At 46.5% G+C, this 134,226-nt stretch overlaps 6 protein-coding genes across 10 annotated transcripts; 4 read left to right on the top strand and 2 right to left on the bottom strand.

Moving 5' to 3' along the window:
• Positions 1–27,889: 27,889 nt before the first annotated feature.
• Positions 27,890–28,912, top strand: APOBEC4 (apolipoprotein B mRNA editing enzyme catalytic polypeptide like 4; the record flags this gene model as incomplete). Its single annotated transcript, XM_079536306.1, has 1 exon — positions 27,890–28,912. The coding sequence occupies one exon, from the start codon at positions 27,890–27,892 to the stop codon at positions 28,910–28,912; it is 1,023 nt and encodes a 340-aa protein (XP_079392432.1).
• A 734-nt stretch (positions 28,913–29,646) lies between these two features.
• ARPC5 (actin related protein 2/3 complex subunit 5) lies at positions 29,647–34,138 on the top strand (the record flags this gene model as incomplete). 2 transcript variants are annotated; one of them, XM_079536046.1, is made up of 4 exons in its annotated part: positions 29,647–29,791; positions 29,965–30,035; positions 31,724–31,900; positions 34,076–34,138. In XM_079536046.1, the coding sequence occupies 4 exons, from the start codon at positions 29,647–29,649 to the stop codon at positions 34,136–34,138; spliced, it is 456 nt and encodes a 151-aa protein (XP_079392172.1). The 2 variants fall into 2 exon arrangements, with proteins under 2 accessions (XP_079392172.1, XP_079392171.1); XM_079536045.1 differs by having other exon boundaries at positions 29,647–29,806.
• A 3,001-nt stretch (positions 34,139–37,139) lies between these two features.
• NCF2 (neutrophil cytosolic factor 2) lies at positions 37,140–44,013 on the top strand (the record flags this gene model as incomplete). The annotated part of the gene is made up of 15 exons (XM_079535865.1): positions 37,140–37,313; positions 37,405–37,487; positions 37,671–37,779; positions 38,420–38,554; positions 38,664–38,771; positions 39,419–39,478; positions 39,964–40,007; positions 40,204–40,345; positions 40,727–40,789; positions 41,306–41,381; positions 42,262–42,305; positions 42,706–42,857; positions 42,926–43,037; positions 43,181–43,337; positions 43,916–44,013. The coding sequence occupies 15 exons, from the start codon at positions 37,140–37,142 to the stop codon at positions 44,011–44,013; spliced, it is 1,557 nt and encodes a 518-aa protein (XP_079391991.1).
• Positions 44,014–47,127: 3,114 nt separating this feature from the next.
• Positions 47,128–74,579, bottom strand: SMG7 (SMG7 nonsense mediated mRNA decay factor; the record flags this gene model as incomplete). 4 transcript variants are annotated; one of them, XM_079536086.1, is made up of 22 exons in its annotated part: positions 47,128–47,241; positions 47,732–47,880; positions 47,973–48,143; positions 49,407–49,566; positions 50,145–50,225; positions 52,286–52,435; positions 54,007–54,372; positions 55,832–56,220; positions 57,380–57,524; positions 61,168–61,453; positions 61,817–61,936; positions 62,477–62,537; positions 62,874–62,944; positions 64,922–65,078; positions 65,891–66,053; positions 67,994–68,129; positions 68,466–68,616; positions 69,290–69,361; positions 70,174–70,345; positions 72,603–72,735; positions 73,222–73,339; positions 74,552–74,579. In XM_079536086.1, 22 exons carry the CDS (start codon positions 74,556–74,558, stop codon positions 47,128–47,130), a joined length of 3,372 nt encoding a protein of 1,123 aa, XP_079392212.1. The 4 variants fall into 4 exon arrangements, with proteins under 4 accessions (XP_079392212.1, XP_079392213.1, XP_079392210.1 ...); XM_079536087.1 differs by lacking the exon at positions 52,286–52,435; XM_079536084.1 differs by lacking the exon at positions 74,552–74,579 and having other exon boundaries at positions 61,021–61,453; positions 73,222–73,274.
• Positions 74,580–96,228: 21,649 nt separating this feature from the next.
• NMNAT2 (nicotinamide nucleotide adenylyltransferase 2) lies at positions 96,229–115,379 on the top strand (the record flags this gene model as incomplete). Its single annotated transcript, XM_079535170.1, has 11 exons — positions 96,229–96,313; positions 109,891–109,979; positions 110,456–110,523; positions 110,860–110,938; positions 111,421–111,547; positions 112,154–112,234; positions 112,325–112,369; positions 113,062–113,138; positions 114,384–114,485; positions 115,057–115,124; positions 115,277–115,379. 11 exons carry the CDS (start codon positions 96,229–96,231, stop codon positions 115,377–115,379), a joined length of 924 nt encoding a protein of 307 aa, XP_079391296.1.
• A 4,316-nt stretch (positions 115,380–119,695) lies between these two features.
• LAMC2 (laminin subunit gamma 2) lies at positions 119,696–132,258 on the bottom strand (the record flags this gene model as incomplete). The annotated part of the gene is made up of 23 exons (XM_079535353.1): positions 119,696–119,946; positions 120,129–120,228; positions 120,317–120,475; positions 120,800–120,999; positions 121,409–121,523; positions 121,863–122,012; positions 122,209–122,353; positions 122,493–122,630; positions 123,057–123,136; positions 123,329–123,534; positions 123,796–123,949; positions 124,100–124,236; positions 124,683–124,916; positions 125,429–125,605; positions 125,961–126,179; positions 126,474–126,586; positions 126,901–127,090; positions 127,384–127,506; positions 127,597–127,733; positions 127,819–127,914; positions 128,093–128,222; positions 128,883–129,071; positions 132,186–132,258. 23 exons carry the CDS (start codon positions 132,256–132,258, stop codon positions 119,696–119,698), a joined length of 3,516 nt encoding a protein of 1,171 aa, XP_079391479.1.
• Between the last annotated feature and the right edge of the window lie 1,968 nt (positions 132,259–134,226).

The raw sequence follows: 134,226 nt of genomic DNA, 5'->3' as shown, positions 1-134,226 counted from the left end.
TTGGCTCTCGGGCTGGCTGTAGAGCCACCTGCTCTTGTTTGGTTTTCCTTCCTTTTTGGACCTAGCCAATTTAGTGAAAGAGCTAAGAATTGAAGGAGAGAGTTCCACTTTCCTGCATTTTGACATCTTTATACACAAGTGTTACTACCAATTACCTCAGGAGCCATGCTGGTTCAGAGAGACTTGCAGCTGGTAATATGAGGAAGCATAGGAAAGCAAGGGACATTATTTTAAGCCATGAAACCAAGACTGAGCTGTGTTGTTACAGATGAACAGATGTGATTATTTTGCAGGCTGTGCAATTAGTTTGTTTGTGTAATACTATAGTAATCCAGAATGTGCTGAGGCAGATACAGACTTATTCATCTTAATAAAATTTATTGTGCCCTACAAATTAAAGTCTAAATTTTCCAATGTCCCTCAGCTTCTCCTGGAAAAACTGCACACAGCCTTCTGAATGCCTTAGATTTTGCAAATGATTTTCTACATAATAATTTTTAGGTGCAAAAAAGGAATCTGCACTGAATTCATGTAGCTTGCCCAGCAGGCATGCACGCATTTTCAGAACAAATTGCTACTGAATAGGACAAGCATATGTTAGCAAAGGAAAATGGATATCCAGCTACAAGGGATACAGCAGTAAAGCCAAATAATTATCCTGTACTGAAAGGATTATCATGATGTTCTGGTGCCACCACCATTACTTTGGAGAGCAATCATACGCATACACACACACACACAAAAAAGAAAGGGTAGGTTTTTTTCTAACTGCTTCTCTGAAAGCAAGAAAATGGCAGTGAGTTAAAGCATTGGGAAGAAGCACAAACATTTGACCCAATTTAGCTTCCATGGAATTACAAATTTCAGAGTAGGTCCTTAGGGAACACCTTCTCACGGAGGGACAAGCTCAGCACTTTCCATCCAAGGTGAGGCAGAAGCCTCTCACAGATGGCATTTCCAAGCTTGGTCACCAGCAAGCGACAGGCAGAGGCTGTTAGGAAGGAGTGCCAGATGATCTCACTGAGCTTCCCCAGCTCAACAAATTTCACAGTGAGCCTTTAAGATGGTACATATCCAGAGGGACGCTCGGGTCTGTTGTGTCCTCAGACAACTGACCTGGGAAGGAAGTATCAGAATTGGCTTGACAATTCATTGTCTGCACAAAGAGTTGTTGCTCTTTAAGGAGGAGGCAAATTAAAAAAAGAAAAACCTCTCAGTATTAAAGTAGCTTAGCCCTTGTGGAAGCCTCCAGTATTTACTTGATTTAAATCTGAATCTAGGGTTGTTTTGTTTTTTTTTTTTTAATCTATCCCCATAAATCAGTTTACATGATTAAGCTTCTGGAAGCTGCTTCCATTAAAAGGTTTAGCTGGAAGGTAAAAACTGCAAGCAACATGGCCAGGATAGCACACAATGCAACTCAGTCTGAGAAACTCATTTAATCTTACTTCAGTCCCCACCAGTTAGAAAAGCATTCAAGCACTAGCCTTACTTCAGCACAAGCCTAGAACATTCACATCAAAGGAACTAAAGTCTTATTTTTTTTTCTATGAACTGAAGCCTAGACTCTGAAATCAAGATGAATTGCAGCCTCCAACCACCATAGGACTGAGTCTTCTCCCCATGAGCATTTCATCCAACACTGCATTGCAGAGAAACCAGCAATCACATTCTCAGTCATCAGGTTTTACCAAAACATACATGCCTGTTTATGCATATATATATTTGTTCTGGTCTTGTAGAATGTAAGGAATACACTAAAACTCTACCTTACATGCAAACACAGACTAATGCTGGAAAGGGGAGAAAAGCACACGTTGTACTTTACTTCCATTTGGTTGCATTCTAAGACAATTATGTAGTGTTCCACAGCTTATTTAAGATCAGGAGATCATCAAAAAGCACAGGAAAACACGAAGACAAAGCAGCCTCTGATTAATCTAAAAGATGTTCTGTAAAGGCTTCAAGGACAGCAGGAAGCATTAAAAAGTAAAGAACAGCCTGCAACTTGGTTCACCAGAACTGCTGTATTGCTGTCAGCAGACCTGCATCATGAAACTGATGTGCACCAGTGAACCACACTCACGGTCACACCGTGTTTCATTGGCAAATCATGTTCACATGCAATAATGACATCGCTGCCATAATCAGCCCTGCGTCTGCCCTTCCTGCAGAATCAGAATCGTTCCTCTCGTACATCTGAGTGCGTCCTCCCTCCCCCTTACAGCAGGAAAGAAATACAGATTGGGAGTGCAACCTCACGCTTCTCACAGTGAAATGTGAGGGCCTGGAAAATTCTCAAACTGCAGAGCATTGATCACTGACAGCCCAACCAGAACATGTCCATCGTCCACAGAGAAATAAGCCAGTCAGAGAGTGATGATTTTTACTTGTTTACAGCTGCTGCTACAGCTGGCATGCAGGCGCTTTCATAAGAAGACCAAGCAAAAGACCTACAGACCAGCTAGGAAATAAGAACGGTTAGTCTTACTGCTTCTGCTAGGGGCCTAACAGAAGGTGCAGAGGAAACAGAAGTCAGAGACATCCAAGAAAAGAAAACGTTCAGAAGAGTGCAGGAAAAGGGCAAAGTAACCAGGTGATGTAAGAATTACAGCAGTGTCTGCATGAGAAAGGAATCACGTAGCTAAGGGAAAAGGAGGCAGGTACCAGAGACCTGCACACCTTAAGGTTACCACCTGAAGACACTGCCCGAATGATGTGCAACTGTAAATTGGAGGAAGGGATTTCACAAGACAATCTTTGTGTTCATTCTGTAGTAAATGATGCAGAATAAAGCACGTTCAAGGAGACACCCCAGCAATGCTGGCGCATTAGACGTGCATGTCTGCAGAAGGAACCAAATACTGTGTCTATTAAGACTATCTCATTAATTATTATTGGTCTGGCTTCTTTAAAACCGCATTTAGTTCTTGTTTTATATTTATAGCCACATGCCCTCTTTTGATAAGTAACAGGTGCTGCAGTTCTTGAGGTTGAAGATATTTTAAAAGCTAAGAAAATTCACGTGCAGGTGAGCTAAAAGGCCACACCATGCAGACTGTAGAAATGCAAACACAGGTTTCATATTGCTTTAATGATTGTGGTCTCCGAACTGTAGTTTGGCTGCTGTTTACTACACCTACCATATGAAAATCACCTGCTAATGCTTCTTTACATCTAGTACACCTCTGCTCCTGCTGTCCAGTTAATTACACAGCTTGCCAGGGAGTCCTTTGGATCAGCTCAACATCCACTGTGCTACAATCTCACCTATGCTAGAGGTCCTTGACCTCTCAGAGCAGCTCTCAGCCATACACCTAATGCAGTCATTTCCATCAGTACATAGGCAGAGCTTTGCACACACCACATGCTGATGTAAAGGTAACAAAGGCGAGTCAGGTCCTCTGCCTTCCTTAGCTGAAAATAAATTCATTTGGATATTTGCATTCTTTAAATAAATGACATGCACTGTCACTACGTGTCAGCCGAGAAGAAAAATCATTGGGATCAAAAATTAAATTTGAGTTTCAAACCACTAATCAAAGAAATGTCAGATTATATACTGAATGCCTGATCTTCCACTGCCTGCAACCTTTGCAATCCTTACTCCTGGCCAGTGTTAAAAGATGTAAGCAACAACACAGTAGCAGCTCAATAAAGAATCAGATACAAGTTCATTGTTCTCTGTCTTCATTGACACTAAGCTAAATAGAGGCCTTCAAGCAATTGGAAATACTAACCAGTTTCATTGTAAAATGCCAGAGGAAATTCAGCAGAGCTCCCATACACAAAACTAAATTAATGATTCATAAGGCTGCATAATTAACAACGCTAAGTCAAAAAACTGTGTAGCTGAGGAAGCACATGCAGCCTTCCCTTGGCCTCTCATTTCACATGTGATTGCAATTAGATAAGCATGCACGATTTCACAAACTATGCTGCCCAATAGGGTATGGCGTGCTTTTGTACAATCTTAGATCTGAGTGGCATATCTATTTCGTTCAAGAACAGCAAGTGCATAAACTTCTGTTTGTTAAGACTTCAAAGCAATGCTGCTTGCAAAACTGTGGGCACGTCACCGTCAAAATGCACCCCTTGCAACATCATATAGAGAAGCACAGGCATATTTTATTTCACCTCCCCTGAACCTTTTGATTCCAGAGGAGTGTAAGCAGTGCTGCAGGACCTGAGTCTGATCTCAAACCTGCCCCCTACCTGGCCTGCAGGAACCTCCAGATCTATGGAACAACCCCTAGGAGCAGGGGCTCCTAGGAGCTTGAGTCTCAGTCACACGTATCACCAAACTCACCAAGACCATTCTTTAGGTAAATGCTGTACAAGGCTTTCTGCTCCTCTCCTAACTCCACGCATCCCTGCTGCTTCAAAGCTGTCTCTTTCTCTGGTTTTGTGCCATGCTCAAGTGCTTGTTCACTGCAAATCTTGACTGCATCCTTCACAACCTTTGCGGAAGGAAACGAAATCCTGAAATGCATGCTGAGTACATGATATTTTCTAAGGCTCTTAACTCAGTCAAATAAAAGCCAAAACCAAGACATTTTGCAGCTACGGCTATTTCAATGCCAAATTTTAACATACAGGCCTCAGCCACTCTGCTGCAGAACTGTTCAAAAGAAAAAAGGCTTTACAGAAGGGAAAAACAGTTTTCCACTCTCCTCACACTCACACATGGATGAAATGTTTTTGCTCAAACTTTCCAAAAAATCCACCTTTGAGCCAAGCCCAAGGGCTGCATTTGAACATTTTTAAAACATTCTGCATTAATGCTTTAATCATGTGAAAAAAGTCATTTTGCAAGTACTAGTGTAGTCGTGGATAATTCTCCTGATGTCAACTCCATTTCTCCCAGTTTACACTGCCTTGAGACCAGAATCAACCCCAGTGCCTACAGAGAACTAAGAGAAACTATTACTCCTCCTCCAACAAGAAGTTATGAAGATGTATCTATCCAGAAAGCATTAGGTCTGTATGTATAGTAATAAAACAAGCGGCACCATAAAAGAGCAGACCAAAATGCCCAGCCCTGTAAGCTTCATAACAAAACTTTCATGTTGCAAGATGTCTGAAAAATGATGAAACAGGAGCGGTCCAAAAGTATTTGAGGTTGGAGAGGAGAGTGGTTCCCCATCAGTCCTCCTGGGTCGTGGTCAGACAGGTCTGAGAGTGGCATGCAGCTGAGCTCCAGGGCTGCCTGGTGACTCTGGTCACATGGAGACGTGGATTATGCAGCTGCCCCTGCATCTGCATATCCCTGCTCAGCTGGTAGATTAGGCATAGAAACCAGATTGGAACTGGCTAAGAATGGCAAATTACCCTTTTGTGGTAACTTGATTACATCTCATAAAAGTAAAAGCAAGCAAAACATCACGTGGTAATCACAGAATGATAGATAATCCGGAGTTAGAAGGGACACCCAAGGATCACTGAGTCCAACTCCTGGCTCCAGACAGCACCACCCTAACCCAAGCCCTGCGTCTGAGAGCACTGTCTAAATGCTTTTTGAGCTCCAGCAACTCAGGGCTGTGCCCGCTGCCTTGAGAAGCCTGTTCCATGCTCACCACCCTCTGGTGCAGAACCTTTTCCTAACACCCAGCCTGATGCTCCCCTTCCAAGACATGTCATTCAGTAATTTCTTTGTAAAGAAGATGGTACAGAAGAGCTACAAGAGGTCAAGTGTTTACCTCTGAAGAGGCAATGACTGAAAAATTCAGATACTGCACAGCGCTTGAACCAAAGCTGCCCTGGGATATACCCTTCTTTGGGTATTACCAAAGTGAAAGTTGCTTATGTTCTGTAAATAATGGGACCTAAGTGTTCCTTTATCTTATTATTGCTTCCAAGGGAAATAGGCAAGTGCGTCCATAAAGGAGAAGATAGGAAGAAAGAGGGGAGCTCACTGATTTCTTCTTTTTCCAGGGGATTGATTCTCCTGCTTGTTTTACCCCTACACACACACAAACTTCTCTGTTTAACATCATCAGTATTGTAAATACTGAGCTTTCTGCTACAGCTCTTATAAAGCATCATAAAACAAATTCTTGTTTGCCGTAACTGCTCTCCATAAGAAGCTTCTAGCTTTCAATACGTTTAAAAACTTGTTATTTTTTATTACTGGCTACTTGGTACTCGGTCCTCCTCCTCACTCTTAAATTATTTGCCATCCTCCATGCTCATTTCTAGCAAGCTTCAGCTTCCAGTACAAGAAATTGAACTATTTGATTAAACGAGCTCTCAAAATGTAACTTCCTGTTCACCTTCTGCTCTGTTTCACTTTGCTTTGCTTACAGATATACTGCAATTTTATGGCCCTGCAATAGTATGCTTAAACAGTGTAAACCCCTGTTGACTATGAGGATTTCTACCTCCTTAATTTTCACTGTAGAGTCTTCTCTCATTTTTCCCCCTGAAAAGAAATATTTCCTCCCTTAGAAGTCTGCATCACTCTGCTATCCTTTAATCTCTCCCAAGAGGACACTGGGCTTAATAATTATATTGAAATGTCTATTATTTAGGATACTGGGAGTACTTCCCACTATCTGGGGCCTCCCATTCCTCTGAGCAGATCTTTGCCAGCTAGCTCTGTATTTATATCTAACTAGTTCAAAGCACAAGGACTTTGTCCCTCCCACCCATTGAGTTATAATCAGATGGCATGTCTTAATTTTGACTCATTCACTTTGTGCATACATAGTTTCCAGAAAGAGTAAGCGAGGAGTTTCAATTTCAGTGCTGTTCCTATAGCAAATCTTAGTAACGATGTTTTGAAAGGCATTATATATGCTAGACATCATAATTCAAACCAGTAAAATTAACTCTATAGTTCAGGATTAAAACATGAGGAAAATCAGCTTGAAAAAGTATTGTGCATTGTGAACCCCAAAATAAAGCCTGGCATCTCTGCAAGTTACACACAAACACAAGGAGGTCATTAAAACAAGAACAAATTAGTCAAAAAATGTTTGCATTACCATTGTAGTTTATCTCATTTTATTCTAAGTGACCCTTATTATGGCTTTAATATGCCCTCTTGTATTGTGGGGTGTATTCCAAAATCCTTAGGAATTCCCAGACCCCATTTTAAGAAGCTTGCTGTGCTGTCATGTAAAAGAGCTCTTCTGGATGCTGAAGGCTGTTGGACATCACAGGCAGATTTCTCAGCCAGATCTACAACAAATTCTTGCAAGCTTTCATGCAAGATGGATACTGTGCAGTTCTCTGCTCTCTGATTGCAGTGCTGTTAATTCAAGCCAACAAAGGATTCCCACTAGCTAACAGAAAATAGGCTTCAATTCAGCTTGGAGTGAAAACATGAGAAAGAATCTCATTTTCCAGTTGGCTTGGGCACTGACCCTACCTTTATCCCAGTGCTCAAACAACAGAAAGGCAGAGTTGTCATCTTTTTTCTTCTTCTCACTGGATTAAAAGGGAAATAATTGAAGTGAAACAAGAATTCAGCTTATCTATGGGTCCTTTGTTTTGTCTAATGCTACATTCATTCTATCTGATTTCATCAAATCCTACAAGGATTTTATTACCCTCTTATAGCCCTGCTACAGAGCCAAGTAGGCACCATTAAGTCAGACTCCTACTCCACAGCTTTCATCTGAGCACTGTTTAGATTTGCAGGGAGAAGCAAAGAACAAAAGAATTTTAAATACACACGTGGAACAACTAACCTTAGAAATATATATTATGATCACTCTGCAACCACAATATTGTTTCATTGTGCACGCTGCTTCCCAACAGTTCAGATGTCAGGGATTTATTAGCTACCACAGTCTTAAACACAGAAACCTCTAAATCAGAAAAGGTATCTTTATAGTGCAGCGTAGTAAAATCCAGGCTGGGGGAGGCTGGGGCTTGGGGCTTTTGCTTTGTTTTTCATTTATATTTTTTTAGCCATTCCATCTCCTAAAATACAGCACAGTCAGAGATGCACAGCAGCGACTTGCCTTCTGCAGTCTGTGTAGGCACTTCAGCTCAAAGTGTTGCTCAGGTGTGTTGCTCTTCTGCTTTCCTCTGCTAAAGCTGTTAAGAACCAGGTAGCTGGAGGAGGAAATCCGTGCCTGTTTGAAAACAGTGGAAAAGCAGTTTTAAAATGCATTTGCTTTCAAAGTCGATTCTGTTTCTCTCTGTTGTAAAACACAACAATTGAATTAGATCATTACACAGATAAGGAAGATGCTCAGTCATGTTTGTTAGATACAGTGCCAGCCTCTGACAGCCAATGGCCCAGACATATACCCATCACCCCCTCTCATCCCTCTTACATTTCTGCTTCCTCTGACACTGGAGTGAGCACAGATACTGTAGTAGCCTAAGCCAGTACCCACGTACCACATCCGCTTCTCCCTCTTGATCGCCTTGCACACATAACTGCAGTGCTAAGACCTCCTCTCCCTGCTCAGGATACTTCTAGATTAAGAAACTGGGTTCTAAACATGCTTCTGAAAATAGCTTGTTTTAACAACATCTCAGCTTCTACCTTTCACTTCATGTAATTACGACTTGTTTTCCACTTACTGCAAACTCCGAGCTTTCCAAACCTCATATTCCTGCCCTCTACGATCTGTTCAAATCATAGAAATGTAGCGTTAAGATTTGCTTTCCCACAGTTATTTAATATTCACTTTTAAGATCCCTCAGAATCTCATCTCTGACTCTCCTTATTTTTGTCTTTTAGAAGCTTTTCACCTCTGCTGACGCTCCTTCTCACAGAGCAGTGCCTAGCACAGCTAGGATTTTCCTTTTGCATGTTACCCACATGCACTCGGTAACCATTTCAAACTGATAAATCCACCTTCAAGACACACCTTTATTTTGATGCCAAAATGCATCTGCATTTCAAAACAATGACATGAGGTACCTGTGGGACATCAGTGACATCTCCTTCATTAGAAAAAGTTTAAACCTGCAGTTGATGCATATCACCAGTGATCTACAAATCTTGCTGGCATTTGCCTTCAGACTTTGCCCTACCTCCTTCCTATTGTTTGTGCTACCCTTGTGCTGCCTTTTCATTTTCATCATGTTCTTTGAGACAGTCTTCAACCCACTTGCAAAGGTTCCAGGAAAAGATGATACAAACCCTAGCTGTGACCTTCAAGCACTATTACAATGTTGGTTTTTTTTACTGTGGGTCTACAGAGGGCCATATCCAACACAGTCACACCATCTGATGCCACACTGTGATGTAGATTATCAAAGCACAATCCGCTGTAATTTAGATCCGTACCTTTTTAAACATTCCATCAAATTCCAGAAGTAGCATCCTCAGCTACTGAGAAATCCCTTACTGCTGAGATCTTGCTGCTTGGCTGTTGCCACAGTTTATATATAACTTCCTAGAAGAAGTGCTGCTAGTGACTTTAGTGGGTTTGCTTGCAAGGAAAGGTGACAGGATTAAATTCAGGCTGTAAACACTTCAGTACCCTCTAAGACTACATTGGCCTGTTATTATTAGAGCATTGTACTCAGACAGCAAAGACCTGCATCTAAGGATACTAGTTTCTATTTCCAGCTCTATGACATTTATTTTTATTTGAACTTATTTAAAGACAACACCATCAAGCCAGAAACAAAAGTCAGGAAGGAGGTGGAAGTCCACAATGCTCAAGACTCCAGACAATGACAGGAAGCAGCCCGTGTTTTGAAAGCTCCCCCAATTCCCTTACAGATTACCTCTACTGAAGCCCGAAAAGTGAAATAAAAATATAAACAAAACTCTGCAAAGGGGAAATCCTCTCGCATTCAGATGTCAGCGGAGTGGAAAATTTTAAAGAGAATCCAAGTCTGGTTCATTATGTTAGAAAAAGATTATTTATATAAAAGCAGGAATTGAACAACGGCACGACAGTAAAAAGACATGTAACGACTCAATGCTCCACTTGGAGAAATCTCACTGTCTGCTTCCAAGTAAAACTATAAATCAAGAAACAAAAAAGCAGTTGATGTCTTTGTGATGGGTATATTAAGAGGATCTTAAGTGTTTTCAAAGTTTCTATTTTAGAGCCATCTGAACGCTGCACACGGGTGTTTTAGGTATATGAAGCCATACATTTCATCTTTGATCTCCATAAGGAGATAAAAAAACAACACAAGAAAGGCCTTCAAACTTGGCTAAGGTTGAAGAGCAGCACAAAAGTTCGAGCAGAATCCAACTGCTCTGATCTCCAGAGATCAGCTGCAAACACACCAATAAACAGGATGGAAGAATACTCTTTTCAAAGGAGTATTACAAATGGCAGATTAACTGTGCAATATGTTACTGTGTTCAGGAAGATGAACTGGACTGGAAAACAAAAATAGACAATCATAGATGATGCAGTTACATTAGAAAACACTGGGGAAAAAATGTCAAGGGGGTATTATATTCTTTCACTTCAGGTTATAAGAAGAATACTGACAGGATCTGTGAAAGAACTTTTCCTATAAGTAATTACTGCAGAGCTGTCCACAAAGGAGCACAATACACTCTATATTATAGGCAATTTGTCAATCTTGCTATAGCCACAGCTGCCTTCCACGCTACAAGAATTTTGCAGGATCTTCAAAGTATGAGCTCAAACACACAGTCTTGCATCCACAACAAAATCCTTCCTAGGGAGGACTAATCAAATGCAAGGCAATTTAGAAACACGGTCAGTGAGAACATCAGAAAGCATCAAATACAAGGAAGGAGTTTGTAAGGTGGCCACCAGCACCCCGAGGACTGGAATAAACCACCAGATGTGCTTCCCATCCAGCAGCAGACAGCATCAGGTGGCAGCAAGCTTCAGTCCTCATGGATTTATCCTGGATTAAACCTGGCCAGCGAGGCATGAAATGCCTTCATCGCTTGCTTCCCCCAAATACCTGTCAACTATTCTTTATGTCTTGGCTTTTTTTTTTTTTTTTTTTTTTTAACATTTCTTCTGAAATGTGAAAAGGAAGCAAAAAAAGCCACTGCTTTAATATCTTTCTTTTGTTTTCCTTAAAATTTAAGCTCACTGCAAAGCACGACCAGACGTGCATTTATCACCACAGTGTGCAGATGTGTGAGTTGATAATTTGGCGCCCACTTAAGAGAAGGAATTCTGCTTGTTTTTTGTTCCACTCGTTAGTCCAAAACCAAGTGCAAAGTTGCACAATCGTCCAACTTTGTTGGAAGAGCAATATTTATAACTAAGATTCACAGAAAAGAAGGAAAGAAAACAGTCCTCCTTACTGCTAAGTGGCTATATGTTAAAACCCAAGAGTTCAGCAGAGAACACATTGCCATTCTGCTGTCCCACGCAGGTTTCTTGCTCTTCCAAGTGGACTCTGAACTTCATATATTTCTTTCTCCCCCTCATCCCCCAACCCTTGATGATAGCATTTGGCAGGAACTTTTAATTAAAAAAAAAAAAAAATCCAGACTGCTTTGTGCTACTCCAGCAAACCTCTCTGGGGAAATGATGTTCTTTGCTCAGCAATTCCTGTTCAGCACAGAGTGCCAACACGAGGAAAACAGCTGGAGCGACTTCCTATTCTCCACTCAGGCCTGGTGGCCTAGTCCTTACAGAAAGAAACAGAAAGAAACAGAGGCTGAAAACAAGAAAGAATCATTGACAAAGAAACCCACGATGACTTCTGTAAGATGTTATTTTCAGCTCTGTGTTTAAATAAATGCATTCACTCTCCTGTAACACAGAACATATTAACAACCTCATCCAACCACTGAGCCATGGAAAAGGCTTTCCACCAAGTGGCAACCAGAACTATAACTTTAATGAGAAAAGTCGACCTGTTGTAAAGTCTGTGCAGGAATGGCCTGGGCTTGAGCAGCTATAACGTCTGAACCTAAACACAGCCTCCAAAAATAACGGAAATGCAGAGCAACAGATGCTGGTTCTGAATCACCACCTGACTGATGTCTCAAGGTGAGAGTATACATTTCCTAGGCCAGATATGTATCCTAAGCCAAGTGACCCAGGAATGCTATCTTGCCATACATCACTGTTTTATCCCATTCAGCATTTTTTGTGAAGAACCTCCTACTTACTCCCCAGAAAGCCCTGTCTTTCATTTGAAGACAAATAATTTTCTATCTTGAACACCTGATCCACACTGTGGATCCCCCAGTAACTCCACTAAAACCTAGAAAACAACAAGTAAGGCTTGCATTATCTTCAACTCTTATGCTTATATCATCCTTGCACTGGGGAGCAGGGAGAACTTGCCAGGTGGGGCTGATAATTATGTGGCTGTAATCCTAACAGCTGTCGCTCAGACACATGAGGATATTGTCCAGTTTCATCTGAACACCAAGAGATTTACTTTAAATCCCTTTCCACCATGTAGAAAAGCCATCCTGGCTGTGCAGCTATCATCACATCTCTTCCAGCTTCGAGTCTGTTTTGATAGATTGTTTTTTCCCCCTGAGAAACACACTGCCTGGACGTGTAGAGAAAGCCAACGTTTAATCCAAGGATTACAGCCATGAAGTCCTGCTATTCTAAATCAGACTGCTTCTTGGGCTTTAATTTGAAAATCCCAATATTACTTGCTAACTTCCTCGCATTTAAATCTCAAAATGCAAAGCATCTGAGATCGTAGCTGGGTTCTGGAAGACACCCAACATCTAAATTTCCAGGGAAGTCAGGAAAGGCTGATAATTGGGTTCAGGCAAGGTTATGTATTTGTTCTTTACTACACTGATATGGGATAACACTCCAGCCCTGCATTTTTCTTTTTTTCAGCTTTGCTCATTTCTTCCTTATAAGGAAATGTGATCTTTTTAATTGCTCCTCATCTCTAATCACACCTAGATAATACTAACTAACCCTTAACTACTTTCTAGGCAACTAATGGTTTGATGAGTGGGGAAGGAAGAAGGGACAGATAGCAGTGCTAAACCTCCAACGCTTAGGAATTTGCAGCCCATCCTTTTCCTGAGGCTGTGTCGTGGCAGCACTCCCATCACACTGAATGACAGCACAGCTCCATTTCCTTTTCTCCCCACCTCTTTTTCTTGATTACCTTACATTTCCCTCACTGCAACCTGTTGCCAGCCCTCAGACTACTTCAGCGGACACTGCAGGTTCCTTCGGTTCAGGCTTCAGCTGGGGGATGAGGAAAGCCTTTAAAAGGGGAGAATGGAAACAAATACTCCAAAGTAATATCCAACTGACTGTGTAAAATGTCAATTAACATTAAATGAATGTTGCACCCAACCTGCACATTATGTACAATCAGTGTAGGTTAAAACGAAACACGCTGCCTATAACATGCAGGGCATGTAACTTGCCCGTTACTCCACAGTTAATAAAAAGGCTTAACAGAAGAAGTCACAACATGCATCGCATTCAAGTTATGCCTCATTTTAGGATCAGAATACTCCAGTACCCATCTGCTATCACAGTCTTACAACAACAAATGTTTTACCCTCCATAGCTTTATCGTTCTCCCATGCTTATAAAGAATGAGAGAATAACATCCAAATCTAATGCAGATGTTTCACAGGTACACCAAAAATATGCAGCAAAAATTAATTAGTCTCTATGGGAGACAGACACAGGGGACTATGGAGTCCCACTCCATGACTTTGGTACGGTTATTGTACTGGTAAAAATGTTTCTTATCTAGGTCACCGCTTTACCTTTTCTTCCTCAATTATTTGAGGAATTGTTTTACAGCCTCCTTTGATCTAGGTATTCAGGCCAGCAACAATACAGAGCAGAACTGGGTAAACATCATCTTAAACAATATTTAATCAAAGAGGGATTTTTTCAGGTTTATCATGCTTCCACTGCAAAGAAAGCTGTCACTAAATCTGTGAAAGTACCCACACAGCAGCAACTTCAGCAGGCCCCAGGACATGCAGCTGCTGACCTGCCTGGGCATCCCCCAGGTACAGCACTCACTGCTTGTTTTCTACATACAACCTACCCAAATATCCAAAATCTGTTGAACAAGGAACTCAGGATGTGACAAGTGCAACCTGATTATTCCTAAGTCCTACAGCTGGAAAGGCATTATGTACATGTTGAAGAAACTCAAAGCCCAGAGGATTAGATAGTAGGAAGTTGTGAAACTCTTAACCAAAAGTGGCCAGAACCTGATGAGATGGTGGGAAGTGTCAGGATCAGCCTTGCCCTGCGAGCTCAGCTGGCTAACTCTGTAGAACAACACTGAAGGAATTAGATCAGCTCACTCTTTCCTCTTCAACTTGATTTCCCTGTGTTCCTACAGTCACGTTGCCTGCCACTCTCCCCCTTAGAGTGGATTCAAGCAGAAATTTAAGCCACTGTATGGTTCATGGAAACCTATAGATGGAAAGAAGAGGGCTTCTAGCATTTTGTTGATAAAAACGCCCCATCCTTGTGAAACAATGCATTCGGAGCATATACCTCCTCAATCAGTCCGAAAGCACTAAGCAGTAGAAAACCAGGCTTCATTAGTTCTGGCCTCTGGGGCTGGGAGTGTGTAAAAACACATGTGAGAGCATAAATGACAGATTTCAGCAAGCCTCATATCTGGAAAAAATACAGAGGAACTCAGGGACTTGGATTGTCTAGAAATCCACTAACATGGAGCTGCAGCAAATCAGCCATACATATGAATGAGACCCAGCTTCCTCCTGATGTGTGACTCCTTCCAACCTTCCCAACATAACCCGAGCCCCCTGCAAACACCTCAACCCTCCTCTCCTTCCCACGCAACAACCAGCACACGCCGCAGCTGGGCTGCACGGTCACCACTGCATGGCCACCACTGGCCACTCGAGCAGCCTGTCTGTGCCAACTGGACTGCAACAGGAAAGTGGAGGAGAAACTTCTGGAGCTCCAGCTGGAACCCTTTCTCACAGTGGGGTCGTGAAAGAAATTCTCTTTTCTATCCAAGCACTGATTTTATGACGTTCACATTACTACCTGGGGAACATCTACTGCTCTGTTAAGCTGAGCTGATATCCGCAAAGCGATTCAAGATTCCAATGAAATACAGGCTACAGGAAGTTGTCCTTACTTGCTCATGCCAATAAGTAGTGTTGGTTGGAGATTAGAAAGAATTCAAAAATATCCTTGGAAAATGAGGCAATGCTTTGGAGCAAAGTGAAATCAGGAAACATTTTAGAAGAGATCAGCCACAACTGTACACAAAACAAGCAAACAAACCCTAAAAAATACCTTAAAACCTCAAAAATGTGTGTCTTGGCCAACTTGGACAACTATAAAAGTCACACTAAAGATTTTCACAAAGCTTTTACAGAACTGAAATTCAGGCTCCTCCAGCAGAACTGGGCACAGATTTGACACTGGTTGACTCACAGTGGTTTACAGTCCTGAACTAACACACAGCCCATGTGTGATTTCCATTCACACAGAGATGGCAAACTATTAAATTCTGATAACTCAGAAGTGGATATATGTCCTGGCTGGTCATCCACCATTCCTTCCCTCTTCCAGACCAGACAAAGTGTTATGCTATCCCAGCAATCCATCTGACCACAAGAAGGCAACCATCCAGCTGCAGCCATGTCCTCACAGAGGACGAAATCTAATGGAGTCCATAGAGCAAAAGCAGTCACGTTGGACACTTAACAAATACATACAACAATACTCACTTACAACTGTGATCATGGAAAAGGAAGCAGTGGGCTATGGCACTAAAGAACAAAAAGCCCTGTGCACAACAAGCAGTACAACACACTGTGTGGGTTGAGAAACTCAGAGGCAGCAAAACACTTCATCTGGTGCATTCTACACTGGCATCAAAATGGAACCACGGCATTTTAAAGGGTCAGGTATTGAAAACTTACACCTAAAACAGAGATAGAAGAGGTCAACTACCTGGCACTCACATCTGACAAAACCCACCCTTAGAATTGATATAGTTTTATATATGTAAGTAAAACCAAGTATCACAACACCAGCACCTAACAAACACACACAAGCTGCCCTGCATTGTCTTTTCAAGTGCTGTTATGAATTACTCAAGGTACTCTTAAGAGCTGATGAGAAATCCAGACATAGCCTTGCTAAAGCATTAGAAAGCTTAAGAAAAAGAAAATTCCAGATCTTGAGGTATTTCCTTGATCACACTAAGATTTTTCTCCCACTCTGGTATACAAAAGCCCCAGCCCTCTGCAAAAGGCATGACTATGCCAGATGTACATTTCTCACAATCAAATCTGTTTTAATTTCTCTATAAAGGATATGATTTTACACTGAGTCCTTCAACAGAAGTGCATCAAAAGGTTGTGCAGAACAGTGAATTACCTGCAGTTATGATCTGGCTTGGTAGGCAAACCACATGAGCACAAAGGACCCACTGTTAACTCCAGAACAATTTAGGACATTACAACTCATCTTATTCTCAAAAGTTCAGCGTTTGCTAAAATCCCTCATCAGGTCTCCTCACGTTTCATGGATTTTTACTGGATTAAACATCCCACAACTCTCTAAGAAGCAAGAATGAACTGTTACAAGGATGAACATCACAGAGCAGGAACTGAAACTCTAGCAGTTTAAAATACTGGGAGGGATTGGCTCTGTGCAAGAGCTGGGAACAGATCCTAGAAACATTGACTTGTCGCTCTTTGCTCTAGTCAGTAGGTTCTGTTGGCAGCTCACTGCCTGTAAAATCTTTATGCTCCTACCTGAACAGCCATTAGGAGCAAACAGCTGAAGAAATGTTAAGGTTTTACTTTCCAGGCTACCGCTCCACGTACATCAATCACACCATGCAGTGCAGGTCTAAGCCCAAATGCTAACTTGGGAACTGAATTCACATCTCCCTAATCAACAGGCTGAGGTCCTCCGCTCTGAGGCTTTGTATCCACCTCAGTAATGCGTCACCCAACCACAGATAGGAAGACAGCAAAGCTCAGAGCCTCCTTCTCTGCAGAGCTTCTGCCAACTCCAATCTTAGAAGCAGAGCAGGGTATTATCAGGAAAGCGCTCCAGTGTCACTCAGAAAGGAAGAAGCATACAGTTCCTCCTCTTGGCTAGGCCTTATAGAAAATAATGGCACGTAAGGAAATGGAGTCCTTGAGGCACACTCCCAAAAGATTACATCCTTTGGAGCTGTGAGGAAGGGGAATCAACAGCCCGACTCTTCCAGCTCACCCACTACTTCTATTGCCACGAAATCCCGCCCTCCTGTTTGTGCTAGGCAGGTGGGAAGGAGCTCACACCACAGCCACCATGTTTCACATCCAGCGATCAACCACACACAGAGCTACAGCCTGCAGCAGACAGCAGCACTGCAGTATCGTAGTGCAGGATATTGTAAACACTCCCACGAGCCAGCAGAGCAAAACCTGGAAAGAATGAGGCTGTTATTTCATACACAAGCAGCAACGTAAAAAAACAACCTCGGTCCAGAACCTGCCATTGACATCAATTAGAAGCATACCTACAGTATGCTGGTTAGAAGGACAACCAAATGGGCTGTCAGATCTGACTCAGGACCTGCTCACCTGGTGGTGCTATGTGACTCAGCAGATTGCAGGGGATGCTGGGGTTCTCTGAAATAGTCTTTTTCTTTTTTTTTTTTTTCCCCTCTTTGTAAATGTGATGCTGACCTACAGTCCTCTGATGTATTTCTCTAGGGGTCAAATCTAGGGGAATGTGAGAAGGTTACATCATAACATTTACATCTGGCTTGGAATGGGAACAGCTGGCACACACAAGCATTGGGGCAGTGGAAGAAACTGCTGTTGTGAGGAAAGTTAGCCTTGCTGCTAACACAAACCTGGAAGAATCTGGATTCTTTCCTGGCTCAGTCAGTAACTCACCTGTACCTCAGTTTCTTGCTCTGAACAGTGAACAGAAAAAGTTGTATTGTGACTTTGTAGTTGTAGCTCAGAGAAGTGTACAGCCCATTCCACTGGTATTTGTAAAAGTGTTTTAGAAGTCCTGCAACAAGGGTCTTGTAGCAGAACAGGCATGGATACTTTGGAAATAGTCAAATTCCAAAGAAAGAAAAAATTAAAAAGACATTTCTCACCCACAGGTTTATCACTCTAAAATAGCACAAACATTACACCACACAGTGTCTGGGATATCTGGACAGAAATATCAGAGAGAGGCTTTGAGACATTTTCAACATAACCAGGAGCAGGAAGGATGAGACTGCAGACCCTTGAGGCTTAATTTGAATAGATAATTTCATTGCTTATCTGATCTACATCTGCAATCTGAACCTTTTGAGGTTCGCCTACTACCACTAAACAAGACACCATGCAGAGAACACAGGAAACCTCAACAGATTTGGTCAAGAAATCACGTAGGAAACAAAATGAGGTCATGCAATTCTTCTTCAGTTTAACACTGGCAAAAGGGAGAAGGGGGTAGAAAATGGAGAGAGAGGAAGTCCTTTATGCTGTAAATAAGAATCACTGCACAGGCAGTGATACTCCCACATTTCTGTTTGTTCTCAGCCACTTCCACTTCTGCTTCCTCGCTGCACCCCAAGCTAATCAGCAGTGCAAGTAACATGAATGTCCAGCTTCCCATTGTCCATGAGTTATACCAGGAATTGCCCTGTTCTCTCCTACATGATTTTGAATAAAAACCAGCTTAATTTGAACACTGCACATAACCAGAAATGAGATCCACACTGCAATTTTTACCCAACTAACAGAAGTCAGGTGGTTTACATGAATTTTAGTTAGCCTAAATAAAATACTTCAGTTTTTTTTTCCAGAAACAGCTTCCCCCATTCAAGAAGTGGCCGTGTGGAGCTGCCCTACACGTATCAAAGGAGTTGGAATGAATTCCCATCACCCACACTGAATACATCACTCTATCCGACCATGACATAGAAGAAAAAAGCAAGTTCTTTTCTCATCAAAAAGAAAATAGCAATGCCCTGAAATCACATGTCTTCTAGGCAGCCTCCCAAGCACACTTTGTTTTCATTGACTAAAATAACGCCTTACAATAGAAATTGAAAGCAGATTTTCCTACACTATAAAAAGTCTTATTCTGCAAGAGACCAGCAGATTCTGAATCGTGTTATTTACGCTCGTATCTGCATATTGAAAGAACATGGCTCAGCTAAATAGAGAAAAACCAGCGGCTCTGTCTGCACTCTGCTCCTGCTTTAATGACTAGGGGAGGGATACAACCAGCCCGAAATAACAATCAGAGCCCCACCAAACCATTTGGAAACAGGCACCACACAGTCCTATTTCTCGGTTCTCTGTTGACCAATTCTGTAAATAACTCCAAAGGTCACAAGGGCAGCAGAGGCTGACTGGGACACCCAGGCCCAAACCCCACAGACAAAACACCTACAGGCACGCCTGGGTATTCCCAAAGAACACCTCGTTCCGGCCTCCTCCTCCTCCTCCTTGTTGATACACAATCAGTGTTTGTCAGTCTGTTTGATCTGAATGCCTTGGCAGCTGGTTTGGAAGGGGGAGGTGATAGGTGTACTCACCCCTAGCTGCACTGACTGACTGTGATTTGCCTGCTTCATGCCATCACCAGGGCGTAGTCAGAACTTTACTCTGCTTTTCTGCCAGCACAACTCCATTCATTTCAAAGGAAATGCCCTTTAGTTTGACAGCTGGAAGTGAGATCAAATTGGACAGAATACTGGGGAAATTTCCTAAACATACACAGCTCATGGGTCGTGCAAGAGTACAAATGAATACTTTTGCCTCTCTCACAATACTTAGGACAAGTACTGGTAAAACTTCCCCAGCCCTTCTGGACACCAGCCTACCTCTGTTGATCTTCACTGAAGCAATCTGTAGTCATGCTGATCATTTGATACTAAACCTCAATTAACTTTCTGAACTGATACTTTCTAAGAATGAAGAATGGCTCTTTGAGTCCAATGATTATGTTCATTTTAAATAGGAATGTGGCAAAGGGGAGTTAACTCTTTGAAAGGGTAGATAAGAGCAGGACAAGGGGAAATGGTTTGAAGTTGAGGGAGGGGGAAGTTGTTTGCTGTGAGAGTGGTGAGGTGCTGGAACAGCTGCCCAGAGAGGCTGTGGATTCCCCGTCCATCCCTGGAGGTGTTCAAGGCTGCTATTAAATGTGGAGGTGGAGGTTGGAGATTCATGGTCCTTGAGGTCCATTCCAACCCAGGCCATTCTGTGATTCTGTGGTACCATACAGTCACTGTTTGCAGTCATTTCTTCTTTCTGTTTGCTTCATGTGTTTCATTAGAGTCAGACTTATACCCTTACTGCATTTTTCAGTCCTATAAAAAAGTGACAGCTAAATAGAACCCAACTCAGACATATTCTAACTTTAAAAAAGACAAATTCTCTTCTTTTTTCACCTCTAGATTTTCTGTTTGGCCTTCTGTCTACAAATAGAGGCTCTTAGCAAGTTCACTTTTTTTTTTTTTTCATAGGTTAAGAGGAAAGTTGCCCAACTGTTTGACAATCACAGCATACTGGAAACAGTCTATAAAGTAATAGGGAAGAAATTATCAGCCTAGGATCTGTACTGCGATCACACTCAATGGAAAGCTATTTTTTTAAATTACCAAAAGCAAACAAAATCCTGTCTTTTTCCTTATGTTTCTTACAATCCTAACATTTAAACTAGTCACCCTATGAAACTTGGAACACTCCTTATTTGTCATTCCCCTTCTGCACCCCTTGCTGCTACGACACAAGTCTGCATTTCAATGCAAAAAGTTGCAGCATCGCCTCCTTGAAACAGTACTAAGGAGATGGCCCACTTCTACAGCCTAACGGGAGCAACACCCAGAGGAGAGCTATCAGGAGGAGAGCACTCCCATTCCTTGGGGAGGTGAGTAGGAAGAGTGTAAGGAAGGCCACTGAAATGAGTGTTGCAGACAGGTGTCAGGAGGAGGAGGAGTGCCATTCAAATGGATGTGACGGTGTGCATCTCAAGATGCCATAGAGAACATGAAATATGAAGGAGGGCTGCTGGCATTTCCTGCTCTAAGGTACTTACAGCTTATGCTTGTCTCGAGAGTTTCCTGCTTTATTTTAGACAATATTCTAAAGCCAGAAAACACAATTTGCCTTTCATTTTCTCTGGTTTTACCTCTGCCTAATCCAGAAAATTGCAATCTCTTTTTTCCTTCTCTTCAATATGTATTAGAAACTAACTGACAGACAGCGTTCTTAATCAGTTAATAATGAAACTTATTTTCTCATTTTTACGATGCGGTTGGTTACACCTTTTAAGCTTGGAGTCAGATTGTTCCCATATGCAAGCAAAGAAACAACCGACTGCAACAAGTGAACGTTATCCGAAAACTGGCAAACCACTAACCAAACTTTCAGCAATTCATCCTTAAGCAAAAAGCAAGAGATAAAGAATAATCAAAACCTGAACCACCCATCTCTATCTAGTGAAAGCTGTAGTTTCATATTCTTTCCATAATATTTGTTGGGTGGTCAGATGTTAGGATGGTGATAAATAACAGATCAAGATCCCACTCTGCCCCCCATTTCAACATCACACCCTCTTCAGCAGTCTTCACTTCAAGAACTGTGCACAATTTCACAAAACTCCTTGCAGCAAATGCTACAATTCCATTTTATGATCTCTGGGAGAACGAAGACTCAAGGACAGTATTTTCTAGCACAAAAGACCGACATATGTACGTTCTGAGCTTCACAAACCAAAGGTGTTTTAGCCTTTAAGGAGATTGCTGGACAGGAATATAAAGCAAACAACTCTTGTTTACTGTGCCCACACGGCTCCCTGAAACCTGAGCACACAAATGTCTGGTTCTGATCATCCATCCGTGTCAGAGTGTGTAATCATGCCCTCCTCAGGAAAGGAGGAGTGAAAGCTGAGAAAACCTGTCCCTTGCCTGCAGAGAAAGCCAATGAAGTAAGAGTCAGACAGCATACATACATATGAAAAAGGCCTTCCTGCAGAGGGTTGGAAGAAGCCACCAGAAGAAATTATTGACCAAGGCCTGAGGAAGGAAGGCTGAAGATTTAGGAAAGGACTCTGAAGCTAGATTCCAGGAAGAAGCTACAAAAAAGGATTTCTTTGAAAAGAGGAAGACTGAAAGCTGAAGTCAGAAGATGATGACGGAAGGATACTGTGGATCAGCATTCTTCAGAAAATAGCAAGGTTTATTTGAAAGCTAAAGAACTCCAAAAGCCTTGGACAGGTTAAGAGGAGCACGACCTTGCCAGGAAGAGAAAATTATATGAGAGAAGGAGGACTGGAAACCCAGAGAAGCAGGAGGCACAAGACCAGGGTATAGTATTGAGCTGCGCACTGCAGGATCGGGCACCTCATCCGTCCATGCAAATCTTACCAACATGGATGCCATCCCTCCTCCCACCTGTGTTGGCAGAAGAGGAAGCAAGTTCAGGGTCCTTACTATTGAGAAATAAATTCCTCTTCAATAATTCCTCTTCACAACAGAAAACCAGTAATGACACTGTCATGAGCAAGAACTCTACCAAATCCAGTCAAAACTGTGAGTTTTTCTGAGATAGTGGTGAATTAGAGCACCAGACCCTTTGCACTGCTGCAGATGAAGCCAAAGCAGAAGTAAGTGATGAGACAATCAGTGATGCGCAGGAAGAAACGTGTCAGTATAAGCCACCCAAACAAGGCAGAATTACCTTAGACACTTCAGTGTTCTCTAAGCCAGGAGCGGGACTCAATCACCCTTGTGGGCCCTTTCCAACGTAAGATATTCTATGGTTATTCCTGGATGTGGTTGAAGAACGTTGTTCTACCTGAAAGAGAGACATATGAACAAATATGAACTACAGATGACAAGCTTTTGCTTGCAAAACTCATACTTAGCCCTTGAGACAGGAATCCAGCTCACAGAATCAGGTTACTCCAAAGAATTTCAGTGTTTTTCACTTCTGCCAGTTTTGAAAAGTCTTTCAAGGTTTGAAAGAATTGGTAAACGAAGGCAGATGACACTTTATTCCAGTAAAAGTGGCTGAACTTTCACCCCAGGCTCAGGAACTGCTGAAGGTTGGACATCATAACAGTGTAAATTTGGGTCCTAATTTATTTGAGAATCATGGCATATGGAGTCATTCAACATCTTTTTTTCTGACATCAGAGAGCTGGGACTGTTCAGCACGGAGAAGAGAAGGCTCCAGTGACACCTGAGAGCGGCCTTCCAGTATCTAAAGGGGACAGACTCTGTTGTGATAGGACAAGCAGAGCAGCCAGTACATTCCTTCCTACAATAACTAAATCATCTTTGGCAGCTGTTACTGTTCTAGCCCTGTACCCTGCGAAGATTTACACATCTGCTTAACTTCATGCACATAAACAGTGCCAGTGCCATCAGCAGAAGCCCTCACATTTGTTAATTTGATCACATATGTAGACGTGGTAGAACAAGGGGATCTAATTTTCAGTTCCCCTAATGGAGCAAAACTGGGAACAACAAAACTGAAACGCATCACTTCCAGCCAGCCCTCAGCACGTCACATTCCCAGGCACCACAGCTCTGCAGTCACACCATTCAGCTCTCACTAGCTTACGTTTCCCAACACATTCAACGCACATCTTCAACACAACATTCATCCCTCCCAAAGTTCATGCACACAGTAGGTGACTTTCAGCTACAAAGAATGATTTTGCAGTAAGTTGATAACATGTACTGCTCTGGTACCCAACAAATCAACAACACTCTCAACAAGAAGCAGAAAGTTTTTTTTTTTCCTTTCTTAAACACTTCTGGTACAAAATACATCTTTCTCCTCTTCTTTTTTTTTTTGCTGCTTTTGCAGGATTACTAGTTCCAAATCCTAAACAGGCAAAGCATATGCAGCCCTGTTGCTTTTGTGCCCCAGACCCTCGCTGGCTTTGCCCCTAGTTTTTAAAATCCTACGACTGCACAAGAACTTCAAGGCCCTGGCTGGGTAAGGGCCGTGTGACTCCTCTGTACTTTGAACTCAGATAAACTTCTTACTGAATGAAGTCATGTGTGAAATGCTTCCAACAGAGATTATTTTGAACCAAACTGTACTAAGAAGTGCTACAGAATTTCAACACTCGTATTTCAGCAACAGAAAAAGGAACCGTTCTCGTTCAGGAGTGCAGTGCTCGGGGGGGAAGCAGCAGATCCCCCACATAAACAGAACGACGTTGGTGTGAGACTATGGAAGTAGAGCATGTTTCAGTCATTGAAGAAAAAAATGCTCATACTTCCATATAATCACACTCCAGAAAAATAGCTTTGGCCTAATCCTGATTTAGTCTTGAATCAATGCGTGCGACTTTGCTTCCAGAAGACATCTTCATAAATCAAAGAATCCCAAGTTTACAATGGTTACACCAGTAAATGATCACTGAATTCCAAGCTGCCCGCACTGGGATGGATCAGCATCTCTGTATATCGAAGCAATCCCAGGTTTTAGCCAATATTTGGACAAAAAAAATAGCAGGGCCCTCGTTGCGCCTTTTTTCCCTAGGAGCAGAACATATGGCTTGTCTCCTGGCTAACTTCCAACCTCAGTAATTACATTCTGACCACATAAGTTTCCCCTGTGATTTTAACTGGATACAGCATTCCTCTCTGGTTCCTCCTGTGAACGCTTATGCTGCATTGTGGAGCACTATTAAACAGCTACTGCCCTCTGCCCCAGAGACGGCTGTGTTTTAGTAATAAGTGAAACTACTTTTTTTAATGATAATTATATCCTTATCTCCCCCTGTTACGTTTCTGGAGGAGACGGGTGTCTTTCATTCCTTAACATATGTTTTGAGTTCCTGGTTGTATCCACTCCACATGATCCTCTGCATCAGGTCATGGCAATTACACTGATAGATGGAGATGGTACTTTTCCTATCAGCCTGACTTATGGTTAAATGTTTAAAATGTAGCATTCCTTCTGAGAACATGGAACAGCCTATTGGCTGTGCACGTGCAGGGAAGCACTGGGAAAGCCATCTCAGAAACAACGACAGAGCAAAATAAGACAGAGAGCAGGCAAAATTCCTCTTTCACAGAACTAAGGGCTGCAAACACTGAAGTCAAGAGTTCCCAAAAGGCAGGGGTTGTTTGGAGTACCTGCATTTTTTATTTCCCAGCCCGAAACCACGTCAATTTCAAATTTCGGACTTATCTAAACTATGAACTGCAGCACCTCCTACTTCTGCAGATACATCAGGATCGCTGAGCCACTTACACAGTTTCTCCTGCACAAGATCTAAGTAACGCTAAAAAGCAGAAATACCACAGAGAAAGCCATTTGCACCAGCCTGTATTTTAACCTTTTGGTCAGATTTATAAACTATTTAGAAGATGACTAATGCTAAAGAACCATTCAATATTTTTAAATATAATTATGAGGGGAAACAGCATTTTTTCTGCATGACAGCTGAGTGACGTGTGCTCCCATTAGCTGCTTAATGCACATGCACATGTATGTACACACACATCCACACGCACGGGCATCCATCCATCAGTTAAAACGATTTGTGAGCTGCAGCTCATACAGGAATGCACTCGGTCCTGCCAGCACCGTCCCAACCAACCTAGCAAATGGGGTACTGTGGGATCTGACTGCCACTGGGTAAGGATTCAGCGCCATTAGGAGAAAGATGGAAAGCTTGCTAGGATCTGGCCAAATCACCAAGTAATAGGGAGAGATGTAATATTTTAGGTCTCTCTGGTGGCATTCCTTTAAACGCAATGAAACGGAGTTAACAAGCCCTAAGTTTGATCCACCTCTGGTGGGCAACATTGCCACCGTGCGGCCACCCAGCTCCGCCGGCAGGGACAGGGAACGGAAGCCTTGCCAGAGCCGTGCAGCTTTTTGAAGGGAGGCGACCTCCAGAAGAGCTGCAGAGGTGGTCTCGTAACGCCCCTCCACGACGAAAAACATTCCTTTCTTCAGTCCTGCTCTTTGTATCATAGAATCATAGAATCGTTTGAGCTGGAAGGGTCTTTCAAAGGCCATCTGCCCCAACCTCCCCCGCACTGAGCAGGGACACCCACAGCTCCATCAGTGCTCACAGCCCATCCAGCCTGACCTTGGTGTCTGCAGGGATGGGGCACCCACACCTCTCTGGGCAGCCTGTACCACTGCCTCACAGCCCTTATCAAAAAAACTTCTTCCTTATATCCAGTCTAAACCTCCCCTCCTATAGTTTGAAACCCTTTCCCCTTGTCCTATCACAACAGTGTTGCATTGCCTCCTGCAACACAACAGACCTTGCTGAAGTGTTTATCCCTCCTTTCTTACAGCTCCTCTTTTAGATACTGACGGGCTGCTCTCAGGCCTTCCCAGAGCCTTCTCCTCCCCATGCTGCACAGCCCTGGCTCTCAGCCTGTCCTCACAGGGAGACGTTCCATCCCTTGGGTCATTTCTGTGGCCCTCCTCTGAACAAATGTTAGGCAGCAAACACACTTTTTTTAATTTTCTGGGATACGCTCACCCTTGCCATGATTACACTGCAGTGCACAATCATCATGGGCATCAAAAATTGTATAGAAACATCAACAATGACAAATGCAGCATTCTTGATGTCAGGAAGCCAATCTTCAGAAGTAATCTGAATGAAAACAGAACAATGGCCCGGATCAGGAAAGAGCCCCAACACAGGAAAGCAGATGGCTGTTGGCGCGGAGTCAGGAGTGGAAAACAAAGCAAATGAATCATTAGTAATTTAAGAAGAAAATGAAATAGTGACAGAGGACAACACAGCGTGGAATGCAGAAGCAAGCTGTAATAAATAAAATATGCAGATGGAAAAAAATGTAAATCCAGAAAAGTAGCGACAGAATTAAACTGAACCCAGGGATGGTGAGTGACTCAGTTCAAGTGGCAGGGAGGAAAATCAATCATCTGCCTCAAAAGCTGCCCATCCTCACAACATTCACATCTGCACACACATGGAGCCCTGCCCATGCAAAGCAAACACCTTGCTCACGGAACGGCCTGCTGTTTGCTTCAGTTACAGGGCATAAATGCAGGGGCAACACTGCTGCCTTTAAATGAAAGCAGAAGTAAAACAGGAGCTCTCTGCTCACCTGGCACAACAGGCAGGAACACACAGAAATAAGTGACCTAGAATCGAACTTAGTAACACGTTCATTAGAAAAACATCCATCCCGCAGCTGTAAAAATCTTATATCAAAGCAGCACTGAAGAAACAAAGGAAGCTTACTAAAGCGGGAAACAGATCTTGACAAGCAAAGAACAGCAGCTTAACCACCGCAGGTGGCTGGAGGTAAGAAAGAAAATCCTGTTTGTATTCCCATCTCCTAGCACCGGGCACCTGTACACAGCCAAAGGAACCAGCCTGCTGTCCCTAGCACAAGTGGAGCAAAGGCACCACCTTTGGGAAAGATCCTTCTGCAGCTGAGCTGCCAAACCACAGCAAGAAGCAGTGACTTTCTTTTTCATCAAGCAGCTTGGACAAGAAAGCTTGCAATATTCACTGGTGTGGAAACTCTGAACCATCATCTTAAAAAGCCAGTGAAGGAAATACGATATTTACCATAAGATTTTTACTACAGCCCTGAGCTGGAGCTGCTGAGATGGTAATTATAGCTTTATTCTTTTTCCTTTGGTTGGTATTTATTTGTTCGTTCTGCCAGATTGCAAAAAACTCACCTGCTAACTCTGGAAAAGTAGGGCTGTTTTTGCCACGCAGCCTCTCCTGTCTGGGGAAAAAAGGGCAGAAGCCAGATAAATATTTTTGCCTTGTGTTTTTAGCAAAAAGGCTGGTTTGTATACTCAGAATGGCTTTCAGGCAGCAAGAAAGCTTTGTTCTCTGCGTTGTGGATCAACATTCCAATCCGGGCTATGAGTTTCAATACATTTTGGAAGAGGCTATCTACTATTATTTTTGCAGTTTATGTGGAAAAGCAATCAAAGGATTAAATTGCAATACTATTTTCACTTTTTTTATCCAGGACTGTCAGCTCTACAGCACATAAGCAGAGAGAATTCTAACAGAACATGAACCCAGGAGAGAAAATTTTCCAAGAATATCTGACAAACCAGGGGACTGTGGTAAAGCCCTACTGCTGGCAGACACAGAGCCAAACCTGTGCTAAGTGTCCCTATCACATACGGACAGGTGAAGAAGCAAGAGTTCCTTACACAGAGTTTCTGAGGGCTTTTGGATTCCCATGCAGAAGCACAGCACATCCACAAACCCACCACCTTCTCTTCTACGAACTGAGGAGCTTCTCTGGCACCTTAGTCCAAAAAGGCCAGGCCAGCAGCTGTGCTGAGCAGGGCAGCCACCCGGAATCCATGCTATTTGAGGCAGACGGTTATCTGGATGCAGTGATACATGCCTATGGAAACACTGGCTGCATCACCCTCTATTCAAATTACTCTCCTTGTAACGAGGCTTACCACTGCTGCATAAGTAAAATCTACAACTTCTTGCTGAAGCACTCAGAAACCAGGCTCTGCCTCTACTTCTCCCAGCCTTACCACGTTGAGGACAGCTACCCCACGGCCGCGTGGAACCGCCGAGCCCTGGGCAGCCTGGCCAGCCTGTGGCCATGGGTCACACTGCAACTGCTGCCCATGGGGACTTGGTGTCACCTCCTCTCCAACTTTGTGTATGGCATCCCGAGGTCAACGCTTCAGTATGCGGCTTTACCGCCAGGAACGGTATCAGATGGACAGAATCCACACCAAATTAACAACTTCAGAGGAGTGAAAACCTATTGTAGGACAGCATTTCCACAAGCAACACATGGAGAGCCTGCTGTGCAGCAAAACCCAAAGGCTTTTTCTCGCCCTGCCTTCCAGCAGCCTTTACCAGTGACAAAGGGCAGTCTGCCACATCCCCTGTCTCAAAGACACTCGGTGCTTTTTCCAAGCTTGTTTCTGCCCTCCCAGAGGGAACGTCTCCACCCCAGACCTATAAATATTGTAAGGCATTTAAAAATGCCAAATGAGTTTATTAATGAAAGTCGTAATCCTGAAGCGGTGATGGCCAGCAGGAACCGACAGCAAAGGTGACAGAACCCGAACCACCTCCAGGCTGTAAAACCTGCAAGCAGCCAAAACACAAGCAGCCAAAAAATCCACCCTGATATTGCTTCTGATATTGCTTCTGATGAATGTTAATGCAGGTTACAACTGTGGAACTTGAAAAATAATTGACTGCACGGTACAGTCGGTACTAACGGTAGGAGTGCTGTGTTCAGTTCTGGGCAAGGAAGACACTGAGCTTCCGGAATGCGTGCAGAGAATGGCAGGGAGCTGTGCGGGGTGTGATGGGGAGCCGCCGAGGGAACGGGAAGGGGCAGCACGCAGGAGAGGAGCTCAGGGGAGGCTTCATTGCATTTTCGCACTGCGTGAAAGGAGGCTGTGGTGAGGTAGGGTCAGCCCCTGCTCCCGGTAACAGCGACAGGATAAGAGGCGATGGCCTGAAGCTGCACCGAGGGAGGTTCAGGTTGGGTACGAGGAGCGGTGAGGCAGTAGCAGGAGCCGCCCAGGGAGCTGCGGGTATCAAAGCAGCGCTCCTCCCACGGCTGAGGGAGAGGCGCCGCCCCGTCACCACAGAAACGGCGCACGGGCGGCGGGAAGAGCGCGCGGGGCTGACCAATGGCCGCTCGCCTCACCCCGGGCTGTCTTCTCGCGTCGCTAGAGCGGGCCCCGCAGCGCGCCTGCGCAGTGCGGCCGGCGGTAGGCGCCTGCGCCCGGGGACGGGCGGGGCGGCAGAGCGCGGAGGCGGCGGCGAGCGGGCGGCCATGGCCAAGCACACCGTGTCGTCCGCCCGCTTCCGCCGGGTGGATGTGGACGAGTACGACGAGAACAAGTTCGTGGACGAGGAGGACGGAGGCGACGGGCAAGCGGGACCCGACGAAGGCGAGGTGGATTCGTGCCTCAGGCAATATCCTTCCGTCACGGGGCGAGAGGAGGGGTGGGGGAGGAAACGATGGCGGGCCGGCCGACGGGAACCGGGCGGCTGAGCGGGGCGAGGCGGTGCGACCCTCGACGGGCCGCCCCCAAAGCCGGGCGGGTGCTGAGGGAGCGCTGCCGCTGCTGCTCCTTAACGCCCGGCACAGGGAACATGATGGCCGCGCTGCAGGCGGCTCTGAAGAATCCGCCCATCAACACGAAGAACCAGGCCGTGAAGGTGAGCCCGGCGCTTCCTTAAGCGTGCCTTCCTGTTTGCGTCTGCAGAAAGTCGGGCGCTGGGACGTGTCCCGGCATCCCCCATCTCTGTCCTGTTCTAAAAACCGCAGCTCGGATGTCTGCGTGCCTTTATAGAATGCTTTGAGTTGGAGGAGACCTTTAAAGGCCTCCCGGTCCAACTCCCGTGCAGTGAATGGGGGCACCCACAGCTCCATCAGCTGCTTACAGCCTGGTGCACCTTTAGCTGGCTGCTCCTCAGCTGAACGTGCTGTGCCTGGGTGGGTCTGGCACATCACAGCCTGCCCCTGCTGCAGGTCACGCTCCTCAGGGCAGCTTCCCCAGCTCAGCACCAAACGGCTGCAGAACCGCAGCCAGCAGTGACTGAGGAAACAGCTAGCACAGCCAGACCTGGGCCTACAAAAAAGGAAGAACTGGTGGTTATCGCAGCCAATCAAAATTAAGCCGTTGGAACCTCAGCAATCACGTGCACTTCCCCTCTGACAGAACACAGGAGAGTGCTGCTTGCACGTAATTCTGTATCTCCCCAGAATGAGCCTTGAGTCATTCGTGATTGCAGTGGCGAGAGGAAGAGGCAGATGGGAGGAGATGCTGAGCAGAGCCTCACAGCTCTGTGCTCTGCTGCTCTGACACCAGACTGTCCTCAGCAGACCCCTGGTGGAGGATCTTCCCTGAGCCCCTTCCCAAGGCATTTCACAGAGAACCAGCTGGTGTTTGTTGCAGACACTGTCTAAAAGCACGACCAGCTTTATCTTCAGATGAATGACTTGTTTCTGTTAGATCTGTACTGAAGTTCTTAACAATACAGTGCAAAGGTAGTGCAACTGGAGAGGGCAGAGCAGCTGACTTTTTGTGTTTCACTAAACATTTAGTCATCCTTATGTGACTTAAGCTTTGCTCAGAGCTTTTCATGTGAGAAGTCTCACTAAGTCAAGTGACTGTGAAACTTGAAATAAAGAAACTAAACATCTATAATGCAGGAGTAAGCTGCTCGAAGTATTTGTATAATGGAATTATTTAGAACTCTAACAAGCTTCAGACCTCTTCTCTTTCATCCTCCCTCAGTTAGTGATGGATGAACAGGAACAGTCACTTTCTGCTGATTGCGTGGCTAATCTAGGGCTGTAATCATGCCACACAAACTCCTGGACCTGAAATGACATCCACACTGACTTGCAAATGATCATTAATGCATAATATTGTTAATGCTGCCAGACTGTGTTCTCTGCACCTAGGACAGGAGCTGATTTTCCTGAAAGCATGTGGCTTACAGCGGTTTTTCCTTCCAGCTTGGCCAGTGCCACTTCCATGGAATATAATAATTGTGTCTCGTTAAACAGGGCAAAGATATGGGAAAAGCTCTGGTAACAAATAAGGCCAGCCAAGTACTCAATCCTTACCTTTTTTGGAGCTTGTCAGAACTTGAATTTCAATATGCAAGTTAGTACTTAGCCCTAACCTCATTTAATGGATGAAAAATTGCAACAAGCAGAGAGGCAGAGAAACGTAGAGCAGAGCAAACTCACAACTCCGTTACACTATTTAGCATTGAAAGACAGTTATTAAATAGAGAAAGTATTATAAGATTTGTGTACAAACTGCTCTACTCAAATGTATTATTTTGCATCTTATACAAGAAGAAGTCTCTCTGCCTTTCTTACCTATTGACAGGATCGTGCAGAAAGTATTGTCCTGAAGGTCCTCATCTCATTCAAAGCCAACGATATCGAGAAGGCAGTCCAGTCCCTGGATAAGAATGGTGTTGATCTGCTAATGAAGTACATCTACAAAGGCTTTGAGAGCCCCTCTGACAACAGCAGTGCTGTGCTGCTGCAGTGGCATGAGAAGGTGTGTGTATAGAATGTGCTCTTCCCCTGGGTTTTTTGTGGAACAGGTTCCTGGGCACACTCACTGAGCCTGGTAAGAGCCACCCTTTGCCTGGTGAAACTAAAATAGGTTCACAGGATCATGGAATCGTTTGAGTTGGAAGGGACCTCTAAAGGCCATCTGCTCCAACCTCCCTGCACTGAACAGGGACACCTACAGCTCCATCGGTGCCATGCCCAACCTGACCTTGGGTGTCTCCAGGGACGGGGCACTCACTGTATCTCTGGGCAACCTGTGTCAGTGCTTCACCTCCCTTATCGTAAAAAACTTCTTCCTTATATCCAGTCTTAACCTCCCCTCTTAGTTTGAAACCATTTTCTCTTGTCACGTCAAAACAGATCCTGCTAAGAAGTGTCCCCTTTTTTCTTAGAGCCCTCTTTTAGATAGTGACACGCTTCTCTTAGTCTCCCCAGAGCCTTTTCCTCTCTATGCTGAACAGCCACAGCTCTCAGCCTGCCCTCACAGAGGAGGTGTTCCATCCCTTAGGTCATTTCTGTAGCCTTTCTCTGGATGTGCTCCAGCAGGAGCATGTCTCTGCCATACCAAGGACTCCACGTCTAGATCCAGTACTCCAGACGAGGTCTCACCAGCACAGAGTAGAGAGGCAGCATCACCTCCCTCAGTCTGCTGGCCATGCTGCTTTTGGTGCAGCCCAGGATACAGTTGACTTCCTGGGCTGTGAGGGCACATGACTGGCTCATGCCCAGCTGCCATCCACCAGTACCCCTTTTTGACTTATGAAGAAGCAGAATTGCTTCTGACAGGTTTTTAGCTATAGCAAGTGAAGTATTTGCAAGTAGGCTAATACCATATAAAGAAAGAAGAGTTAAACTCACCCAACTGGAGAAAAGTCTTAAGTACTTAGCATTCCCCAGGAAGTAACCCAAGAGATGCTCACTCTTCCATGGCTGTCCCTTATGTGAGCTCAGGGTGGATCCACCCTGGCTCCACCCCTTCTGATCACATGGGAAGCACAGGTGCAAACGATTTGGTTGTTCTCCCTGGCCCAGCCATACCCCTTCAACCAGGTGCTCAATCACCAATTCACGTTGTGACCTAGCAGTTTCCCTACAGGCCCCAAGTCTTTTTCATCAGGGCTGCACTCTATCCTTTATCCACCAGCTTGCACTGATAGCGGGGGTTGCCATGACCCAGTTGCAAGACCTTGCACTTGGGTTTGTTGAGCCCCATGAGGCTCTCCTGGGCCTGCTGCTTGGCCTGTCTAAGTCTCTCTGAACAGCATCTCATCCCTTGGCACGTTGTCTGCACCACACAGCTTGGTGTCACCCACAGACTTGCTGAGGGCACACTTGGTCCCACTGATGAAGATATTAAAGAACACCAGTTCCAGTACTGACCCCTAAGGAAGACCATCTGTGTCCCTGGCTGATGTACCTGTAGAACACTTTCTTGTTCCTTGTGTCCCTTGCCAAGCCCACTTCCAGTTGGGCCTCAGCCATCCTGACCCCACCCCTACACAGCCCAGCAGCATCCCTGTACTCCTCCCGGGGTACCTGTCCCTGCTTCCTTTGCCAGTGCATTTTCTTCTTGCTCCCTTTGTTTCCTTGGGCTCTTAACTCCCACCCGTAAGCTTTCAACTTGTCTGTAGCCATTCTTGATGAGCACTCTGTTCCTCTCATGATAGAGAAGGAATACCTCCCTTCCTTCCTCACCTGTCCCTTCTGACCAGCTTGGAGTTGTCAATAACCACAGTGTGCCAACAGCCAGGTGCTGCGTTTCCCGCAGTGAGGAGTGCACTGTCCTGCACGTTCAGAGTTCTGTTGTTCTTTCTCATTCTTCTGATTCCTTAAGTAACAATTCTGCATTTAGAATTTGATTTATGTGTATTTTTTTAAGTCAGACTGGGGCAAACAAAATAGTTCAACATAGTGGTTCAAGGGGACGGAAATAGAATTTCCTTCCTTGAGGGAAGCCAAATTTGCAACTTAGTTATGCAGGGAAACAAAAGCGTGTTAACTTGCTGTCCCTAAAATGAATGCAGCCAGGCTTCCCTGTTGTTGTTCTGGGTTTGAGCTGCTGAAAGGTGCTTATTTGTATACGGTGGGGAAGTCCAACCAGTGGCTGGTTGGGTCTGTAGCCACAACTTGCTGCTCACTGCCATGTTTCTCTTCTCAGGCACTGGCTGCTGGTGGATTGGGGTCCATCGTCCGTGTGCTGACTGCCAGGAAAACGGTTTAACTCCAGCAGCAAATGGCTGTTTGCTCTCCGTGGTGTGGGAAATGCTGGTGCAAAATCCACCCAGATGCCATTGCTGCCCTGTGGGCAGCACCTGTCTCTCAGCTTGCCTTCTCGCTGCTTCTTTCGTACCTGACAAGTAATGCATATCGTGATCTCTTTTTGTTAAACTCTGGAAAATTATGAAGGTGCAATTTTATTTCTAACAGGACTATTTGGTACTCGAGCATTTCAGTGACACGCATAGCTACATTGACAACATGTTTAGATTGATTTGTATTTGTGTATAATTATGGCAGATTTGGGCCTGACTTTCCACACAAGTGCTGAGGGACGTAGGGCAATGTCTTAATCCTTTTTGCTAGCCAAGCAGTGTTCTGATGTAAGATAAATATTTGAAAAGTGGGGCAGCTGCAAACGTTGGTAACTGGACCATGTTTCCTTTGGTCAGCCTCTGAGCCTACAGCAGTGAGTAGGACAGAAAAGAGCAGCTTCCCTCTGACCGATCGTCATTCCAGTAAGCCAGGTATTTTCCTTAACCTCACACCTCGTGGCCTGTTCCGACGTGCTGTGCTCAGTCAGAGGCCAGGTGAACAGCAGGCAGATCACAGCGAGGGTGGAGCTGTCCTTCCTGCGCTTCGTATGCTAGAATTTAAAGGTCCATTTACACTGGAGCCCAGTCCAGGAAGCTTTTTATTTTGGGAACTGAAGATCCTACACAGGAGAAGAAAAGGGACGTAGTCTTGAGGCTTACCAGACAGTTGACATTCCTGCTGTACCACAGCGCATTAGTAGACAAATGAAAGTTCCAAAATAAAGAGGAGTATTTTAAAAAGGAATTAAGGAAGCCCTGGGCATCCCAGCCCACAGCTCACCACTGAAGGTTAGGGCCAGGACTGAGACACACAGTTTTACATTTGCCATTTTACAACAGTTCCGTTGTGTGAAACGGTTGGGGGACTTGTAAACTCTTTGCTGTTTTTTGATATCTGCTTTTTTTTTTTTTTTGTTTTGTTTTTCTTTTGTAATAAAGACCAGACAAATAAATCGTCACTGAATATTTACTTGGAATCTGAAATATCTTGAGGCTAACTTCTTTTTAATTCTGCAGGCAGCTGAATGCAAGGGCTGACCAAAGATAAAAAGCAAGCCCTAGAGCTTCTCCCCTCCCTTATTTATCTTGCTAAGCTTGCTTTCTAGCAGATGTTTCTCCTTTAAGTCATGGCAATACGTGGCATACAAGAAAATCTGAGGTTGTTTCAAGACATTTAAACAACAGGAGATGTTCCAAACCATTTTTTGGTTTGATCTAGCATTGATTGCTAGAGGTGTCCCTGCCTGCACTCAGACTTGAACCATGGACTGATGTTCCCAACCACTGATGCTGTATTCCTTCCCTAAAGGAGAAAAACAGGCAGGGTTGTTGCAGGGGGTGAAAGTCCTGATCTCGTGGTTGGGATTGTGTTCATCTCTGGCATCTCCAGGGGATGAACCTGTAATCAACTTTCCAAAACCAAGCAAAGTCACAGTGGACCGGCTCCCTCTGTGTGGCATTGGACTAACAAAGGCAGCGGAAGAGCAATCTTCAGGTTTTCCAGATTCCCCTCAGGGTATGCTATGAAGTATTTAGGAACGGTTATAAAGATGTGTTTATTTTGTTCCTGTGTGCTCAGGGATGCGCAAAATGAGCCTGCCTGCAGGCGCAGCGCAGGAGGGCAGAGCTGAGGGAAGGCCTCTCTTCTGCTGACTGCTGCTGACTGAAACGGGAAGGGGCAGTGAGCTCAGGAGCACGCTGTGCTCACATCACGGCATGGTGCATCATGCTGGCCCTGCTCACCCATCTGCCTCCAGAGCAGCGTCACATGATGGACACACTCCTATCCCTGGAAATACAGATGTAGGACACGAGGAAGTGCTGATCTGGGCTCTTTTTGTGTCTCTTCACTCCAGCAATGATGATAAAATCATGCATATTGTTGCAGTGCAAACTTAAAGGCAACTACTGCACACTCGCTGGATTTCAGGCAGTCCTTTGCCATTCCTACCAGCTCTCAGTGACTTGTGCTTGTGCTTCAAGAGGCTCACAACGCAGATGGTAACATCCACATTCCTCACTTCAGACAAGAAATAGGTTTCTCCTTCTACTAAACTGAGAGAAAGGGGAACAAGAGGCTTGCTCTGTTACTAGAAAGGCAGTGCTTATCACAGCTTCAAAATTGGAAGCTATATGTGAGGTTAAAATTAGAGGGAGCAGTTGCCATGTGCACTTACTGTGCTTCAGATCTCATCTGTGTGCAAAATGCAGGTGAAATGAGCACTTTCCACAGGAGGGATCTCGCATCCTCCCCCACATCCCTGGCTCCAGTTCTGGGATCAACCTGGGCTAGCAGATAGCCCAGCCAGCAGGGCAGCACCCCAACAGGGGGGAACCATTGCTGGATGGGAGTGTGAGAGCAGAGCCCTGCAGGGAGGCCATGAGGGTGCACGGAGGTCTGCAGATGCGCTCTATCACACTCTTCAAACCCAGCCCTCAGCAGATCAGGTTTCTTCTGAGCAGTAGAGCAGAAGTCTCCTCTGCGCTCTCCCTCCTGCTGTTGGCATTATCTATGGGGAAGCCTGAATAAATACACAAGGGCAAAGTCTTGCTGACAGCTTTCAGATTCTTACAAAACGCTTATGATGGGCTGCAGCACTCACCAAACAGCTTTGCAAGGCCAACCTCAAGCCAATAAACCCCTCCAATGCCGGCACCCCCACACAAAGCTCCCAGAAGCACAACCCGAGAAGGAGAAGCTGCAATGCAGGCACAGCCCCGAGTGGAAGCCCGTAGCAGCAGGGCAGTTCCACTTCCCCATCTCGGGGCCACGCTGCTCTGACACCACCAGGGCCACTTCCTGGTGGGTTTGTGACACCAGGCGGGCCGTGGGAAGGCAGACGTGCAGCCGGGAGGGGCTGGGAGAGGGAGACAGACACCGCGGGGAAGGCTGGGCGCACCGCGTCCATCATGTCGCTGGTGGAGACCATCCGGCTGTGGCAGGAGGGGGTGTGTGCTGTGGATGGCAAGGAGTGGCACACAGCCCTGAAGGCCTTCACCGCCGTCCAGAACCCACCGGCCAAAATCTGCTTCAACATCGGCTGCACCCACCTGGTCCTGGGGCAGCTGGCCGAGGCAGAGGAGGTAAGGCACAGCTCCCAATGCTGCGGGGACACGTCGCCCAGTTCTCCTTGCAGATGTTCCCTTCTAGCTCCTCTTGCTCCGCTCCCTGCAGGCGCTCACCCAGAGCATCAGCTGTGACAAGCACCTGGCTGTGGCCTACTTCCAGAGGGGAAACGTCTTCTACAAGAGACACAAGTGAGTGCATGGCTTCAGTTTTACCCCCCTGTTCAGCTGGTGGCTCTTGGCTGAGTAGCCGTGGGCAATGTGGGGGGGCTGAGGACTCAGTCCTGAGGTGAAGTGCTTACGTGGGCTACCAGAACACCGTCACGAGGAGGTGGAGGGGCCTTGGGAGCCTCTACCTCATCCTCTCCTCCCCAGCTATGAAATGGCCATGAAGGATTTCAAGGAGGCTCTGGCCCAGCTGCGAGGCAACCAGCTCATCGACTACAAGATCCTGGGGCTGCGCTACAGACTCTTCGCTTGTGAGGTGATGGAAACTAAACGGTGTTTCAGTCTTGGTCAACAAAATCCAGAGGAAATGCACCCAATAGTTTTTCACTGGACTCTTCATGTCCAGAGAATGGCACGGAGCTGCGTGGGGTGTGGAGCACAGCGTGATGGGGAGCAGCCGAGGGAATGGGACGGGGCAGAGTGGAGAAGAGGAGCTCAGGGGAGACTTCACTGCTCTGCAGCTGCCTGAAAGGAAGCTGTGGTGAGGTGGGGTCGGCCTCTGCTCCCATGTAACTGCAATTGGATGAGAGGGAATGGCCTCGAGTTGTGCCAGGGGATGTTCAGGTTGGACATTAGGAACATTTCTCCTCCGAAAGAGTGGTGATGCAGTGGCACAGGCTGCCCAGGGAGGTGTTGGAGTCACCATTCCTGGAGGTGTCCAAGATGTGGCACTGAGGGACGTGGTTAGTGAGCATGATGGGGATGGACTTGGTGAACTGAGAGGTCTTTTCCAACCTGAAGGATTCTACAGTTCATGCCTTGCAAAAAAATCAAGCATGCTAGAGTAGGAATAGAGAGATGGTGTTACCCAAGATGTCATCAGGGTAGCAAAAAACACCCACAGCAAGGGTCTAGTGCCTCTAAAAGACCATTCTCTGGCTCTCATCCCTCTGCAGATCCTTTACAACATCGCACTGGTGTATGCCACCACGGAGGACTGGAAGAAAGCTGAGGAGCACCTGACACTGGCAATGAGCTCAAAGAGTGAGCCCCAGCACAACAAGATTGACAGGGCAATGGAAGCCATCTTGGTGAGGAGCAGCAGGTCTCAGCTCAGTGCCTGCCTATGGAGGTCCATGACTAGATGATCTTAAAAGGCTTTTCCAACCTTAATGGTTCTTTGATTTCTCCCTGCTACAGAAGCAGAAGCTCTATGAGCCAGTGGCAGTTCCCACAGGGAAGCTGTTTCGACCAAACGAAAAGCAAGTTGCTCAGCTGGAGAAGAAGGACTACCTGGGAAAAGCCATGGTAAGAAAGGAGCATTAATGCAAGCCACGTCTGCAGGCTGAAGAGAGATGCCGATTGCCCTCTCTGCCTTACAGCCACCAAGAACTGAGCTGTGCTTGCTGAGCACAGAGATGCAAAGCCAGCCCAAACCTTGGGGATGCTGCAGGCACCAGGACTATGTAGGAATAGCAGAGTTAAACACCCTTTTATCTGCGTGGCTCAGCATGGCCCATTTTCACTTTCCTTAGTGAGAAGTGAGGGATGGTCACTCAGTGGTGAGATGGGAAGGTCCCACTGGAGCTTCAAACCGAGCCAAGATATTTGGTGCACAAGGGAAGAAAAAAAAAAAAAAAGGAATTTTTTTGGAAAAATCTGACACCTACAAGTAACCTCCAGTACTGGCTCTGCTCAGCCTGAAGCAGCTCAGACAGTTGAGCAGGGCTTCTCCCACATTACTGTGGAAGGTCCAAGCACGGGGGTGCACCCTCAAGCTCAGGTCCTGGGAGGCAGAATGGACACCCCAGTGCCAGTACTGCCAGGGAAAGCAAACCCAGAGCACCCACACCCAAAGAGGTTGACTTGGATGGAAGCAAAGGAGGACAGTGGATGTCAGAGATCAGAGGTCTAAGAGGAGCACCAAGTCAGAGCATGTCTTCCTTTGGCTGTAGGTGGTGGCATCCGTGGTGGACAAGGACAGTTTTTCAGGATTTGCTCCCCTCCAACCACAGGTAAGGAATCAATGCCCTGCAGTCCATGTGGTGCAGAGAGCTTCAAGCATACACAGGGATACCAAGCAGAGCTTTGGGCATACTTGGGGGTGGGGGACATCTGGATGAGAGTGGTGAGCAAAGAGCAGCGTCACCACGCCAAACTTCCTACCACGGCCAGGGTGAGGAGGAAGCTACTCCCACATCTCAGCTGCTTCCTTCACCAGAGGTCACAGCCCAAGCCCACTCATGTCTGAGCTGAGGTTATGGGGAAGCCAGGCCCTGAGCCATGGGTGGGCCTTTGGGAGCTCAGGGAGGTGACAAACCCTCCCGTAAGATTCATAAGGGCTGAGCGGAGAAGGAAACTGATGACCTGATACCAGTGTGAGAAGGAGGGACCCACGCAGGGAGGACAACAGGCACAGGAAAGGACTGCAGGACATTTCTGCGAAGCAACCCAAATCCTCCAGATTATGATGGATTTCCTTCTGTCTTCTTGTTCACAGGCTTCTGGGCCTCCCCCCAGGCCCAAGACACCGGAAATCCTCAGGTAGGTCGGATGAAACATCGGCAGCATTGCTAACAAACAGCCTGGTGCAGCCATGTCCTGCACCATCCAGCTAAGCGAGTGTTCAGAATCAGTGGGAGAGAGGAGGAGAGAAATAAGGGAGCAGAGCTTAGGCCCCCTGTGAGGTAAAACAGCGGCATCACCTCCCCTCCTGACATGATGCTGGCTTCCATTCCAGGGCTCTTGAAGGGCAGCCGCACCGCGTCCTGTATGAGTTCATACCTGAAACTGCTGAGGAGCTGCAGGTCCTGCCTGGAAACATCGTCTTTGTCCTGAAGAAAGAGAAGGACAACTGGGCTACGGTGATGTTTAACGGGAAGGTATGGAGGTCTACTGGCACAAAGGGACAACAGAGGACTGGTAGGGCAATAATGGGGTTTCTGAACCTAGTTTCCTTGCATCCTGTATTGAAGTCTGAGGGCAGATGGCTATAGGCTGGTAGAAGGAACCTCCTGGTGTCCTGCTCCTGTTGCTCCTACCAGGCAGGGGCCAGATGTGCTGCTTTGCTTGCCTGACCATGTGTGCCCAAGCTGCCCATCACAAGTACCACGCAGAAATCATTCCCTTATCTTCAGTCTCCTGGATGGTCAAGTAATCATCTCAAGATGATTCAAGGCTATTCACAGGGCTGAAACTAGACGATCTTTTCACCCCAGGCAGCCACTAACCCCTGAGTCCCAACAATGCTCTCTTCCCTGCAGAAAGGGATTGTCCCCTGCAACTTCCTTGAGCCCATGGAGCTCCAGCACAAGCTGCACGTCCAGGTAAGGAGCCCAGGAGAAGCTGGTGGCCCCAGGACATCACATAGATCACCCAGCAGGACCCATGCCTCAAACCTTTCTTCCTTTCGATGCTGGGGGACTCCTGGTTTTATGGCCTTTTCAGCACAAGCTCAGAGCCTGCAAAATCTGTGCAGACACCGTGCTGATGATCCCTGGGGAGGGAGGTGGTAGCACTGGGGAGGTGAAGGGGCAGTGAATTCACCCTGCAATTCACTGATTCAAAACTCCAAACACACCTTGAAAAAACAGGTCTGGACATACTCATCGGACACTGCTTCCTAAATGGCACTGTCTTCTGAAAAACTGTCCTTGTTTGCTCTCACAGAGACCAGAACTGCCCTGTTCCACCCCGAATCAATGGACAGTAGGCAGAACTCAGCCCCAGGACTCCTGCCTCAAATGGCAGGAGGGGGTCCCCAAGGCAGCAGCACCCCGGGGACTGTACCTGCTCCCCTAGGGATGCTGAGTGCCAGTGCTGCTCTTTTCCTATCGGCACAGGATGAAGCCCCACCTGAGCTTGACATCCCTGAGCCACCCAGCAGCACTGCTCCAAGGCCCCGGCGGCCAGCACCAGGTCAGTGTAAGGAGGGAAGGAACGAGGGAAGCTGTAGGGACAGTCTCTTGTTATACTGTGTCCTATGGAGAACCAGGGCTGGGGGCCATCCCTGCTTCTTTTGGGGTGCGGGCATTAAAAGAGGAGGCAATACTGCAACTGCAGCACTGAGGATGGAACAAAATAAAGCTCGAGGTCCCCTTTTTGCTTTTAATTAGGGCAGCAGCTAATGGAAAAAAGGGCCTAGGGAAAGCAGCAGGGCAAGTGACCCAGCTTGCATAAGACCCAGAGCAGAATGTGAATTACAGGCTTCTCCGTAAAGCAGGGCAGCTGGGATTATCTTAGTGCTAGGCCAATTTCTAGGGAGCTACAGGAAGGAGATGTGGCTGGTGTCTCAGCACCTGGAGCAGGGATGGTGGCACCAGGGCCACACAGATACTTGAACATGGTGAACCAAGGCAGGCACTGCCAGCTGAAAGTGTGGCTTAGGGCTCCTGTTTTGTCTGCAAATTCCCATATTTAAGGTTATTAGCTGCCAGAAGCAGCCATGTGACAGTGGGCAAGATAGATCATTGTTTGTGCTTGCAAATGCACTGGTGTGCTAAAGTTCCAATTCCTACAAACACAGAACAGGCCCTACCATGTGAGCACCTGAAATACAGCAGGCAAGGCAGAGCCCTAACCTCTTTCCTCAGTGGTTACTGAAGAATCCCACAGAAGAACCTCATTGCAGCTGATACCGATCTGTTCGAGCAACCACAGCTGGCTTCAGGGCTGGGAGGTGCTGCTGCAGATGACAGTGGATGTTGAAGGGCTGAGAGGATCTGGAAACACATTTAAGCCCACAGCAGTAATGCTTATGCTGTTCCACTTGTTGATCTACCTTATCCTGCCTCCTCAGACTTCGTTCCTGTTGCATCAACACAGCAGAGAGAAGCCAATAAGGTAAGACCTCGTGCTGTGGTGGAAGGCAGAGCCCAGATCCGTGTTACATACAGCTTGGGAGGTCTCTTCCAGGAGAAGCAGTACCCCAAATGAGAACAAGTGCGGGGGGGCACACCTTGAGCCCAGTCACTGGGAAGCCACACTGCGGTCACTAGGTGCCCAGTGCATTGCTGCATTCACTGCCAGGTCAAACCCAGTGCAGGCAACCAGCCACACGTGCAGCATGGCTTTGGTGGCCTGCTCCAGAAGTATTGAGGACTGCCAGCATTCAGTGAGATGGTTTCTTGAGCTCAGCTGTCACTCAGCAGTCCTATGCCCCAGTTCCTTTCCCTGCCCATAGCCAAGCTCCCCGTGCTGTGGGAGCAGGGAGATCCCTGACGCCTCAACTCCCCACCTGCAGGAAACCGAACCGGCCGTCCCCAAGCCCTACGTTCTCAAGGTGCATTACAAATACACAGTTGCCACGCAAGTCAAGCCAGACCTGTCCTACAAGGAGCTCCTGGACCTGGTTTGCGACAAGCTGGAGCTGCAGCCTGAGCACACAATGCTGAGGTGAGAACTGCCTGCTGCAGGAGCTGAGATTTTGTGGCTGTTCCCTTACCTGTTCCTCCGGTGCCCAGGTACAAGCCTGCAGTTAGCAGAGAGCTGGTGACTCTGAGCACGCAGAACCTAGAGGCAGCATGGAACCACAGCAAGGATCGGTGCCTGACGGTGTGGTGCGACTGCACAGAGGTCAGCAGCAGCGACCAGCTCTTCTGCTGGTGCTGGCAAGGGGCTCACTGGCACAGGCTGAAGCCTAAGCAGAGCTCATCTGCCACTTTCTGGTGCAAAGCAGAAGCCACGGGGTGACTTCACCAGCTTCTTTCCTGCCCTAGGGAGAGGGATTTTTACTTGACAGCAAACCAGAGGAGTCGCAGAAGGCAACAGCAGAGACGGGACCAACCCAAGTAGTAGCACAGTACAGTTACGAGGCCACCCAGCCCGAAGACCTGGAGTTTCAGGCTGGAGATGTGATACTTGTTTTATCCAAAGGTAAGTGTGCTCCGGCCACTGCGGGAGATGGGAGGGAAAGCATGGGCCTGGCTCTGAAGTGCCCAACACATGGAGCAGTCTGTGCCGATAGGATGCTGCTCCTGCAAACTGCAGTCTGCCACCTCCAGGTGGAAAATGGGGTGAGAAGGTTTGCATCGAATGCAAAGGCTTCAGACCAGTCAGAAAACGTCACAGGGACAGCAGGTGGAAGCCAAGGGAAAGGACACACAACCTGCTGTCCTAACAATTGCAAGATGGGAGAGTTTCACTTCAGCTGTCTTCAAGCTCGCTGATCAGTGTATTCTTGCTTCCTTCTGACCCTGCACCATGCCCAGAGCGCTGTCATTCTAATTCCTCTCACTTGGCACCCTTTCCTGGCTGCTTTTCTTTTGAGGTTTTTCTTACCTCATAAACTTTGCTGTCTCTCTCTCTTCTGCACTCCTCCTCCCCGCCTCCTGTCACCTCTCCACCAGGCTATTTATTTATAATAACATCAACTGCAGATGATCTTAAAAATGGGTAATTGTGCTCCTGCACATCCCTAGGGTGACAAAAATGGTGTCAATTTTATCTTGCAGTGAATGAAGACTGGTTGGAAGGGCAATGCAATGGCAAGATAGGCATCTTCCCCTCTGCTTTTGTTTGTGATGGTAACACTAAAGACCCAGAGATCTGATTTCAGAAGTGTAAGGAGACATGGACACTGAAAGAAATTAAGAATTCAAATGTTGCAACTAAGAAGTTCCCACATTAATCACTGCATCTGAAAACAGACCTAGAATGTTATTGCTGCATGTATTAAAATCTTCATTTTTGTGTGTGTTACCTTTTGTGTTGCTATGTATAAAACACATTAAAAAAAAAGTCATTAGCAATCTCCCTGCTAGGAGTACAGTTCAGTCCCAAGGACTGTGCTTACCATCAGGCTTGGTAGCAGCAGCTCTACCCCACTCACCTGCCCTGGGCAGAGCTTCCACAAGGTAAATCAGCTGCTTGCCCAAGGAGGCTGTGGATGCCCCATCCCTGCAGGCATTCAGGGCCAGGCTGGATGTGGCTCTGGGCAGCCTGGTCTGCTGGTTGGAGACCCTGCACAAAGCAGGGGGTTGGAACTGGATGAGCATTGTGGTCCTTTTCAACTCAGGCCATGCTGTGGTTCTGTGAAAATCAATGGAAAAGCAGGGAAAAACAGACTGGGGAGCTCACGAAGCTTTGGACCAGGAACTTGCAAAGAGAATCTACTTCCTTAAAACATCACTGCTAGCCTCAAGAGCCGAAATAAGAGACACCATGCAGCTTCACCCTGCACCAATCAACACTTATCCTATACAACCGCATTACCTAAATCTCATATTTATTTTAAAAGGAACTTACTCTGGATTTAAAAACAAAAAGAAAACAACCTCATGACCTCTCAAAACTGGAGCAGTGCAGGTGCCATCCTGATTTACAGCAGGGGCCACAGCAGAAGGCTGTGTGTCCTTCAGCTCCTGCTGCCTGTGCTCTAATCAGATTTAAGCTCTGGAAGCTGCTACCATCCCAGCCTTTTGGTTCCATACATAAAACACATTGTACAGCACAGCACAAAGCCACAATCCAATTATTTGCACTGAGCCCAAGCCAGAATCTCTGCAATTTATTTAATTTTCTTTCAAACTGGAGAAAAAAAAAAAAAAAAAATTAAAGTTTGAACCTTCTTCCAATTTCTCCAGAAAAATAACGTGTTTTTCAAAGCCTGCAGCTGAATTACATGGGGAAATAAACGTTAACACACAGACCCGGATGGAGAGAACATGGTTTAATTAAAGGCAAAGCTGATTTCAGCAGCTGCAGTTCTTGCACAGACAGACAAAAAACACAAAAAAAGCTTACGACACAAACCAGTTTCTGTTGGGGTCCCTTCCCTCGCTCCCCCGGGCACCGGAGGGCGGGATGGGAGTCCCAGCCGAGAGCCAGCCGTGTTCCTGACACCGGGTTCTCATGCGCAAGTGGAGCAGTGCGTTGGGACCTGGCACTGCCAGGAGTGAGGTGGTGAACCTGGTCAGCTCACTGAGGTGCAAGAGTCAGCGGCACTTCTAACACTGGAATGTCGCAGCTGCCGGGGGCACGGCTCAATACACAAACTGAGGGGCTGGGATGGGGAAGGGGGAGGGGGGGGGGGGGTCTTAGTCAGTATTAGCATTGGGTGGAAACTTCACTTTTTGGACTTTTTAAAAGGAAATACATCTTCAAAATGCAACAAAGAACAGTGATGTTGCGAAGGTGGAGAACGTGGGGGAGCTGCTCACGCCCTCAGAAGGGTACTGGGCCTCAGTTTTCCCTTTTTACGTTCTTTGGGGCCGCCCGGACTCCAGTGTCACTTAAGCTCCTGCGTGTGCTTTGCTTTGCAGCTGACTTACAGCCCAGAGATCCTGAATCATCACACAAACCCCTATTGCTAAACACAGCAAACGGACATTGAGATCGCTTCCCTGGGAAACCTAACAAAAATGCTGTCTTTTTCTTTAATGACGTTTCCAGTCTTCCTTCCCCCTAAATAAATAGCAAATAAAACATTTTCTTTTCCCTTCTGCACCTTTTCATATGCGAACAGCACTATGCTTCTTCCGTGCGCGGGTTACACACGCGTGTCCGTGGCACCTCAGATCTCCTTCTACAACTGGAAGTTGAGGGCTGCTGCTGGGAGGGCGGGGGACGGGTTTCTGCAGAGCTGGTGTATGCCTGTGGGGTTCGTACACTCCACACTGTCCAGGCTGACTGTCGTCTTTACCCAGTCCTGCTGGACTCCTGATTACTTTCTGCAAGATGTTGCACATTGGCGATAAAACTACTAGCATCCAGCAAAGATGGAAGGATGGGGAGAGAAAGAAAAAATGAAAAACACTGAAAGCTTTCTACCTACCTATTAAAATGAGTCAGGCTGTGAATGCACAGAGCAGCCTGCCCTTTGCGGGGCTAGCCACTTTGCTACAGTAAAATGTACAGGAATCAAACATTAATTTAAAACCCCATAGCAGTTAACTTGCTCGTCCAGCAGAGTGCTGCAATGCCCCACGTCACCCATTACAGCTCAAACACCTACTGAGAGGAGGGCATTTCATGCTGGAGTCTCTAACCCACCCGTGGGCCGGCCAAAGCCTTTGAGTGAAAGGTGAAGTGGTGTCAAGTGCCAGACTCTCCTTCACAAAACTCCTTCGCTAGCCCAGGAGATAGAGCCCCACCTTGCCACCAACCACCTCTGACTGGAGCAGCAGCTGGGGCTTTCACTGCTACACACTGACTACAAAGCACATCTGTGTACGGAAGAATTCAGTGTGATCTTACTACTGAGATAGTAATAAAGATGTTTAGGAGTAATTTCAACTACATTCTCAGTCAGCAAAGCAATCATTAATGGATTCCTATTTTATATCCCCAAAGAGAGGAAAAGGATTGAGAAGTTCTCATTAGCTTCTCCCATCTGCCCTTCGTTCTCAGCTTTTGCTTCCCATGTGGCTGGGGACATGCACGATGGAGAAGGTGAGAGGCGGTGATATCGGGTCACTGAGTGAGACAAACAGCAGTTCCTCTCTCCCTCCAGAGGGCCCAGGGATTGGGAGAGTTCCTGATGTTGTTTGCTTGCACTGCAGACATTTTGTGCACACTCAGTGGGTTGGTGGAGCACTTACGCCCTCCTGACAGCAAGGAACAGAAGAGAGGGCTGCCACCTGCACAGGACTGTGTGGGCCAGTCCTGCAAACCCAACATGCCATGGTTTATGGAGCCTTGGTTTGCAAGGGTTGCCACCTCGTTCTCAATGCGGCGGGTTCATGGCGCCTTGTCCACGTTGCTGCTTCTGCTTCTGCTGCATTAACAGCTGCTCCAGGGCCGAGGGTCCAGGGTGCATCATGGAACTGGACCAGATGGACTAAAAACAAACAGTCAACACTAGCACCTCCTGGTTTGAGGCAGACCTTTTCTTTCAGGTGAAAAAGCAGAAACTGTTCTGTGTTCTCTCTTCCCTTTGCAACTCATACCTGTCCTGTCATGAAAGTTACCCAGACTTCAAAAGAAGGCCTTCTGAAGAGAGGCTCCCCTTGAAGATTACCCTTGCCTCGTGAACGGAAAAATCTATCGCACATTAACAATCACTAATTTTAGACTGGTCAAAGCAAATGTTATTTCTCCCAGTTCTGCCAGCCTGTTCTTGTTCCACAAAATATTCAAGAACAGCAGAACTGCAGAACTGTGACATCTCCTAGCACTGGTCACACCTCCCACGCTGCTATGGATCTGCGGGAAAAAACCTTCAAGGTCCCAGTGAACTCGGACGCAGTGCACACTGCCTGTATCCCATAACACCACACCCTTTCCATAGGCAAGCACCCACGCCCGAGCACAGCTTCAGTTCAACACACCTTTAGGCTCTCCATGAGCACAGCTGAGGAGTCCTCCATGGCGGGGCCTTGGGCTGCCCAGGTGCCACTGGGAGCGCTGGACTGGTGCCAGCTGCTCTCTGAGGATGAGGACGTGGCTGGGAGGTAGTCCAGACCAAACCCTCCCATCGCTGAAATGGGGAAGAGAGACAAATTCAAACAAATCTATTGCAAAACAAACGCAGACAGCTGGCTTCTTCCAGGCCTGGAATGCAGCACTTGCCTGGCTTATCTGTTTTCCAGCGGTCTGCGATTCTTCTGTCTCTGTTGTCTGGAGTCCCAATAGGTCCAAAGTTGGAGAAGGGAACAGAATTGTGATTATGGGTTGGAGGGGAGCTTGGCAAGCTGCTGGGGTTGGAGGAGTGAGGAGACTGGCTGGCTGGTGTCGAGTGATCTGATGGTTAGAAGGCAAGAGGAAAAAGGTGAAGATGAGAAGCTTCCTCATTCTGACTTTCTTAGTGCTGCTAACCATTCTGCCATCACCATTTTTCCAGTGCTGAAGGCCTGTTTTTATTCCTTCACATGAGTGTAATGCAAATTCCTAAATTCTAAGTGGAAATGTTTGTGCATATAAAAAAACCAGAATGACTGTTTAATGCATACGTGCACTTAGCAAAACAAAAAACAACCTCAAGAGGGTTGGCTAACAGATTAAGCTTTCCCCAAGTTTCTTGGGCACCTTTTCTCAAACCAAAGCAATAAAAATCCTATCTCCAAGCTCCACAAGCCAATATAAAATAACTTTAGATCTCAAGGAGCTTCAAGTTCACAACTCAAATTTGAAAGTTTCACATTTCTGTGAATTTGAAAGTAATTCAGACCAGAACCAAACACCGAGCAAAGGAGGAGGCTGACGTGGGAGTGTCCGCAGGCAGAGTGTTGCCTAAAGAGAACCAGCAGAGCAGGGCGCCAGGAAGCTACGTGGTCTCAAATGAGGTGAAGTGAAAGCTTAAAAGCTGTAACCATGTCCTGCCATTACCCCTACTAGCATTAAGGCCCTCTGCAGCTCCCTCCATTTCATCTACAGCAGTCACTTCTGGTTTGTTGCAAAAGTTTCACTATGACCAAGCAACATCTGCAGGGGACAAGTTATTTAAAATCCTCTCATTTGTTAGACTCGGCTAACTCCTTCCTTCCTCTCACACTCTGCTGGATTTTTAGTGAGGGTAAAGCCATGACAATTCTAATGTATTTTATGCCCTTCCGAAAATGGTTAAAGAAAAAGCTAGTTTGCTTTGTAGGCTGCTTCAAAAAAAGAACTGTCATACTCTACTCCTCACTCTTTACAGTTTCTCTTTCAAATATCAGCATTATGAAATCTAGTTCTTCCTGCTTTTTCCAAGGAAACAACACTAAAAGCAGGCATTTTAAAAATTAAGTCCTACTCCCAAGTACTTCTGAGGAGTAAGTTGAAAAGATTTCAGGATCTAACACTTCCTGCAGCTTTCACCCTGCTCAACTGCTTCAACTAAAATCTGTGCTCTTACACTACAATAGAGACAGAATCCCATCACATTTCAGAGGATATGTAAAGATAAACAGAAACCTTCAGACCTCGTAAAAGATTTTCTTTTTAATTTCTAGTTACAGTTAACTTGGAGTAGGTTCAGAATTAACTCCCATCCTCTTGAAGTCGAGACATTCATGCCAGGATTACCTGAGCTGGCTGGAAGGGATGGAGACCATGGGGTCCCTTCAAAGAGAGAATATAGCGAAGTCTCCTGATGGGCAACTGAAGGGGTGACCTCTGTTTTTGTGCTGGTATTCATATTTTTCCCATATACCTCATTAAACATGCTGTTATTTGGATACCTTTCCTGCAAAGCAAAGAAATAAAAAAGCAAGAGCTTGAGTACAAGATTAATTTGAGAAACAGGTCGCACAAATGAAGCAGTTACAGATCTAAACACTTTTCTAACACCCTTCTCATTCCTCAGAATCTTTTTTGAACATTTACTTGACAAAGTCCATCACATTCTGAATTTCTTCTGCTGGATCGCAATGCCTTCATAAACTTTTCATGCTTCCACTCAAAAGACCCTGCTCAGCAGTTCCTTGGAAGAGAAGAGGCATTCCAACAGTCAGGAATAAAGAAACAACTGTGTCACAAAGCCTGGGGATGAACCCTTTCTCTCAGCAATTCCTCTGAAAGCATCCCAGGAACTCAACAAGACTCAACAGCACATCTGTGAGCTATAGCTAGGATGAATTTCAGAAGACCATTGATTTTCAAAAACAGTAGGAGGCAAAGATCATCTTGCTCATACGGACTAAAATTAGGCATGTGGATCTCCTTGGTGCTTGCCATTAGTTTGTACCAAAGGATGTGCCTACACATCTAGCTTAAAGGCAAGTTTGAACAGCATAAAGGCTTCCAACTTTGGTCATCACGTACCTGGTTAAGAGAAAAGCCACTGAGGGACAGGAAAGATGACGACTGAGACATCAATTCTGACGGTTTCTCCAACAGGGACTTCTTCAAAAACCAAAAGTGGAAGAAGAGCAGTTAGTGTTCAGCAAAGCGAGCAAGAAGAAAGTAAGCTATGAAGAGCTACCAAAGTATACTTGGTCGTGTTTAAGGTCTCTTGTATTTCAGCCTCGGTACCCTGGAGGATGAGGTGACCAAGCGAAAAACAGAAGATCACAAGTTTCCTTTCTAACTGTAATCATTGCCTAAAATCAACTGGGACAGGTGAGAGTCTCGGGCAAACCCTGCTAACAGAACAGCTTTTAGAATCCTAAGTGCCTTTGGGTCTGACACATCTACAGGGGACATTCCTACCAAAGCTACCAAACCTATGGCTGTGTCAGTGAGACAGGATCCTTTCCAGGGACATGAGAACTCACCCACACCTGCTGAGACCCTTGTATGTTGCTATTCACTGACAGGACTTTTCAGTTTTGAATACTCCTGTACACTCTTAGACAGTAAGATTAGCTGCGAATTTAATCGTGTTAAACAGTGCAAGCCTCATCTAGTGCTCTCTCATTTTCATTAAAAATGACTACAGTTGAAAAGCCCCAGTATTTACAGCACAGGTTCCAAAGCTTCCCCTGGTTCCACGTTAAGATATCGTGGCCTTTTCCATGACCCATTCCGTCATCTACACCCCCTCCCGTACAGCTGTTATTTGCAGCCTAATGTTTTTCAGTTTCCTTCTTCAGCTCTTATTATCATTAGGTAATAAAAAAAAAAATACAGACATGAAGCAAACCTATTTGGGGAAGAAACTGGTTATCACCAAAGCACAAATCACAGCAACATTCTGAAGCTTGCTTGGCAGACAATGAACACCACTGAATTTAGGATCAGGATCACTGAAGTCACAGAATCAGTAAAATCAATTAAAACCACGTATGATCCAGAATTACATCTGTAGTCTCATTCCAAACAAAAGTTCTCTTGCACTCAAACCAGCTTGACGTATCAGATTTTATTATTCCAATAACAAAAACCTGCATTAGTTTTCCTTCTCTACCATCATCTTACTATCTGGAATATCTTTGCTTTTGTCCTGTAAGCCTGAGACAAACAGCCTTGTTTCCTTGGCAAGCAGCCCCTAGCTTGTTAGGCTTTCAAAGTGCCAACTCATTACTTTGAAAACACGTTTTAAAAGGCAGACAAAATTCACACTCTGCATATGCACACAGCTTGCACAGAGAAGTATTTCCTTTGACAGCAGACAGCAATCGTAAGAGCTTCAAAGGAAGCTGTTGAAGAAGCAGCTATTTATTAGTTTCTTAGCAAATTTAAGATGACAGCAATGGGGGCCTGCTTTGCTACTGGCTCCTTGCAATGACATGTAGAAAAACCTGAGGAATGGAGTTATTAAGCAGAAATTCCATGTCAAGCCACAAAAAACTCTTCCTTATTACCACCACATTTCCAAAATACGTGTTTAATGAGTTTGCTCCTAGCTATAGAAGAAAGGCTTACTGCATTTTCAGAGGTAATGTAAAAATTCAGCAGCTCAAAGGCCCTCTAGCTACTGAACTGGGAATACATACACATACAGTAATCTGTCAAAACTTACTGTACTGATATAGGAGTTACTGATTATTTGGACAATTGCTTGCAGTATTCTTCTAAAACCATCTGGCCCTTTTACAGTCTCTTCTGCATTTAATAGTGTGGCTTCCCCCTGCCATTATGCAATTCCTCACAATAAAAGACACTCTTGTTCTGATGACTTCCACCATATACATCCTTATTACCAACCCCAAACAACTGCAGAAGAACAGGCATGTTAAATGACAATCCTGTGTCTTTCCCGTGAACTGTGCTTACAAAAAAAGAAGTCCCAGTTACACTGATTGCTCTTTGGACGTGGACAAAGAGCTGTACTGGGTGCTAAGTCACCTCTGCAGTTATCCAGAGCCAGGGGCCTTGGTCTGAGCTCTCACACAGAGACTGACTCAATGGTGAGGAGGTGGAGGGGAGGAATGGGGAGGAGAAAGTAACTTCCCATTTCTTACAACTTCACAGAAGAAAGAGATGCCAGTTAGAGAAGCAGCAGTATTAAGTCAAATACATACAAAGAGGCTTCGTCCAGGAAGAGAGGCGAGAGGCCCCAGCAGAGCTGGGTAAAGATCAGGAGGATTAGAGAAAATCAGCTCTTCCTCCTCCTCCAAGGCAGCCAGACTCTTTAACAGGTCCGGAGGAAGCAAAGGGGAGCTCTTGGGGTCCTAGTGACAGAAACGAGCACAGTGAGACAACAGAAGGCAGAACGGGGAAGAGCAAGAGCTGAGAGAGGCTGAAGCAAAGCAGGACGAGAGAGCAGAGGGGGAGGCAGACTTGTGAGGAGTGCAGAGGGCAGCATGCAGAAGGGTGAGATGAGAAGAGTGCAACAGAGGGGTGTGGAGGTGCACAGAGAAAACACTGAGCAGAAAACAAAACCAGCCTAACGTGTGCCAGGAGTGCTGCAGCTGCCTGTGAAGTAAGTGGTACAGCCAAAGTGATGGGCAGCTACTTTTAATTAACACAGCACGTGCTTCCCATCGCGTTACTGACAAATACCAAAATCTGTTTTTTACATTTAAGGACAATGAACATGATTTATTTTTCCTGATAAGATCTTTAATTATTCTTCCAGAGCTGTGAGTAATTTAGGTTTCAACTATGGTTGCATTTGCATCTTCCTTCCTCTGCTTGTGGAACTGAAATCCTGTAAGACTCACTTCTCTGCTCATGGCTACTACACCACAGCACAGCTCCACAGACCAGGCAAAAAAATACCCTGCCAAGTGCAAGTAAAAGTTGGCATCCCAAGATTTGGAAGGGATGCCTAAAACAAGCACCGTGGACACTGTCTCTATCCGTATGCAGTGTGCTTGCACCAAGGCAATGCTTTCCTTTTAGGGATGAGAACAAGGCTTTGACCCACTCTCCATCTAAAAGCCACAGCCTGACATCAGGGTAGAGGCAGTCTCCTGGATATTGTCTGGTTTTTCTCCCTGAAGGATAAGCTAAGTGATCCCAGCTGATCTCTTGAACATTGAGTGCATCTACAGAGGCATATCTGACCAGAGGTTTAAAAAAGCCTCTGTTTAAGTTTCCTTATAAACAACATTAGAAGCACTTCCAGACAACTCGAGACCGTTAATAAATAACAAAGATGGCAGGCTTTTTATAAACTGCAGCATGAAGCACAACTGCACAGACAGAAGCAAAGTATTCCATCAGTGCAATCAAGAGCTAAGGAAGGGAGTCGCTCAGCTCTCTTGCTGCATGGTGGGATTTGCAGAGGGGGAAAAGCAAAGAAAAAAAAAAATCCCACAATGGGGCTGCTCCTACCACCCTTGATTTGTAGCCCAGGCTGAGGCTGCAGTAGCCAAACTATTCAACACACTCAAGGTACTCTGTGGGTGGCAAGAGTTTATTTAAAGGGTAATAACTCAATTGCAATTATTTGGATGGTTTTCATCAGGTGCCAGACAAGAATTTCCCCTGTCAGCTGCCACATTTCTTGACCTGGCAGACACAGTACAGAGATCGGCATCTATATCTACACTGAGCAGAACTTGCACCTCCTTGATTTAAATCTTCAAGAATCTGATCCCACAACACAGCCCACTGAAGTGGCAAATTCAGTACCATTTGCCGGGATCCCATTTACCAACACCAACATCCAGCTCCCCACTAAATACACTCATTAACTTGCCTGGGGCTAGAGGGGACTCCTAAACACAGCACTCCTGCCTGAGCTGTCAGCAATGCCAGAACCTCACTGTTTTTCACTTGTAATACAGATCTTTACCTCAAAGGTCATCCTGGAGACAGCATCCTGCTCTGGACGGAAGACTCCTTGCCGCTTTCCCCTGCGCTCCACATTAGACTGCTGTGCCATCACCCTATTGTCAGCCATGCCAAAGGAAGAGTCCCAGTAATATTCTGGCACCTTGACTTCTGAGGGGTTCTGGTTATATGGCTCCATTGGGAAAGGCTTCATTTTTTTCTCCAGAGGTTGCTGTTGCATCACAGGAGACTGTAATGACTGTTCAAACAATTTTAGAGGATCCTGGGCCTGCAGGTAATAGGACTGCTTTACTGGCATAATCTTCCCCAGTGAACCTTGGACTTGAGGCAGGTTCCAGAGCTGCTTTGATGAGTCTGTCTGTGGAAACTAAGACAAAGACACATGCTTTCATCAGCAGGTAGGAACAATTAATATTAACTGAATGCCTAAATTCATTCAAACTGTTGTTCTAGCCAACCCATTACAGATATATTACAGGCATTCTAATTTGCTACATTACTCACCAACATTCAGACTCGATAGGCATATTAGCCTCAACAAGCTATGTGCCAATAGCCAGGCCTAATCCTTACTTGAAGCCAGCACTTAACAGCACATTTATTAAAGTACTGAACTGCTGTCCAGAACAACAGGAGGGTCTTGCCTGTAAGGTCAGACAGGCCAGAATGCAGATTTCATCAAGCACGTACATACAGAACTAAGTGTGAGGGAACTGAGCCCAACAGAAAGAGTAAGATTCAGACTCCATTCTCACACTTAAGTGAGACATATTTACAAAGACCCAAGAGAAGCATCTCAGAAACATCACTTTCATACCTTGTCCATAAACAGAAACAGACAAAGCAGATTACCACACACCCAACTTCCCTCTTAATTCAGAACCATAAGTTCATGCCCCTAAACTTCATCTGTTTATCAAATTCTCCCAGAAGTTTACAGATCAAAATTCCAAAGTAAGATTCTTAACAACAGCTTTTGAAAGATAATCCAGTCACTAATGGTGTTCCTCAGGGGTCAGTGTTGGAGCCAGCCCTGTTTAGTATCTTTACTGATGATCCAGATGAGAGGATTGAGTGCACCCTCAGTAAGTTTGCTGGTGATACCAAGGCAGGAAGAAGTATAAATTTACTTGAGAGCAGGAAGGTCCTTTAGAGGGATCTAGTCAGTCTAGATCAATGGGCTGAGCCCAACTGTGTGAGCTTTAACAAGACCAAGTGCTGGGTCCTGCACTTTGGTCACAACAATCCCATGTGTTGCTACAGGCTTGAGGCAGAGTGGCTGGCAAGCTATGTGGAGGAAAAGAATCTGGGGGTGTTAGCTGACAGCTGGCAGAACATGAACCAGGAGTGTCCCAAGCATCCTGGCTTGTATCAGAAATAGCATAGTCAGCAGGACCAGGATGTTGATCATCCCCTCTATTCAGCCCTGGTGGGGACACACCTTGAGTGCTGTGTTCAGTTTTGGACCCCTCATTAAAGGAAAGATATGAAGGCCCTGGAGCATGTCCAGAGAAGGGAAACGAAGCTGGTGAAGGGTCTGGAATGAAAATATTGTGAGGAGCAGCTAATTGGGATGGGTCAGTCTGGAGAACAATTGCTCAGGGGCACCTTTTGGCTCTTAACAACTGCCTGGAAGGAGGCTGTGGTGAGGTCAGCATCTACTCCCAGATATCAGCAACAGGATAAGAGGTAATGGCCTTAACTTGTGCCAGTGAAGGTTCAGATTGGAAATTAGGAAAAATCTCAGAAGACGCACTGAGTTACTGGAATAGGTTGCTCAGGGAAATGGTGAAGTCACTGTCCCTGGAGAGTCAAGGAAAGCTTACCTGCTGGAACCCAGAGTGGTGTGGCGGACTCTTCCCCAGGCCCTGCACAGCTTTTGTTGGGGACTGTTGCTGCTGTTGCTGGGCCAGAGCTTGGACCTGTAACTGGCTTGCAGATTGTGCTGTTGCCTGAGCTGGTAAAGATGAGAGGGGCTGCTGGGAAGGAGGCGGTGTCTGCTGAGGTCCCTGGGTCATAGGCCCCGGTCCTGAGGGCCGCTGCTGGCTGTAAGGAATGTGGGACTGTTTCCCACCTTGCACCTGGTTTCCTGCAGGCGAGTGAGCCGTGGGCTGGAGGAAGGTTCCTGGGACAGAAACACCACCTGGGAAGGTATACCCTGTGCTCATGGAGAAAGCCACAGGAGGAGGGACAACATAGGTTGGAGGTGGAAACCCTGCAAAAGAAAAATATGCCTTTCATTGCAGTTTCTCATACCAGACAGCTTCCTCAAGAAGAAACTGTTGTGAATTTATTTTGCATATTTACACTATGAGTACAAGAAATAACACCATATATGCACTATAGTGTCCTTTTCTGCCTTTGCAAGTACACAGTTACAATCACAGTTCTCAAGTTTACTGCCAGTATTCCAGGTGCTGATAACAGCCTGTCACAGCAGTATCTGTGAGAACTGCAGGATTTCCATCCCTTTATCTCTGTGCTTTTGTTTTCCTCCACTAACTTTCTCACTCACCACCGTGGCGTTTTTGATGTGTTACCTTTGAAGCTCCTACTCCCTCAATCACACATTTTGAGAAACAAAAGCAATCAATAAGTCTCCTGCCTCCTCCCACAGGATAACTAGTCTCAGGATTAATTTAGATAAGCAGACAGATGGTGAGCAAACCAATCCTCACACCCGCAAGATCAATTTCTTCCCCTTAGCTCACTCAAAAAAGCCAGGTTTGGAAGGAAGCTTTAATTCTGTCTACGACAAGCCAGATTTCGTGGTGACTTTAGAAAAAGGGAGGTGCTTCTGTCTTATTTAGCAACTGCACAGAGCAGCTGCTGGAATGATACTGCTCCTTGCTATTCTATGAGCAAAGATGGACAGCAAGGCATGGCAGGAACACTCCTCAACAAAATGGGAGCATGCAACGCAGCTACAACAGCAGATGACACCACACAAGTAACAGCTTGAAGCGTGAGCATCACTACAAAAGAACTGAGCTATAAAGAAGAAAGCAGTGTGACTGATCTTTTATAATAGTCCTATGCAGAGAGAACACGTTCTCCTGGGCTTGCAGAAGTCTTTGTCATGTTTTGACTAACTACAGAAACAACCTCCTGTGAAGTGCCTTGATCTTGTACCCACTAAACAAGAAGGAAGGTAGCAGATTTCATGACAGATCTTGATTCAGATGCATAAGGAATCTTATTCATTTTGTTTCAGTTCTGCTACACCTCTCCTTTACTAGGCTGTAAGAGTCTCAATGTGGGAATGCTTGTTCATTAAAGCAGCTACCACCTTCAGAGGTTATAACAACTAATATTACAGGTTTTTCTTCATAGTCAACAGTAACGTCTCACTTTGAACAAACACTACAAATTACCTGGCCGGCTAGGAAGAGGGGGGAAGGCTCCTGGGTGATGAATGGGGATGAACTGCGAACTGCTGGCCTGACTTGGAGTCTGAGTTACAGGTGTTTTCCTGGCTTCGGACACTGGAGTCTTCCTCATTTCTGTCTGGGATTTCACCTAATGCAAAATAAAGCAAGAAGAAGTTAGATTACTTTTCCTGTAATTACCCACATCACAGCTCAAGCCAAAAAACAAAATCAGGTTGTCTGACAGATAATTTTCTCGGTGTTAGGAGGAGGTTTGGAACATCAGAATGCAATTCTTTGCTCTCTGTCCTCAGGCACTCCTTGCCTCACGAAAGCACCTGAAAGATAGCTACCCCAAGACTGCAACAGGCTCCTCCTCTAGTGAGGAAGTGGGAAGCAAACATAATATCCTCAGACCATACAAAGAACTTACCAAGCTACTCGCTTGCAGTGCCTTAAAAAAAAAAAAGCTAACAGTGCTATTAATGCTTCTCCTAGGGTGCTGCTACTGCTACTTACCTGCAGCACCTCAACAAACAAACACTACCACCTTCCTACATAACTTTTTCAACCTCCTCACGTGGTGCTGAATATGCACAAACTCCTGAGTATCATGAAATTCTTTTGATCAATGGCATATACAACAAATAGCTGAAGTGCTTAACCTCTTCCAGTTTACTGTGTAACTGCTGTATGTTCTGTTAAAAGAGCTGCACCAGTTAAAGGCAGAGAGAAGAATGTAATGTAATGTTTACCTGATTCTGAGTCAGTTGCAGTCTGGGTCTTCCTGGAGAGGAAGACAGAGGGGAAGACTACTTTCCCTTTCTGTTCAGCTCGGCAGAACTGCCTGGAATGCAAGATGGAGCAGGCAGGAAAAAGACAGCAAGCAAGGAACCCGGGCAATACAGGAAGGGCCCAGGAGCAGACCTGACGCCAAGCCTCAGAGGTGATTGAAAGAAAAGGTGGTGTTTTTTTTGTTTTGTTTTTGTTTTTTTAAATCAGGGGCCAAATGAAAAACGCAAACAAAAAGAAAAAAATCAGTGTGGGATTTATTTTAACATTTAGTTCTGCTGATTTAAAAGGACTAAGAGAACAGGTGCATCTTTCCAAAATATGACTGGGGTGGCGGGACAGATGCATTCAAGTTTTCTTGCAAGTCTTTCTCCCATTTAGAAATTGTGGGAGCACAGTTTTGTTTTCATTTCATTAAAAATGTAGGATATGAAACTGGGAGGTTTGGGTGCATTTCTCATCTCCCATTAGAAAAAGTTGGAAGGTAAGTCCTCCTCCTCATGGTCTGGCTGATGCTAAATACCATGAATGATGTAGCAACTTCTGCTCCCACTCTCATGCCACGTCTGCTCACTGCCCACCTTTGCCCTTTGTCACATTCTGAACATTTCACTCATATTGTCCCTTTTCTCCACAACAAGCCAAACATTTTTATAACTGATACTGCGTGCATTTTTTCATAGTAACATCAGAATTCAAAGATGGCAGTGGGATTTCAAAGTTCTAGCCTACCATATGCTGAAAGCTGCAATAAAACATCCCCAAAGGTGGCTTCTGAAAGCTAAATTACTGGATTTGTTTAATCAAGAAAGACAAATTTCAATTGCTTCCCTTGTTTCTCCTTGATCTCACCTCAGAAGCATCAACACTATCAAACCTTTATATCCCTAATGGTCTCAAGGCTCCCCACCTACTGCCTGGGGAAGGCACCATTTCCTCCCAGTGGCCTTTCAAGATAGCATCACCTTGAGTAAGTTTGCATTATATCTCACTTTGCAGCTAGCATCATCACCTCTAGCGAGCAGAATCAACTTGTGCCACACTCTCATGATCCTGAGCATGCAATTTTCCACAAATCCATGAAACAGGACTAATCACTTCCCTACAACGATCCTAACATTTTTGCTAAGTAGGATCTGCAATGACTATAGCTTTTAGGTTTTTGAATGAACTATGAAGTAGATAAAGCTTGAAATTTCAAAGAAGGAGAAAGCAAGTAGACTACTAACTGGTACAAAACCTACACTGGCTTGTTTTCAGCAGAGCAAGGAGAAAACCCTCCCCGTATTCTGCAGTAGATCTGGGTAAATAAGTCCTCCCAGTCGTATTTATATTAAAATAAAACACTGTACTAGTTAATATAACTAGAGCTGATGGGGCTAAAAAGTCAGGGTTAATACCTATGCAACAAGAGATGTACAGTGACCAAACATATCAGAACGCAGTATGCTACACTTGGGTTTGAAATGTGTTTTTGCTGGTTTTATAAGTCTTAAGACTAAAAAGCATTAAATATTTGGTAGATCAATTATGTCAAAATGACAGTATCTTCCTTATGCCAAAAAACTGCACATACTTATCAGAACATCATGTTTTTCCAGACTCTGGTCCTTCTTTTTCAAGACTGTGGCACAAACACTGAAACTGGGAGTTATGCTCAGGCCTGCAACCACATTCCAGACACGTTCAATAAATAAAATTCCTGTTATTCTACCTCATCTAAGCTGTTTTTCAGGTACCAGTCTCTTGTTGAGTGACTCACAAGCAACTGCCACATGGTTTCTGCAAGCTACTCCCCTTCACACCTGCAAAGACCTTGCCAAAAACTACCAAATGCTGCCAGTGCAGACCTACCAGCTCATAATGTTGATGCCTAACAAGAAATAATCAGGAGGATAACAAGAATGATTCAAGGGTCCAACCAATGCATGCTAGAAAGACACAAAAAGCTGGTTTATCCAGCCTAGGGAAAACAAGATCTTGCTAACAAGGCCCTCAGAGCAGTTGCAGAGGAGAAGACAGGTTATTCTGCAGACATGATCTAGGAAGCAGTAGGACAGTGGCAAGGGAGGTAAACGCGTAACAAAGTAATTTGTACTTGTAAGAATGGTGAAAAACTCACACAGTTTCTCTAGGGAAACAACAGCACCTCCCCATCTAACCCCCTGTTTACATACTGCCCTATGGAAGCCAGAAGAGTAGATTCATTATCAGCTTAAGAAGTGATCATTTTTTGTACACAATGCTCACATAAATGCAGGAAAAAACACACACCTTGAAAAACACAAGTAGAAAAGAGCCACTGATGTGACAACCAACAATTCCGAACAAGGACCTGAGCAGGGTAATTGCAGTCTAAAAGCTGTGTGGTCTTCCTTACTTTCAAGGAGGTCTACCTGACTTCACATGCAGTACAGTGATGCGTTCAATTTATTAAATGTGCACAAGCAACTGACCTGAAAATGCAAAGTACCACCCAGTTCTTTCACAGCAGAATACAGCTGGGAAAGAGTGACTAGGACCTGGTCATGCAAGCTGCCCTGTTAACCCGACCAATTTGTGGAACAAGCTCTAAGTCCTTGCTTTTTAAAAACATAAACATACGAAATGTCACCTTTCACTGTTCCCTACCTTTTCCTCCCCCCAGAATTGAGACAGCATCAAGGAAAAGAGCAGAAATCCATAGGCAGTAACACGTCTGGTCTCTGAGGTAGACACGTTTCTTTGCGCATTGCAGGTCTCTGCAGGACCCGCGGAGAGACCTCAGCTCTACAGTGTTCTGTGCAAGCAGTGATGGCCCTCACTCAAACATCATACTGCCTAAGATACAGTATCCCTTTGATCTCAAGGCTTACCTGAACTGCCACATTCTGCTTTCCTGCTTCTTGTATCTTATCCACACCGCATTTCTTTGTTTCATTCTTTCTTTTGTTGTTATCCTTCTTTCCATCATTCTTACTGGCTACTATTCCTTTGCTATAGTCCCGTCTTTCCCTACCCACATCTTTAGGAGGATAGATCCTCCCCTGCTCTCTGTTCATTTCCCGTGGCTTAATATTTTCTTTAAACGTGACCATTGGTTTTTCTCCCGAGTCACAGTTGTTTAGACTTCTGCCAGATGACAGAACTGATTTGAGTCCAGGGCTCCCATCTGTGGATAGTGGCTCTGCAATAGAAGTTTCCTGCAAGGCGAGGCTCTCTTTGGCTTCACTAGGGTCTTCTAATATTAATTCTGGGATTTCCGTCAAGAACAACAGCTTTCCCACCTCATTTTCACACTGAATCAGCCTGAAAAAGACAGAGGAATTGAAAAGCATATCCAAATAGGTTTTCATATGGCAACCTCACACATTAACACTCTTTCTCTCATCTCGGCTGCACTTCAATACCACTATAAAGGTCTTATCAAACACGATATTTCACTACAAATAATTCCTATCAGAACTAGCTCCTGAAGCAGCGTGCTAACTACAGCACGCTGTGAGTTATTAGTGCTGCCAGTCTTTCAGCATCAGTGCAACGTGCACACTTTATATCAAACTGCTCTTTAAAATAATAAGAAAAACAGGTACACCTCTGTCACTTGTACAACCCAAGCTTATGGTAGCAACTGAAAACAACTATTTGCTACTTAAAGCTATTTGTGATTACCTGGGCTGGTTATCAGCAATCCATTTGCCTGTGAAGATCAGTCGCTGTTGCCGTATCCGACGCTGCTGCCCTTCTTTATCTCCTGTAATTGCCTGGTGGCCTTTGGAAAAATCCAAGTTCCTAGCATTGAAATAGGAGAGGATAAAATATTAATTACAGTGCTCCCCTCAGCAAAACCACATTCCTTCAGAAACACAATTAGTCGGTATTACTTTATCATAACTTCTGGTATTTCACCAGATCCTACATGCATGACAGTACAGGCATCCAAGTTACAGATCCAATTCTCTATATTAAAGGTGCTTTTTTTGGAGCATGACATTAGTCACAGGACACAGTTAAAAACAGTAAAAACCAGTAAAAACGTATTATATTTGAAAAAATTATTTTCCTCATTTCTTATTTTTTTCCCCTCTCAGTTTAGCAGCCTGAAGATTGCAGAAGAAAAAGCCATAAGCAATTCTGTAAGCATGTAACTTTCCTAGAGCTTTACTGTAGACTGGCACAGAACCTATTTGCCTCTTCAGAATGGAGACTGGAGTCCTATGTTATCTATTCCAACAGTAGCATGCATTCATGAGCAAGATACTATAGGGAACAGATCAATGTCTACCAAAGTAGCAACACTACAAAGAGCAGTTGCCTTCAGCTGTCACCCACCTGAATGAGGGTCTCAGAGCCAAGAATCCTTGCAATTCAAATTCTTCTGGAAGGGGGGTTGCTGGTGAATAGACAGTAAACAAGATAAGGAAAGCATTAATGCATTTAGTACAGAACAGTAAAAAGACACCTCAGCAAGGTCTCTATACACAGTGAAGCCTCCTGCTAATGTGCTTGACTGTACTAGGCCAGTCTGCAACCCGAGGAGATAGAATAAAGCACAGTCAGCTGAGCAAGAGAAAGTAGCACTTACCAAGTGTTCATACGCATTCATATAGAAGACAACTTGTTCAGCTATCACCTTCCAACTGCAATTTCCCACATCATCAGAAAAGGCTGTATTGTTTTGTTTTTTTTGTTAGTTTGTTTTTAAAGCATAGACCAGAAGTATTCTTACCATTATTATTGGATAGATCTTCTTCATGAGGATGGAAGCTGTTTAGAAGAGAAATCAGCCAGGGCCATATGCTGCAAATCAGAAGGCAGACAAATTAAGTGAAAACCACAAAACGTGGAAGCCACTCACCTTATTAGAGAAATATTGAAATCTATTACACTGTTACAGTTCATATTACTTCTCTGATTTCCAATCAAAGGTTTTTCCTCAAGTGTCAGGGAAAAGATCACTGTCTTGAAGTACTTGGTATTTTCAAAAAGCCAGCCTAAGGCTACCCAATAAGCCAGACTCTTGCAGTATCATGTTCATGAGCCAACAACTCAGGAAGCTGGCTATGAATTTAACCAGACAAAAACATTGCACGAGCAAAAGTTCAGAGGGATCTGAACTTGCTTGTAATCCGTGTTTTCCAGTCCACAGCTGCCTACTATCAAAAGATGGTAAGTGAATCAGTTTGGACACAAAATGTTAAGAGATACACCTGCCGTTCTACTGACATTAGCAAAGCTCTGTTGCACTGAAACAGATACCAGAAAGGTAAGAAGGTCTGAAGTAACAGAGATGAAAAGTGGGGGGTTAGCTGGCAGTAACCCAAGCTTGCCCCAGCAATACTGGTACAAGTTAGGACTGGAAATTGCTTACAGAGGTCTTGGAGCAAATAATTTAAGAATCACAACAATCACTGCAAAGCTGCTTAGCATTTAACTACTACCAACAGGCTGCCTTATTTATTACCTAAAGTGTAGGCAACCTTCTTTGGCTTTAGCAATGGGCATCGTGGCTATGAAAGCAGCAGGCAAACTATTTTAAGAAGTTGCCTGTTGTGCTAAAAGTGACATGAATATTTGTCCTCCTTCAGCCGCAGCCAGGCTTTCAGCCACCAGCCAGCACCTGGACTGAAGAATGCGGCATGCATTTGAAAGCCTGGCTCAGCCACATGGTTGCATTATGTTGTACATTGCTTCTGTATGCTAAAATAAGCAATAACTCCTTCCTGTGACTGACAAAAACAAAAAACAAAAGGAGGGAAAAAAAGAGAGAGCACAAGCCTGCTGCAATGTACAGTACGTGCCAGCTTTTCACTACAGATTTGAAAGAAAATAGAGATTTCATAATAAGAGATCTCTAAATCGGAACAATGTAGTCACGTAAAAAATCTAGATGCAATGTGGTTTGGAAAATTCGTTTCCAAAGAAATGAAACAGGTTAATGCTGATATATTGGTTTTTGTCTCAAGTTCTTGTCTACAGGTTCATCTGCCTTTCCAGGTAAATGCCTTTCCTATTTCAGATGTTCCTCCAGTCTGGAGTAGGGTTAAGGCAGCAAAGCAAGCTGCTTTCATGCTGTTTTCCTTCCAGTGGCAATCCTAGGAAAAATACTCATCCAACTGTGTCAGTAACTGCTCCAGTCTGAAGAAACATTTACTAGATCAGAAACACTTTACTGAACTGCTATAACTAATGGAAAGTTCACAGGCTATAAACAAGTTGGTTAGTTTTCAACTATTTAAGCGTGTTTATGAGATTAGAAGCAGAAGTGAAAAACCAGCAAGAGTCCAGAACAGTAATGTCTGTGCTGACATTTCAAGACCTTCTCTACCAAAACCAATTTATTTCCAAGATCATGAGCCAAAAAAAATCTGGATTCCAGCTCTGCCCAAGCCAATGACTTACTGCATGAAATTAAGGCAAGTATTTTCCTGCCATCTACCTCAATAAATCTGAGAAATCATTACAACAGACCTGACTAATGGTACACTCAGTTATGCTGAAGTTAAATATTATAAAGCAGAATCTTCTTCTGATCTTAACTTTTAAAAGTTACAAGCAACCCTGAAGCCAATTTAAAGCCAAATAAAACACCGAAATTGCTCACGTATCACATGTGTCACTGATGTTTTATGAACACTGTAAGCACATTTTTCAGATGACAAAAATCATAGAAGATGTAACGACAATGTCTAGGATCAGTTTTCCTACCAATCTGTATATCATCAGTCATTATGACCTTACACAATTAAATGTATCAAAAGAAAGATTAACACTCACTACCGTCTTTCATCTACTACTGCCTCCTGGAAAACACTGGGCCTAAGTTTCAGCCAGTCCATTGAAACCTTCACTGCTGGAAGAGGATATGCAGCCCCAGAGTCCTCCTGGTAGTCATTTTGTAAAGGGCACTTGCACAGAACTCCAAGAAAGGACACTGAAAAGTGAGAAAAGGAAAAAAAAAAAAAAAAAAAAAAAATAGTGCAAGAATAACACTTTCAAACTGATCAAATGATCTCATCAAATAAATCCCTGTCATAAAAGCATACTTTCAAGAGCTAGTTCTTTCAGCAGTCCAATTACTTCATCTAAATTCAATGGCAGATCAGATCTCTTCCCCCACCCTATAATGTAGTCTTCTACCATGAAGAAAGTTTTTTCCTTTTTTTTTCCCCCCTCCTCTCTTGTAAGTAAAATGCAAATTCTTTTAAAAAGTCAATAAAATTCAGTGAGAACCCCATTACAATCAGACCAGAAAATACTTGTTTGCATATTGTAAGTGGCCAGCTCTCAACCATCTATCCACATTTTATTCACTTTCCATCTCAGCATGTACACAGATTTGTACCTCTGCAGGCAGGCAGCTGTTAGAGCACACAGGCTTAGAAACAGCACCAGATAAAAATGACCTTGGTGCTTCCACAGTGAACTTCAGGCTGGAACCTGGAGGGGTTTTGTAAGCTGAGCTTAAGCCTTTTTGAGTTAAGCACTCATAAATTCAAAAGTCAAGAATTCTCTGCACTTCTACATAACATTATCAAAGGCACAGAAGAGCTGAGACCTGGTTTGTCAGCACCAGGTCACCCTCAGTCCTAGCAAAATAGAAAATAGTTCAGCATTCACCAGCAGCGCTAGACATGAATGACCCTGCATAACCACTCTCTCTTAACTTTCCTCCTTTTGACAGCAAATGACTAATGGATGCCATGTAAAAACAAAAGAAACGCAAAGAACAGTTTTCATACTCACTGAAGAGAGCCAGTAGCTGTGTCCAGCAGAGCTGCTCGTCCTGGCTGTAACTGTGCTGCTCTGTTTCACTGCTGAAATCTCGCAGGTGATGCAGTTGAAACAGATTGATAACAGTAATATGTACCAACTGCTGAGAATTGAAGGCCTTTTGAAATAACAACCTCTGCAACAGAGACATATACATAAAACATGCATTTTTATATGGTAAAGCACACCCCCCTGAAAGGATGAGAGTAGCTGCTACTGCACTGCTGGACTAATGTTTCTGCCCTCAAGGCAACACTCGTTCTACATTTTTTCAGGTCCTCACTAATAGTGCAGCACAAGGCACTCCCAGCAGGACACAGGCAGATGCCTGCTGTTAAACCCATGGTTTTTGCTCACAGAGGTAACAAATCAAAGAGCCCTTAGGAGTGGTTCTCTTCCAGAAAAAGTGTGGCTGTAATGTGCAATTACAGCACTGTAATGCAATGCAAGAATTGCAGGAGCGCGTGTGCCTGCTGCTCTTCTCAGCCTTTCCAAGAAATGTCAGTGATAAGGCAACATTTTAAAATAAAGACAACAGGAAAAGTTAACCACTGAGTGATTATGTATTAAAGACTAATTCCACATCTAACTTCATGTGTCATAGAGTGCTGCAATAGCACAAGCTATTTACAAATGCATCTATGTATTATTCTAAATCACAACCAATCCGTTCTGTTTCAGACAACAGTCAGGCAGGCAAACTGCTTAACCAGTGTAAGCATCAGAAAAAATGTCAGTTCTGTATGGAACCTTGGTTGTTAGTTAAAGGCAGGAAGCAATTGCCAGTTGGCAATTCAAACCAGTGGTGCTGGCAGGAGCAGAGCCATGGGCCTGGCTGAACACTCCTGCCCCTACAACTGCTTTCCAAATTCACAATTAACATCAGCCACACAAATCAGTCGTTATCCACCATCCAAACAACTTCACATCCACATTCAAGTCATCTAAGTCAGAAGAGTTACTCTCTAGTGAATTAAGCATTGCATGATGTAAACAAAAGCAATCCAAGCAATAAAATAGGGCTCAATTAGCTCTATTTCAACACTGTGGATCAATTAAAAAAGTAAGGCCTGAGCCACAAGCCTGAGCAATGCTTGTAGTTATTGATTATAAGCACTGTGGAAAAAGCAGAACTTGCTCAACAGTCAACAACACAAAGAGAGACACAATTATTTAATTTTGAAAAACTCTTAGCACTTAAGCAGCTCACATTCAAAGCTCATACATGTCTAGCCCTGCTTTTATTTCAATGACTGTTTGGACCTAGCATTTTTAATGCACAATGAAAGGTAAACTGACACTACGAAGATGACCTGTATTTCTTTAAGTTGCTAAGACCCACTCCCTTTTTTTCATTTGGAAAAACATCTACTCCATTTGCTCTATTGAACTTATCCATGCTGCTCATTTTCTACTAGCGAAGATGTTTCCAGAAGGCACATAACAGACAATGCTGTATATCCACTTTGAAGTTGTACTACCTTGCACCCATACCTTTAAAAGTTCCCTCTGTTTCAGACTTTGCTGTATTGTTCAGCTTAATGAGCTGTCTGCATAATTAATATGTACTCCTGGATTTTCCAGAGGAAACATGTTCTGAATAGCCCTGGTCTACGCACAAATTAAGGTTGTACTTTCAAAGGCAAGCCACTGACAAGAGAAGCTAGTTGTCTGAGTAAGATTAAAAGCAGTCTTATTAACCAGTGGGAGTGATGGTATGCCATCCAAAAATGAAGCATTCAAAACTCTTCAGGCAACTGAGCCAAGACTTTCCAGATTAAGCAGGTACTTTTGCAGAGGTATCCAAGAATCATCCAGGTTGAGGAGCAGAGAATCAGTTGCCTTCACTGATTTATACACCAACACGCCACGTATCAAATGGGAAAAATATCCTAATATTTTGCAGAAGTCAACAGAACTATCCACTATTAACTGTGATGCAAACCTTCCATAACTGGCTACTTGAGCTCCACTTGCTTTAGCACGTGAAAAATGTTATTATTGGACTGTAATTTCAGAACTCTGCCACTAAAAATATTCTCTTCAATATACTAATTAATACTTGTTAGAACTAACCTTGAACTGTTCTTCCAGCTTTTCTCGAAGAGGGCTCAGCTTCTCCAAGCTCTTACTCAGGTACACGTGGCCATGGAATTTAATAAATGCCTTGATGAAGTCAGACACACTCCATCGAGTCTTCACCTCATCACGACTATGGTCAGAAAAAAAACACCTGGCTTCAGTCTATGGAATTAAACAGAGCTGCACATAACATTACAAGCTTTCTCTGTGAAGTTCAAGAAGGAGCAATGTCCATGCAAGGCTGCTTTTTCACATTGGCACAACATGCTTTTGTCCTGCACTCCCTACTTGCACTAAAAGCATCCCAGACACAGAATATCCTTTGTTCCACGCATGCATAACAATGTTCTGACTGGAAAGGGATGTCAAGGGACTTCAGTTTCCACTGCCAAACACAACTAAGTTCTGGCAAGGGAGGCAACCTCCTCTATCCTATCTGAACAAAATACATCATGCTTAGCCTCACCTTTCCAGTGCTTTAGAAAGTGCTTTTTGTAGGTTAGTGGATGCAGCTGGGAAAGGAAATTTCACAGCAATGCTTCTGCAGTAGTAGAAAATTGTGGTCAAGTGGTCTCCTTTGGAAGAAGCTAGAATAGCCAACTGATTATAAGGCTGACCTGAAGGAGAGAAAAGACAAGTTGTCCAACAAGTGTCATTAAGTGAAGTGGGTTAGATTTGAGTTCAAGCCTGGTCACTTTAAAAGGGAGTAAAAAGTCCTAAAATTTTCAAGAGACAAGATTCAGATTAGTCTGCTCAGCCTTTTCCTCCGGCCTAATTATCAGTATTATTTAAAAGAAAAAGCTTTGACATTTGTGGCATAGATTTTTTTTTTTTTTTAACCATATCCTTCAAAATTAGATAACAAACACTCTGCAAGCTTTTTGTATAAATAAGATACTTTCAAACTAGGCTTCTACCACCAACACATTTATTACCCTATAATTAGGTAAGACCTAATCCAGTTTTACCTCATGACAGAAATTAAATATCAACAGTTCATATTTTTGCCTGCAGTGTAAAATTTTTATTATAAGATGAAGAATAGTTAAGATATAGCTAAAAAATTGAATGACTAATTCAGCATAATGCAGCAGTAAAAGTTTGAGTGAAGCCATGTTATTAAATACTCACAAAAAAAGAAAATTGACACAGATCAGGCAAACAGCTATTACCTAAATGATTTACTGATGGATTAGGCTTTTCTTGTACAGTTGTTTCCAACCACTACACAAGGCAGACACTTCAAATCTTCCTTTCAAATTATGAGACTAATCAGTATCCCCAACTCACCATTAGAAGGGACAAGCTGAGCTGCATGTCTGTAGTAAGACTCTGCCTGGCTTGTCTGATTCCTATATCGAGCTAAAGAAACAAAAAACCCAACAAATTGAGACCAAACAAAAGCAATCTTCCTGCACTTACTTTAGTACAATCCAGTTTACCCCAAGAGTGTTTTATTACCGTTTTAGAAATAAGTATCAGCACTTACAACTATGCCAAACAGCAAGAAGATTCAACAAGTCAAACTTTTTACAGACATCCTTTTACCTCAGGTTCGGTTGTCATGGCTTATCATTTTTTATTTAGAAAGATGCTGTGCCAACAGCAACACATCCAAGGAGCTACAAATACATTTTTTATACTTATCTGCACAACCAGCAACTACACCTACTTTTAGATCATTACATAAACAACTGCAGATTCCTCTAAAAAAAAGAACTTCTTACAACATTTAGTTCTATTCAAAGGAATTTGTCTGTCAAATTTAATGTCGAAATCAAAACTTCATTTATGAAAGGCTGGATTCCTAACCATCTTCCTCGTATACAAGGGATTTAAAAGTAATGTTCTGAAATGGAGAAGCCTGCTGCAACAAGTTTTTCTCATACTTACCAGTTTCAACAGTTCACTGCTCCCACCAGCTATAGCATGGACTATGCAGTCAGTATGCTAGGATACAAGATCCTACCACATCACTACAAAGCCACCCTTGAACATCTCCATGCATTAAAGTTTAACACGTAAAAAATATCTAACAGTGTTGCTTTCCCCTGCAACAGCCAAGTACACCACCAGCCACTAATTTGGAGCACACTCGCACAGATTCCTTGCTGTGAAAGTTAAACACAGAGGCAGAACTCAATGTCCCATCTCTTCTTGCTTTAAAAACTCACCAATATCTCCGAGGTGGACAAGGCAGTGCTGGCAGATGTAGGAGCAGGAGCTAGACTGTGGCTTCACTATGGCGCTGGTGTGCGTCTGTTTATTGCTAATGATTCCCAGCTGGGAAGACTTCACACGACATGGCAAGTCTACATTAAAAACTGTGCACAATTCCTGTAATAACTGGAAGAACAGGTTTAATTTAGGAGCAGTTAGAGGCAGCAATCAGAACAGCACTGAAACAGCAGACAAAACTGGCACACAAATCACCGCTCAGAGGCATGGATTAGCTGAACATGCTTAAAGTCATCAAGTGTAGGTTGCTAAATGAGCATTTGCGTTACTTTATGTGGAAGTCACAGAGCTTTATATTGCTCTACTCTTCCCAGAACTGCGAGGAGAATTTTTACTGGAGCTATGCATCTCAAAGCAGTAAGCACCTCAATTCCCATCTATTCAAACTACCTAGCATCAGTAGAGATGGATTATCAGAGGTCTAGAAGTCTCGCATTTGTTTTCAAAACAGGGATAGTCTTTTTTGGTACCTACATGAACAGACACCATTCTCTGACAATTACAGACAGGTGCTATTCACCTTCTGAAGAAACTCGAAGCATAAGAAATAGCACTCCCTGGGGTTTAGCTTCAGGGATTAGCTTGAATAAAACCAAGTCTGTAGGCAACACGAGGCAAAAGTGGCCGAGTTATCCCATTGGGTGGACTGCCAGTCAGTAAATATTTGTGCTAAGCCAACACTCACTGAACTAGGCAGTAGCTACTTAATCAGATATCTCAAAATTTGATTCAAGGAAAAGCTGAACTTTGACATTCTAATTAGTGCTTTTAAAGTTTTTCCTGATGGACTCCATCGAGTCATCTTGAAATGAATGATTTGTTCTACCAAGTTACATAGTTGGAAATCCAAGTAAAAATTATCAGACTTTCTCCCCGGTGGGAACACACTCAACCTCCAAAGAAAATAAACCTGAGTCCCACCTCCAGATAAATGCATTCAAAAAGCCAAGGACTGATAAGAGATGTGCACTGCCAGCAGCTAAAGATTCAATGTGTTGTTTGTTTGCTGCAGAAAATGGTTGGTGTTAGATCTACTGTATAAAAGACAGAGTAGATGGGTAAGGAGATTAAAAAAAACAAAACAAGAGGAACCTCACAGATAAAAGGATAAAAGAGAAACTAGACATCTTCCAACATGCTGAATCATGAGAATTCATGCTCTTTCCAAAACGCCATTTATAAAGGCCTCACTGTTGGAAAGCAGGTATTGCGGCTGAGCAGTCTTTGGACTAAAAATGGAACGATTAACATGACAAACTGAGAAAGACAACCGATTCTGTGGTGTCATACAGAAGAACAAAGTTTCCTGAAGTACTGCTAGCAAGAAAGACTTGCAAGACAAATGATGTAGATGGCAGACATCTCTTGGCAACCAAGCCACAGCCTGTCCAACTGGCTGCTTCCAACAAGAAGCAACCCAGAAAGCAACGCCCAAGGAAAAATAAATGGAACAAAAAGAAATCAATGCAGTTACTGGGGGGGGAAAAAAAAAAAAGGGACTGCTTTGCACATGGTCAAAAATCAAACCCAGAACTGAAGAAGAAAGAAGGACCTATGCTGCACGTTGCAACCCAAAGTCAGCACAGACTAGCCATGATAAAACAATTAGTCAGGGCACTACTTGATTTACAGGTGACAGCACTGACCAAGTTCCTCAAGCACATAACAAATGGGGAAAAAAAAAAAAAAGGCAAGTTAGCTGTAAAAAGGCCATTACCACACGCTAACTTTCTCTTCAGAATTCTACAAGCTGAAATCTAACCATGCAAAGAGACAAAGCAAAAAATGGCAGTGATGAATAAATACATGAACATGCTTCTGAAGTGAACCGAAAACTCACAGAAGATACTTAACACAAGATCACACATCTATATAGCTTTACTTAACAGGAAGAAGAGCTATATCTGAAGCTTCCAATTTCAAATAATTTCTGACAAAAACATAGAATTAAGAATGAAGATGTGCTTGTAAGCCTACAAACTGATAAAAAAAACTAGCAAGCTGTTATGTGAAACAATACTCTTTGGGACAGCCCTGCTATTTATATGCACAACAGTGGTAGGCACTAAGTCAGGCTTTATCACAAAAAAATAAGCTGTATTTATTGTAGATAGCTCCTGGAAAACATTAACTCAGTGCTAACAGCTGGCATAAGAGTTACAAGGAAGGGACACAGAAACATCATGCCATCATGCAAATCCTCAGTGTATCCACATTTGGGAACAAGCAGTTGGTCGAGCAGGAGAACTGACAGAGGTCAATCAAAGCTTTACAAATGACCCACATGCATGTGGCATATGACTGCAGCACGCATGCTTCCAGACTATGCAGATGTATCACAACCAAGAGATTTGTTGCAACTCACCTGTGTGTAGAAGCCACTAGCTGCCTCCAAGAACAGAGAAAGGTTTGCCTGAACTTCGCTGCGATTTGGATTTGCTCTATTTTTCGCTTGACCCTGTAGCGTTGTGATCTGATTTTTAAAGGCATGATTCCAACTGAAAACAAAAGAAATCCTTTCCTTTTTATTTTGAAAGCATCTTATACCAAGAAATAGGAAAGACCTGTTTAATTATATAGCGTTAAACGTGAAAATGAAGTGCATTAAATTCAGACATCATTCAGGGTAGAAATATTAAATCAGGAAGAATCATCTTTCCCCTCCTCTCAATACCACAGAAATCAACCTTGATACTGTATAGCTAACGTTCCCTTCCTTCTCTCCTCCTTTCTTTGATCTTGCTTACCAAAACTCAATCCTGCATGACACGGTTGCTGCTAACTGACAGAAGTAGAATACTCATCTGTAGAACTCTCTCAATCTAATCCACAGTGAATTCTCACTTTCCACCCCAACACAGCTCTCACTTTAAAGGAAATAAGGCAATCATTTCATAGGAAACAAATCACTTTTCTGTAAGCACTGGGGTTTCCTGCTCATCAGCACACATTACACACACACTGATTTATTGATGTGTACTTACAGGTCCTGCTCCACTTTTTTATCTAAAGCATACTCCAAATCAGTCACGAGCATTTTCTGATATAAGTCCTGTAGAGCTTGTCTGGAAGTCCAGACTTCCGCTGGACCCAGCTTTGAATCTGAGCAACAAAAAGTAAAAGTAGACAATAGTTTTTAAATACTCAAATTATATTGATTATTCACTGTCCTACCAAATGAAAAAATACAACAACACAAGATGCCAAACACCCACTTGTCTCACAGATTCATGAGAACTCTGAAATACAAAAACCACAGAGGGACTGGGGATTAACTTATCCTATAATAAAGTAACTAGAGATTAGCAAAGTCAGTGGCAGAAAACTTGGAGAAACAAAAAGGGGTGACTCTCCATAAGCCATTATGTTGCAGAACTTCTTGTCACTAGATGAATTTTAAAAATCCAGAGGAGGCTGAAAAACTTAATAGAAAAGAAATCCATCAAGTGCAAGTAAGTAGGAGAGTCCGTGAGCTAATGCTGTTTAGGAGAACACCACCGGGAAGTATGGCTGTGTGCTTGCCAGTTTCTAAACACTTTGCTGCCATCTGCTCTACATCATTTGAGGTGAGCGCAAACACAGTCCCTTGCTATCACAGATTACACAGTACAGTTGCCCAAGCCTTGTAAAATCACCTGGGCTGGGGCTGCTGAAGCACACGAGACACACGCTGCCCCAAGGATGACACTCTGCTAATGGGGCAGCCACTTCTGCTGGCTAGATGGATCTGAACAGTCAGGATTTTCCTACAGGGACCCCACCAACCTGCTGCATGTGCTACACCAAGACACTAATCTCGGCTGAGCATGGGTTTGTTATACAGGCATGGGTTCATCATTCTAGTGGTTGAGACATTAATATAAACACTCTCATTTTCCATAAATAATCAAAGTTTAAAAGTCAGCTTGTAGCATGTTGTAACACTCGTGGTAGTGTTGGGATCAACATTTCCACCACCCAGTTTTCTGTAAACCAGCAAGATCCTATCCCCTGCTAACCCAAAGTGCAGCAGTTCCTGTGACAGCCTGGACAGAAGTTTCTTTCTCATCCCCAAAAGGGAGAGTAATAGGAACACGATCTGTTTCCAAATGCTTTTTAACACACTCACAGTCAGCTTTAAGAAAACATATATTTCAGATATAGAAGAGACTAGCATAGTTGCTAAGATTACACTGATATTTATTTACACACAGAGAACAATCTTTTAACATAATGCTGCATTCTCACGAACGTAAGCACAAGGAGCACAGAAAAGAAAGACAAACAATAAGCAAACAGTATTAGCCAGATCTGCTATATAACAAAGGCAATTACCTGTCATGTCAGCCTTCAGGACTTCTGCCTGCCTGTAAGAAAGTGATCAAACAATAAATTAGAAAGACACTGATCAAGTTATGCTAAACCACATTCATGCAATTGTGAGCATAGAAAACAGGGCCAGCTCCTGAGAGGGTGCCTACAAACTAAACTGCCATCCAGCTTACTACCTGCGTTATAGATTTGAGCTATCGCTGTTTATCGATATTTTCTTATACTTCCACACCATAATAAAAGCAAATTGTTCAACTTTCCCTGCTTAGATTAAGTCTATTTCAGAAAAAAACTAAGAACTAAAGAATATTACACAGCACTGTAAGGTTTGCCTGGCAGCAGTGGCTTGGCATATAAACGGCACTTGCTTACCTGTAACTGGGAATGTGAAATTCACTCTTAAGTCACCACACGTGAAATGCTTCCAGAGCACTGAAGACTGCCACCAGTGCCTGTCAGCACCTTGCTGCAGCCTTCCCACACCTCTGCACACCCTACCAGCCTTCCTTATGAAGAGACACCGCAAGAACTATGGCTTCCCCAGGTATTTCCCCTTGCACTGCCTCACCAAAGTCATGGCAAGAACGACTGTTCAAAGAAAGGCTGGCTGAAGAGCATCAAGAAAGAATGGCTTCTATGGGTGACCCACTACAGTCAGTTCCATGTCCTGGCCACATACAAGAGCAAAGCTTCTGAGACTCACATCAGTATTAAAGGTATCAGGCTGATGCCAGCACTCCACAGGCAAGGTGCACGCTGGCAAGCCCCTTCACAAGGCTTTCTGACTGTACTAATTGCAGAAATGTGTCCAACCACTCATTCTGGTCACTGGGAACCAACACACCTGCCAGGGAGCAACAGGATACTCCCAGGGCTGTACTTAAACGTAGAATATCCTAACAGAAGTAAAACTGTACCTTTCTCACTCATTTTTCTCAAGTTTAACCTATCCTAGGTTTTTCATAACATTTGTAGTTTATTTCTTCCAAGATTTTTTTTTTTTTAATCTACTGACAGTAGTAAGTGCTGGCAGATGAGACCACACATAACTGCTGGTAGAAAAGGAAAAGTTTGGAAACTGTACAGTGAGAATCTGAGAGCCAACGAGCATTTCTCCCAGCCCTGAGACAGTGCAAAGGGAAGGAGCATTCATCAGCCCACAGCTGATGAAGGACCCATGAGTCCTAAAAAGCACAGAGCTGAGCAAACCCTGCAGTGCCACGACTTGGGTGTTTGAAATGTAACTGCTCAGAAGAGAAGCTGACTTGTTTTTAAACAGCCAAGCCAGTACAGTTTGGCTTGCCCTTTACACACCTGGCGGTTTTGTAAGCCTTTCCCTTTGAGCTGAGCCATGAACCCTACAGAAGCTCAGCCCAAGGAGGATACATGGCACTGCCCAGCAAACACCATCCTCAAATTCTCCTCCTGCCCAAGAACTGCTCCTCCAAAACTCACAGGGATAGAACTACCTGCTACTATATTAAGTACCAGCTCTGTAAGAGGGAAACACAAGCAGCACCATTATAAAACCTCTTCTTTCCCCAGAAAGCTTTGAAGACCTGTTTCCTGGAGAGTTTAGACTAAAAGAGCCTCAGCCAAATGCATGCAATTACTGAAAGGCACTCTGCAAGAGCATCACCAGAGTGTCTGGAACTGGCCCTGCTCTGACTGTGAAGTTAGGCACTTACACTTCAACCTTCCATATTTTTGTGCAACTCCTCCTTGACAATGCTACAGAAGAACATTTTTGCCTGAATTCCCCCCATCAAAAAATGCTTAGTTCTGATCTGTACAGCCTTCCTCACAAGCTCCCAGGACAAGTACCTGTCATACTAATCTCATCACTAGCTGTAAGGCAATCTGCCTTGGTTATTTGATAAGCTCGCAGCACAATACACTAAAGAGATTATCACTACATTTTTATAATAAAAAGCATTGGATTACTTCAACATTTCCTTGAGACCAAAGGAATGAGGCAGGTCTCACACCAGCGCGCCGCTCCTAAGGATAACCTGTAAATAAAACAGCTCCAACTGCAGCAGAGACAGTGGCACAGGCTAAGAAAGCACAATGGTACCAAACCTGCTCTGCGCCACTGGCAAAGTATTGCTGTTTGAGAGAAAAGCATTGCCGGCTCCCACAGGAGCCTTTACTGAAGTGTTTGCTAACGCCTGGAGCGGGTACACACCAGGGCTTACTGACACCTGCAGAAGTTTCTTGCAGTACAAATGTACATAAATTGGCATTTACAAATATCATTGGGCATTTGGTAGTAAAGGTTTTTGTCCCTATATTTTTGAATCAGCTAATATTGCATCAGAATGACTCACTCTGCTGCAAAAATGTGTTGCCTGCCAGCAAGCTTGGTGCATCTCACTCACATTTTATCATTTTAATACCATTCTCAAGTAGCTCCCTGTCTGGTTTGCATCAGTAGTTCAGCCTTCAAGTCCATCTACCCAACCAGTTTCTGCTTTTTTGACTCTGGACTAACAAACCATAGCTCATCAAATATCATATTCCTAGCACCTTTGTTAGGACATACAGCTTGGTATACTGTGATAGCTATCCTGTTAAGTTTCCTAATTAAATACATATTCAGTTCTGTGTTTTAGTTGAGCTTGAAGCTCAAATACAATAACTTCCCATTCAAGTCAGTAAACTAGTTTAATGTCTAAAGGACACACTCCTTCATTTACACAGTGAGAAAGAGCCAGGAAAGATCTGCGATGGCATGACACATCCTACAACAACCACAAAAAACCCTGACCTCATAGAAACACAGCACAACACACTGCTTTCCACCATGCCTGGAGGGGAACTCCATTCGCTTTTCCCCAGCAGTCTCAAAACACCAGCAGCTATTTCAGTTCCTTTATCAAATCCCAGCCACACGCTGACAAGGAATTGATGATTTTCAACACTAAAACGGGTAGCTGGGTATGTAAGAGCAATGTGAACCCAATTGCTCATTCTGTCAATGCTCTACCACTCAAAACTGTGTTGAATGATCTGTGTAGTTTCACTCCCAGGATGAATTCATACTCCTGCGCTTCCCCTCCCCAGAGGCAGGGGCAGAAATTGCTCAGCAGCAAGAGGTGCCCACAGCCTTTCAAACCTGAGCAGAGATGCACAACCCATGTGGAAGCTTCACTGAAGGACAGGGCTGCCTAGAGCTGTCCAGATGTGGGCGCTGCCAGAAAGCTCTCCTCCTTCTAAAAGAGTCGGAAAATAAGTGGAGGAAATTATTCATTTGGGGTAGAGAAGGTCAATTTTCTATGATAGGAAACTAAACAAAGTATGCTCAACACCCTCAAAACATGCTGTTACCAAATGCTTAACCTTCCAATAGGTGGAAATGCTCACACCCAGAAGGAACTCCAACGCAACACCCAGCAACCACTATTAGATTTTCCTCCAAACAAAAGTTAACTTGAACAAAAATCTGCAATGTACCTGAGATTTGTGTTTTCCAGAAGTATACCTGAGCTTATCCAGGGGAAGGCACCTGGAAACATGGGCACCACAGGCACTGTTTAAACAACATTCTGCTGCAGGCGTAGGGAGAAGGAGGCTTTCTCTGAAGCCCCTAAACATTGCAACCAGGAGAGCACTCACACGTGCTATTCAGTGCTGAGCAGAAGTCACTGTACAACATGGCTGATGGTTTTATATGAAATAAGCACTTCCCATTCCTAAGAGTAGCCAACAACGCTTGCTAGAGTAGAAAGCCTTATTAGCAATCTTTTGAGACTGCTTTATGGAGTTTCTTATGTGTATAATTTTACTTGTTCATGCATGCAATATATAAGACTTCTCTTAAAGCAGCTTTGTTTTTACTGATGAAATCTTTACTGTTCCAAACTTGCCAGCGTTGCCACTCCACTTAAGCATCCACAAGTTTAAAGGGCTGGAGCTGCCTGCTGTGGGACCAGCAGGTCTTGGTGATGTCAGCTCTCACTGACCAGCAAGAGATCTTCAGGCTGAGTCATCCACTCAAACACACCACACACCTTCTGCCCTGAATGCACAGCCTTTGTGCATTTAGCAATGATTTTCCTGGAAAAACCCCATCAGCCAACATCTTACTGTCATTTTTACACATGCTAATGAGTTTAAAGCTTGTTGCCTCTGAAGTCAGGGGTGCAGCTGATTTTCTGACCAGTGGCTTTATGAGGTTGTAGCTGGAGATCAAAGCCATGCAGTCAATTAATCCAGCAGCAGTGCAACTCTGAAAGCAAAGAAAAAGAAAACCAGCAATTCTGCAAGCAGAAAGCAAGGCGGGCACCATCTGCATCCAAAGCCCACCACAGGGAATCCTGCTCCATGACCTTTCTGCTCCCACCTCAGCCAGATGGCAGGGTGAGAAAGTGGACAGAATTGGAGTTTTACTATTTTTTACTTCTTCCTCTTCATCTCCCCCCTTCCTCCTAGTCTAGCTCTATTAGAAGCAAGTCATAATAATTACCTTCAAAAAACAGCCACCAAAAGCAGCTCTTTCCCCAAATATGATCAGAACTGACAGTCCTCATCTCTGGATAATAGCCGAGGCATCTTCAGTCAGCATCATTCAGACTCAATTTTTTCCTCTCCAGCTTCATGGAAGTCTCTTAAAACTTCCCTTTGCCTTCAGATTTGAAAAAGATGTGTCCTCGAAGCAAATGCTACTCTAAGGGAACTCCATATGGGCTTGCTCTTCTATTTAATCTTCATGGGTGGGAAAAGCCTCCATCCCTACTCAAAGAATAAGCAAGCAGCACTAAGAGTAGTACTTGTTAAGCTCAGCTGAGTTTTGTGTCAGTAGTTTTAAAACATTGACCATACTGCCCATCTGGACCTATTAGCTGCCTGGAATATCGTTGTACTGGAGACACACAGGAGAAAACTAACCTCTATATAGATATTGCTTATGGCTGAGGAGAAGAAAGAAAAGCACAAAGATCAGCAGGTCACCAGAAATTTTCCCCCCTTCATACAGAGGATGACTGCCCTGAAGCAACTGTATTATCCCTACGATCCTATTAGGCCAGGCCACAACAGGTACTGCAGCACTCACTGCTCTGAGCAAGCACTCTCCAAGCACTGGGTTTGATGCTCCTACACTCAAGACCTCCAAAAATGTATGGCTTAAAGCAGAACTATTGGCATGGAAGTTACTCAATGTAGCAATTCGACAATCGTACACAGCAAATTTTTGCCCAGTCTCATTTATATTGTTAACTCACAGTTATGTGATAGTAGAAATAAAATGCATCCACACAAATATGCAACATCTGTATAAGTTTTAAAATAGCCTGTAATGAGAATTAAGACAATTGCCAGTGTGAAGGCACACAGCATGGTTTACACAAGCTATGACAAGTCACATTCATATTACATCTGAAGATGATTCTCATTGGAAGCTGCATCTCAGATATTATTTTTGAGCCTCTATCTTGAAGGTAAAAGCAAACAGCACTCTGAAAGCTAAGAAATGGCATTAAGACTGAACACCAATCAGGGAGAATTCTATCAGCCATTTATGAAATTAATGGGTACTAAAAATGCATCACTGCCAACACTTTACAGGAGCACCAGCAGCAGTTCCCCAGTGTGTTTCAGTAACACACAGCAGATGGAACAACTTTTCCATAGAGAAACCTGCCACCATTCAGCAGCCACAGCTGTGTGTCCGACCTTAAGCTCTCCCTGCTCTGTACACTGAGACATCTGAGATACATCCCCCCAACCAGCTGGGCTGTCCATTGCAAAAGCCAAGAGCCCACCACCAAAAACTGCAGGTTCCTTGCTCACATAATAACCGCTGTGTTCAGCTGAGAGGGAAACCAACTTCACCAGCTCAGATCTGATAGCATTTTACTAGATTGGGAACGAAGCAGAACAGATGACCTGCTACAAGGATGCAGCTTGGGGCACAAATTGAGCACAAATGGGTCCCAAGGAGAACCAAGGGGTGTGTCCCCAACCCAAGTGACACAGCTCTCTCAGCGAGGCCAGCTGGGCCCACAGCTCCAGACCACCTTCGAGCCATACTGCCATCGTGCTCCCACAGCTGCTGCCAGTTAACCAGTAACTCACCTTTCCTGCTTTAAAAATTAATGAATTGGCTAGGAGCAAGCTTTTGAGCAAATTTATAACCTCCAAAGTTAATCCTGCTTTTGGGGATTAAACGTTTCTATAAAAAATCTTTGTATTTCGAATTTACATCTCAATACCTCAGATACAGAGCTATAAAGGATTCTGTCCTCGGGCAGTTCACACAGAGCAGCCCTGCTCATTGCATTCACTTCATCTGCAGCTGCTGAGGAAAAGGTTCCTGAAATAAGACATCCAGCCTGAAGAACAAACAGAAAGGATGACAGAAGGTGAAGTACCTTTCCTTCAGAACCACATGTGTAATTAAGGATTCTTGACACTAAGGATCACCAAGGCTGGAACTCCTCCCTCACACACCACCTCAGCTCTGGCACTTCGCTCTGCAACCACAATAGCTTTGACCTTGTCGTTGTACAAGTGTTTTGTATATAATTCTAGCACATCCAAAACAAATTTGAAAACAGAATAGTTTTAGTGCTGTGTTTCAGCATTTGACAACAAAGAGTGGAAACCAACATGCATCATGCTGCTTTAACTTCAAAATCTGAAATCCATATGTGCAAAAGTGCTTTCAGCCATACAGATATGCAGCTAAATCCTTAAAGGCTCTGAGCTCTTCTTTAAACACAAGATTCCCCTGGGCCACAGCTGAAAAGCAGGAATCCAACATGGCAGCTTCTACCTTTGCGGTCCGTCAGTTATTTCAGAAGTTAGCAGAAACAGTTATACACTATCTAACGCATACTTTGTAAAACTTTCTTTAATGCAAAGTGTACAGACTTACCTGATTTTGAAACAGTATCTCAGAACTCTAAATACACAGAGTCACAGAAGGGGCAGAGTTGGAAGGGACCTCGAGGATCACGAATCTCCAACCCCCTGCCACATGCAGGGCCACCAACCTCCACATTTCATACCAGCCCAGGCTGCCCAGGGCCCCATCCAACCTGGCCTTGAACACCTCCAGGGATGGACGGGGCATCCACAGCCTTTCTGGGCAGCTGTTCCAGCACCTCACCACTCTCACAGCAAACAACTTTCCCCTGACATCCAACCTCAGTCTTCCCTCCCTCAACTTCAAACCATTTCCCCTTGTCCCGCTGTTATCAACCCTTTCAACAAGTTGACTCCCCTCTGTCTGTAGGCTCCCTTGAGGTACTGAAGGCTACAATGAGGTCCCCCTGCAGCCTTCTCTTCTCCAGGCTGAACAAGCCCAGTTCCCTCAGCCTGTCTTCATAGGGAAGGTGCTGCAGCCCCCGATCATCTCTGTGGCCTCCTCTAGACCCTACACAATGTCATGTTACCTATGGACACTGAGTACACTTTCAGCACACACTTCTACCTGGCAGCCTAGGATGGAAACCCTCAGAACGGTCAGTAGCTCCCAAACAGCATCAGCGAGTGAGAAAAATACTGAAGATACCTTTGGAGACAGTTCCGAGTTTCAGAGGCTGCTGCAGTTTTTCAGATCAATAACTGGAAGACGTGTGTTTCAGCACACACAGAAAGCTGCAATTCCTCACAACTGCCTTTGTCCAAAGCCCAGGGTGGAAGAACTATCAGGAGTTCCAATGTACTCTATGACCAATGTTTCCAAATTAAGGTCTTCTGTCTTAATTCAAATAAATATTACAACCTGTATTAGGCACTCATCACTTCTTTTCTAGTTAGAGATCTTACATACAGGTTCACCTTAATTTTTATTGATGTTAAGGCAAACTAAAATGCCCTCAGGATTTTTATTACACACTTACCTAGTATCTTACAATCATTTCGTTTATAATCATTAACTCACACAGAAAAACAGACTTTCTTGAATCTCATTTTTACCCATACTGGATCACAGTTCCTCTGCTTTGCTAGCAGCTGTAGCTGGATGCTGAAGCTCAAAGAGCATACAGTTTGCATAGTTCAATGTGAAACAAAACACAAGTGTGTGTATATGTATTTAAGTGTGAAAAATTCTTTAGAGACTATTCCTATTGCCATTCACACAAATCAGATTTGATCATGCTTTTTGTGTTTATTATTCCTGGGGAACAGCTGTCTGCATCAAGATTTCTCCTTAGGAGTTCTGTCACTGCATTGTCATCTACTTACAAGTACTTGCAGTGCTTCAGACCAGCAGCATCTAGGCGATATCCAAAAGAAGTTTGGTGACATCTCCCCCTCTTCATAGACAAGGTTGACATTTCTATTTTTAGTTATCACAAGGCTGGTCCGGAAAGTACCCTGAAGACCCCTCTCAATGGCTCAAGTGCACTCCAATTAGGAGTTTAAATGCTCAAGAGCACTGCCAGAAACACCAGCTGCAGAACGAACCAAAGCTGGAGTCTGTCAAAGGTTCCTTGCTGGTGACAGGAAACCCTGGTTTAAAAAAAGATTGGTAACATCACATGGTCACAGCTGTCTGACACACAGCAATACCCACACGCTTTCCTCAACTCACAGGGAGACCAAGACGGGACATGGCAAAGCAAATTCCAGGAGCCTTTCACTGCAACCCAAAACAGAGGCAGAATTTCTCAAATTATGAAAGAAAAAAAAAAAGGCTTAAAGATGGTTTTCCCCAGCTGAATTAATACACATCCATTCCCTTCTGCTCCTCACCATCAGCTGTAGGGAAATCAGACTGTCATGTGAATTACACGAGAACACAGGGAGCCTCTGCAACTGGCTGCCCTTAGCAGTAGTCTGGTTGGACAGAAACAGATGTCAAGGCCTCATTAAATCAAGGCAACAAGAAACAGCAAAGTGAGTCTTGATGGAAGCCTCTCGATGGCCAAAAGGTATGTTTTGTTGTATCCAGATGAATAACCTCCTCTCTGCATACAGTTCTGTAAATTCAAGACATTTTCCCCAAGTTCATTTGGCAGAATTAGCCTTAGAGGTTTCAGTGGAATTCAGAATGAGCTTCTCATTTTCTAACAGCTAGAGAGCAGCCTTCTGAGACAATGCAGCCACATCATGAGTGGGGCCAGACTGCTCAAAACAGACATTTCAGGGATGGGGGGGGTTGAATAGACTGAACCAACTTACACATACCAATATTTGATGAAGCAAAGATGTGTTCAATAGGGCTGAGCACCAGAAGATACTTGCCACAACACTGAAATATGAGAACTAGACTGTTGATGTATTAGAGACATAGTATTTTCAAAAACATACTTTTTTTTTTTTTTTGCCCTAAAAGAAGAAGAGGCAATTAACTCTAGCAGGACTCCTAAGTACCTCAAAGGTATCTCTGATCTGAGTCCCATCAGTGAAATTCAGTAGGTTGCCCACGGCAGTGTAGCAATCCCAAGAAAATCCTCAGCTTTCTGGTTTCTTACAATAATCCCTTGGGTACAGAAGCCAGGGTGAATAATCCAAGAAAAGTCCTACTGGAATACAGAAAGAAAAGAAAGCAGGCCTAACGTTACTCAAAAAGCTCTTATTCCATCTCAACTCACCGCATGACATTGATCCGAAAAGGCAGCTGCAGATATAGCTTGGAGGAATTGGAATACGCAGTATCAAAACACTGCTTAAGCCATTTCCCCCTTATTTGGTTGTTTAGGAAGTCCCTGAGCTTATGATCAGAACTGTTCCTGGGAACAGAAGGAAGAGCAGCAGTGCCCAAGCAAGCCTAGGAACAGGACCTAAAGGCAGTGCCAGGAGCAGGCAAAGAAGCATATTAAATGGATTGAATACTTGAGAGGCATAAACAGAAAAACCACCAATCCTCCCTGCTGCACAAACTGCAGCCCAAGGGGCAGCCCCACATCCCCTGCACCCTACGGGCACTCGGTTAGCCCTCCACTCCTGCTCACTGCAGGGAGATGAACAAATAGTTCAGGTGCCATTCCCCTCAGCCCTCCCAGCACAGAGTAACAAACACATTTTAGTAAGTGCTGTTAAAGCCTGTGACCTCCCTAGTAATACATTAAAAGTACAGGATCAAACTATGCAGTTCTACTAATGGTTTTAAGGAAATAGATCCGTGTTTCTGTTTCCCTCTTGCCTGAAAGACTCATTATGGTTTTCAAGTGAGATGAAGACAAGCCTCCAGTTCACAGCAAGGAAAACAGTACCTGACATCCTCTCACATACACTCCTTACCTACAGCTATATTCCTCAGCTGTTCCACCACTCCTTACGTATGAGTCTGCTCCCACACACAGATCTTCGCAGCTACCATGAAGACCCAAAAGCAGTGCTCCTCATCCAGCAAAACCAGCTGCTCCACTACAGAAACCTCTCCTCCATCACATAAAATAGCTAAGCATTCATCAAACAAGAAATTAGTGGGCATGTGCGTCTTTTTACCGTGCACTGGAATGAAGAAAAGCATCAAAAAGCCTCTGAAAGCCTGTATTCAGGGAAAGGGCAGCCTGCTGCAAGTGCTTTGTGCAGAGCAAGCGGCCCCACCAACACTTCAGGGAAGCATCACCTGCCTTCACTGCCACAACACAACCCTCTCCTTTTCAGTACAGATCAAACCGTGCATGAATATGCAGGTTAGAACAAGAACCAACTGCTGCAAGAATCACCCCTACAATCAAAAATGAATAAATAAATACAGCTGTAGCTTTACTTACACTAACTTGCACTTCTAGGTCACTGGAACACTGCTTTGCAAGTAACCTCCAGCACAGTGCAGTAACAGCATCTGTGATAAACTGTGTTCTGCAGCAAAAAGTAAGGCTGCTCAACCTGGACAGAAAGCTGGGGTGCTGTTTGTGACAGTGATACCAGCCAGGCAGGGCATGTGTGCTTCACACTTCATAGGAACCAGGGCATTAGTTTCCAGGGCTATAGGTCAGTGACTGCTTAAAGAGAATGAGCACTGGTATCATTAGAAGCTGCAGTCCCACCCTGCCCTTACTCTTAGCACCTCGTTCCTGCTGCACACAACCTCACCCCTGTTGCCAGCATGTGTGGTAATAACCAACAGGATGCAGAAGCTACTCACGTACAGCTACCCAGAGGTAAAAACACAAAACAAAAGCAGTCCACTGGACACCAAAGAGCACGCACTATCAAACCAGTACTGAGGGGAGAGGGTGAAAGGAGGAGAGGAGCCTGCTGTCAGCAGTTCTCCAGATGCCGGACTTCTACCAGGCATGAAGGAAGAAAGGCCAAGTTCTGATTGTTTCAGCACTCTCCCCACACCTGCAGCACACAGCCACCCTCCTGCCAGCCACTCCAGAAGAAATGGGCCCACCACCTCCTGAACTGCTTGTGCCTTCAAGTCCTCATGGAATTCCATCCCTCTGCAGATAAACCCTGGCAAAACCATTTGAGAAAGAGAAATGACAAATGACAAGCAGGACATTCACTCAAGTTCCTACAGATCATGGGCAAAACACAGTGGGAATAGCTACCAGATGATGTGACCTTCACACAAGCTGCCCCTGGGTGGCAGAAGGATGCTCAATAATCCAAATCCCCTCTGGGAAAATCGCTTTACACTCTTTCTTATTGTAACTTTTTTACTTCGTAGGTCACTACAATGTTTGTAGATATGCAGCAAACAGCAATCACCACCAAAATTACTTGCCTTTTTAAATCACCACCTTCTCCCTTGAAAAGCATTGCTCATAATAAACATTGGTGGTAATTCTACTTACAAATACTAGAAGCAGCTTGCTTAGAGAACAAGCCGGAAAAAAAAAAAAAGGAGGGGGAAATTTTGCCTTTAATTTCCCCCAGGGAAAACACTGTGCTACAAGGTGCCTTCTGAAAGGCCAATGCAGTTTTCTGACCCCTCTGCTACTTCTCCCCTGTTTAAAATCCAAAAGTAAACAATGCATGAAAGTACCATTAATCATCGCAGAACATTAAAAAGCCACAGGGAAAACTTTCCAAGACCGATTGGACACGAAGACAAATCACTAAGGACTGCAGAGCAACAGCAGAGAGGTCTGTGAGACCCCGGGGCAGTCAGGCCACAGTGCTCATCCAGCAGCAGGGCTCTGGGGGCTCCTGGCTGCAGCACGTGGCAGGAATATCAGTGCAATTTAAAATACATGAGGTCCCAAGTGAATGCAATGAGATTTTTTCTACCACAACAGCAGTAAAGCAGCAGAACAGCAAAGACTGCTTCTGACATTAGAGGCTGCCGAGACCTGGCTGAAGTGCTGAACAAGCTGGTGTGATACCGGAGCAGGAGGCTGGACAGAGACACCCTGAGGTCACCTCCAGTGCCAGGGGCGATGTGCACTCCAGGCAGAACACTGCAGTCACACATTGCTAGACTGCTAACACTGACATTACGTGCACTTCTTCCTCCGTGTGCTCTCAAGATAGTTAACTAACTGACTGTGCTTGTTTTGATGGGGTTCATTCTGAGCTTCAAGTAGCACTGTTTATGCTTGTCAGGCATTGACAAACATCAATTCTACAGCATCCTAATCAGGAACGGGTACCAGAACATGCTCACAAGCAAAGACTGCAGCATTAAATTACCTCTGCTCCTGCCCTCCTTCATTTAAAAGTGAAGAAACTTTGCAAGAGGTGCGTCATGGACTGGCAGACAGCAAAGGAGCCACCGTGAAGAGACAGCCGATGCAAAAGTTAATGGAGCTACTGATGAGTCTTTGAGAAGAGAGTCACAATTTAAATTATTAAAGCAGTCAAACCTTTAATGAAGTTGGTTATGGCCTCATCATAACACATCAGGAAGCTACCTACTGGTTTGTCAGCACCAGAATTTCTAAGCATTTGTTCCAGCCCTGTAATTCAGGCATTTTTTATGTTACGTTTACATTGCTCTAAAAGCCACAATTCACCAGGATAATGCCACATTCAACTATTAACTGGAATTCATATCTTTGTAAAATGCAATCGAGATGGCCTTATCTCAGTCGAACAAGCACACTTTTTAAATCCAAGGTAACTGCATTTTGACCGTATAAAAACCACAGTGTCTATAAAATTGGCAACAAAGACCACGTCTTTATAGTAAACACAAGTGAACCAGGTGATCTTCAGCTCAATTCTGTCTTATGAAAAGAAAGGAAGCGCTCATCTTTGGTGCCATTACAACAGAAATTCTATCTGTAGTGATAGTTTGCTTACCAGAGCCTTTGTACCTAGCAGGATACATTAAATGTTTAGTGTAAGACTGTCCTACAAGCTCAGTTTGATTTAAGGAATGTACTTTAAGATTCCCAAAGTAGAACAAAAGAAACAGCCCAAATTTTTCAGTCAGATCAGACACATCAGGCCCAGAACACATTAACCCAAACAGAGCCTCTCTTCTGAGATCCCTGGTGGAACTTCCTGAAATTTATACTCCTCTGAACAGATCCAGTGCAGATCTTTGTGAAGTGACTCAAAGAACCCCAGAGGAGTACCCAGGGAACTTAACTGAGATGGGGGAGAAAGCAATCATGTACTCACTCTTGAAAGGTGACCTTGAAAAGGATATGAAGAATAGGAAAGGAAAAGCTCCAATACTATCGCGCAGTATAGAAAGATGACTTAAAAAAAAAGGATTCCCCACAACTGTAGAAACACTGGAGATGTTGAGTCTGACCTGCTTTGTTCTTTCTGCAACACTTCTGCAGCAGCCTCAGCTGTTTCCCAGCTCTTGTACTCCTGGGTATGATCTTTTAAGGACAATATTTTCAAACATGATTTATATATATATATATACATACACATAGTATACAGAGAGAAAAAGCAAGAGACTGATGGTGGAGGAGTTAAGGCAGTCTGGCTGAAAATCCCTTTCTTCCCTGCTCATTCTTTCAGTGTCTCCCAATTCTTGCAGAGTCATTACTTCACAAGTTATTCAACCATTATGTGGTCACCTTAGAAATTCAGCTCTCTCACACCTGAACTTCAAATACAAAGACCTTCCCCAAAACTTTTCCATCCCTCAGCAGAGACTAATTGCCCCACATCTTTATTCAGCACAATGGTTTGTTAACCTACCTTTTGTACAGCTACACTTGTGCCTACATATCCCTTCGCTATTACATACAAATAAAGCTTGCAGTGTTGAGTATGAAGGAGAATGCCTTCCTCTGTAAGGAAAAGCTCTAACAGAACTAGCTATGAGAGTCTGAGGCCCTATTCCCTATCCTCCTGAGGGCCTAGGTTGCTGTAAACCAACTCTCAACAGCTCCATGCAAATCAGAATTCAATTTACACACAGTACTGCTTTTGTGGATAGAAAAGACATTTTGCAGAATTAAGGAAACCACCTCCCAAACTTACCCAGAACTGAAACACACCTTTTTCAGAGATAAAACATGCAGAGTACTGGCTAGAAAGCACTTGGAAAGTTCTGTGGGGTGCCTGCCCCTCTCCCTCCCCCACCCCCTTTTTTTTTTTTTTTTTTAAATGAAGCAGATAAGGCCCTTGGTGACAAAGAGACAATTCACTACTTGTAATATACCCATGTCCTGTTGCATTAAGCACTCTACTAACATAGAGCACTCAGGAAAAAAAGTACAGGGCGAGTTATGCTGCTGGAGGAACAGTTAGCAGAACGAGGTGACTGCTACCTATATGCTGCCAGGCAATGAGGTTCTCCACCTCCACGAGGAGGACACAGAGCACTGAGAAATACCTGGTGATGCAGGAAGGTGACTTGGGCAGGACACACGTGGATGGAGCAGAGACTTTGGGCAGACATAGACTCAGTCATGAGGGCAAAGGCAAGAAATTAGGGTGTTATTAAGATATATATGAAAGTAAGTAACTAGTAGAGGACAGCTAATAATAGACATTTTAGAGCTTTTGTTCATAAGGTGACTGGAAAGAAGGAAGAAGCCAAGCATAGGCTGGAAGCCTGTTAAAAGAAAAAGGTGCAAAAACTTGCTACTAGAGAGATCAATTGCTTCTGTTCGGTGGGATGGGAATGGGGAGGTGAGGCTGAGACAGGCCTGGACCACCAGGGAGTCACACCAAACAGGTTGAGGGCAGAAGCACATTGGTAGAGTCAGTAAGTGGAGGCAGCTCAAGCGTTTCAGAACGGTGAAAATGTAAAAGTCTTCTGGAATTCACTCTAGAAAACTTGCCCAAGCCATAACTTTGCAGAAAGACCCAGCACATCCTTTTGGTGGAGAAACATATTTCCCTCGAGGTGCACGGGGGGCTCAGGTCCGCATGGACAAAGCGTTATTTAGTATGGCACTGACACTAGCAGGCCATGTGCTTCACGGCGCTTCTTCCTGGAGCGATCAACTACCAGTAGCATTCTGCACCCACAAGGGAAGCTCACTCACAGCCCGCTCATCCCGCGGGCACAGCCGGCGTTCTGCCCCCAGGGCCGGAGCCCTCCGTCCCTCAGCCCCGGCCCCGCCACTCGGCGGCGAGGCCGCCCCGGAGCTCGGCGGGCAGCAACGAGGCGCGTCCCCAGCAGACACACGGTGACCTCTCCTCGAGCCCGGCTCCCTCCGCTCGGCCCCGCTCCCCTCGGTCCCCCCCTTCCCCCGGCCCCGGGGCTCTCACCGGAGGTACTGCGCGCACAGCAGGCTCATCCTCCGCCGCTCGCCGCCCGCGTGCCGCCCCGCCGCGGCTCTCACAGGCCGGCCCGGCCCGCCGCCCCCGCGCCGCCGCCGCTGCCGCTGCTGCCGCCGCCTCCGGCCGCCGCCGCCATCTTCCCGTGCGGGGCCCGCCGCCGCCGCCGCGGGGAGGAGCAGGAAGGGAGGGGCCGCGCGTCCCCGCTCTGCGTTCCGGCCGCCCGCGGGCCGCCCCGGCGAACCTCCGCCTCAGCCCTCGGGCCGCCACCCGGCCGCGCCCGATCCGCTCCGCCGTCCTCGGGCCCTCGCCGCCCAGAGCCTCCCGCCGCGCCGGCCGCGCTTCCGGGCCCGGCCCGCAGCCACTTCCGGCGGCGCCACCGGCAAAGCCTTCCCCCGCGCCTTCCCCCCCGTCGACCCGCAGCGGCGGCCGCCGATTGGCTCTCCCGTCTCTATGGCAACCTAGGGGGGGCGGCCGGGCGTCGCCACGGCAACCGCGGCGCCTTCCCGCCCCCCCCACACGGCCGGGCTTCCCGCGCCTCCCGCCCCGCGCCGCGACCCGGCCCTGTGGTACAGCACGCCGCCCCGGCGCTCCTCGATCCCCCCGGGAGGACCTCGGTGCTGGGCGGAGCGCCCTGCGGGATTCCCGTCTCTTCACGAGCGGGCGAGGCGTCTCCTGACGGGACTGCTTTGGGCGGGAAGCCGTGCGCTGCCGCCCCGGGCACCTCGTCACATCCAAATACCTGTGCATATATGGAACCCAATACACGGGTGCCCCATCTCTGCAGTGCCCGAGCAGGCAACCCAATCCCACGGCAGGGGTTGGGGCTAGATGGTCTGTTAAATTCCCCTCCAACCCAAAGCGTCCTGGGGTTCTAACCGACCCGAAGGACAAAGTGTGAGGTCGTGTTTTGAAAGTAAATCCCTCCTGAGATGGGTTTCACAGCAATCACGGCCGGGCAGCTCCCACTGCAGCACCTGGAATTCTGCCTCCATCCCTGCTCTGTGCAGCTCTCGGCTGCAAAGCAGGAGCAGACTGGGCAGCACTGGGCAAACTGGGATTGCTCCCATCTCCCAGGAGGATGGAGTTTGTACAGCCAGGGCTTTGGAAACAGGAGCACTTGGTGCTTCACATTGCCCCTCGCTCCCAATGTTTGATCTCATCCTTCTCCCTGCCAGTGTATGCCACAACCCACAACACCAGGGAGGTGCCATCGCAACGGCTTAAATCACCTTCAGCAGCAAAAGTCAAAACCTTGCATGTTTTGATCCTGCGATTTTATGGTTCTAGGTTTGCAGCCTCTCTTTGAGCCTTGCCGCTCCCAAGGAGCTGACCTGCAATCATCCTGGCAGTTATCTCCATTCCCACTAACTCACTCACTTCACTCACACCAGGGGCTGTGCCCCCTTCCCTTCTTAACCCTTGGCCAAACAATCTTTTCCACCTCTTTTCCCAGGGAGGATCTCTTGCCAGGAGCTGCCTTCCAAGCAGTATGAAACCATAAGGCATGGCTGTAGCCCAGCCACCAAAATGCAAATGGCACTAAGACACATCCTCCGCTTTGTGTCCCCCATGGCAGCAATGCTTTGCAGCTATCTGTATTTATTATTTAAAATAAAAGGTGGCTGCGAGGTTAATTTGATTTTTTTTTCTTTTTTCTTTTTTTTTCCAGCCAGCTTTATCACTGTCATGGGCCTTACTCAGTGTTACTGGAACACCTGATTGTGACTGTGTGCATGCTTCTGGGCAGAACAGTGTGTATCTGTGCAAAAAGGAGTTTTCAGAGCTGCTTTACCCTGAACTATGTTTCTGCATGTGGATTCAAAGACAGAAGCTTAATTTGAAACATTTCAGCTAGGTAGCACATGCTGGGTGGCAACTTCTGGCTTTCTGCAACATCTCTTTCACCAGAGCATATGGGTCTGGACCAGGAGGCTGCAAAGCATTCCCTCAGGGTGCACTGGGGAGAAGCAAGGAGGGGGCAGTGTTGACTCAGTGGCTGTCTTGTTTAGTCTTGTCCAAGTTGAATCTATTCAAGAGCTGCCCCAAAAGACCTGAGGGAGCTGTACGGGGCAAAACTGATCCCCAAGTCTTGTGCAGCTCATTGTATCAAGGAGCAAGTGGACCTGGTTTTTCTTATTGATCTCTACTCAAACTATTTGAGTGCACAAAGCAAAGGGCATAATCTCCTTTTGTTTAAGAGGGAGTCAAAAGTCTTTCTCCTTAGTTTTACTCTAAGAGATTTGTGATATGAGTTTTATCTTTAAAGAAGCAGATTTCTCACAGAAATCAACGTATATCAACATTTTTATCGTTAATGAGCCAATAATCATGGTCTAGCACTTTATTAATCACATGGCATTGGGAAGGATTTGATCCCCCCCGATGAGCATCATTGACTAGAGAGCCCGAGGACTCAGCAATATACCTTGGCAGCCAAAATGCCCAGGAGCGAAGCTTCTCCCCAGTGTAAGGGTCATGATCCCAAATGTGAATCCACCAGCAGCCTCTCTTATCACTGGGGGTCAGCATTTCAAAGACCTCTGATGCATTTATCCTCAGAGCACTGCTATAACCTGCTCTAAGAGAAGAGTGAGCAGCCATTCCCATTTAACAGGCAGTCAGAGGAACCTGAGAAATTTCCTCGAGGTAATTTGAGAACAGAGAGTTGGATGCAAACCAAAGCCTGATCCCACCCTGCTTCATTAGCTCTGACCTCTTTAATTGTCCAGGAATACCCTGGAAGCGTGGTGGAGTACAAAGTCTCCCTTTGGGCATGTGGACTCTCCCATTTTCATGTATGATGTGGCCACTGGTTGACTCTCCATCTCAAGTATCAGACCTTGACTTGCGGATGTCTGAAACATCATGTTTGTCTGCTGCTCTGTGTGGAAACAGGGATCAAGGGAAGCAGAGAGTACAGTGCACAACAGCTGAATGATAAAACCCCAGATCATCTGTCAATTTAATGACTGTAAGAATCTAAATATTATGAATGCAGGAAATTAGCACTTGAAGCAACTGAAAAACTTGAAGGAAGAAACAAGTGTAAAGATACTTAAGCAGTCTTATTTTGCCTAGTAATGGTCCCTCTCAGCAATTAGTTATAATGTATTTGTTGTTGTCCCAGACATGGGTTTTAATGGTTAGTGACAAAAGCCTCATCTTTTCCTAATTGCAATATCAATGTTCCAAACAGACTCTATACATAAAACTTCAGAATTTTTAAGTCTATAAAGGTGTGTAAAGTCTTCATTATTCCATTTCATACAATGGCTTAGGCTGGAAGGGGCCTTAAAGATCATCTAGAGCAGGCTGCCCTGAATCCCATCCATCTGGCCTTGGATGCTTCCAGAGATGGGACATCCACAGCCTCTCTGGGCACCCTGTTCCTATTCTGGACAGGAAAAAAAAAAAAAAGTCAAAATGCTGCTTTTCTTAAATAAATCCCTTTTAATCCTTATAATTCATAAAGTATCTAATGGATTTACTTGTAATTCTCTGAGAACATGTGCTGTGCATTCTGGAAAGATATGCCCTTTCACAGCAAATAAAAGCTAAATCCGGCTTGGAAAGGAAGGAAAAAAAAGCCATTCATGGGGAGTCACACCAAGTGTCTCCATCTCCACCCCCACCATAGCCCAGATCAGACCATAACCACACAGACTGATTCTGCATGGCTGAGCTGTAACCTCAGACAGAATTACAGATGCTAAATGCCAGCGGAGCTGTTTGCATGTGTGGCCAGTGCTCAGCTTCTGAATAGATGCAAGAGAGAAATCTGTTCCCAGGCTGACCTTCCTGAGGAGGTATCTTCAAAAGTCAGTTTGATGCCCTAGAAAGTGCTCAGATGTAAGACAGTGGGAAAAAATATGAAAGAACATCCCCCACCCCACCTCCTGCCAAGCCAACATATTCTGTATTGGAAGAAAGAGCCTCCTCCTGTACACCCTGGGTACAGGTAGGCTGTGTCACTGGCTCTCTGACCACCACAATGGCTTGCCAGCATCACAGCACCCACTTCCCGCACCGGCAGCGTTGCTAAGTGACAGCCGATGTACAGCATCTGTCATCCACCCGGCACTCATCCACCCAGCACTCATCCACCCTGCGCTCCTCAGAGAAGCACATTTTTTCACTTTCCCCATTTCTATAGCTAACAGCAGCACCTGCAGGTGCAGGTTGTGCCTCCTATGGAAGGCTATAGGGAAAAGATCTCTGCACAAGCATTTCCTACATAAACATAGTGGCAGTAGAGTTAAGATTAACAAAAAATTGCTTTACAAGTGTTTTGCCTGTGCTTCAGCTTATTTCCTATGAGAGGATGCACAACAGAATGAGAGCAATGTGGAAAGCAGCTGGTGCAGAGCCACCTCCTAGTTCAGTGCCAAAAGCTTGTGAATTCGGGTCACCCAGTGCCCCTCCAGTGCCTCATCCAGCAATCACGTTCCCACCCAGAGGGGACTGAGCGTGTGAGGTTGCCACATCCAGGCACTTCAGTTGTTAAATAGTAAGGGGAAAAAATCAACGTGGCACTAAATCAGCTTTGGGGGAAAAAAGACCCACACAAACAAACAAACAAACAAATAAGGCGCTGATGTTTCATCAGTGCTTCAGTGCAAAAGAGCTCACAGCAAGGAGAGCTCACAATGCCATTCCTCAGCCTGGTTTCTGAGGAAGGGATGTCCGTCCCTCAGTCTCACAGATAACTTTTGAAGCTGTTGGCTAACTTCAACCAAAAAAAAAGAGAACAAGTTTTATGAAGACAGATGCACAAGAGCACACACGCATGAGCACACAAGTATGACCAAGAGAGGCTTGAGGAATGCCCTCTTTTTCTGCTGTCACCCTGAGGCTGATAAATGCTAATTAAAGGCTGTAGTTTTAAAGGCAGAGCTGTGCAGCACTGAACTGCAGAGAGCCACTCCTCTGAAGCAGTGACACTGCCTTTCGAGGCAAGCAAGGATGTGCAGCACAAGGAAGAGCCCAGCACAAACCTCCAAATCTCACCCCGTTCTCTGAAATATCAGATGTCCTTACAGAGCTAGGGAGAAGGCACAGCACCACTGCTGAGACAACCTAAAAGTGCACCATGTCTTTCCTGATGATGTTATTTCTTCATTTAATTTTTTTATTTTTATTTTTTTATCACTGTTCTCCCCACACAACCAATGGAAGAAGGTGGCTCTGCTTCCCTGGCCTTTCTTGCAAATGTGATGCCATTATTTTCAGGGCACTTTTAGCCTTTCATGTGAGTTAGGGGCCACTGTGCACACTTAACCTAACGGCTGACCTAATCCAGATTTGTACCTGAAGGATTTAGGGGTTCTCTGAGCAACTCAGGGACTTCTTGGGTTTCATCCCCAGGGGTGCTGCCTTGTATGCTGCTCAGGGGTGTGATAGAGGAGGGCAATGGATTTAACAGATAGAGGAAGGGAAAGGAAAACTGGGTGGAAGCAAATAACTCCAACAACTCCCTGCTGGGAGAAAAGGCTTTGTTTGGGAAATGGGGAGAAGCAGCAACTAAAGGCAGCCTGAAGGCAACTGCCCACAGCTCTGTCTTGAGGAACACAAATGAGAAATGAAAACAGTCGGACTCGTGTTAGTTTACCTTGCAGTAAAGACTGTTTTTTGGCCCATCTATGGAAATTTCACTTCCTTCAGCTGGTGAAAGGGAGGTGCTTGGTGCCCGCCAGGGTGTTTTCTCCTTGGAGCCCTAGAGAAGGGTGGGGATCTCCAGGGCCTTTGAGCAGGACCACGGAGGCACTCCGCGTGGCTGCACCCAAACACCGAGTTTGTGCGGGTGAATGCAGGGGTGCCTGCCCACTGCCCCCATTCCTCGGGCAGCTGATGCAACGCATGTCCACTTGTATCCCCGTGTTACCTGTGCGTGGGCAAGCCAGCTTGCACCCTCGCGTGTCCCCGTGCCGGCGGCGGGCTCTGTGTACCCCGGGCTGCCCGCGCCAGCCCCAGGCGGGGGCGGGGGGAGGTCTCGGCTCCATCCCCGCTCCCGCAGCCACGGCCCCGCCTTCTCTCCCGCCCCGGCCCCGCTCCCTCCCTCCTTCCCTCCCGCCGCCGCAGCCGCACCGAGACACAAAAAGCGGCTGGGGCTGGGCCGGGCCGGGACCATGACGGAGACCACCAAGACCCACGTTATCCTGCTGTCCTGCGGCACCTTCAATCCCATCACCAAGGGCCACATCCAGATGTTCGGTGAGTCCCGCCGGGACAGCGGTAGGGGGTCGGGGAGGGGCTGGGGATTTCCCCGGGGGTCCAGAGGAGCTCCGACGGAGGCATCGGGGGCAGCACGTCTCACCAGGCCGCCTCCGGCGCCCCCTGGCCGGGTGCTGTCCGCGCTCGGTGGTGCTGAAGGCGCCGCGGGCGGGGGCGGCGGCACCGCAGGGCCGGGGCGGCTCCGGGGGCGCAGCGGCCGCGCGCTGTCCGCGGCGGGTGGTTCTGGAAGAGCGGCGGCACATCGGGGCGGGGGGCTCGGGGCCGGGCCGGCCGAGCGCTGTCCGAGGAGGATGAGGTGGTGGCGCGGTGCTGGCAATCAACCCGGCGGCCACCGCGGAAAACGGCCCCACGGTGGGGAGATGAGGCGAGGAGACCGATTTCTGTATCGTGGGAGAAAGGATGAAATCCAGGCTTGGGTTGTATTTGCGTTTCACGTAAGCTGCGAGAGTTCTCTGCTTTCATTCCCCTTGAAGTGCTCTGCCCCCACAAAACCCCCGGGTTCGGTTCTGGCAAGGACTCTTGTCTGTGTTTATAAGCTGCCGCTCATCCATAGGGTCTGCAAGTCTGCGGTCTCTGCAGCACTTTTATTTCCTCCCTGGCTGAGGAGGGAGGGACTGGGCCAAGCAGCTAAAGCCAGGTTTGCTGGAAGTGAAGAAAATCACAGGCAGTTAATTGAAATATTAGACTATCCAGCTTTTCAGCTGATAATGAGTCAAAGTAATTGGAAACCTTCATGTGAGATGATTGATATTACTGAGCATCCACGAGATCCAAATGATGGAGATGCTAAAACCACTGCTACAGCCTGTTCAGGCAAGACAGGAGGGAGGGAGGGAAAGAGGGAGAGAAGGAGGAAGGGCAGTCTCTGTGAAAGGCAGTCTGATATGACATAAATACTGACCACTCAGATAAAGCTTGAAATGCCTTGAGATCCATCTACAAGCAGCAACTTACCTGGAGAAGGGGGTCCTGTTACTGTGAAGTGTCCACTACCAACCACCAAATGAAATGGGAGCAGAAAGATCGTCTCCTTTAACATACCTTTCTGTAGTACAGAGAAAGGAGACATCCTTGATGTCTGATGAGGGAGCAGATGCCGACGATCTCTTGATGGTGCTGGGGAAGCATCCCTAGGGTTTCTATAAGCTGTACATAGATTTCTAAGAAGAAAAATAATTGAAATCAGCTTGGGGTATTTCTGCGTCAGGCTTTGTTTTTACAGATCGTAATGAGATGGTCAGCAGCCTAGAAAATAGTAGCTTTCTAGATGGAAAAGATCACGCTGTAATTTCATTTTGTAAGTGCAAGCAGACTGTGTTACTGGACAATAATACAATGAAAACTTCAAAAAAAAATATATTCCCTAATCTAAAAACAATTGCAAACAAAAAGGAAGAAGAGGAACTATCTTAAAATCAAGACATAATTAAATGAAATTATAGAGATTCGGTTCAATAGAAGTAACTATTGTTAAAACAGATTTTGAAATACACATTATTTTGTCTTAGATGACACTGTGATTAGGAAAAGTAATACTAAAAATATCAATGTGACCCATATTCACTGGACTAAATACTAGTAAAACACTTATTTTAGAAAATAACAATCAGTGAAATAACAGCACACAGTAGATATTTTCAGCTTCCCAATGATTTTATTTTTTATTTTTTATTTTTTGACACAGTATTTTTCATATCTTTATCAGTCTCTCATAATAAAATATATAACCTCTTCAGGTTCAGGTAAAAAGTGGCAGTGATCACAAACAGGATATAATTGGAATTAATGAAGATCAGGTTGTGCTGCCTGACTTGGGTTGTTTGATAGGAAGGTCTTGCTCAAACAGCGAGGTCAAATGCAAAGTCATGTGGCCAGTAAGGAGGAATGTACATCGAATATAAACAATAGGCAAACAAACGTCTTGTGCCAAACAGTGATGTTGTCAAGAACTGAGGAACGATTGTACACAGCCCACTGAATATAAACGGCGTGGTGCTGTAAATAAAGCAACAAATGCAATCCTGGTGCATGCAAGCAGAGAAATATCAAGCACAGGAAGATAGGTAGTATTATTTTTACGTACTGCATTAGCAAAACCCTTCCTGGAATAACAGTAACAAGAATTGCATTAGCTCCGGAAACAGGCTTTATGGTGAGAGTTGAGAGAGGCTCCATCTAGATCTACAAAAGCCGTTAAGGAGCGACGAGATCATGGCCTGTGAGTGTCTGCATGGGGGAGGGACGTGTGACGGAAGGAGGCTGCTTTACTTAGCAGAGGAAGGTGAGGAGGTGCTGGAACAAGTTGGGGTACTGCACAACTTCAAACTAGAAAATTGGTGTGTGCTTTTGAGCAAAGCTAATCAACAAGTAAGAAAAGGTATTCTGTCTGGAGGCTTATAAACAAGTTTCAGAAATCTTTCAGGAAGACATGGCTTCATGTGGAATTTTTGTTCTGTGTGTCCTGGAGAGATCTTGGCCTATAAAGTTCTGAGATGCCTGAATTGGGGTATATGAGTCATCTACATGGAATCTGACTTTTAAATCCCTATTCATTCTTGTTTGAGGACCCCCATGCTCCCATGTCTAAAAGAAGAATCACATGAGGGCAAGGGAATACTGACCAAAACTTGTGCTACTTTCTTAGCTCTGTGCTGTGAGAGCCTAGAAAAACAGTACTCCATCCTGTAAATATTGTATTTCCAGCAGCTGAATTTGTGCAAAATGATTGTCTTTATTGTCAGACAAATATTTGGGTTTGATGAGGCAGTTAGGATCATTTGCTTAATTTAAAGAGATGCAATTTATCTTTTTAAGTCGTGGCACTTGTTATGCTTAGAGGATATATAAGACTTGCACTGATGTGTTGTAACAGACGTACCACTGTATGCTCAGTTCTCAGTTCGGATCCTGACGTGTTTTATTCAGGCTGAAGCCCAGCCTGATTTTTGCCCGAGTAAGAGACATGTTAATTATTTGAAAGCACTTTCTGATGGGGAAAACATTTCTCCATTGTTATTTTTTTCCACCTGATGTGAATTTCAGACTCAGTATCCGCCCTTATGTTTGAGTTCCCAGGAAGCTGGGATTTTGTTACAACCTCAGACCTGAAGCAGCAGCTCATGACTGATCCCTTGCATCTGTGTGGAATAGAACTTACCTCAACAGGGCTCCATCTGTACTCTGCCAGTTCCACAGCTGGCTCAGTGGGACTCATAAAATGAGTCTGATTCATGTCTCTGTCTATAAAACAAATATGCTGATTGAAATAATTAATAAAATATAAATATAGCATATAATAAAAAAGGAGGTGAGATATTGCGCTGTACATCCATCCATATTAAAGGGCTGTGACAACACCCACATAGCCCCGAAAACACTCTGAGTTATTTGTGGTATCAACTGTGCTTTGAGATGTACGTATGCTCTGAGTCACAATTTTGAGTTGTGTGTTCTGTATTTATGTGGCAATGAGAAACTCAGCCTAGGATGCTAGGGGAAGGAAAGGCAGGAGGAAAGAGGGCAGAATCTCGTGTTAAGTCTCATAGCACTAACATCTTACGAGATGTAACACAGTCATTGGTTGGCTTCAGCCTGAGATGGAAATCCATCTCATTTATACTCTAGAGATGCACGGAGAAGGAAAGCAGGTCCCAAACTTAAACAAATACTCTTTAATTTCCCTCTAGCACCAGACACTGAGCTCTGGATATGTGCTTAGTCCTCTTCCCTTGTAGCAGGCTGAGTTGCCCCATGGCAGACCCACCCTGGCCTCACTGCAAGTTTTCCTGCTACTATGCAAGCAAGGCCACCCAAAGGACAAAAGCCAACGGGCCAATGTCAAAAGCAAAATTCAATCCTTATGGTGCTGTAAATACACTGAAGCCTGTGCTGGCACCCCTCCAGATGACAAATGTCTGCTTGCTCTGATGAATAAATCACTTCACCCTGCCCCAGCACAGGGAACTCAAACTCCATGGATTCCTCCTCCAGAGCATGAAACCATTGGGCAAGGTAGAAAGCATATTTTAAATAAATTAAAACAAACAAAACAACAAGAACAGAATACAATTCACTTTGAAGGCAATCTTGGGTCTATGCTGGGATTAAAGGTGTCCCTCTGCAAGGTCAAATGCTCCAGGACCAGCATGGGTCACTCTAAGTATTTCAGCTCTGGAGAGAAAAAAAAAAAAGCTGAAAGCAAAAGCTTTTGTTGGGCGAGCTTCTCGATAGTACTCTGTGGGAAAGGTCTTGGCCTGTTCTATGAATGCATGAAGTTCAGCAGGTTTCTGATTATTTCTGCAGATTGAAACATCAGGGCCTTGGGAGGGGGAACAAATATCAGATCAGACAAAGTGCCATGTTTTGATATTGATTTTTTTTCTGCCCCTTTCTTTAAATATAGAACAAAGAGTTTCTCTACAAACACAATAATTTCCCATTTTGGCACATTTGACATTTGCTTTGTCTCTATAAAGTTCCTAATCTCCACACGAACTGTCCACTCACAGGCAGCCTTCCAGCTTCCAGAAAATGACTTTTCACAACAAATTCAGTTTTACTGATATGTTTCTATGCCACTCAATCCACAGTCCGTTTCAACTTCAGAGTTTGGCCACCTATCCAACTCGACTCTTTCTGACATGCCCACTCCTCCATCACCATTTCCTCCTCTGCTCATCAAGCTTTGATTAGCAGAGCATTCCTTCACCTCTCTGCCCTGCCAAAGGGTGGTTTTAAGGCCTGGCACTCATGAGATCCAGCTGTCTGGAGGCTGAAGGATTCAGAGGCAGCACAGTGGGCAAACCCCAGAGAATGGACCATGGTGATGTTATTTCATTGTCTCGCATTCATCTGATTTTATTCACTTTTTTTTTGTTGTTGTTTTTTGCATAATCAATCATTGATAATGAATAGGTGATTTTAATCAGATCTGTCATGTCTGTCTGTATCCAGACTATCATCTCTTGCAGACTGCTTTATTGACTCCTGCGTTGCCTCAGCCCTGTGGATGCAACTTGTGCCCTGTTGTTCAGATGTGGTCTTCTTACAGGGGCTCTCAGCACCCTACATGCTTTACACCCGTTTTGTCAGCTCGATCCCTTTCACACAGTGCCAACTCCTGGACACATGCAGAAAAACAAAGCTGATGCATTGGGTGAATCTAAAGATCTAACATTCAGTAAATATCCACTATTCTCCCTTCCCTACTCTCTTTGTTGAATTTTTCCTATATCCTGCATTGCATCTGTTATTGAGGAGAGTTCCTATGCCGATCAGTAGACAGGTAAAGAATACTTCTGATAAAAAACAGTGAAAGAGGACTCAGCCATCAAAAGTAAAACTCTCAATTGCATTGCTTCTTAAGAGAATTTGAGCAATGAAAAATCCCAGTGGGCTGTTCCTTGTTTATTCCTTGCTATTTCAAAGGCGCAGTGCTGAGCTCTGCTGCATTATGTAAACAGGCTTTGGAGATAAAGGAGCCAATCTGGGTAAGGAAAGTGTGAGGAAGAGGCAGGAGCTGGGGTTTTTGTTGTTCTTGTGTTGTTTCAATGGCTTGAATTTCAAGAATCACATTTTCTTACTTGTTGAGACAACCAAAGTGCAAAGCAGTTTAACGAGGCTTTTGCTGCCTGAAACAGGGCTGGGAGAGATGTGAGTGGAGGGACAGCTTGTCCTGTCCCCTCTTCCTTAAATTATATATCTCCAGATGGGCAGAAGCAAAATTCCCCATCTAGCAAAAGCCCATACAGGGTCTTGAAAGGCTTTGTTTCTGCGGTCTGATACACGAGCAAGGAGCAGAGGCTGCCTCGTACTTCCATTTCACCTCTGCTCCAAGATCTGAATGTGCAATTAGCTCCGGCGATCAATGAGGTCGCTGGTGGGACTCCCTGCAGGACATTGCAGCTGACAATGGGACTCGGGACAGCTTTGCTCCCCCCTGCATTGGCGTGGTGTTGTTGGACTCTGGAGAGCAGAAGGATCAGCCAAGCAAGAGCAAATATAGTTTATAGTCTTCTGGGTGAGATATTGGATGTCGTAGCAGGGAAAATTCTATTTGTCCATGCTCCCATCTCAGCTTCCTTTACATTGATTTGGGACGGGCTCTGCAACAGTGTGGAGGAACACCCACTGACCCCTTGACCTCTCAGGCATCTCGTTTCATCCTCCTGACCCGCAGAGGGGAGGAGCTTTGCTCAGCACCTGACTAAACTCCATCAGTAACCACTCAAGGATTCTTCTGAAATATTTATAAGCCCTTAAATATTTAGCAGTATTTATTACGGTCGATGAGGCACTGTGTTGTCTCTAAAACAATGCCACCTCCTGAAATGGGCCACACACCTCCTGCCTCAACCAGACTCAAGCAAACGCAGAAATCCACTCCTACAACCTTATTCAAACAAGAACCAGGGCCTGTACTTCCATTTCAAAACCGATGTGCTCACTAGCAAGAGGCTCACACCTCTACATGCCCTCCTGTGTTACTTTTGGGCAATGCCCACGAGATGCTGAGTACATCGATCAACTGCACCCCAACAGTGGCACCCACATCTCCCATGGGACCTTGGGCATGTCACTTAATCTCTGCCAGGAGGTGGTCCTAGGAAAGCAAAGCCAGCCTAAGAGGTGGATGAAGCCAAGGCATCTATAGATTTGGAGGAGAACACATTCTCTCTGGCTTTTATAACCTCTGAATCAAAGCATTTCCCCAGTGCCACCATCACTCATCCAAACAGGGCTGGATTTTTGGGGTACTGTGCATGGAGAAAGCTCAGCAAAGACTGTGTCAATAAAGAGCTCACTCTGGTGGGAGGTGAAATGGGAAAAGCCTTGGGGCCGGGGTGGAAGGAGACGAGCTCCTGTGGACTGTGGGAACACTGGAAGGAGCAGCTTTGCTTCCAGCTTCCTTTGTGCAAGGACATGTCTAATGTGCTTTGCACAAGGTAGGGGTTCTCAAAAGCTATCTTAGACCTAACCCCAGGTCATGGGGGTGTCCATCCCTGCTCCCTGCAGTGGACCAGCACCTCTCCGAGGACAAGCAGCAAAGCACCACCCCAACATCCACTGACGTCCTGATAGAAGCAGAGCAGAACCTTTTCCATGACAGAACAGTGAAAATATTTCTTGCGTGCCCTTTGATGCTCAGCTTGTCCTACTTGACTGTATCTGTGGTCCCACAGCAATAAAAGTTGTGCCCAAAGCGAGCTATTGGGTGTAGCTGGAACACGCTCTCCTCTGTTTACCAAAGAGTTTATTTTGGTTACTGATATTTAGGCTCTAATTGAAGTGGAGATACAGCCATGCAGTACAAGCTTGGGGCTAGATTCATGCTGGAAATTGATAGAGCTCTGCCAGCATTTGCCCCAAGACAGTCTCCCAAGGGAGTCAGGCAGCAAGAAAAGTAGCCATCAGTGGTGGCACTCATCCCCTGCTTCAGGCAAATAATTTGATGGCTTTTGTGGCTAAACAAGACTGCTGTATCCCTGCAGCACCTCTTTTTCTTCCTTCCTGCTTGGGAGGGCACAGTACTGCACTGTTCCCTGCTCCAGCTCAGTGGGCTCAAGGCATTTTTTCTCAAATGCTCATCTGTAATCATTTTGGCACATTTATCTCTAAATGATGAGAAAACTCTGTGCTGGAAGAGAGAAAAGGGCTCACCGCCTTTCTCCTGCAGCAAGTCAGACCAGCCACTGCTGGACTTCTTACCTCACCATCACCAAGACCTCAAGACACCCTGGGAGCAGCTGTGGGTATCAAACATCAGGTGAATATGGTTGGCAGGACATGGCTGCCTGTGCTTCAGGTGAGATCCAGCAAGGCTTTGAGCACATTCACCTCGTCCTTTGCCAGGAAGTTCTCTGCCACCAAGTTCTCTGGGCAAAAAATGGTATCATGTCTCATTACAGAATCACACAGAATTGCAAACGGTTGGAGTCAGAAGAGACCTTTGGGTCCATCTGGTCCCATCCTGCTCCAGCAGATCCCCCCAGAAGTGTGCCCAGGGCCATGTTTTGGACATCTCCATGGAGGAAGCCCCATAGCTTGTATGGATACCTGTCTCAAAGGTCATTACAACTGGTGACAGTGACAGCATCATGCTTACCACATGCCAGATGAAAAAGTGGACCCAGCGCCTGCCCAGAGAAGCTGGTTGCAGCTTCAACATGAGCTCCCCATAATGGCCCTCTGTATTCAGCACACAAAGCTGATGGGGAATTCCTGCTTCCATCTGTTCCTTACCTCCATTGCAGGATATGTCAGCATTTTGGAAAAAGCATTTTGACGTGGGTTGCTTTGCCATGTATTAGACTCTTCCTGCAGAACATATTCTCAGACTCCACACACTGGAGTTTTTGTCCCCAGTTACTGTATGCCTATTTGCACACATCCTGTTGCAATATTCTTGTCCTGAGAAAAGAGAACAAAAAACAGGATGTCTTTGATTTTAATTTGAATCTGAGTTATACCAGATAGGCTGTTCTTTTACAGCATCATCTGGGGGACCCAGATAGACTGGAACTGGACTGCTCCCTGCCATTGGGCCTCATGCTCTGCCATTTCTAGGCCAGATTGCTGTGAACTGACTCAGCCTTCACCCTTTTCCTTTTCTTCTCTGTCTCTCTCTCTTTGTTTTAAGCCTCTAATTTCACTTTTCTTTCCCAAAGCCAGGAATGATGAGCAGATGGTGTTGGAGTGGGTTCCCTTGTTGTCCCTCAGGCAGCTGGGCACTGGTGGGGCATCTAGCTGGGCTCACAGGCTTTAAAAGCTCAGCCTCCAGCTCTGTTCTCAAGGCATTTGCTGGCCATTTCTTTTTTTGTGCCGACAAAAAGCCATTAAAAGAAAAGAGCAGCAACAACTGAAGCCATTTAGCATGAGGGTCCCTTCCAATTTTCTTATTTCTGTGATGCCTAGATGCGGCTATGGACTAACAGGGCGGGGGGTGAAGTGTAACAGAGCAATTAGCTTGGAGATGAAAATCATTAAGCATTATGGGGCTTAATGGGATATTTCTTCCCCCTCCTCCTGCTTCTTTGGAAAGGGAAGCTCTCCTTGGAGGGCAGCCAGGGCTTGTTTCTGTAGCAGAAGCGTCATCCTGGCCCTCAGGGACTAGCTGCAGCTCCTGGGGTGTACCAAAAGCCAGGGCAGAGGAGCCAGGCTCTGTGATGAGGATGAGGACAGCTTTGAGGGGTCTGAGCCCCTCTGGCAGCAGCTCAGAGACAGAGGGACAGTGGCTTTGTCCCACACATCAGCTTCAATAACTATCCCAGCTTGCTGCCATGGTAATTTTGGTCATTTTTTCAGCATTTTTAAAGGCCCAAATGTATGCAGCCACAAACACACCCCCGATTTGGCAATCAGAGTCATATACATATTTATATACATCACTCAATTAGGCTGAGAATAATTTCTGGCACCTTGCCTGACAGGATTTAGAAGGGTAAAGCATCATGCTTGTGTATCTGGGTCACTCACCCTGCAGGAGGAGGTACTTTGGCCAGGGGGCCAGCACCTGTGGGTTTGCAGCAATGTCCCCATAGCATCCCATGGGCTGCATCTCCTCCTCTGCAAAAAATGAATAAACAAACAGTTGTAAAGAAAAAGGAGAAAAAGGAACTCCTGGGGGTGCGTGTGAATCAGATACAAAGGCATTTGAATTCACACCTTGAAAAATGATGTGCAAGGAATACTTCATTGCATTCACAGCAGTTTAGGTGTTGGAGGAGCACCAATGGAGCAGAAGTGTTACGATTAAATATGCTCAGCTAGAATCACCAAAAAGAAACATCTCTTAAATAAGCAGTGATTTCCTAGCAGGGAAGCTGGATTTTTAAATTATTTTTATGCGATCTGGACAAAACAGTTATTTATTGTTTTCGTAGAATCCTGAGATCACTTCTGCCTCACCATCATTTTGCAGAACTTTGGCAGTGCCAAAAACACACAAAATGCTTCCACAGCAGAAGGGAGGAAGGTTGGGCTGGGGACATTTCAGCCCAGCCCACTTCTCCAACGCCAGCCCAATGTAAGCAAAGCTGTTGGTTTGGAAACATTGCCACCAGGCTGAGCACAAAGGCAACAGTCCAGAAAACCAAAGGAACTGGGACTCAGATCCTGAGTCTCTTTACACTAACACACAAGGTTAACTATTGACTCTAACGAAAAGGATAATCCTCAACAGTAAATAAAAATTGGTAACCCTAAACCTTAACCCAGAAGTGTAACTCTTAAACCTATTGCAAATTGGTAAGCAGCATCCCTTAACCCTGACACCAAATGGTAACCCTTCACCCTAATCCTAAAGGATAATCCTTGACCCTTAATCCTAACCCAAAAGGGTAACCCTTGACCCTAGCACAAATAGCTAGCCCTAAACCCTAACCCTAACCCAAAATAATAACCCTCAGCACTAACCAAAAAAGGGAAACAAGTAATCCTTAACCATAACAAAAAGATATTTTTTCCCAGGCAAAAATCTTTGAACAAGTAGAGAGATAAGGCTAGGATATGCACAAACAGCTGACCATAAGGAATACAGATGGAAAGAGGAATGCAACACTACTGAGTTGTTTTTAGCACCACCATGGCACAAAGGAGTCTTCAACCTGGTCTCCAAAAGCAGAATATTTTACATTAAAATTACTAGAGGTTCTATTTAAAAAAGCTCTGAGTGTGGAATGGCCTGGGGTTTGGAGAAAGCATTGCAACAGCAGAGCAACCCTAAATGTTCAAAGCAATGTCCCACCAAATCCAGCATCCCATTTCCAACCCCCCAAATCCAGAAAATAACACTTGGGTTGGCACAGAGTGACTCAGCTTAACCCCACATAATGCGCAGCACTGCTACCTTTGGGCTGGAAGACCACTCCATGGCGGGAGGCGTCATCTCCTCTTAGAAAATCTAAAGTAATTTTGTCTTGCCTTGTGCAGAAGATGATACTCAGGGCTGGATAAGCTTATGTGTTTGGACAGGCGTGGCTACAGCTGCCTGTAGCTTTCCCTATCTATGTACTGAAGAGTAATTCAGCCAAAGAAAATCAAATCGGCTAAAAAACACAAAGCTTTAATGCAGTCTTGTGATTATAGCACCCATGTATCGAGATGCTGCAAGCACCAATTCTGCAATTTTATAGCACCCTAAAGCCACCTGTCCCAGGTCCCCATCATTATCCTGGCCTTTACGTTCTGTCTGCTGGTATTTGTGTTCTGCACCCTGATATTCATCTTCTATCTCATACTCCCGATATGTGCGTGCAACTGCTGGATTTGGCCACCAAAAACTCAAGGCCAACTAAGAGCACTGGTCACCTTTACAGCCAGGAAGCAGAGATAACATATGAACTGTTTTGTTGTCCTCAAAGTAAATGTTAAAGATGCTGTACACGAATGGGAAGGCTTGGAGGTGACAGATCATTGACTTCAATCTTCTCTAGGCAAGGAAAAATCAAGCCAGAGCAAAGCAGGGATAATGAGAGGATGTGTTAATTTAAAAATCAATAACATTTTTTTGTTAGTGAATTTCTTTTTTTTTTTTTAATCACAAGATGTTTATTCTCTGATGTCTTTTTTCAAAGATCTCTAAGAGGTACCAGGACACAGCTCCTGTGAAAGAAAGGTCACGTTCAGAAAAAAAAAAGAATAAAAGAAGACTTTTTTCCCCTTTCTGATCAATTAAAATTAACTGTGAAGGTAGTGATGGGAAGGCAATTAACTTCACTAGCAGCACACAAAGAGCACCCAAGAGGGACAAGCTGCCACTCTTCCCCTGTGATTCCTTTTATGCTTTTGGGGGACTGGTTCAGCGTTTCTGGAAGTCCTCAGCAGGCACAAGGGGCTCTCAAGCTTCTGCATAGGCTGTTTTTATGTACATGATTTATACCATGCATAGCAATAATTATGCAGTAGCACTGACCTAGTATAGCTGCAAATAAAAGGATGGGAGTGTGCCCCCAGGAACAGTAACCTTCAACCTCAGGAATGCCCTTTGGTCCTTGCTGTTTCCATCAGTACCATGGGTGCTCACCTCAACATGCACAAAAGGGAACAACCTCCCAAAAATCTCATCCAGTACCTTTACTCCTCTAAAACACCCTGTCCAACCCATTTTCTCCCCCTTGGTGACCCAATACCACAGGGTTGAGCTGGGTCAGTGAGAGCCACTGATGGAGGAAGATGCTCCACATGGATCCCAATAGGCAGAGGAATACCCAGCAAAGATGGGAAAAAGAGAAAAGGATTCAAACCAAACTGCTGGTGTTAACACCTTCAAGCTCGGGATCCCAAAGGCAGGCAGGACAGTTTTAGGTATGTCTAATTCAGGCATTCATGATTTGCTCCTTGCTCCACCAAACAAATTGAATTATTTAACCCCCTTTTTATTTCTCTGGATGCTAACATGCACGGAGAACAACTGGGAGTAAACCCAGAGAGAGGATTTAGGGTGAGTCTAGGAGGTGCATTAAGGCTAACAGATGTCTCACAGGATGTCCCAGGGACCTAGGGCTGCTCAGAGCTCAGGAAACAAAAGTCCACAGTAATCATAGTGCCATTCTTGACTTGCAAGTGCCCCACAGCTGTTTCTGTGAACAATAGTCCTTTTTATGCATGTCAAAACTTGAGGGAACACAATAATTTTGCCCAAGCAGTTCTACGTGGGTTATTGTTTGCACAATGAAAGCAAAGAAAAGTGGCTTTAGATAGAGACACAGGTACATGAGCACACCTGGGGGTGCTATTTGTCCCAAAGGAAGTATCTGTCTGCATCCTGGCTTCATGCATCACCTCCTGAGTTCAGCTGGGTTCCTCTGGATCTGCCAAAAGAGCCCAGGACGTGCCCCCCTTCTCCATAAATCCTTTCCACAGTATTTTTGGGTCTTCAGGAAGGTCAGTGCTCAGCATCGCTACCAGCCCCTTTCAGGGATGACTGAACAATCCCTGCTCCAATTTCCTCCCTTCCTGCTGCACACTGTGCCCTTTCCTGCTCACTCCAGCTCACACAACAAAAGCAACCCCAAAACACAAATGGCCTCCCTCCTCATCTCCAGTCCCATATCAGCCTCTAGGGCTGACACCCTTGCAGATGTTTCTCTATCTTGTCCCAGAGCACTGAGGGTTGTTCCGCTGAAATCTAGACTAAAACAGAACACTTTTCCCTGTGCTGCTGTCATCCATTCCCATCCAGCATTTTGGATGAGCAGCACACATGTCCACACTCCACTGTCACATCTCAGCCATGCAGGCTGGCCAGTCTTATTTGCTTTCAAAATGTTCCTCCAGCTCTCCTGCTGCATCCAAGCCATGCAGAAGGCAAGAAAAGCCAATGAGGAGGATGAGGATGAACATGATAGAGCCCTTAGGATTCTCTATTTTTGGGGGGTGGTGAAAAATACCAGATTCACAATTGGCAGCTGAGGGTTCAGCTTTTAGGGCAAGGCAGGTGATGGCCATATGAAGCTGGAGGTGAAACCCTCAAACAGCATTTGGCAAAGCCATAAAGCCAGTTCTGTGGGGCTTGATGGAATGGATTAATGCACTGATCCCCTCTTGCTCTCCTCTAGAGAGAGCCCGTGATTATCTGCACAAGACTGGACGGTTCATCGTCATCGGTGGCATTGTCTCACCTGTGCATGATTCCTATGGGAAGACGGTGAGTTGTTCCTGTTACCTCTTCTTTGTATGTGCAATGTCAAGCATTGAGAAGCCACAAGAAAGCCTCCAAGAAGATGGTGAGGGATAAAACCAGCAGTCTTCAGACAAAACTTACAGCGAGAGCCTGCAACCAGATAAAACCAGAAAGAGAAATGCTACCATCCAAAATGATGGGGGTCATTTTTTGGGGTTGTGTTGGTTAAATGATTTTAAAGCCAGTTCTTATTATAATACAAATGAGTTTTATTCTGAAGAGGAAAAAAATCTAAAATAAGAAAGGAGATTTTGCTCCTCTCTTGTGAGATGCAGAAATTTCAACAGGAAAGCCACCCCTGGGCCTGGATCCACCATACCCCAGGTAACCATACTGAGACCTTCAGCTTTGAAAGGCAGGAATACTTCTTATCCAGAAACAAGGAACTCAGATAATCTTTATGCACTGCCTCCTTTTAATCCTCAGTTTCACTGTTCCAGGGCCTGGTGTCCAGCCGGCACCGCCTGACCATGTGCCAGCTGGCTGTGCAATCTTCCGACTGGATCCGGTGAGTGACAAAGACCACTGCAGGGAGGGGGTGCTGGGGCTACACAGCAGCAATCCCTGGTCCATGAAAGCCCACATGTGAGCTGGAACCAGTAATACCATCAGGAAGATCACACTACACGCAGATATATCCGAGCCCAGGGGATCAGGAGTTAAGAGTATGGAGGAATCTGGGCATGAGCACACGTTCAGGTTCTCTCCCACTCCAGGACAGGGAATGGAGGGATGAAGCTACTAGAGAGAGCTGGGTGGAAGGTTTGGAGGAAGGAGGTGGTGTGGTGAGGACATAAAGGCAGCGGCCACCAATTAATGCTGCTGCCTCACTGTGCTCCTGCAGGGTGGACCCCTGGGAGTGCTACCAGGACACCTGGCAGACCACCTGCAGCGTGCTGGAGCACCACCGTGACCTGATGAAGGTGAGTCCCGCTGCATCTCGTGACCTGGTCCTGCACCAGAATCAGGCTGCACCATCCTCTGCCTGGATAGGCTCCGGAGCCCAGAGGTGTACATCAATGCCTAGAACATGGCTGGGACAGATGGAGAAGATATATGTTCCTGACCTGGAGAAGTACACAAGACATTATGTCACAGTTGTTCTCTGCTCCTCTTCCCTGCCTCTGAAAGCAAACTGAGCCCCTTGGATGAACTACTTGCATTATCATCAATCAGCAGGGAACAAACAGGTTTTTTCTCTAAATGAAAGACAATAGGGTCCTACTAGCCCAAGACTAGAGATTATAAAGCAACAGGAAAGCTAAAGTGAGATGGATAGGTCTGTCACTAATGATGACCTTCATCTTCAGTGAGAGGGGATGGCTACCAGAGCAGCAAAAGTTTCAAGAATCACCTCCAGCCTTGGGGAAGCCATCTTTACCACTAAATTTCTCTCTTGCTGCAGAGGGTGACCGGCTGCATCCTCTCCAATGTCAACACTCCCTCCATTACCCCTGTGATCGGACAGCCCCAGAATGAATCTACGCAGCCTATCTACCAGAACAACAACGTGTCCAACAAGCCCACCGCAGGTAGGTGGCTCTGCGGAGGAAGGGGAGGAACTGGCCACCTGTTCCTCACACCCCATCATGAGGTACCAAACACTTGCTCAGGAATGCTTCTGAGCTCCTCCAAGTCCTCTTTCACCTCTAATGGTGGAGAAGTGTTCCCATTCCCTCTTCCCAGTTTTCTAGCTTGCTGGCACCACTGGGGTTGGGGAATAGCAGTGTGCTTGTGCTCCTTGCAGCCTAAGGATCCCCAACCTGCCTCATGACTCAGATTAATTTTTGGTTGGTCCCAAACTTAACGAAAGATTTCTATAACTCTGTGTTAAGCTGACCTGTCTCCATGCTCCTAATGAACACCAGTCTAGCTCCCTCCGCACTCCTGGCGGTGTATTTCTGTTCTTTTCTGCTCCAGCTGAAAAAAACAATCATTTTATTTTTCAGCTGACCTGGGTGAGGTCTCTCAGCAGGCTCATAGTGCCTGAGGGATATTTGGTTATATGAAGGCTGAGTCATCTGCCAGAGGAGAAGTGGGAGTTGCTGTCCCCATGCATGGGAGCATCCCATGCTCCATGAGGGCAATCAGCCATGGATGAAGCCTCTCCCTAACTTACTTTTCTTCTCTGCCTTCAGCAAAGATCCTGGGGAAGGTAGGAGAAAGCCTGAGTCGGATCTGCTGCGTTCGCCCACCCATGGAGCGCTTCACCTTTGTGGGTAGGTACAGGAGTACAGCATCACCCGCAGCCCCACCTGCCTCCCCAGCACCCCCTGCCAGGTATCAGTAACTCTATTCTTCCCTCCCAGATGAAAATGCTAACCTGGGGACAGTGATGAGATACGAGGAGATTGGTGAGTATGCAGCCCCCACCACCATCAGCACCACCAGAAATCTGGTGGCAAGTAAGGGATGCTGAACTATCACCACCCCTGGTGCCAGGCAGCATGGCCTGGGGCTGAAATGGGAGCAGCACTAAACTGCTTGACATCTCCTCTGACCACCCCTCCTTACTTGAGCAGTTCTGTAGCTTTCCTCTTTTGGGTTTCCAAACCAACAAATAAATCCTAAAAGCTCCAGTGCTTCATCATGCAGTTGCACTGCTCAGCTTTGCTGTAGAAAAATCAAGCCATGCCAAATGCTCAGTGCAGCTCCACACATATCTGCAGATCAAGACCCTGCAACAGGCCACAAAGCACTTATATGTGTCTGAAAATACAGAAATGCCTCCTGACCCCAAGGGATACCACGCATTTGGGGCACATCTAGGTGTTTCAGCAGCCCACAGCAATGCTGGAAATGACCCAGCAGTGCAGGAGAGAAGCAGAAATAGTGCACAGGATAGTTCAGGATTGGCTTTCTGTTCAGTATCATCAGGGATGCAAGGACTGTAGCCTCTTTAGCAGGATTCATTTTGGCAAAAGATGGTGTTTTGGTGAAAGAGAACACCCTTGAGCAGAGCAATGGGATGGTAAGAAAGGAGGGGGAGAGGTGTACTCAGCCCTGCTCTCTCCCATCTCTGAGCATTTCTGCTTCCTTCCTTCAGAACTGCGCATCCTCCTGCTCTGTGGTAGTGACCTGCTGGAATCCTTCTGCATCCCTGGCCTCTGGAACGAGTCTGATGTGAGTCACTGCCAGGGCCTCTTTCTTCCCTTCCCCAGGCTCCATCCCTCCTCCTCCACCATCTCCTGAGTGCTGCTCTGGTTTTCCCCCCACCCCCATCACTTGTCTCTGGTGCGCAAACAACAGGGGCTTCTGCACCCCTGGTTTACAAAAAAGCTGATGTAAGAGAAGTGTTGCCCTTATGTTAGAAATGAAAGACCCTTAAAATCATACCAGCAGCTTGCACCTAACAGAAGAAGAGTAAATAATAATAATAAAGGAAGAAAATAAGTAAAATAATAACAAAGAAGAAAAGAGAAAACTGAGAAGAAAAATGATGTCTACCCTCAGCCAGACATTGCCTGACACCATCTCACATGGGCAAGCAATATGCAGTAACGACTGTGGTGAGATTTTGAGAGCAGTCAAGACCACAACCACATGGCAAAACACATTAAAAGCAATGGAGAAGTCGCTTTTCCTCCCCCTTGCAAAGGCAGATCCAACCTGCAGATGGCAAATTATCTCTACAGAGATGGTTTAGCTCTGTATTTGGCTTTGATGTTGGTGCTTCTACAGCATCCCACTAGAATTCAGGCACAGTTCAGTGCACTGAGATGAGCCTATCTCAAACACTACTACAGATGAAAAATGCTTCAATTAACACTGGAGAAGTCACCATCCCTCCACAGCAATGGGAGCAATCTACTCCCAGTATGCAGGATGGTGCTGGGATCCATGCACCACCCCAAGAATCCTCTTCCCTTCCATCCTGAGGAGAGTTTGTCCTGGTGATCTGCTCCAGAGTACCATCTCCGAGACACTAATAAATAATAACATCAACACAAAGAAATCCAGGGATGAGGGGCTGTAAAGACAACATGCAGCAGTGCAGCTGCTGCTTCCTCCGCTCCAATCTCCAGTGAGGCAGAGTTCATGTCATCCTCAGGCAACATCTGCTGCTGTCCTTACTACCATGACAAGTTCTCCCTGAAGCCTAACTTCAACATTCATTAACAGAGTTTAACCCTGTTCCTTTTTATTTCATCCACCACAGATCACTCTGCCTGTCACCAGCATCACTCCTTAATAAATCCAAGTTTTTTCCCAAAAGCTGTCCAAAAAGAGAAAATCTGAGGTTAACCCCCATCCAGGTTTTGCCAAGTACTTGCAGGGTGCACATCTGCTCGGGGTAGGGGTTGGAAGGCTGTGGCAGATTTTGCACTGGCAGGTCGTGAAAACTCTCTTTGTGTTGATTCTATCTAGATGGAGGTGATTGTTGGGGAGTTTGGGATCGTGGTGGTGCCCCGGGATGGAGCAGACCCTGATCGGATCATGAACCACTCCTCAATACTCCGCAAGTACAAAGTAAGTGGATTCATACATAGTCAGGGAGCCAGAGAATCTTGGAATATCCTCAGTTAGAAGGGACCCAACAGGGAACACTGAGCCCAAGCCCTGTGGCTGAGAGCAGCATCCCAGCACTCCTTGAGCTCTGATAGCTCAGGGCCACACCTGGTGCCCCACGGAGCAGACCCTTTCCCTACTCCTGACCCTCCCCCCCTCCGCGCTGCTCCCACAGGCCCTGTCCCTGTCCTTCTGTCCTGCTCTGGGCTGAGCAAGCCACAGCACCTCAGCTGCTCCTCACAATCTTGCTCTCCAGACTGCATGCTGTCTTTGTTGCACTCCCTCGCTCTTTGCTACACACTTTCCATGAGATTAAACCTTCTTGAGAGCTTCGAAGTGCCCCCCAGGCTCCACCAAGGTCACACTGCACATGGGTCCTGGAGAGTTCCCCCCCTTGGTTTTGCCTCAGCTGCTAACTGGGATCACTTACGTGGCCACCAAGTAGCAGACCTCCATGGCCAATCAGACATGGGTGGGGCAAACACTGATTTTCATCCCTCCCTTCCCTCACCTCTTCTTTCTCCACCCACAGAACAACATCCTGGTGGTGAAGGACGACTCGAACCACCCCATGTCGGTCGTCAGCTCCACCAAAAGCAGGTGGGTGATGCTGAGGGTGCTCCCAGCCAACCCCTCCATTCATGGGGACACCACCGTGTTCCCAGCCCCTGCTCAGGAAGCCCAAATTCCTGGAAAGAGGCCGTCCAACTCCCCAAGTAGGCTCTGACACTCCTCTTCCCCTGCTCCCCTAGACTGGCCCTGCAGCACGGGGATGGACACGTTGTGGATTACCTTTGCCAGCCTGTCATCGACTACATCCTCAAGAGCCAGCTCTACATCAACACCTCCGGCTAAGTGCCAGAGGCCCTGCAGCAGAACAGCCCTGTCGTCCCACGTCTCTACAGCTCTCCATCACACTTTTCTCTCTCTTTCTGTGTCTCCATCTCTCTCCCCACCCCATGGCCTCTCACTCTCGGCGCCGATGCTCCATAGTGCAGCAACATCCAGGGACTGGCAGCACGGCCCCAGGGGGAATGGTTTGGTCTCTTTTTCTTATAGGAACTGTCCTCCCCATTGTATACGGGGAGGGAGGGGGGCAGAGATGTTCTCAGTGTGCTCACTGAAGGACAGCTCCATTCCCCCTCCCAGCACGTCACTGGGAAATGGTCCCCCCGGTCCGTCCTCCCAGCATGCTCAGAGCAGGAGCTTCCTCTTTGCTCAACAAATCTAAGTGAATATTTTTCTTTCTTTTTCTTTTTTTTTGTTTTTTTAAATTAAATAATTGTAGTGCAAGCTCCTTAGCTCTCTTGCCACAGTGCCCTGCTTCCCATGTAATCCTGGTGGGCAGTGGGCAGGCATAATGCAAGTGGTTCTGTGCCCCGCAGAACCTCCTCAGGCCAGTAGTAAGGACACCCCAGCCACCAAAATCCTCCACTTGGCTCTGACAGGTCATGAAGATGGTATTTCTGAAGGGGCAAGCAGTGCTGCCAAAGCATAACTTATCAGGGGAATGTCACATCTCACTTCTCCTTGTCTGCAAGTGAACTCAGCCCACTCCAAAGCCAAGGATAGATGCTATACTCCAGCCCCATGTCAGAAGAGGCAGCCTACAGCCCCTGGAAAGGGATCCGCCATTTACTACACCAAGAAGCAAGGAAGGAAGAAGAGGGGAAGAGGTGGCCTGGCGCCACTGATGAGAATTGCTCCAGGCCTGGCTCAGCTGTTTAGGGCTGGGCCCGTCCTCATCCTCAAGCCTCCAGCTCTCCAATGCTGGCTGTCAAATTCCCATTTTTCCTTTCTCTCCTTTCCTCTTCCTATCTTTGAAAAGTTAATGCATGATATATTCACCCTTCCAAACTGGCTTCAGGTACTTCATACATCCCTTGGGACAAGCCAATTTCCTGCCTTCCTGCCTGTGACAAGCCTGGCGGAAGCTGCTCAGCCAGATGCCAAAAAATAAGGCATGTAGCATGGAGCAAAAGGGAATAATTTGAGCCCTGCACAGATAAGGGTTACTTAAGCAAGCTGCTGTCCTGCTGGGTATCCCAGGTTGCAAGGATCCTGCTGGTGGCTCAGCCTCTTGAAAGCTGGCAGCCACAGGGAGGAGGGTACAAGTCTTGCTTTCCTTCACACCTTTATCCCTGCCTTTGCTCCTTCCAGCTTCACATTTCTAGAGTCTATTGCTCCTGGACATCTGCCCATTCCCTGCAGACCTGGGCTGGTGAGATTTAGGGAATTCTAGGGCACTTTGTTTATCCCCAGTAAGGGACAGTGCGGTGTCAGCACACACGGAGGCTGAGGCTACTCCAAGATATTTTGGGGAAAGAAAGAGCTAACTTTTTTTTTTTTCCTCACACCTACAAGAAGTCGTAAGTTGCTCTTTGGAAGCTTCAAAGATGAGACTTTGCACTATGGTTGGTGACCTGCTGGGCACTGCTGTCCTCCCTGTTGGAAGTGTGCCACAGCCCCCTTCAGAGAAGGCAGTTGTCACCTCCCTAACAGCAAAAACACTGGGTGAAACGTCACAGTCTGCACATACAGGGTCTTTGCAGCAAACATGCTGAATCCCTCAGATCCAGCCATGCTATTTCCAGGCAGTTGTTTACATACCTTGAGGGGTGAGGGGGCACGGAGATCCCAGACCAGGGAGGGCGGCCAGAGCATGTAGGAACACCTCCAGGGATGAGTCCCCATCCTGCTGAGCCCCAGAGCTAATGCTTCGATATGTTCTAGCTGGGCATCTCATCCACGAGCACCCAACTTACATAAGCTGATATCTAGACTCCTCTAAACCCATTGCCTCCACTGTCCCATGTATTCAGGTTTTCAACCTGTTTTTCCTCTCCACCCCAACGCAGGGGTTATTCCTGAAAACATCCTCAGACATCACCCACGTTTCTTAGCTCCAAGCTGAAGGAGAAGCAGCAGTGTTAGAAACCAGCCTCCAATACACACACACACAAAGGGATTGGAACCTCTGGGAGAGATGAAGAAGCTGAAGAGGAAGGAAGGATGGTGGCTTTGAAGAGAGGAAAAGACAATGGAATAACAAAAGAGGAGACAAAGAAGGAGTGAGGGCGGCAAGTCTGAGAGCAAGCTCAGATCCCCTTCTCCTCCCTCCCTCAGGTACACGAGATGGGACGTGCAGGAAGCCAGCTGGCTTTCCATCTCATCGTGGTTAGGATGGCATGCCTTAGAGACATAGCGTTGTGATAGGGATGATGAGTATATTCTGTCTTACTAGTCTTATCTATGCCTTCATGTATCTGCTCAGTAAAACTCACAGAACGGGGCGAGGATGGGGTGGGAGGGGGGTTTGTTACAGGTCAGTCAACGCTGGGATTAGTTTGGAAAACATCTACGGGTGGGTGTGGAAAAACTCATCCCTTGAGATCCATGCAGATGGCGGGGAGGTGAGGAAGGGGCTTTCCAGCACTGCTGGGGTGGGAGGCAGCTCCTGGGTGTGGGTCTTTGAACCTCCGATTTTAAACAGTGGGATTTGCTGAAAGAGAAATGAACTTCAAATGTCTTTTGGAAAACAAAAAAGGGGGGCGGGGGGAAGGGTTGAAGTTGCCATGCCACCAATTTCACTTTTGTGAAAGGTTTTGGAGCCTAAATTTTTTTTTCTTCTGTTGCTATATAAAGAAAATGGTCATTGACAAAAGAAAAAAAAACTTTATCAGCAAAATGTTTAAATTATGTAATAAACAAAACAAAAGGAAAAAAACCCAAGATGCTACTGGTGTCATCTTTCCCTGCTGCTGTGCCATTTCAAACCCAAACCAGCTCCAGGTGGAGTCAGCCTGAGGAGCACAAGCTGCTGGGAGAACTCATGGCCAAGCTCGCCCAAAACACGGCGCTGGAATTGAACCAGCAGGCAAGAGCTTACCAAAAGCATTCAGTATTTATTGGTCTCCTCCCTTCCAAAAACCCAACTCCTAGAGGAATAATGTCAGATCTGTAATACCTGTACTATGGCGTAGGGGAGAGAAAGAAAACGTGCCAGAGGTAAGAGCATATCTCACTTAAATACAAATATAACACAGTTACTCAGAAAACCCTCAACCATGCAACAGCACAGGCACTCCTTTACCAGAGAAGCAGTGTTAACAAGATTTGGTGTTCAGTCCTCAGAGCATTCCCCTCTGCCCAGCACCCACTCCATGCTGGTCAGAGCACTTCAGCAGGGCTGGTTTTGAGCATCAGAGCTTTGGGCTTTCTTTTTCCCCTGAAAAAGTATCAGAAGAAAGCTGGAAATGGTGTCAAACTAAAGATGGGTCCACAGGAAAGCAGTGGGTGGGTGTAGGGAGCACCGTTGTCTTCAATTCTTCCAGGAAAGATTTACAGTAGAAAAACCTCGTGCACAATGACTCACATCTAGTGTGCTTTGGGAACATCCAGCACCATATATGTAGGATGGGAGGGAATGGGCAGCACCAAACCAGAGGTGGAGAAACATTTGAGACATTTACAGTATCCTTCACCAGGTCAAATTAGGATGCTGGCACTGCAGCAAGGATGGGAATGGGCTCTGGCTCTCAGATACCAACGCTTGGCTGCAGTCCCCCACAGAAAGCTCCTGTGCCTGGGATGAGAGTCATCCCAAATGCTTGCACAGAGCAAACATGACCTTGCTCTCCCTGAGCTCTGGGATGCCCAGGAAGCTGCCAGGAACCAAAGCAACCAGTCTTGGAAGAAAAGGTTGTGTCTGTGTGTCTGTGAGAGAGAGAGGATGCTAGGGAAACCTGTGTTCGCCCAGAAAGACCTTTGATGGGAAAACCGTCCCTTCAGGGCTGGGCAAAATAAAAACCACCTGCCTGAGGAGCCTGGTGGAAAACCTGCAGCTTTATGAAAAGGGTCATCAGTGGCACCTGCTGCTGCTGAACCCCTAAACCACATCCAAAATGGCACCAGCAAATCCCAGCCCACAAGTGGGCATCTTCCTCTTGAAATTGAGGGACGGATCGTTTTGAAAATCAGAGACTCTCCAGGTCCAGTGTGATGTGAACTTCAGCTGCAGCACTCGTGAACTGCAGGCACTACCCTGAGCCTGGGAGTAAAGATAAGTCCAACAGAACCAAGCTCAGCTTCTCCTGCCAGGTTTTGTGGGAGCAGAGGGACCTGGCTCTTCTGCTGTGAACTGACATGGGCTGCAGCCTCCCATTGCTGCCTCAGGGTAATTCGATGGCTTTTGTGTTGTAGCAGCCAGGAGGAAGGCTCCTCTGGATATCCTCCAGGTTCCTAATGTCTGCCAGGATCTCATCGATGCTGCTGTCCAGTTTCTGTACCCGGACCTTCTGTAGAGTGGCTCTCTGCTCAAGTTCTGACATCTGTTCCTTCAGCTGGTTGGTTTTGGTTTTGGCTTTGCTGAAATTCAGCTCGAGCTGTTTCAGGCCCTCTTCATCCACAGTACCAGGCTGGTCTGTAGCACAGGAGGAAAACAAGGAAGAGAGAACCATGAGTGGAGCCTGAAAACTAAATCCTCCCAGCTACTTCAGGTCCATCCACAGGTGTCGTTTTCCCAAGAAATACTGAGTACCCCCACCCAGAGCCCAGCAGTACCCAGATTTCAGCTGCACACCACAGCAACATGATAAAACCTACTCATCAGACGCAGCAGCTCCTCTAGGACACCCAATGTCTCCTGCACCACCACCCCAGCCTGGCCAGCCTTGGTATGGACATCTTGAGCTTCCTTGGTAGTCTGGGGAAAGAAAGACAGAAGCTGTAAGGCAAACTTTTGCCCAAAATTCAACAGAGAAGCGTGCACGCTGTGGGAGCCAGGGACCCACCTCCTGTATCATGGCAGCATCTGCCTCAGCTTCTGAAACCTTGCTCTGGAATTCTCCATCCACTTCTTTGGCCTCATGCTGCAGAGCTGCCACTGCCTTCTCCAGCGCGAGGACCCCGTCGGCTGTCTTGTTGGCCTCCAGCCTCAGCCGCATGATCTCCTGGGGGAGGCAAAGGCACGATGCTCAGGGACAGAGCAGTCACCCTGGGTGCACTGGGACGTGGAGCTGTTGGGACCTGGCTCCTTCCACAGACCTGAGACCACCACAAGGTGGCTAAATCGACTTGCCACAGAGATCCCCATTGGATAAACCTGTCTGCAGAACTCCCCACGCACTCACTCAATTAGAATCACCTCAAGTATCTCTACACACTCCTCTACAGGCAAGTCGACACAGAAGTAAATGCATCAGGTCCACTGCAAAGATGGTTGAAGTCACAGCCATCTGCTCCTCCGTGGCACCGTCATCAGGGCCTGTCCTCACCTTCTGGATCCCAAAGGTGATCTCTTTCGCTTCCCCTGCAGTGCTGCTGGCTGCCTTGGATTCAGCAGCAGCATTGCCCAGGATGGCTTCAGCTCTGTCAGTCTTCTCCTTGGCACTTGCCACCATGCTGCTGATAACTGGGAGCCTCCTCATTGCATCCTCAGCTTCCCTTCTCTTGTCATCTGCCTGCAAGTTAAAACCTGAAGGAAACACATAAAAAAATGGAGCAGAGCATTACATTGTGAGAACTCATAAGGCACAGAGAAGGAAGAGCTCTCCTGTAGTCCTGGCTTGGTTTAGACAACTTCCAGAAAGCCTGACAACAGTGGGGATAGGACAGAAAGGAAGGGAAGTGAGCAGCTGCCAAAGAGAACTTGCTATGGATGTTTTCACTTTCTCGCAGGAGCTGTTGGACTGGCTGGGGCACTGAGAAAGCCACTGGACCCTGAGGACACATTTCCCCACAGTAGATCCAACCCAAAGCAGCATGTGATGCTCCCACCTTGCTTTGGAGTGCACTTCTGGCAGAGACCATCAGCATCCTGCCCAGCATGCTCCCTGCAACATGAGACTTGGGTGCAAGGGAGGGGTCAGAAGGAAAAAAATTACCACGCAGGCTCTTCAGGATCTGTTCCACTTCATAAAAGGTGGCGTTGCCAGCACTCACGGCCTGCAGGGCTGTGCTCCTGGCAAGGTTGGCACGGGACAGCAGCTGAGTCAGCATCTGTGACAGACCAAGAGGACACAGTGAGGTGAAGGACACGCCAGAGGAACATCCCAGAACAGTCACAAGAACCACAACGGCCATCTGCAGGGAGCTGTGCAGAGAGAGAAGACCCACAAGCCTGTTCCCACATGCCTGCTGTTGCCCCTGAATCCAGGTGAGCACAGTCTGATCCATCAGCAGAGGCTTCTATGAGTGCTCCTCGATTGGCTCAAGCTGCTGTGAGCCATCCTAGCTCATATCTGTCCTGGGGCACATCATTAACCTGCCTCACGTGTAGGAGGTGTGCTGGTGGGAGCCTGCAGTTCCATGTACACGAGGTATCAACCCATGTCTTACCGCTCTCTCGCCTTCTCCTCTCTGCAAGAGCTTCTTGATTTCCTCCTCCCAGCGGCCCATGCGGCTCTGCAGCTGCCTGTACTGTGCCATGTAAGTGTCCACCTTGCTCAGAAGAGCAGCTGCATCCTGCTTCAATTGGGCTGCCTCCCCCTGGAACACAAAGAGGGGGTCACTGCTTCGGAGGCGCAGTGTCACCATACTGCTCACAGGCAAGTGAGGAATGGGATGACAAGTGCCTGGCCAGCTGCAGTGGGGCCATGGAGAGGGCTGAGTTGTGGAAAGGGCAGGAGGGAGGGCACACTGAATGAAAGGGGATGTCCTGGTCCCACAGGGACAAAGCACTCACCTCAAAGGACCCAAAACTGGTCTTGGTCAGGCGGGACAGAGAGCTGAGGAGCATCAGGCTGCTCTGATAAGCCTTGTCTGCCTCAGTGGCTATCCTATTGGCATCAGCCTCCAGGCCTCCAGCCAGCGACTTCAGCTCCTCATACCTGTGCAGACAGAAGAGTGAACCCAAGAGAAATCCCAAGTCCTACCATCCTGCATCCAAGTTTCTGAAACGTAGCCGGGGATGCAGGGAATGGGGCATGGAAACAGGCCTCCACCCCACACCCTTTTCCCTCCACTTACTTCCTAAGCAGCCCTTGCAGGGAGCCTGGCACCTCTGCCTCCCCGCTCACGGCTGCCTGCAGCAGCTCCAGTGCCTGCTGTGAGTCGTCCTGTGCTCCCTTTGCCGCCTGCTCAATGATGTTGGCTGCCTGCATGTGGCTGAAAGGCACAGGGGGGTCCTTGTCATAAGGGCTGCACACTCAAGTTCCCTCCTTCAACCTCCTTTGTGGTTTTATCAGGTTCTTGCAGACAACGTGATACATGTGAGAATGGGTACTCAAACCATGGGGTCGTCTGCCTTTCTTGCTCCTCCTGCATTCCCCAGGGTAGGGGAGCACAGGGAAAGAGGCTGATGCTGCCTGCTCCAACTGCATGCCCACAGGCCAAACTCTGGCCAGGAAAATGCTTCCAAAACACCCCACCCAGCACCACTCCCAAAGCAAGCAGAGCATAGCAAAGGCAACCCTGCAGACACTTCTTCCCCTTCTTTGGGACTTGTGCAGAGCTCGTGGAGCTGCAGCATCGTGTAAGGCCGCTGAATAGGGAGCTCCTGGGCCCCCTGCCCTCACTCAAGGAGTGGCTCACCTGTTGGCTAGACTCAGAGCCTCCTGGGCCAGAAGCAAGATCTTGTTTGAGCCTCCAGGAAAGTGTGAAACTGGGATAGCCTGGGGGGAGAGAGAGGTGTGAATGCTCTTCCCTGTCCTTGCTTCCGATTTGGCAAGGAAATTAGTAACTGTGGCATGCTAAGCCTCCAGAGCCACCCTGATCAGCAGCTCCTGGCTTCCCATAGAAATAGCCTGCCATATTCAGGGTTTGAAGCATGGCACGCACATAAACACACGCACACATTCCCTTACCGCTTGGCTCAGAGAGGCTCCACTGCGGCTCAGGTCCAGCCTGGCTGTCTCCAGCAGCCGCCGGGTGTCCTGTACCTGCCTCTCATACTGCCTGCCCAGAGACATCAGCCTCTCCACTGCTGCCTTGGCGTCATCCAAGCCACTCTGGCAGGTAGACCCTTGTCCTTTCATCCTGGTCACACGGCTTTCCAGGGATCTGTCGGAAGCTGGCGAGAAGAGACATGCAATAGTGAAAAGAAACTCAAAGGCAGAGACAGCAAAACTGTGCAGTGACACAGATTGCTCTTTCCCTCGGACTTTTGGTGGCCCCATGCCTTGGGCATGCTTGGAGAAATACAGAAAACTACTCCAGACTGTCATCTTCTGCATGATGCCTCTGCACAAAGGACTAATGTCCTCTCCACCCAGAAGCAGATCCCCATCAGCTGCTTCCCCAGCCCTGCCTGATGGCAGCCATTACGTGGTACCTTGCAGGCTGAGGGCTTCTCTGAGGATGGCCTGCAACGTCTCCTCAGCCAGCTGCATCTTCCCCTCCAGCTCCTGGCCCACAGCTCCACCTCCAGCTTGCACCTCTGAGGAAAGCAGTTCCAGCTCCCGCAGCTGCTGCAGGTACAGGTCCACCTGCAACCACAGAGGATCAGATCATCGGATGCTGGGTGACTGCCTCAAAGATTCTCAACAGCTGGAGCATCAGCACAACTCTTCCTGAAGAGCAGGAACCCACAGCCCAACCCCTGAGAAGGACAGGCAGATGGATAGGTGGGCACTCACCTGGGCTTTCGCTTGGCTGTAGCAGGCTGGGCACTCGCTCTGCTCACAGTTGGGGCCCCCAAAGCCAGGTTTGCAGATGCAGCTCCCATCATTCCGGCACGTCAGGGGCTCAACCCCCACTGAGTTGCAGCTGCAAGCTGCACAGTGAGAGATCAGTGGCCAAGGACCCTCTTCCATTTGGTCTGTGCACATCTTTCCACCCGCTATCCTTCCTGATTCTCCCTAACTTTCCTGTATCTCATCTGCAGGTGTGTCTCCTCCCATGCTGGAGAGAGAGACCTGGCTGAGAAAAACCACTGGTCCTGGGAGAGTGCACTGAGCAAACACCACTCAGCGCCTCCACCGGGGTTCTGGAGCAAACACTGAAAGCCACAAGGCCAAGTGCAAATACACCACATCCTCCCCTATAAGCTCTCTTGCACTCTAGCATGGATTTCCTTACTCATCCCCAGTGCTGTTACTCAAACCGTGCCCACCAAGATGCTCCTGCTTGGCCCCAGGGAGCTGCTCTGTGTCTGCTGAAACCTCCTGCACCCTGCGGCCACCACAGTGCAGCCCCACACACCCATCCCCACCCTCGTACCCCGGCACTTGTCAGCAGGGTTGGGGGCCAGGGGGTTCCCAAAGAAGCCATCCTTGCAGCGCTCGCAGTGGAAGCCGGCCGTGTTGTGGATGCACTTGAGGCACTCTCCTGTCCGGCGGTCGCAGTTCCCCACGGCGTTGGGCTCCACGTTGCCATTGCACTGGCACGGCTGGCATGGCTGGGAGGCTGCAGGATCTCCAAAATAGCCGTCAGCACAGAACTCACAGCTGGGCCCTGTGGAAGGGAGAGGATCTTGGACCAACGCTGGCAGCCACCTGACCGCAGGGATGGGGACACGGCTGACACCAAGGCCCACACGTGAGCATCACACCTCTCACAGGATGCCTGTAGGCTTCCACACCTTGCACATAAAGCTGACAACAAAATGGGCACAATGGCTTTCCCTAGGCAAATTAAGATATGCTGGGGCCTCTAAGTTCTGTTCTCCTCCCTCCCCATCAGCCCTTTCTCCATCAACTTAATCTGTTTGCACAACAGCCTTTCCAAAAGATTGTATGAGCAGATGTATGCATGCATTACCAGGGCAGGGCATGCACATTTGCACAGCATGATGTGTCCCAGTGCTTTGCTGAAACACCTGATTACTAGCAAGAGTACGCAGGTGAGGAAGACGTGGGGAGAAGGCGTTGTCCCCCAGCTCCAAGCACCCCAGGCAGCAAGCACCCACATAATGCACATTAAGACTCCAGGGGATGGGCTAATGGCAGAAATGATCTGAGCCTTACCTGCAGCTCCAGGAGGGCAATGGTCACAGACAACTTCCTGGCCTGGCAGCACTGAGCAGCTCTGGCCATGGCCACAGGGACATGCCCTGCAGCTGTGTGGGGGTCGGGGGTCTCGGTAGGAACCAAATGGACAGCTGATGCTGTTCCCCACATTTTCATCTCCCGAGTAGCATTCACCTAAGGAAGGAGGGACAGGGCATGGGACAACCAGTTGGCCATCAGCCCAGCTGTCCCCTCTGTGGGACACCCTGCATGGCTCTGAAGATGAGCAACTCAGCCTCAGCTGTTCCCTTTGAATTGAAACACGGGAGGAGACATACAGCACGTGAGGCGAAGGGGCTGAGGAGACTCCATTGAGGCTCCACCAAACCACATCACTGTTGAAAGTGAAAAGTGCACTGCTTTGAGCTCACACTGCGACACTGCAGGCTATTCTGACAACACAGGCAGCAAAACATTTCCACAACACTCACTGATGTCTGTTCCAGCCTCACATACCCAACAAGTTCAGAGAGGTCACGATTTTTCTTACCAGTATCCGGATCACAAATGCCATCACCGTGGCAGTTGCAGGGCACGCAGATGCTGAACGGCCCCATGTGGGGTGCATCTCTCCTGTAGCCAGCAGCACACTGCTCACAGAACTGCCCTTGGTAGCCATCGGGGCACTGGCAACGCTCCACCCAAGGCGCGAGGATGCCTGCAGCAGGCTGTGCTGATACCAGGGTGATGTTGTCAATGTAGCCAGTGCCTGGTGGGAGATGTGGCACATCACCACCAAGAGCCCAGCTGGGTCTGCGAGCCCCATATCAGCCCCTACGTGCTGATCTCTGCAAGGTCAACTACTACATACGTGGGCAGATGGACCTTGGCCAAGGTTTTGCTTCCCTCCACCCATCGCTGTTGGCATCTAGCTTAAACAATTCGTGATATAGCTATGCCCACGATACATCGCTTTTTAAAATACCTTTTAGCACAGCTGTGTCCAGCCAGGTGTCTCCAGCAAGGAGAGCTGTGCTGCCCCCTTGCTATCCCCCTCACTTACTGTACTCCCCGAAGGTGGCTCGGATCCAGAGGGCCGTCAGGTTTCCCAGCAGCCTGCGGTATTCAAAGTGGTTCAGCCTGGGGCTCCACTTGCTGCCTGGGTGCTCGTCCAACCTGCACATGGGGCCAGGTGGAAGCAGTGTTCAGGAACATGGGATGTCCCAGCTGCTCTCTCCCATCTCCCTCCTGAGTCCAAAGCACTAGCACCCTCCTCCCACACAACTTGTACCAAGCACAGCACCCCTCCCAGCCCCAGAGCAGATCTTCTACAACCCCTCTTGCCCTCTCTTTGTCTATATGGAGAGAATCACACAAGCTGAACCAGGTCCAAACAGGGTGACTATTTGAGCCTGACCACCTCTGAGGGACCATCATTGAATCCACAAGCTTCCAAAGCCTTTCTTCCACAATCCCAAGCACCCTGTCACCTGAAGGTGTAGGTCTGGCTGACACCACAGGGCAAAACCTTCCCGGAGGGCAAGAAGGGGGCAGTGACTCGGAGGCCACCTCCTTCAAGGATCACGTCATGCGGAGAAGGCAGCCGTCCCCCTCGGTCCAGGCGGTAATCGAAGGAGAGCGTCTGGCCATAGCTCAGCTGTTGGTTCCCAAGGAATTTGGCTGCATGGGGAAGCAGGGGAGAAGAGCAGAAGGAAGAAATTAAAGGCCTAAAGTCTTCCTTTCCTCCTAAAGTCACGCTCCACAAGGTTAGACCAAGTATCACTGTGCTGACTGCCATCACTGCCACCTCTCAGGCAGTGGAAGCACTGGGGTACCACCTCCTTTCCCCAGCACGGGCCCTTCATTCTGCCCATTTCACACCTTCCCCAGCTCCACAGACCCTTCAGTCACCCCATTCTCCCCAAATGAGCCCAGGCCTGGGCTCAGCTCCGTGCCATACTCCCCATGCCTACCGGGTGCCACAAAGTACAGTGCTTCCCATCTCCTTGCTGCTATGAACACATCCTGGTGGCGTGGAGACCATTGGAGTTCGGCTGGGGACCTGTCTTCACGGGCAGCCGTCCATCCTTCAGGACCTGGAGGGAAAACAAGGAGAAGGCACCCCCAGTCAATCCCCTCCTGGTATGCCAGCCCTAAGGCTGTGGGGATATCCTGCTCAGCCTCACCTTGCTGGAAGTTGGAGATGATCTTGTGGACGCTGTAATTCTCAGCACTGACACATGAGGACGAATGTCCATAGCAGAAGCATGGAGAGCACCCAGCCGGATTCCTGGCATCCAAGTTATAGAAGTTTTGTTTGCACCTGGAAAAGAAAGATGACATCATTTGTATGCATTTTCTCCTCTCATGCTCAGCCTGCTGTAGGGCACAAACCTCCAGACACCCACCTGTCGCACTGCTCGCCAGTGACACCAACCTTGCAGATACAACGGCCCGAAACACAGTCCTCTGTGCCAGCTGGGTCACAGGCACACAGCTGGCTCCTGCAATGGGGACAGTGGGGACACTAAAGGGACCTCCAGCCCGGCCAAAGGTTCACCGCCCCAGCACAATTGTCATATGAGACATCAGAGAATCTCCCAGAGGGATAACAGTGGGACAAAGTGAGCATGAAGAGGACGCAGCAGTGATGCCCCAGCGCAGGACAGCCCCGGTACTTACTGCCCATATCCCTGGCACCCGACCTCAGAGAGGGAATGGAAGCCCGGCTGGCAGCGGTCGCACTTCTCACCCATCACACCAGGCCTGCAGCTGCAGCGGCCGTTGTTGTCACACTGCGTGCTGAGGGAGCCTGTGGGTGGTGGGACAGGGAGGTTAGGGAGGTGCCACCATCTGCCTGGATGCTTCCTGCCTATCCCCAGAGTGAGGGCATTTTGCAGCACCTCCTGTCCCCATGTGGGCACCGAAATTATTCTTTCATTTTTACAGTGCAATTAAGGGACCTCACAAATCCTGCCAAACATGGCAACACACAGAATCCTTAGGTCTGACTCATGAGGCCAGGAAAAGACTCAGCTCCCTGTGCTTGGGCCTGGCCAGCACCCTCTGTGAAGGACATGAGCAGTTTGCCATGGGGCCTCTGGTCCTGGTCACCTGCCAAATTCAGGACAGAGAAGAGCAGGCTCCCTCCTGGGCGTGCAGAGATCTTGCCACAATACTGCTTGTTTGGGGAATTTTGGGGTTGTTTCTCCTCTTTTCCTTCTCCCACCATCCACAAGGTCTGCAGAACCCAGCTTTGCACAAGCGTGATCTCATCTAATGGCATCGGGCATCACCAGAGGAACCTCCTGAGCATCAGTGGGTGTCACACCATGCTGAGAAGAGCAAGGGGTTGGATCCAGAGAGGCAGCACAATTTGCTGACAGTGGATGGACACCACCCCTCATCCCTGGTTGGAAAACAAAGCCAAAACCCAACCGTAAGTACACTGGTCCCTGTGGGCGCCCCATACCCTGGGGGTGGCAGTGGCAGGGCAGGCAGCAGTCCCCATCCCGCTGGCGGTAGTATCCCTCCTTGCAGCGCTCACAGTGGGCACCCGCCGTGTTGCCCAGGCAGCCGAGGCAGCGATACCCATTGCCCGTCTCCATCAGGAGCTGCCAGTCGAAGACACACTGCCTGGACATCCCGTTGCAGTCACAAGCTGGAGAAAAGAAAAGAGCAGCATCTGAAGAGGGTTAGAGGGATGAGTGTTGAATATGAAGCTCAACCACAACCCAAGGAACATAGAATTGTCCAGGCTGGAAAGACTGGTAAGATCATCCCAGTCCAACTGTCAGCTCATGCCTGTGACCACTCTAGACCATGTCACCCACCCTTTTCTTGAGCACCTCCAGGGACGGTGACCCCACCACCTCCCTGGGCAGCCTGTGCCAGTGCATCACCACTCCTTCTGAGAAGTCTTTCCTCATACCCAACCTGAACCTGCCCCGGCACAACTTGAGGCCACCACCTCTCATCCTATCGCTGTTACCTGAGAGCAGAGGCCAATTCCACTTCACTACAGCCTCCTTTCAGGCAGTTGTAGAGAAATGAGGTGTCCCCTGAGCTCCTCTTCTCTACACTGTCCCATCCCATTCCCTCAGCCACTCTCCATCACACTGTGCTCCAGACCCTGCACTGCTCAGTGCCCTTCTCTGGGCACACTCATCTCCATGGCCTTGCCCAGGTCTTCTCATGAAACCAGCTCTCACCTATTTGCCAAGACCTCAGTTACCAGCACTACAGCATTTAAGTGTGAGCTTTATCTCAGATGAATTTTCCATCTCCTCAGAATCACAAAGGAGAACAGATTACAGAATCATAGATTATCCTGTGTTGGAAGGGACCCATAAGGATCACCAAGTCCAACTCCTGGCTCCACACAGAACCACCCAAAACTCAGACAGTATGTCTGAGAGCACTGTCCAGACATTTCTTTAACTCTGACAAGCTGACCCATGACCACTGCCCTGGGAAACCTGTTCCAGTGTCCTCCACCGTTTGGTGAAGAACCTTTCCCTAATATCCAACCTGATCCTCCCCAGTTGCAGCTCCATGCCATTCCCTCAGGTTCTATCACTATCATCAGAGAGAGGAGATCAATGTCTGCTTCTTCATCCCACATCACAAGGAAGCTTCAGTTTGCCATGCGGTCTCTCCTCAGCCTGCTCTGTGGCCTGAACAACCAAGGGACTTCAGCTACTCCTCGTGCATCTCCCACTCTAGACCCTGAAGACCCTGAAGGTATCTTTGTAGCCCACCTTGGACACTCAGTTTTAAGTTCTTCTTGTACTGCTCCCAGCCAGCCCAGCCCTGCCTGGAAGTGTTGCTCCCAAACCTGCTTCCACCCCATTATCACAGCTCAGGAGGGAGGAGCTCTGTTTCCCAGGGGCCTCCTCAGGACCCCAGGTGCAGTCCCAGACCAATAGTCATGGACGAGGCCCAAGAACAAGCATCCTCTCTCCCCAGGCTCCTGTGGCACAGCTCAGCCCTGGCAAACAGCCCTACAGCCCTGTTCTCCTCTTCTGGGGTTCCTGGGGCCATGCAGTGCCTCCTGGCTCCAAGCTGCAATGCTGCCAGCTGCCTCGCACGCCCATTAGTGCACACATACCAGACAGGCACACTCAGTGAGCAGCTGCTGACGAGAAGGAAGATGACCTCATGCACCAGCAAACAGGGATGGAGGTTTCCCAGCCCTGGCATGCTCAGCCCTTCAGTGGGACCAAGAGAAGAGCTTTCGTGGACACAGCCAGCAACCAAAGGACACAGAGCACAGAAACAATCCAGCACAGGAATGCAAAAACAACATGAGGTTGCTTTTACTCAGTGCTTCCACTCCCTGCCTGCATGCTCGGAGTCAGTCCCCTCCCCACCCCTCCATGCAGAGGCACCGATCCCCACCCACACCTCACCCTACGTGATCCGAGGGCTGGTGCCAAGCACAGCTCCCACAGGGAACAAATGCCTGTTTTCAGGCCTTGCTCCAAGGCTGGAGCATGTTCGGGGCCAACTCCCAGCTTGGCATGGATTCCAGGTTCACTAACACGAAGCCATTTGAGACACCGCTGCCCCATGTCATTGGTTCTGTTGCTGATCTCCTGGAAGCCTATGGGCTCCAGCAGGCAGCCAGATGCCCCAAGGCCCCACCATCATTCCGTGACTTTCATGGCTGTGGTGAAGGGGCTGCTCTGGAGGGCAAAGGGCCTCACTGGGATGTGGAAAGCCTGGGGCACGCACCCAACAAGATGTCACTTCCAAAGCTTCCACCCATTGAGCACGATGATCAAAGTTGGTTGCCGTGCTGGTGCAAATTCCAACATCGGATTGGCTTTGAGAAAGAACAGAAACCTCTGTTGGCTGCAGGGCACCAAGGAGCCACTAGCCCAACCCTTATGAGCCCATCCATCAGGAGCCCTTCTTCCTTCAGACTTTCCACATAGCAAAGCCATTGCAGCAACGAAACACAACCCCTGTGCTTTGCAGCCCTGGCCTTCCCAGCATGGCTCAGATGTCTCACAGCCAAAAGAGCCAGCAGAGGTGGGAAATAAAAACCTGTACCAGGATTCTGAAATGCAATTATGGCTGCTGTAGTAATTACTCAATTAGCAGGAAAACCTAATCAATCTGTCCTTTAAAAACCCGCTCATTCAGCACTTATTTTTCCTTATCAGCTTCCACCGCACTCAAATGAAAGCTGATACCAAAGGACCTGCTTCGAACCCAGCAACCACATTTCCAAGCAGCAGCAGCATGACAGACACAGTAAACAATCCTGAAGTTGCTCAGCGTTTATGAAATACACGTGATTTGGATCTTTGGGCTCCATGCGTCCCACAAGCTGCCAGCTCACACAGACACAAGCCCTTCATGTGCTTCTGCACAGTCAGGTCCTGCATGTCCCCTGCTCCTCCTTGGGTACAGGGACACACCGCTTATCGGGCAGCAGACAAACAGGCAGCCCTTCCCCAGGCAGTCCTCCTGCTCACACCCACGTCCCACCCAGGCAGCCAGGCTTTCTCCAGAAAGCAATAAAGGAATTACACCTAACAAGTTATTTAAAGGAGACGCAGGTTAAAAAACAAAACAAAACAAAACAAAACAACAACGGAGTGATTCCGGGAATCTAACTCCAGAGGAAACCTCAAGAAAAGCACCTACAGGTCCAGGTTTATCCCCAGCGATGGAGTGGGAACCAGCAGAAGAGCACCACTGGTCCCTAATGGCTCACCATTACCAGGGCCTTAAAGCTGAGCCCCCAGCCTTCCCCAGCCCTCACCTTCTCCTCCGCTGGTGCTCAGGGCTGCAGGCAGCAGGGACGCAGCCAGGGCAAGGAGCCAGCACACGGCCATCGCTGCAGCCCCAGGGTGGGCGCTGGGCACGCGGAGCCCCAGCTCCAGGCTGCTGCTCTTAGGCTTTGCTTTTCCTTTTTTATCGGCTGCTCCACCTGAGTCACTCCCAACAGGAAGAGCGCGTGTGCCCGGCTCTGACTCACCGTGAGCAAGGAGCGCCCAGCCTGGGGCAGCAGGCAGGCACACACGTGCCCGCTGCCTTTGGGCTTCGAGATGCAGCACCCTGAGGGCATCCCGATGGCATCGTCCTGGGGGAACAAAATGATTCCCAATGAGGCGGTCCTACAGCTGCCCATTGTCCAGCTCCATCCCATCCGTCCAGCTCTTTCCCAGCCATGCTGCTTCTTCCCCAGGCAGCTCTGCACACAAGGCTGGGGCTGCCCGGGCATGCACAGAGCAGAGCGGGATGGGATGAGATCACGGGAAGCCTGGGGAGGGGGGACAGGCACTGTCTGTGCAGCCTTCCATGTTGTCCAAGCAGCCCTGCAGGAGTGAGGCTGGAGGTAAGTGTGGACACCAGCAGGACCTGTAGCCAGAGGGTGCTGAGGGTGCAAAAAGCCCCTGAGGTCAACTTAGATATGTGCTAAGAGAAGACATCTATCAGGATTTACCAGCACCAGGTTCAGGAAATCCCCAGCTTTAGAGACTGGATGGAGGCTGGGAATTACCAAGATCTGTTATCTACATGTATCTGCTTTTACTCCTGAGATAGAACACGAGGTTGTATAGGCCCTTGGCCTGACCCATTTCAGTAGGGTTTATGCTAGAAAAGGATGAGGAATGGATGCTCCAGAGCCCCACAGCATTTTGGTCTCAAGAAGAGCCACTGTGCTGCATGATACACGAAGGACAGTCCCACCTCACTCTTCTCCTGCACCTTCGGAAGACACAACCCTGTTTGCGGAGGAAGAGAGGGCAGGAGGACCTGGTAGGGACCCACATTGTGGCCCGTGGGAAGCCCACACAGGAACAGTTTGGTAAGAACAACATCCCTGTTCTTATCTCAACCCTTGAGCCCCTTTTTATCATATTTTCTCCCTCTGTTCCTGTGAGGAGGACAACGAGAGAGCAGTGTGGTAGAGCTGAGTTAGCCATCAGTGTGAAACCAACCCCCAGGTCCTCCTGCCCTGCCCACAGCCAAATATCAGGATAAATGGGATGATGGCACATGTGCTGCATCTGAGAACCTCTCCTGCTTATCATCTTGGTCTGACTGCAATGGTCCACAGACACCAGCACCATTACATGAAGAAGTCCAACAAGCTCACCCCCAGCCCAACGCCCCATTTACCTTTCCACAGTAAGGACTGAAACTCAGCCCAAACAGTGCTGATTCACTTCTCATTCCAGAGCTAACAGATCTGGGGTTCATAATGCTTACGTTTCCTTTCTCTTCTACAGTGCCCCACAGCCTCCATCCACATGCTCACATAGCCAGCAATGACTCAGGGCTTCCCCAGGTGCCTCCTCACACTGCAGTGATCTCATGGGTGCAACCAGCCTGAAGTCACCAAATTTTTGTGACTTCCTTTGCCAAATGTACCTGCCTCCACAGACTGATTCAACTCTTTTCTACAAACAGGCTGCTCCTTTCTAATCCCATATACTGGGTCACAACAAGGAAGTCAGCTTCACAAATATGCTGGTGGCATGTTGACTTTTGGCATTGAGATTGTCTTATCTGATTCTCCTATTGTTTTTTGAGGAGCAAAACAAAAACACAGTGTTGGCATCAATTTGGCAGAGTCCTTTTGGGTTTGTTAATCCCTGTAATGGAATGCACTGAATCTGTTCTCCTCCAAAACCCAAATTCTTGGCCGAGTTCTCCCTTAGAAAACCTCTCTCACCAGCAGGAAGCTTTCCCCAAGACTCACAATTTCCCCTTATCCATCTCCTCCACATTACTCCTCCTGTCTCGCCGTTATCACCCCGCCTCTGACTTCACTCTACAAACAAGCACTGACACAG

This window comes from Tetrao urogallus (genome assembly GCF_951394365.1).
Source record: "Tetrao urogallus genome assembly, chromosome: 5".
In the NCBI taxonomy this organism is placed as follows: Eukaryota; Metazoa; Chordata; class Aves; order Galliformes; family Phasianidae; genus Tetrao; species Tetrao urogallus.
This window is presented reverse-complemented; position numbering and strand designations above follow the sequence as displayed.